This window comes from Gobius niger (assembly GCF_951799975.1).
Source record: "Gobius niger genome assembly, chromosome: 12".
Lineage (NCBI taxonomy): Eukaryota > Metazoa > Chordata > Actinopteri > Gobiiformes > Gobiidae > Gobius > Gobius niger.
In genome coordinates this window covers 5,805,990-5,923,384 of record NC_136863.1, presented here as the reverse complement: position 1 = coordinate 5,923,384, position 117,395 = coordinate 5,805,990, and the positions used below count along the sequence as shown (strand labels likewise).

Genomic DNA, 117,395 nt, shown 5'->3' with positions numbered 1-117,395 from the left:
GTTGTCAAAGTGAATCTAGAATCAATATTGTCATTTCCGTGATTCCTCTGCCGCCTCCTGCTGGTCATTAGCAGAAACTTGACCCTTTCCCTCGTAAATACATTGGGTTGTGTTGCAGATGGAAAGGACTGATGGTAGATGTGCGTGTCCCAATGTGAAGTTTGATCATTGAGCCAGTGAAGCTGAGGGACTGTCCAATTCTGTCCTATATACCAAGCCTTTCCCGCCTTTGCTCTGCCTGATCCTGTCAGATCTCAGAAGCTAAGCAGGAAGGGCCTGGTTGGTACTCGGATGGGAGACCGTTTGTGGACACCAGGAAGCCTGGGTGAAGTAGTGAGTGAGTGGTTGGTGGTCAGAGGGGCTGATGGCACAGACTGGATGCCTCACTTCCGTCAGTCTACCCCAGGGCTGCTGTGGCTACAACAGTAGCTTACCACCACTGAGTATGGAGTGAATGAAAAATGACTACAGTGTAGACTTTTGGTAATACAGGCTTTTAAAGCACAATACAAGTGTAAGCCATTATTACTATATGTCAGTAGTATTCAGATCAGAGCAATGATAAAGTACAGTTTGTGCACAGCTGACCGCACGAATCGTGCTGCCGTTTCTATGTGGTCACTTGAAAGACTTGCAGTCGCTCGCATGTGTTCACTTCAGGCGGTCCTGGTGCCACCCTAGAAAAAACAAATGCCACCAGATGAGCTGTAGACTCGCCTCATCCATGGGACGTCTCGGAGACATCTCTGTGACCAGCGACAACTCGAGTCTCCAACAGATCTCCAGGCCGGTGAGATCGGCCCTTTAGGGGTCCTTGATGTGAAACTATGTGGAAGGCACATATGTCGACTGATATGGGTAAGATTTGGGGATTTATTCTTATTGTTGCTCGTGCATTGACTTCGAGCCGAGTTAACTTGTGTAGATGAGAGACGTTAATGAAACTAATGAAACGAGTCACGGTGAACAAGAAGAGTTCCTCTGCAGTGAGGCCAAACTCCTCGCTGGTTCTTCCCATGGCGCCGTTCGATCAGGGCTGCCTTAACCACTGGGCTTTCCTGGGCTGGAGCCCAGGGGCCCCGGGGCCTACAAAAAATAAAAAATAAAATTATATAAATATATTTTTGAGCATTTTTTTTTTTTTTTTTTTTAAACTTCTGTGAGTATAAGTGAGCATGAAAACAGTCAGATTCATAGAATGGCTCGCTTACATTAATGAGTCAGCTGAACGTATGGTGGAACCATCTCAGGTTAGAGTGAGTGGGTGTGGGGGTCCTCTTCAGCAAACTCCATGTGTTCTGAAATGATCAAATAAGTATTGCTGAGCTTGGCAATCAATAAATGACCAATAGACAAATAGGACTGAAAATAGAAAATGAGCGCTGCTTTGGGTGTAACAAGTTGTAGTGAACTCACGGGTGCTCATCCAAGGAGCCGATAGTGCATGAAAACAGAAGAAAGACTGTCTGTGAGTGTCAAAAGCAGTCAAAGGTGTTAGGAGGCACTCCGTGGTTGCGAAAATTAAAAATCCTTTGTTGCGGCATGGACAAGAAGATTAAAACGCGAAACGCCAACACGTTTCAACAGCTATGTCTTCATCAGGGCGATTTTTGTACCACAAAAATGCCTCCTAACCTCTTGCTTTTGACACTCACAGCCAGTCTTTCTTCTGTTTTCAGACACATAGGACTGTTTATAAATGCTAACCATCAGCTTTTTGTACAGTACATTTCACAGTAACCTCTTTTCTATTAATTTGTTTTAAACCTGTATTTGTATATCAGAGTGCATTATGGGTACAAAATAATTACAGCATTGTTCTGCTTTAACATACTATAACATACTGCTTTGTTTGTGCTGACAGAGACGATGATTCACAGGCTCATTGAAGTCATTCCTACTTTGACAGTTACTGGTAAATTATAATAAATAAAGCTTGTGAAGGCGTCTTTCTTCCGTTGTCGCCCTGAGGAAAAGTTTGTCTTGTAAATGTTTTCTTATGTTAGTTTCAGGCAAAAACACAAACTGTTTGACAAGCCTTAAAAGTGTTTGGTCAGATCCAAGAACTGACAATATTCTCTTCTTAATTTGATTGAAAAATGCACACACAGATATTTAAAGTTTAAATACTTACATATTAACACAGATTAGGGCTTTAACCGTCGAATCGATACTGTGACACGAGTCGACATCATTTTAAACCAGTTGACTAGAAGTGTGTTCATGTCTCATCCTCTCTCTCTGCAGTTGTGTGTTGATGCTTGTGACTTGCATGTTTATTTTTATTCTGTACATCATTAATGTTACTGTGAACTTTAAACCTCTTAAACAAACACATTTTCTCCAGTTCAGCTTTACCCAAATATAAAATCTTACAGCTTTCAGGCCAGTGTGAGAACTCATTTGAAAGCTAAGACCTTCTAAACCAAGATTATTCCTCACGTTGATGTCATTTCGCATTTTCTGTTTTTATTGTTACATTTTTGTTTCATTTTTATCGCATTTTTGTCGTCTGTTTTTTGTAGTTTTGTTGTGGTTCTTTTACTTTTTATTACTTTTTTGTCGCCTGTTATGCTCTGTTTTTGTCGCTCTTTTGACACTTTTTTCCAGGCGCTCACTGAACACGCATGAGTGTAACTGCATTGATCAGCTCTTGAGTTCGTAGCACACTTTTATAAAAGTAAATGTACGAGGAGGCTGCCATTGTCTTGGAGAATATGACGACGCACAAAGAGGAAAGACTTTTATTTCCAGCTTGAAGGTGTAGATCGAACCTTTTTTGATTTAAATATTAAACCTTCTTAGGCCTGTTATGTCAGTCACTGACTTCGGTGAAATATTTAGCACATTTTTTTCTCCAGAATTGTTCTTGTCGGCCTTTCTGGTTGAAGGACTTTATATTTATTGGACATTTGCTTTTCAAACCACAGCCAGCAAAAGGAAACTCTGTCTAAGTGTAAAATCAGCTACAAATGGCACTAACTCTTCTAATGGGCAAAAGAGAAACATGCAGGAGCTCTCAGAGGACCAGGACCCGAGCACACGGACGGAAAGTTTCACCTCTGAAGAGGAAGACTATGGTTGGACCATGTGGAACTTTAAGGCTGCAGCCGTGGATTAGCTGGACCTCTGACCGTGCATTGTCCGTTTGATCGGCTTTAATACATTTTTATACATAAGTGCACAGATTACTAGTATTTCTTTATGGACTAAATTGTGTCCAAACAGAACAATAACATAAAAGTAGAAGTGACTAAAGTCACTTTAGTGTTTCCTCACGGGCCAATATGTTGATCTTGAGTCTTTGAAGTCAGTCAGTCAGCAATGACTTAATAAAAAGGATTTCACTCTGGTTTGTTTTTGCTGACAGAGAAGGTGATAAACCTTTGTTTTTGATTCATGTGGACAGGCTCAGTTATGACCGAGATATTTAAGTCATTCTGACTTTGAGTTAATGGCAAATTATCATAAATGAAGCTCGTCTTTCTTCCATTGAAGCCCTGAGGAAAAGTTTGTCTTGTAAACACTTTCTCAGCAGCAGCTCGTACGTTTCAGGCAAAAACACACAGTTTGACGAGTGTAAAAGTGTTTACACAGAACTCCACCCTGAGATCAACAGCTGCAAACTAAGAAATGACATTATTGTGTAACAGATTTGATGTTAAGATGAGCTTTTTCATTAGTTTCCATTCTCAACATGCAGTTACCTCCCACATAAAATCTTTCATCAACAAGCTCGGGCACCACAAGCTTTTTAGACTTAGAGCGAGATGTATCAGCACAGTTATATCAGACCCGCTGCATTAAAACATTCATAGGTTTACAATAAATCAACTCTAACTTGAAGCTTTATTGTTTAAAAAAAAACCTTTGAAATCATCTGGCCGGTTCTTTTTATCTCTGGAGCATAAATGAAATGAATTTGTTCTTTAGATGGAGATTAAGGCTTGGACAATGTGGCTGATCTCAGAGCGACAGAGTTCCAGTCCTAAATATAGGACTGGGTTCATTTGAGGGATTATGGGGCTGTATTTTTAATCGACACCATCAGGGCTCGGCTCCAAACGAGTCCATACATTGAAGCTCAAGTTTAAAGGCAATTCCATGAGTTAAAATAATGACCATCTATATAACTGGACGTCATTTAGTCCATTTTTGCCAAACCAGAGTTAATGAATAAATCCCAACTCATTTAAAACCTACTCTTCCTGTGGAAACTGCATCTCTGTTGCTAGAACAACACAAAGCAGAAATGGCGTTATTAATGTAGGACTCATTGTAGAAAACTAAAATAAATGACCCTTGTTGCTAAACTGAAGTTCCTTCATTATAACCCACTAACAGATGGTAATTCATGTCCAATTCTCTCATTTCAGCTCTTCAGTGAAGGACTTTCACATGGAACGGAGCAAAACCTGAAGAACAAAGTTCAAAGTCAAGTTTCACGGTGAGTATGTAGTAGTTTAGATTCTGTTCTACTGTTTGACCTAAAACAAATACAAAATAAACTGGGTAAACACCTTTTTCTTTTATGAAACTTGCTAAATTTAGTCAGGGGTGTCCAAACTTTGATTGTATTTTTTTTTATTTAGGAGAGGTTCAAACCATTCCCCACTTCTAGGCCTGGAAACATAATGCCAGCTCAGTGTCAGAATAAAGGTTAATTTTTAAGGTTTTAATTGTGTGGAATGATTAAAATGACCATCTCTGGCGATGTGCGGCAATAAAACAAGAAGCCTGAGGACCACCACAAATTGGTCTGAGGGCCGCATTTGGCCCTCGGGCCGCGCTTTGGACACCCCTGTTTTAAGTGGTCTGCTGTAAATCTAAAGAACAGTGTGGGTAGGCCCAGGATTGGCCCAGGGTAGGTATAAGGGATGGATACTTGTGCACCTACCTCTCCTTACCCCCAGGAGAAGATAGATCTACTCCTTCACTGTTTGAATCCATTTCTTCACTGAACTTTTGCCAGAGTTGAATTTGCAGCATTACATTTGTTTATTTGGTTCAGCCACAGTTTCTTTTTCTGTTTTTCTGTTTGTTTGTTTTTTTTCATTTAATGAACCCCTTACCAAAAATAGGTCCCAGAAAACATATAATCAACAGTCGCTGCATAATCAACGCCAACTCACAATATTCATGGGCTGTAAATTTCTTTTATAAACCATTGTTTTCAAACTCATGGTCCTTTTTTGTGAGTTCTTCTCATTCAGTTTTACTTCCTGTTTAATATTACTCCATTTACTAATATCCAGTGAATTACTGTTTTTCCATTCCTTTGTTATAGTATTTAATGCTTTAATTCTAAGAATTTTAAAATATACTTTTCATCTGAATATAGGATTTTTCCTAATATAATTTCTGATTTTAAATCAAGTTTCTTCACCAGTGTCGCTGCAATAATTGGAAATATTTCTTTCCAGTATGGTTGTATTATTTTGCAGGTATAGAAAATATTATTAGCATTTTCCTCTCCACAATTGCTCCAACATTTGCAGTTTGCCCCTTTATATTTATTCATGCTTTTTGGAGTCAAGAAGCATCTTTACAATTACTTTACATCCGAACTCTCCAAAATAAAGAACCTATGGTTTTATGGACTCCAGCACATTCTGATATTGTGCTGGAGTCCATAAAAAAAACAATGGCAAATACAACGATATGTCAAAAGATCCATGGTGCAGACTTCTTTTATTAGATCCTTGTTTTTTAGATTAAGTTTTTGATATAATGATTTATTACTGGTAAATGGTCTCAACCCCTCACACATTCACACTCATTCATACACCAATGTACACCGCACCTTTGAATCTTAAATGTACCCATTGTTCACATCAAGACACAAAACACACACACATAATGTTATGAATTTATTTATTTTGGTTTCTTTGTCTTTCTTTTACAATACAACAGTTTTGAACACGATTCTAAGGTGTCTCTGTTTGCAAATCCTCTTACAGTTGTAACAAAGGCATTTTTTATTTATTTGACTTTATCTCATGGTGTGTTAATATCTCAGGGATTATAATTGGTACAGACTGTAGACACATTTGGGCTTTTTGTGCAAAGGTTTGAGAGTCATAGTTTAAAAGATCAATGAGTTACAGCTCAAGCAAAATGTTTTACAACTGTCCCCAGTCTCCTCTAGTTGTGAAGGAAATTGTGAAATATTGCGATTGTTGCGGGAAAGTTGCAAAGCCGTTTTCTCGATTTTTATTAATAGTTCTGATCACAACATGGGGAAATCCTGGAGGGACTGATTGGTCGTGTGAACCCTGTCAGTGAAAAAGGGCAGTCCACCTCTTTCCCCAAGAGCTCCTGGACATTCACATAAAACATGAATAAAGGAGCCTATGGTCCCCATTCTATGCCTTACACCTGGGGTTAGGTTTGCTCTATGGCAGAAGTGGGCAAACTGCGCCCCCCAAGCACTTTTATCCCACCCTCAATATTTTTCACCATCATTTTTATCATTTTTATGAGGAAACACACCCCATAAAAAAGGATGGCTAAGAGTTAATTGATAAAGTTTCCTGTTCTCAGAATATGCCCAAAATGTCTCTCCTGTTTGGCGACCGACACATGTCATCAGAATATAGTTAACATGAACCTTCCCAAACTGCTGTTGTGCACTCATGCTGTACTTAAGGGCCACATGCAAGTCCCAGTTATCGAAGGGATTCTCCCTCTTCTAAAGATTAAATCATTAAAGAATATAATTTCTCTTATAATAAAAACATAACTTTTTTTTTATGCTCATAAACTTGTTTTATTGGAAGAGGAGGAGGAGTCGTTTAGAAGACGGTTGAATGCATCAGTGGGACTCCATCCAGCGACGTCCACAGTTTATCCAAACAGATGTGACAACGCTTTTATAGCGAGACTTCACATATGAAACAAAACAAAAGCAATGTAAGAAGTAACATCATGTCTGCTTTAAAGTCTGAATGTGTGAGAAAAGTGAATGCTTCCTTGATGTGAAATGTTTTAATGATTAAACTTACCCAAGAAAAGGCTTAGCCTCTGGTCCGGAAGCGAGTGCCTCCGCTTGTGGCTCAGGCTCTGGTCCAGAAGCGAGTGCCTCTGGCTCAGGGTCCGCCTGAACTGCACAGACAAGAAACAAGACACACTTATCATGTGCAGTGACTTCAACACCTTCGACTAAAATGAACAAAAAAGGCAGAGCAGCCGCTCCCCAAAGTCTGGAGTGTGACTTTCTCCTCACACTGTAGAGAGGAAGATCCCATGAGGCCCAAACAACAAGGATTCACTCAAGTCAAAGGAGGAAATCGTGCATTTCAGAGAATAACTACGAGAAGTAAACTCTCGATGATTTAGCCTCACTACGATTCTCATCAAGTGGTTGTTGACACTGACAGTGACACTGAGGCCCTCAAGGGCCCCAAAACTCTGCAGACATTTATAAGCAGCTGTATGAGAACTGTTTTAATGATTCAGACCCATTCATAGAAAAAAGAGCCCACAGTGTGCTTACGGACAAACACAAAACTACACCAGTGTCTGTGAGAAAATGCATTTACCTGAAACCACCAAGAAAACGGCCATCACTGAAAAGACAAGGGAGAAACGGTCAGTATTAGTCACATTTACAGAACACAAAAAAGAAGAAGAAATAACATTGGCCAATGTGCTGGTAAGTAAGTGCAGACACTCTTTCATATCGCATGGTAACACTCAGTACAGGATGAAGTGGGAACTACGCTCTGTCCCAAACATCACGTTTGTCCGGTCTAAGTGGCTAAAGTCAGTACTTTAAGAGGCACTGGTAGTAGTTGTAGCGGATACTCACGGGCCAAGGCGCTGATCTTGAGGAGAGTCATTTTGTTTGGAGTTTGAATCAAAGACCAAGTGAAGAGCGACTGGTGTTCAGGGCTTTTATCTGTGTGTGGAATGGCCCCAGGACCCTTTATGTTTACTCTACTCAAACAAGTACTATTTGTACTGTTTGCAAACAGACTAAGGCCCCTTTTGGGTATTTACTGTGTTTTCATGAGCATTATGTGCCAAAAGAAAAGCTAGACAGACAACCTGAATGATGCAATTTCCTAAAAACAATATTCTTCAATCGAACACTGACTGCATAAAATAATTCCCTTTCCGTCCTAGAGAGTATTGAACAGGACATTAGGATGTGGACGCACTTCCCAGCTTCGGTCCATAGCAGTTGTCAAAGTTAATCTAGAATCAATATTGTCATTTCCGTGATTCCTCTGCCGCCTCCTGCTGGTCATTGGCAGAAACTTGACCCTTTCCCTCGTAAATACATTGGGTTGTGTTGCAGATGGAAAGGACTGATGGTAGATGTGCGTGTCCCAATGTGAAGTTTTATCATTGAGCCAGTGAAGCTGAGGGACTGTCCAATTCTGTCCTATATACCAAGCCTTTCCCGCCTTTGCTCTGCCTGATCCCGTCAGATCTCAGAAGCTAAGCAGGAAGGGCCTGGTTGGTACTCGGATGGGAGACCGTTTGTGGACACCAGGAAGCCTGGGTGAAGTAGTGAGTGAGTGGTTGGTGGTCAGAGGGGCTGTTGGCACAGACTGGATGCATCACTTCCGTCAGTCTACCCCAGGGCTGCTGTGGCTACAACAGTAGCTTACCACCACTGAGTATGGAGTGAATGAAAAATGACTACAGTTTAGACTTTTGGTAATACAGGCTTTTAAAGCGCAATACAAGTGTAAGCCATTATTACTATATGTCAGTAGTATTCAGATAAGAGCAATGATAAAGTACAGTTCGTGCACAGCTGACCGCACGAATCGTGCTGCTGTTTCTATGTGGTCACTTGAAAGATTTGCCATCAGTCGCTCGCATGTGTTCACTTCAGGCGGTCCTGGTGCCACCCTAGAAAAAACAATTGCCACCAGATGAGCTGTAGACTCGCCTCATCCATGGGACGTCTCGGAGACATCTCTGTGACCAGCGACAACTCGAGTCTCCAACAGATCTCCAGGCCAGTAAGATCGGCCCTTTAGGGGTCCTTGATGTGAAACTATGTGGAAGGCACATATGTCGACTGATATGGGTAAGATTTGGGGATTTACTCTTATTGTTGCTCGTGCATTGACTTCGAGCCGAGTTAACTTGTGTAGATGAGAGACGTTAATGAAACTAATGAAACGAGTCACGGTGAACAAGAAGAGTTCCTCTGCAGTGAGGCCAAACTCCTCGCTGGTTCTTCCCATGGCGCCGTTCGATCAGGGCTGCCTTAACCACTGGGCTTTCCTGGGCTGGAGCCCATATATATATATATATTTTTGAGCATTATTTTTTTTTCAACTTCTGTGAGTATAAGTGAGCATGAAAACAGTCAAATTCATAGAATGGCTCTGATCGCTTACATTAATGAGTCAGCTGAACGTATGGTGGAACCATCTCAGGTTACAGTGAGTGGGTGTGGGGGGGGGGGCTATATTTCATAGTTAGCTCAGGGACCTGTGGGTAGGTTGAGTCGGCCCTGCGTTCGATTACAGTGGAGAAGATGGCAACGGGTTTCCAATCCTGGTCCATCTTGGAAGCTTCATACTTATGGTGTCAGTGTTTACTTCACCTAGTTTCTCAGAATCCTCCTCTTCAGCAAACTCCATGTGTTCTGAAATGATCAAATAAGTATTGCTTAGCTTGGCAATCAATAAATGACCAATAGACAAATAGGACTGAAAATAGAAAATGAGCGCTGCTTTGGGTGTGACAAGTTGTAGTGAACTCACGGGTGCTCATCCAAGGAGCCGATAGTGCATGAAAACAGAAGAAAGACTGTCTGTGAGTGTCAAAAGCAGTCAAAGATGTTAGGAGGCACTCCGTGGTTGCGAAAATTAAAAATCCTTTGTTGCGGCATGGACAAGAAGATTAAAACGCGAAACGCCAACACGTTTCAACAGCTATGTCTTCATCAGGGCGATTTTTGTACCACAAAAATGCCTCCTAACCTCTTGCTTTTGACACTCACAGCCAGTCTTTCTTCTGTTTTCAGACACATAGGACTGTTTATGAATGCTAAACATCAGCTTTTTGTACAGTAACCACTTTTCAATTAATTTGTTTTAAACCTGTATTTGTATATCAGAGTGCATTATGGGTACAAAATAATTACAGCATTGTTCTGCTTTAACATACTATAACACACTGCTTTGTTTGTGCTGACAGAGACGATGATTCACAGGCTCATTGAAGTCATTCCTACTTTGACAGTTACTGGTAAATTATAATAAATAAAGCTTGTGAAGGCGTCTTTCTTCCGTTGTCGCCCTGAGGAAAAGTTTGTCTTGTAAATGTTTTCTTATGTTAGTTTCAGGCAAAAACACAAACTGTTTGACAAGCCTTAAAAGTATTTGCTCAGATCCAAGAACTGACAATATTCTCTTCTTAATTCGATTGAAAAATGCACATGCAGGTTTTTAAAGTTTAAATACTTACATATTAACACAGATTAGGGTCCTTTAACCGTCGAATCGATACTGTGACACGAGTCGACATCATTTTAAACCAGTTGACTAGAAGTGTGTTCATGTCTCATCCTCTCTCTCTGCAGTTGTGTGTTGATGCTTGTGACTTGCATGTTTATTTTTATTCTGTACATCATTAATGTTACAGTGAACTTTAAACCTCTTAAACAAACACATTTTCTCCAGTTCAGCTTTACCCAAATATAAAATCTTCTAGCATTTCTTGTGCTTTTATTGTTACATTTTTGTTTCATTTTTCACACTTTTTTGTCGCCTGTTATGCTGTGTTTTTGTCGCTCTTTTGACACTTTTTTCCAGGCGCTCACTGAACCCGCATGAGTGTAACTGCATTGATCAGCTCTTGAGTTCGTAGCACACTTTTATAAAAGTAAATGTACGAGGAGGCTGCCATTGTCTTGGAGAAGATGACGACGCACAAAGAGGAAAGACTTTTATTCTTATATATTCTTTTATTATACTTTTATTTTGATTTAAATATTAAACCTTCTTAGGCCTGTTATGTCAGTCACTGACTTAAGTGAAATATTTAGCACATTTTTTTCTCCAGAATTGTTCTTGTCGGCCTTTCTGGTTGAAGGACTTTATATTTACTGGACATTTGCTTTTCAAACCACAGCCAGCAAAAGGAAACTCTGTCTAAGTGTAAAATCAGCTACAAATGGCACTAACTCTTCTAATGGGCAAAAGAGAAACATGCAGGAGCTCTCAGAGGACCAGGACCCGAGCACACGGACGGAAAGTTTCACCTCTGAAGAGGAAGACTATGGTTGGACCATGTGGAACTTTAAGGCTGCAGCCGTGGATTAGCTGGACCTCTGACCGTGCATTGTCCGTTTGATCGGCTTTAATACATTTTTATACATAAGTGCACAGATTACTAGTATTTCTTTATGGACTAAATTGTCTCCAAACAGAACAAAAACATAAAAGTAGAAGTGACTAAAGTCACTTTAGTGTTTCCTCACGGGCCAATGTGTTGATCTTGAGTCTTTGAAGTCAGTCAGTCAGCATTGACATAATAAAAAGGATTTCACCCTGGTTTGTTTTTGCTGACAGAGAAGGTGATAAACCTTTGTTTTTGATTCATGTGGACAGGCTCAGTTATGACCGAGATATTTAAGTCATTCTGACTTTGAGTTAATGGCAAATTATCATAAATAAAGCTCGTCTTTCTTCCATTGAAGCCTTGAGGAAAAGTTTGTCTTGTAAACACTTTCTCAGCAGCAGCTCGTACGTTTCAGGCAAAAACACACAGTTTGACGAGTGTAAAAGTGTTTACACAGAACTCCACCCTGAGATCAACAGCTGCAAACTAAGAAATGACATTATTGTGTAACAGAACATTTTTCACTCTATAATTAATTTCAAAAAGGCTCACACAGGTATTTAAAGTTTAATTACATACACAATTAGTCTCTTTTCTACTTTTGGAAAGGACAAGCAAACATTATTAATACATCTTAAACACTGACATAAAAAACTGTTAAGACGCTTTGAAGCGATGACGCCGTTATTTAGACACATTACACATTACCAAACTCCCATATGTGAAACATCTCTGTCCTGTATATACTTTTATTAAGCATGTACTATTTCATTCATAATTCAGTTGCTTTGTGTGTGAATGTAAAATATGCTTTGTTGTGAATCAAGGTGTGAAAATTGTGAACGTTTCCCGCTCTTTTTTGAGAAGCCGAAGTGGACGCTGGAGAGCCACAGCCCTCGTACATCACAGGTACAAACATTTAGCATAACTTTAGCTTCAGTATCTGTCTCTAATTTGATCTGGATCAATGACTGGATTTTAAGATGAGCTCATTCAGTAGTTTCTTTTCTCAAAATGCAATTACCTCCTAAATAGGCTCAGGCAGTGTTACTTTGACCTTTACTTTTGGCTGGCTGCTGTAATGATTTTCTCAATCCACAAGATGCCGCTGTTTAATCTCAGAGCGAGCTGTATCAGCACAGTTATATCAGAAGTTTTAAAACCTTAATCGAGTCGAGATAGTACTGTATATTTTCGGTTGCATAAAAATCAACTGTAACTTGAAGCTTAATTGATACAGAAATGTTTTGAAATCATATGCCCGGTTCTGTTTATCTGTGGAGCATAAATGAATTAACTTTGTTCTTTAGATGGAGCTGATGAGTTTAAAAGGAAACACACATGCAATCAAATGTCTCTTCATTTTTGATTTTGGCAGGAAACCATCTTCAGCTCCAATACCATCAAAGCCACATCTAATAATGATGTGGTTTTGATATAGTAGAACAAACTTCTGTAAGCATTTGGCAACTATTCCAGCTATAAGACAAAACAAGATTTGGACAATGTGGCTGATCTCAGAGCTACAGAGCTTGTAATTTATAATACAAGGGAGGCATCCAGTCTGTGCCATCTGCCCCTCCGACAACCACCAACCACTCACTCACTACTTTCACCCAGGCTTCCTGGTGTCCACAAACGGTCTCCCATCCGAGTGCCAACCAGGCCCTTCCTGCTTAGCTTCTGAGACCTGACGGGATCAGGCAGAGCAAAGGCGGGAAAGGCTTGGTATATAGGACAGAATTGGACAGTCCCTCAGCTTCACTGGCTCAAGGATAAAACTTCACATTGGGACACGCACATCTACCATCAGTCCTTTCCATCTGCAACACAACCACATGTATTTACGAGGGAAAGGGTCAAGTTTCTGCCAATGACCAGCAGGAGGCGGCAGAGGAATCACAGAAATTACACATTTGATTCCAGATTCACTTTGACAACTGCTATGGGACCGAAGCTGGGAAGTGCGTCCACATACTAATGACCTGATCAATACCCTCTAGGACGGAAAGGAAATTATTTATGCAGTCAGTGGTACATGAAAACACAGTAAACACCCAAAAGGGGCCTTACTTTGTTTGCAAATAGTACAAATAGTACATGTTTGAGTACAGTATACATGGGTGTCACACTTGAACTATGCGTGACACCCATAAAGGGTCCCGAGGCCATTCCACACACAGATAAAAGCCCTGAACACCAGTCGCTCTTCACTTGGTCTTTGATTCAAACTCCAAACAAAATGACTCTCCTCAAGATCAGCGCCTTGGCCCGTGAGTATCCGCTACGACTACTGCCAGTGCTTCTTAAAGTACTGACTTTAGCCACTTAGACCGGACAAACGCGATGTTTGGGACAGAGCGTAGTTCCCACTTCATCCTGTACTGAATGGAGTGTTACCATGTGATATGAAAGAGTGTCTGCACTTACTTACCAGCACATTGGCCAATGTTATTTCTTCTTCTTTTTTGTGTTCTGTAAATGTGACTAATACTGACCGTTTCTCCCTTGTCTTTTCAGTGATGGCCGTTTTCTTGGTGGTTTCAGGTAAATGCATTTTCTCACAGACACTGGTGTAGTTTTGTGTTGGTCCGTAAGCACACTGTGGGCTCTTTTTTCTATGAATGGGTCTGAATCATTAAAACAGTTCTCATAAGATAAGATAAGATAAGATAAACCTTTATTGATCTCACAAAGGAGAAATTCACTTGTTACAGTCGGCGTTACTTCACAGTCTTATTGTACAGTCTGACAGCAGTGGGGATGAAGGCTTTGCGGTAGTGCTCCGTCCTGCACTGAGGGTGTCTCAGTCTGCCACTGAGAGAGCTGCTCAGCTCCTCTACAGTCCCGTGCAGTGGATGGGAGGTGTTGTCCATGATGGAGGTGAGCTTGGCTAACACCCTCCTGTCCCTCACCTCCTCCACAGAGTCCAGGGGGCAGCCCAGGACGGAGCTGGCCCTCCTGACCAGCTTGTTCAGTCTGTTCTTGTCCCGCTCTGTGCTGCTCGGGGCCCAGCACACGGCAGCGTAGTGGAGAGCAGAGGCCACCACAGAGTCATAAAAAGTCCTGAGCAGAGGCCTGCTCACTCCGAACGACCTCAGTCTCCTCAGAAGGTGAAGGCGACTTTGGCCCTTCTTGTACCCTTCTAGGGCGTTGGTGTTGTGGGACCAGTCCAGTTTATTGTTGAGGTGAACACCCAGGTACTTTAAACTGTCCACCTCCTCAATGTCCTCCCCCTGGATGTTCAGCGGTGTGTTCGGTAGTGGCTTCCTCGTGAAGTCATACAGCTGCTTATAAATGTCAGCAGAGTTTTTGGGCCCTTGGGGGCCTCAGTGTCACTGTCAGTGTCAACAACCACTTGATGAGAATCGTAGTGAGGCTAAATCGTCGAGAGTTTACTTCTCGTAGTTATTCTCTGAAATGCACGATTTCCTCCTTTGACTTGAGTGAATCCTTGTTGTTTGGGCCTCATGGGATCTTCCTCTCTACAGTGTGAGGAGAAAGTCACACTCCAGACTTTGGGGAACGGCTGCTCTGCCTTTTTTGTTCATTTTAGTCGAAGGTGTTGAAGTCACTGCACATGATAAGTGTGTCTTGTTTCTTGTCTGAGCAGTTCAGGCGGACCCTGAGCCAGAGGCACTCGCTTCTGGACCAGAGCCTGAGCCACAAGCGGAGGCACTCGCTTCTGGACCAGAGCCTGAGCCTTTTATTGGGTAAGTTTAATCATTAAAACATTTCACATCAAGGAAGCATTCACTTTTCTCTCACATTCAGATTTGAAGCAGACATGATGTTGCTTCTTACATTCCTTTTGTTTTGTTTACTATGTTAAGTTTGGCTCTAAGTGCATTGTCACATCTGTTTGGATAAACTGTGGACGTCGCTGGATGGAGTCCCACTGATGCATTCAACCGTCTTCTAAACGACTCCTCCTCCTCTTCCAATAAAACAAGTTTATGAGCATAAAAATTAGTTATGTTTTTATTACAAGAGAAATGATATTCTTTAATGATTTAATCTTTAGAAGAGGGAGAATCCCTTCGATAACTGGGACTTGCATGTGGCCCTTAAGTACAGCATGAGTGCACAACAGCAGTTTGGGAAGGTTTATGTTAACTATATTCTGATGACATGTGTCGGTCGCCAAAGAGGAGAGACATTTTGGGCATTTTGCAATTATAAAGAATCTTTTGTATACATAATCAATAAACTCTTAGCCATCCTTTTTTATGGGGTGTGTTTCCTCAGCACGAGGAGGACACATACTGTAGCTCTTTGTGAAGGAAAATGCATAAAAATGATAGAAATGATGGGGAAAAAATCAAAGGTGGGATAAAAGTGCTTGGGGGGCGCAGTTTGCCCACTTCTGCCATAAAGCAAACCTAACCCCAGGTGTAAGGCATAGAATGGGGACCATAGGCTCCTTTATTCATGTTTTATGTGAAAGTCCAGAAGCCCTGGGGGAAAGAGGTATATTTGCGATTATTGCAGCGACACTGGGACAGAAGCTTGATTTAAAATTAGAAATTAAATTAGGAAAAATCCTATATTCAGATGAAAAGTATATTTTCAAATTCTAGAATGTAAGCATTTTATACCTAACAAAGGAATGGAAAAACAGTCATCCACTGGATATTAAGAAATGAAATATTAAACAGGAAGTAAAACCGAATGAGAAGAACTCACAAAAAAGGAACATGAGTTTAAAAAAAATGGTTTATAAAAGAAATTTACAGCCCATGAATATTGTGAGTTGGCGTTGATTATGCAGCGACTGTTGATTCTGGGACCAATTTTGGTTAAGGGGTTCATAAAATGAAATAAAAAGAAAAGAAAAACAGAAAAAGAAACTGTGGCTGAACCTTAGAAAGAAATACACATGTATAATCTAAAAGATCATTCAAATAGATTTCAACTAAATAACATACATCCAAGTACATGCAAGTCAGACATGTGCAGGAGGCCAGGATGAGTTTTGGAGTGTGAGTGAGGGATGATGGACACAAATCGGCCCGGGCGGGGCTGCAGTCCAGCGTGGAGTGTTTGCATGCATGGGTCTCATATGTGTTCAGTGGCATGTTCTGTCCCAACCAAATAAACAAATGTAATGCTACAAATTCAACTCTGGCAAAAGTTCAGCGAAGAAATGGACTCAAACCCTGAACAGTAAAAAAGGAGAAAGGTGAAGGCGTAGATCTATCTTCTCCTGGGGGTAAGGAGAGGTAGGTGCACAAGTATCCATCCCTTATACCTACCCTGGGCCAATCCTGGGCCTACCCACACTGTTCTTTAGATTTACAGCAGATGACTTAAAACAGGGGTGTCAAAAGCGCGGCCCGAGGGCCAAATGCGGCCCTCAGACCAATTTGTGGTGGTCCTCAGGCTTCTTGTTTTATTGCCGCACATCGCCAGAGATTTGTCATTTTAATCATTCCACACAATTAAAACCTGAAAAATTAACCTTTATTCTGACACTGAGCTGGCATTATGTTTCCAGGCCTAGAGGTGAGGAATGGTTTGAACCTCTCTTAATAAAAAAAAAAAATACAATCAAAGTTTGGACACCCCTGACTAAATTTAGCAAGTTTCATAAAAGAAAAAGGTGTTTCCCCAGTTTATTTTGTATTTGTTTTAGGTCAAACAGTAGAACAGAATCTAAACTACTACATATTCACCGTGAAACTTGACTTTGAACTTTGTTCTTCAGGTTTTGCTCCGTTCCATGTGAAAGTCCTTCACTGAAGAGCTGAAATGAGAGAATTGGACATGAATTACCATCTGTTAGTGGGTTATAATGAAGGAACTTCAGTTTTCTAAAGTTTAGCAACAAGGGTCATTTATTTTGGTTTTCTACAATGAGTCCTACATTAATAACGCCATTTCTGCTTTGTGTTGTTCTAGCAACAGAGATGCAGTTTCCACAGGAAGAGTAGGTTTTAAATAGAGGGTCCGGGTTCGATTCCCACCAGGGACGGGGTCTTTCTGTGTGGAGTTTGCATGTTCTCCCCGTGTCTGCTTAGGTTTCCTCCGGGCATTCCGGTTTCCCCTACCACTAAAAACATGCACAATAGGCCAGGATTAATGATGTGTGAGTGAATGTATGGTGGTGGTCAGAGGGTCCGTTGGCGCAGACGTGTGTAGTCGCGAAAGCGCTTCTGACAGTCTCCCCCAGGGGAAACTGAAGCTACAAACGTAGCTTTCCACCACCGAGTATGGAGTGAATGTACAATTGTCTCATGTAAAGCGCTTTGTGACCATGTCTGTGAAAGGCGCTATATAAATAAAGATCTTCTTCTTCTTAAATAAGTTGGGATTTATTCATTAACACTGGTTTGGCAAAAATGGACTAAATGACGTCCAGTTATATAGATGGTCATTATTTTAAGTCATGGAATTGCCTTTAAACTTGAGCTTCAATGTATGGACTCGTTTGGAGCCGAGCCCTGATGGTGTCGATTAAAAATACAGCCCAATAATCCCTCAAATGAACCCAGTCCTATATTTAGGACAGGAACTCTGTCGCTCTGAGATCAGCCACATTGTCCAAGCCTTAATCTCCATCTAAAGAACAAATGCATTTCATTTATGCTCCAGAGATAAAAAGAACCGGCCAGATGATTTCAAAGGTTTTTTTTTAAACAATAAAGCTTCAAGTTAAAGTTGATTTATTGTAAACCTATGAAGGTTTTAATGCAGCGGGTCTGATATAACTGTGCAGATACATCTCGCTCTAAGTCTAAAAAGCTTGTGATGCCCGAGCTTGTTGATGAATGATTTTATGTGGGAGGTAACTGCATGTTGAGAATGGAAACTAATGAAAAAGCTCATCTTAACATCAAATCTGTTACACAATAATGTAATTTCTTAGTTTGCAGCTGTTGATCTCAGGGTGGAGTTCTGTGTAAACACTTTTACACTCGTCAAACTGTGTGTTTTTGCCTGAAACGTACGAGCTGCTGCTGAGAAAGTGTTTACAAGACAAACTTTTCCTCAGGGCTTTAAGATTTTCAATTTGGGTAAAGCTGAACTGGAGAAAATGTGTTTGTTTAAGAGGTTTAAAGTTCACTGTAACATTAATGATGTACAGAATAAAAATAAACATGCAAGTCACAAGCATCAACACACAACTGCAGAGAGAGAGGATGAGACATGAACACACTTCTAGTCAACTGGTTTAAAATGATGTCGACTCGTGTCACAGTATCGATACGACGGTTAAAGCCCTAATCTGTGTTAATATGTAAGTATTTAAACTTTAAATACCTGCGTGTGCATTTTTTAATCGAATTAAGAAGAGAATATTGTCAGTTCTTGGATCTGAGCAAACACTTTTAAGGCTTGTCAAACAGTCTGTGTTTTTGCCTGAAACTAACATAAGAAAACATTTACAAGACAAACTTTTCCTCAGGGCGACAACGGAAGAAAGACGCCTTCACAAGCTTTATTTATTATAATTTACCAGTAACTGTCAAAGTAGGAATGACTTCAATGAGCCTGTCCACAGGAATCGTTCAGCTGACTCATTAATGTAAGCGATCAGAGCCATTCTATGAATTTGACTGTTTTCATGTTCACTTATACTCACAGAAGTGGAGAAAAAAAATGCAAAAAAAAAGTAGATAAAAAAGTATATACACTGTCGCTGGTCACAGAGATGTCTCCGAGACGTCCCATGGATGAGGCGAGTCTACAGGTCATCTGGTGGCATTTGTTTTTTCTAGGGTGGCACCAGGACCGCCTGAAGTGAACACATGCGAGCGACTGATGACAAGTCTTTCAAGTGACCAAATAGAAACGGCAGCACGATTCGTGCGGTCAGCTGTGCACGAACTGTACTTTATCATTGCTCTGATCTGAATACTACTGACATATTGTAATAATGGCTTACACTTGTATTGCGCTTTAAAAGCCTGTATTACCAAAATTCTACACTGTAGTCATTTTTCATTCACTCCATACTCAGTGGTGGTAAGCTACTGTTGTAGCCACAGCAGCCCTGGGGTAGACTGACGGAAGTGAGGCATCCAGTCTGTGCCAACAGCCCCTCTGACCACCAACCACTCACTCACTACTTCACCCAGGCTTCCTGATGTCCACAAACGGTCTCCCATCCGAGTACCAACCAGGCCCTTCCTGCTTAGCTTCTGAGATCTGACGGGATCAGGCAGAGCAAAGGCGGGAAAGGCTTGGTATATAGGACAGAATTGGACAGTCCCTCAGCTTCACTGGCTCAATGATCAAACTTCACATTGGGACACGCACATCTACCATCAGTCCTTTCCATCTGCAACACAACTAAATGTATTTACGAGGGAAAGGGTCAAGTTTCTGCTAATGACCAGCAGGAGGCGGCAGAGGAATCACGGAAATGACAATATTGATTCTAGATTCACTTTGACAACTGCTATGGGACCGAAGCTGGGAAGTGCGTCCACATTCTAATGTCCTGTTCAATACTCTCTAGGACGGAAAGGGAATTATTTATGCAGTCAGTGGTACATGAAAACACAGTAAATACCCAAAAGGGGCCTTAGTCTGTAGCACATGTTTGAGTATAGTAAACATGGGTGTTTACATTTGAACTATGAGTGACACCCATAAAGGGTCCCGAGGCCATTCCACACACAGATAAAAGCCCTGAACACCAGTCGCTCTTCACTTGGTCTTTGCTTCAAACTCCAAACAAAATGACTCTCCTCAAGATCAGCGCCTTGGCCCGTGAGTATCCGCTACAACTACTACCAGTGCCTTTTAAAGTACTGACTTTAGCCACTTAGACCGGACAAACGCGATGTTTGGGACAGAGCGTAGTTCCCACTTCCTCCTATACTGAATGGAGTGTTACCATGCGATATGAAAGAGTGTCTGCACTTACTTACCAGCACATTGGCCAATGTTATTTCTTCTTCTATTTTGTGTTCTGTAAATGTGACTAATACTGACCGTTTCTCCCTTGTCTTTTCAGTGATGGCCGTTTTCTTGGTGGTTTCAGGTAAATGCATTTTCTCACAGACACTGGTGTAGTTTTGTGTTTGTCCGTAAGCACACTGTGGGCTCTTTTTTCTATGAATGGGTCTGAATCATTAAAACAGTTCTCATACAGCTGCTTATAAATGTCTGCAGAGTTTTTGGGCCCTTGGGGGCCTCAGTGTCACTGTCAGTGTCAACAACCACTTGATTAGAATCGTAGTGAGGCTAAATCGTCGAGAGTTTACTTCTCGTAGTTATTCTCTGAAATGCACGATTTCCTCCTTTGACTTGAGTGAATCCTTGTTGTTTGGGCCTCATGGGATCTTCCTCTCTACAGTACGAGGAGAAAGTCACACTCCAGACTTTGGGGAACGGCTGCTCTGCCTTTTTTGTTCATTATAGTCAAAGGTGTTGAAGTCACTGCACATGATAAGTGTGTCTTGTTTCTTGTCTGAGCAGTTCAGGCGGACCCTGAGCCAGAGGCACTCGCTTCTGGACCAGAGCCTGAGCCACAAGCGGAGGCACTCGCTTCCGGACCAGAGCCTAAGCCTTTTCTTGGGTAAGTTTAATCATTAAAACATTTCACATCAAGGAAGCATTCACTTTTCTCTCACATTCAGACTTTAAAGCAGACATGATGTTACTTCTTACATTGCTTTTGTTTTGTTTCATATGTGAAGTCTCGCTATAAAAGCATTGAATCATCTGTTTGGATAAACTGTGGACGTCGCTGGATGGAGTCCCACTGATGCATTCAACCGTCTTCTAAACGACTCCTCCTCCTCTTCCAATAAAACAAGTTTATGAGCATCAAAAATGAGTTATGTTTTTATTATAAGAGAAATTATATTCTTTAATGATTTAATCTTTAGAAGAGGGAGAATCCCTTCGATAACTGGGACTTGCATGTGGCCCTTAAGTACAGCATGAGTGCACAACAGCAGTTTGGGAAGGTTAATGTTAACTATATTCTGATGACATGTGTCGGTCGCCAAACAGGAGAGACATTTTGGGCATATTCTGAGAACAGGAAACTTTATCAATTAACTCTTAGCCATCCTTTTTTATGGGGTGTGTTTCCTCATAAAAATGATAAAAATGATAGGGAAAAATATCGAGGGTGGGGTAAAAGTGCTTGGGGGGCGCATGTTGTATGTGACTGTCCAGGAGTTCTGGGGGAAACGGGTGGACTGCCCTTGTTCACTAACAGGGGTCACTCGACCGATCGGTCCCTCCAGTCCCTAAACTCAAACAGCCACAACAAAGCAAAAATATCAGCAGCTTTTGACCATCTGAAAAAAAAGATCAGAGAAATAGTACATCTTATATATATACATCTTATACCTTTCTTCAGTTAGTTTAGTCCTTTGCTTTCTCTTACACGCTTCAGCTATGGTCTTGATAATCCATGGCTTATCCTGGCTATTTATATTTTTATTCATTCATTTACAGTCAGGACTTTGGTTAAAATTGAGGAAGATCTGCAATCAAAAACATAGTGCCCGTTTCATCGTTGTTTTAGCCCAGAAACAGTGTTAAAAAGACGGTACTTGAATTATCTGCAGACAAGAGTAAAACGTTTTTGATCCACTTTGTAATCAATACACTTCTTTTCATCTGCAGTCATCCCAAACCCCGTGACCTCTTTCTTTGTTTGTTGCACAACTGGCTTTTGAATGGACTTGGCCTGATGTGTCACAGCAGCTGCTCGTCTCTCTCTCTCCGCAGCCAAACTCTTCCGCCAATCTGGGCTTTTCTGAAGGACATCTCCGGCCGCTGTTGGTCTTTAGCGCTGGGCGAAAATCAGCCTCGTCTGTTGCCAAATTAGAAACCATAAAAGAGGCAATCGGAAATGTGCCTCTCCCCGAAACGATCACCGAAATGACCGAGTATTGACGGAAAGCGTATTGACCAGGGTCCAAGCTTTCACAAGCAATCAGAATTCAACAAGATTTTATGATAACATCTGGTGATCCGTGGAGATTTTTCCTGGCTGTCAAACAAATTGCGCATCACGGTTTATATCTGAGGATTTTCAAGCCTTAGAGCAGGGGTGCCCAAACCTTTTGTCTCTGAGGGCCAAAATGAAACACTTAAAACTGCAAACAATAAGTTGCTTTATTTTCTCTTTCGGTAGCCTATAGCCCCTCCTGGAACCGCCACCTTAACGTGGTGGAGGGGTTTGAGCACACGGATGATCCTAGGAGCTCTGTTGTGGGGCGTTCATGCCCCTGTAGGGTCTCCCATGGCAAACAGGTCCTAGGTGACGGGTCAGACAAAGAGCGGTTCAGAAGCCCCTTATGAGAGACCAACAGGCCCAGTTTGGAACCATGAGGCCGTCCTTCCGTGGACCCACCACCTGCAGGAGGAGCCATAGGGGCTGGTGCAATGTGATTTGGGCAACTCCAACAGCTGCCCCCATGACCCGGGAAACAGAAAAGTGTAAGAAAATGGATGGATGGGCTGTATAGCCTATACATTTGCATTTGATTCTATCTATGCAAATACCATGTTACATTAATACAACTATGGCAAAAGCCTAGTTTTAGTAGAACAAAATCAACTATTGCAGGAATATAGTGCAAAATGTAAACAACACCTGTTTACAGAACCTACAGTGACTTTAAATCATTTGTTTGTGAACTCAAAGGAAATGTGATATTAGATCATTTTGAAAATGTCAGTTCAGCAGAAATTATTTTATAAGTACATTTTTAACATGAACATGTCAACAACCTTTGCAATAAAGGTTAGAAAACTGGGAAAGTTGATGCTAAAACGTTTTGTGATAAACAACAAGACACCGCAAGTGTTTCCTTAACTTTGCAAAAGGAGTGAAACAGCGCCCCCAATTTGACGCTAGTGGCCAAAGAGTGTACTGCATCCATATTTACCATTGAGAATGAATGGGAGTATTAACCATACACGGAGCAAAAGTAGGTCACCCTTTGGCGGGCCAACATAATTGTTCCGGCGGGACACAATTGGCCCGTAGGCCCCACTTTGGGCACCCCTGCCTTAGAGCAACACAAAATCTAAGAAAATATGTTTATTTACAGAAGTATAATCCTCAAGTAACAACAATTCCTTTAATAATTTACTAGCAATACTGCACTTCCAGTTTTTCTCACATCCCAGTTATCAAGTCAGTGTCAAATCTCCATAAAGTTACCAAACATTTAGTCCATGAACAACACTTGTGTGAAATTGGTATCGTTAAGACTTTGCAAATAAAAATGCGTGCCCTGTTGCGGCCCAAATACATTATCGATTTGAGTCTGGACCCAAAAAAATAATGTGAATTATTTATAAAGTTTTGCACAAAAGTAGAGTGTGTGTCGGCCCAGTTGGATCGAGGCTATATCATGAGGTTATTACATATGTACAACTAATATTTCTTTGTAATCTGTAAAAAACTGTCAGCTCAAAAGTCAACAGAGAAAGTGTAGATATAACACGTATCAATCTTAAATCGTAAATGTGCACAAAGTGGCACAAATGTAATGAGCTTTAGGGGAGAGAGATTGATTTCTGGCATAAATAACAAAAGATTTCATCCAGTTTGAGATGGAAGTGTTGGCCTCTTAAGAGAGTGTTGGCGAAACATGCCATTGCTGCAGATGATGAAGCATTACTACCTTGCACTGAGAGCAGGATTATTGCAGGATTCTCAAACTTTAAAGCCCATAATCAAACATTATCTATGTTTATCACATCTGGAGCTGCGATCCACGCCGTATCCATCCTGGAAGTTTTGTAAGAAAATGATTCCGACAGCTGCCAGCAGGTGGAGCCCCAGTCAAGATTTTCCCCAGATCTTTCTCCTGCATTTCATTGTTGCTGTTGAATTCTTACAGAAACATGTTTTCAAATAATAAAACCTGAGGCCCCAAAAAAATGTTTTTAAGTCTATTTTTAGGCTCAATATGCATGACATGTCCACTTTAAAGTGATAGTCTGTAAGTTTGAATGTTTTATGAATTAAATAGATTGCATATTATCAATTGCCTGGGCCTGCAATTTGACATAACGCAATGTTGAATAATTATATATTAATATATTTTGAAGACCCTCCCTTTTCTGAGCTTAAAGGGACAAGATGCAAGTTGGTCATTTTATACTAACTACTGCCACCTCACGTCTTACGCGTAACTGCAGTCTCTATATTAAGCTCGTGCATGACGGCACATCAGACCGAATCAATACCGTTTTGAGTGACAGTGCAGGATTTAGGAGGCAGTTGTGGTGAAAAGATCTGAGCTCATTCTACACATTAGGGAACATTACTGGAACATGTAGGGGGAGGAAAATACATACACTCCGTATAGTCCCTTTAACCCCCACCTTTAACCCCCACCTGAACCGAGAGCATTTTCTCCAGTTCAGCCTTTACCCAAATCCTGTAGGTCAGTGTAACGCCTCATTTGAAAGCTAAGTTCTGCAAAACTCATCTAAATGGATCTTTTTCCTCACGTCATCAGATTGTTTTTCCATCTTTCTTGTGGGGGGGTATTCAACTCATTTTTGTAATTTTTTTGTGAAATTTTTGCCATTTTTTCATCATTTTTTGCCACATTTTTGTCAATTTTTTGTCAATATTTTGTCGTCAAATTTTTGTGACATTTTTGCCACTTTGTCAATTTTTTGTCAACTTTTTATCACATTTTTGTCCTTAAAGCCAAAGTGGAGAAAATGTGCTCGGTTCAGGTGGGAGTTAAGGGGTTCAACACTAATCAGAGTCCCCGGGCTTATGGCTATCACTTTGAGAAATGAGGCGAGTGAACCGGCCTGTTCGGAAGAATCAGGAGCGGGACCATTTACTTTTGAAATATTGTTCCTGCTTTCCTCAAGTTGCAAACTCGGAGAGGCTTTCTGGTCCAACGCCAGACTAAAATCACAAGTGATATTTAGTCTGTGGACGACAAATTCATTTTCTTATAGGAGAGGTGTGGTTTACGATTGTCCATAGCTGTTTATTGGCCGCTACGAATGTCTATCATCATGCGTCTGCACGTAGCCACAGCCAATCGTATCATCGCATCAGATGACGTATGACGTACTTTAGAGCTAAACTATTTAGAACACGGTCTGAAGCTTGATCGAAAGATGGAGTTGCTGCTGTCATGTTGGATCCGTAAATAAACTTAAAAAAAAAAAAAATCATAAACAAACTACAAGCTTCCGTATGTCGAATAGCACATCATCTTCTTGCCGTCCCTCCTCGTTCTGTGATTTGTCCCCAAATCCATGCGAAGATTTCGGCCATGGTCCCCAGGCTGCCGTGCAGTTCGAAATGATTCGAGCGCACACAGCAGTCTGGTGTTCACCTGGCGAGGTCCAAGCAGGAGGACTCTCACTCTCTCCTCACTTTGCAATCTTACAAACTATAACTTTAACAAGGGTGCATCCTTCTGGACATTTGTGAAATGTTTGCTAATATGTTCACCATCAGACAGAGCCGGTATGAGCTCAGAGGAGTGGAGATGTTTGTAAAGAAAACATTTCAAACAAACACCTTGAGATTTTGTATTTCCATTAAAGGGGTCGATCTCTGGAATGACTGTACAGAGGATCTCAAATTATGTCCCTCTCCCTTCCACCTAAAGAGAATGTATAAAAGTGTTATACTTGAAAAATACCTTAATTCTGTTTACTAGTTTGTTAAAGACTGTCAACTTACTTTAAATAAAAAATAAAAAATAATAATAATGATAATAAAATAAAATAAAATCCTTTTGAATGTCTGATGTTATGTTAGAGAGAACAAAAACATGTGCTAAGTAAAAAAACAAAAACAAAAAAAGTTTAAAAAAAAGTAAGTAAGTAAAAAAGTAAAAAAAAAAGTAAAAAAAACCAAAACAAAAAAACCCAAGGGTAAGCAAAATAAGCATTAGCTTCAGCCTATACCTTTTCGGTTATTTTGTATGTTATGTTATGAAGAAGTATACTTAACTGAATGTAAATCTTTTGTCATAATTTTGACCGAATAAACTGAACTGAAACCCCCCCCCCCCAAAAAAAAAAAAAAACAATAAAACCAGTATCAGTCTGAAATTTTCATTTGGGACATATATGTGTTGTAAGTTATGTTTTAAGTTTCACGTTTCAGCTGAAGAAGTCTTTCGAAATGGCCTCGACAAAGTTTGGCGCGGACATGAGGATCCCGATGGTGCAGAGGATGGTGAAGAGCGAAAACGCCACCAAACACAGTCTGTCGATGACGGCAGCAGCGAACTTCCACTCGTTGCCCACGCTCTCCTCCTCGTCCTGGGAGCGGAAGCGTCTGGCGATGTACCTCACCTCCTCCAGAATCTGCATGAGCTCCGCCTCCACCAGCGACCCGCCCAAACCCCGCCCCGCGCCTCTCAGGACGTCCTCTTCAGGGGACACCATTCGAGAGCACAGCAGCTCCGGGTCGGGCCCCGAGCTGTAGCTGAGGCCCTCCACTCCGCGAAAACCAACGTACAGCAGGTTCCCGTTGGTCATCTGTGGAGAGAGAGAGGGAATCTTTACTTTTGATCTCATTTACACAATAACACAGATGTCACACAAACACAGTGGAAAAAAAGTGGAAGTGTTGCCGATATTTCATGTGCATTTGTTTTCTTTCGCGTTTACGTCCAAGCGAGGCTGTAGCTCTTTTTCTCGAGAAACAAATATTGTTTAGCACAATTCCACATTTTCCCAACTGATCTTTTATCTCAGACAGTCAAAATCTCCCAGTGTACACTTGGCTTCGACACACAATCTCGACACAGTTCCCAGTTTCGGCAGCCTTGGCTTAAGCCTGGTCCTCGCCTGTGTCTTGGTTTGATCCTCTTCAACCAGCTCTTGTCTGAGTGGATTTTTTTTTTTTGATTGTGTCATTTTACTTTTATTCATGAAGATCATTAAAACTGTAGCGTTGCAACTGATTTGTGCCTGAATTCCTCAAATACGTAGCTTCTATGTACTGATCCGAGCTCCTCTGTTATGCAGTTTGGAACTAGAGATTTAGCAGCATTTGCCCAACTCTTCCCCGGGGCGGAAAACACAGGGGAAGTGACATCACCAAACTGCTGATTCAGAAAACACCACATCCCCCATATAGTATTGGACTACAAAGAAAACTACTTCCACTGACTTTAATTACTAAAACATGAACCACAATGACGAGAGCTGCTTCAGATTTACTTTCCACACCTACAGCCCTCATCGCAATAATGAAAAATGCTCTGGTCAAATATTCCACCAAATCCTGTCCGTTGGTTCATCGTCAGAGAAAGATGCCGCCTTAAAGGGGGGGTATTATGCAAAATCAACTTTGTCAAGCTTTACATCATGTTATTATGTCATTCCCTCATTAAAAACATGCCTGAAGTGTTGCCTTGGCACATTCACGTATTTTTGAGTAATCTGTAAAAACTCTGATGGCGGCCATTTTAGGCATAGGTTTGCCTGAGTCCTCCTAGGAACGCCCCCACCTCCTGGAGACGCCTCCGAGCTTTCGTCACCAGCCGAGTAACAAACCACTGCTCCTCAGAGGCGTGTCTGAAAGGGTCAGAGGTTCTTAAAGAGACAGAGGCCTATTTCAAGACATTCTCTACAGCCATTTTGAGAGAGCAATTTTATACAAGGCAGTTATTCTAATTTACTGCATTTACAGACCAACAGAAGGTTTCGTCATCATTGTAGTGTGATATAGACTGGTGCTATGTGATTGAAAAAAGCATAATACCCCCTCTTTAACACACAGAGGGGTCTGCTCCTCCGCTGCACAATGTCTGCAAATTAGCCATGTGGCTTTAAGTTTCCTCTAAATCAACGCACACACTGCCTTTAACTGAGGAGGTTCTTTAGCTCTTTAAAGCAGCACTAAGTGACTCATGCCCCTAGAGGCCATAAGCACCACTGCAAGTGTCGTAACATGTTGTGTTTTTTTTTTTACTCATTAATTTTCCGTGAGAGTAAATACTACACTGACAGAAAAGACAAAGGGGATATTGTACATCCAATTACACAATGGGGATCAATATTTTTTACTCAAACTTGACTGTAAATACTGTTGAAGTGGCGCTAGCCCACAGTTAGCTTTGCCCGTTAGCCTGTTAGCTTCTTCTTCGTGATTCCATTAGTGTGTATTGGTGGCTCTGACCCGGAGGCAGGAAAGTTGCATTTGTGGTTTTCTGGCCAGAGACACCAGGGGGAGATCATCCCATTAACACTTGCATTGCCCCTAGAGGGACGACGGAAAGGAGTTATTAAAGTAAACATGTTTCTTAGTACTGCTTTAAAACACTGACACGTGACTGTGCTGTGGTGACGCTAACATGTATTTTGTCACATTTATAAAGAGGATTAAGCTTTGCAAGAGATAGAGAGGAGAGGAAAGCGTTTTGTGGATATGTAGGACTTCAGGAGGAAGGAGCCACTGAAGAAGATTCAAAGACACAGCTTCAGGAATGTTTTTTTTTTTTTGGTGAGAGACTTTACCTTAATGTCAAGCTTGATCGTAAGTATCTCCATTTTCTTACCGTCGGGTGTCGTAGCGAAGCCTGGCTGACGCTGAGCTCCAGGCTGGACATGGATCCTCTCTGGGGTTTGGAGTTGGGACACCCCAGACGCACCCTGCTCTCTCCGGGACGACGCATCCTCAGGAACCAGGCGCACCAGTTCAACAGCACCACGCGCGTCTGGGATGTAGACGTTACAGCATTACGAGCCGTTTTCTCCAGTAAAATACGAGTTCAAAATGACCTCCGACCCTCACACGCTGGAGCTAACTTCATGGCTTGGAAGTTGCAGAAGTAAAACAAAAAACTAGTAATAGGAGTGTGGCAGTGGGCGCAGAGGAAATGTGCAAACCCTCAAGGTTCTTTAAAGATTTACTTCAAAATGACTCAATAGAGACTGGAGTTTGTGTCAGGTATCAAAACCGAGGCATTGATTCATAGGACTCTGATCAATTAAACATTTTCATTTAAAAGTATTTTACTAAATTGGGGCGAGTAAGAAACCTTTTGGGAGTAATAAGTACTAGACCAGGAGTGTCAAACTCATTTTGGGTCGCGGGCTGAAATTCAGCTCCCACGGCGGGTCGTGGGCCGCCTATAATAGAGAAATTTGTCCAATAAATGAATAATAATAAGCTGTGATTTGGTCAAAGCCCCAACTTGACTGTATCTTCATTAATAACAACGGCTTAAACTTGTATTGCACTTTACAAGCCTGTGTCACAAGTTCCTCAAAGTACTACATAGTCATTATTCATTCACTCCACGCTCGGTGGTGGTAAGCTGTGATTGAAGCCACAGACGCCCTGGGGCAGACTTTCCATTTACCACGTGGCTATATAATGGGTTGTTCATATCCTGAGCTCTTATTATGTCAGTGCCCTCTACTGGACACGTGTGGAACTCTTTCCTTTATTATTATGGCTAGAATGAGCATTCTGGTTATTCTTTAAAAAATCATCACTCTGCCCAGGAATGGGTTAGAGACTTAATTTTTTTTTACATACTCTGGTATTTAAGCTCTGCAGGGCAGGGGCCGGGTTAAATCATCCTGCGCTGTGTGTTTGACACCCTGTACTGTTTGTGGGCATGAAAAAGCAACACAAGTAAAAATGGCTGCTTATCCACTTTTCCATGTGCTGCTCACTTTGCACATGAGCAAAATGTTTAAAGGTTTTAGACCAGACCTGGGCAAAATACTGTGGCCCGCGAGATTATTGAGTCTGGTACACAACTTGTAGGTTATAAATTCAGTATGTAAAAAAAAAAAAGTAAGTCTCTAACCCATTCCTGTGCGGAGTGATGATTTTTAAAAGAAATGACCAGAATGCTCACCCCAGCCACTAGGGGGCAGCTTAACCCCTTAACTCCCACCTGAACCGAGCACATTTTCTCCAGTTTGGCTTTACCCCAGTCCAAAAGCTGCTGGAAAAAAGCTGTGAAAATAGCAACAAAACTGAGACGAAAACAATGATGGAAATGTGACAAAAAGTGACAAAAAATTGATGAAAATGTCACAAAAATGTCACAAGAAATTGACAAAAAATGACAAAAATGTGACAAAAAATGACCCAAAAAAATGACGAAAAAGTAACAAAAATGAGTTGAATACCCAACAAAAAAATGATGGAAAAAAAATCTGATGACGTGAGGAAAAAGATCCTCTCGGTTCAAGCGGGAGTTAAGAGGTTAAACAAAAATAAAAGGAAAGAATTCCACAGATGTCCAGCAGAGGGCACTGACATAATGAGAGCTCAGGATATAAGCAACACAGTGTAGTCAAGTGGTAAATGGATAGTTTGCCCCTGGGCGGCTGTGGCTACAATAGTAGCTTCAATCAATCAATCAATCACAACTTTATTTATAAATCGCTTTTCATACAAGGTTGTAACACAAAGTGCTTTACAGATTAAAAGCAGTTCCCGCCCACCCACTCTTCCAAACAGACAACACTGCTCACCCCACCCCCCTCCCCATAGCCACACACACACACTATGAGATAGGAAATGCCATCAGAGGAGCCGTCTGCACCAGGAGCGGCACATCAGCCACAACCACAGGGCACCACCACCGGACACCCAGCGGAGGTGCAGCAGAAACACCACACCTCCATCCGGGCACCCAGAGGACAGCGCCCACACAGCCACAGCCGACCACCGCTCCCGGGGCAGAGGGCTCCCTCAGAGGAAACACTGGAAATTCTAAAAATGCAAAATTGCAATATACAAATAACAATTAGACATATTAGAATAATAAAAACATATATATAAAACTAACTAAATACTAGTATAATAAGATAATTATAAACATAAATAATAATAAAAATAACTGAATAAATAAGTAAGGAGAAATCAGCTAAAAGCTAAACTAAAAAGGTGGGTCTTGAGCCTGCTCTTAAAAACATTCTGGTTCTCTGCAGCCCTGAGCTCCTCCTCAGGTGGTTCCAGAGGCGAGGGCCGTAATATTGGAAAGACGCCTCACCATGAGTCTTTTTGTTGACTTTAGGAATAACTAGGAGACCCCTGAGGAGGAGCGAAGGGGCCGTGAAGGCTCATAGGGTAAAAGCAGTTCTGAAAGATAAGAATGACCAAGACCATTAAGACATTTAAAAACCATTAAAAGAACTTTAAAATCGATCCTGAAACACACGGGGCCAATGCAGCGATTCTAAAACTGGTGTAATGTGGTCCCGCCTCCTGGTCTACGTCAGGACACGAGCTGCTGAAGTTTGTAAAAGTTGTAAACCCGAGATACTCTTTTTGGGAAGACCAGAAGGCACGGCATTACAGTAGTTGATACGACTGGTGATAAAAGCATTAGCGTCTCCGTGTTGGCCCGAGAGAGAATGGGGCGGACTCTGGCTATGTTCTTCAGATGGTAAAAACCTATCTTTGTGATATTCTTAATGTGTGGAATAAAAGTCAGCTCAGAGTCAAAGATCACGCCCAGGTTTTTCACCTGTGAGGAAGGATTAAAAGACAATGACAGCAGTTTGGGTAAACGTCTCTCTCTCTGGGCCTCAGGATTTGATATCTAAAATGCAGTTAAAAAGTGCATCTACCACCACCGATGGTGCAGTGAATGAATAATGACCACAGTGTAGCAGAGTCTTGTGACACAGGCTTGTAAAGTGCAATAAGTATGAGCCATTTTTATGAGGCTGCAGTCTTGTCAGGCTCATTATTATTCATTTATTTTTGTTGTATTTATGTTGTTTAGTTTTTGACAGTGGAAAGTGGAAAAAATCTGTAAAAACTCACATTTTGCCTTGTCACATTTTTTTGTGTGTCCAAAGTTCAATAAATTAGGCTAGGATTAAAAAGTCTCTGTAAAAACTTTCAAAATCGTATTACAAGTGCCGTCATGCACGAGCTTAATATAGAAGCTGCAGTTACACGTAAGACCTGAGGTGGCAGTAGTGAGTATAAAATGACGAACTTGCATCTAGTCCCTTTAAAGAAAAAAATGAAACAAATCTACCGGTACTTAAATTAACCTCTTACCCCTCGCCTTAACCGAGCACATTTATTCCAATTCAGCTTTACCCAAATCTAATAGCTTCTTGCCCGGAGCTTACAGCCTTTGAAAGCTTATCGTAACTTTTTTGTCACGTTTTCGTCATTTTTGTTGCTTTCTACATCGCTTTATTTCTTGCTTTTTTACACATTGTAGTTGTGGTTGTGTCGCTTTAGCATCACTTTCTAATCGTGATTCGTCGCTTGTTCATAGTGTGTTTATAGTGCTTGTTTTTCGCTCTTTTGTTGCTTCTTTGTCGCATTTTTGTTGTATTTTCAACCTCGTTTTTGTCACTTTTTTTTAATTTTGTGGGATTTCTGCTCATTCCATTGGCATTAAATCTACGTAAAAATGAGGGAGGATGTACAGAAATGCCACTGCCCTTCTGATCGACCCAGAAGTGAATTCTAAACACCTCGACCTCATATAACCCATTTCAATTAAGGCCCAACCCGCTCCTTTTCATTCTCCTCCATTTTAATAAGCTTCTCCAGGCCCATACATAAACGTCTCCACTGCAATATGAAAGAGTGGGACGCACGGCGCCCCTTTGGGACCGGGGGCGAGAGAAATTCCATTAAGGTGGACTCTGTGTTGAAGGTCAGGGCTTTTGTTTTGCTTTTTTTCCCCCCCATCCCCTCCATTTCTCCTCTTGGAGCAGAGCTGGGCAGAAACAATGTTATGCTACACGTTTGTTTCGACCGAGATAAGAATGACCCTTTGAAGGACTTTAACCGTCTGAACTCAATTAAGTTGTAGATCATTTGAAAGGAGTTGGAAACCTATATTTTTTCGATAATGAAACTCTTGATCCGTGCTTTAACCAAGTGCATTTTCTCCAAATCAGCTTTATTCAAATCTAAAGGTTCACAGCCTATAGGCCAGTGTAACGCCTCATTTAAAGACCTGGATAAGTCATCTGGAAGGATCTTATTCCACGCGTTTTTTGACATTCTGTTTCATTGCTTTTTTGTTTTTCGTCACTTTTTGGTCACATTTTCATCCTTTTTTATGTCACCTTTTCATCACATTTTCATCAGTATTTTTTTCTCAGTTTTTCAACACTTTTACAATACTTTTTGGTCACATTTTTTTAATCACATTTTCTTCACTTTTTTGTCACTTTTTTTGCCACATTTTCGTCATCTTGTGGTCACTTTTTGGTCACTTTTGTGTCACATTTTTGTCACTTTTTAGCACTTTTTTGTCACATTTTCATCACCTTTTTGTCACTTTCTTGTCACTTTTTTGTCACCTTTTTGTCACTTTTTCATCACATTTTCATCACCTTTTTGTCACATTTTCATCACTTTTTCATCACATTTTCATCATTTTTTTTCTCAGTTTTTCAACACTTTTACAATACTTTTTGGTCACATTTTTTTAATCACATTTTCTTCACTTGTCCCTTGCCACTATTTTGCCACATTTTCGTCATCCTTTGGTCACCTTTGTGTCACATTTTCATCACCTTTTTGTCATATTTTTGTGGCATTTTCATCATCTTTTTAAATTACATTTTCATCATTTTTTTATTCACATTTTGGTCACTTTTTCAACACTTTTTCCACACTTTTGGTCACATTTTCATTAAGTTTTATCACATTTTCGATGCTTTTCTGATGCTATTTTGTGGCTTTTGTAATGCTTTTTTGTCACTTTTTCAGCCACACTTTCATCTCATTGTTGTCTCTATTTTGACACTTTTCTTCAAGAAGCTTTTAGATCTGGGACTAGATGCAAGTTAGTCATTTTTATGCTCACTACTGCCACCTGAGGTCTTACGCATAACTGCAGCTGCTATATTAAGCATACACCTTTTAGAGTGACAGTGCAGGATTTTAGAGGCAGTTGTGGTGAACAGGTCTGGGCTCATTCTACACACTAGGAACATTACTGGAACATGTAGGGAAGGAAAATACTTAGTTTTAACATTTTTAAACTCCATATAGTCCCTTTAAAGTTCTACTGGGATAAAGAAGTTAAGAGAAATAATCATAATATCTCGGGATGAGCAATTATAATGTAATTCATGAATGAAAGTCACAGAGGCACTGACCCACTGCGGCATGTGTCCTCCGTCCGGGTCATGGTGATGGTACTGCAGCACCAGGACTGTCGCGATCACAGAGAGACCCACAATCACCATCGTGGTCGCAAAGTACTGGGCTGGACACAAGAACAGGAAATTCATTTGAACCAAACACTTGACATTTTCACACTCGCTAGGACATTCATATGCTCCCATTCCTTAAGTGGAAATCATGTAATCTGATCCAGAAGTGTGCAGAGAATCAGGGCCGGTACACTTTTACCCAGAATTCATTACTATTTCAATGTATTGCATTATAATAAAGTGCATGAAGTATTTCAGCTTCCAGATGAAGTGATGTACAAAGAAAAAGCTTAATTATGTATCACAACAAATGAGGGCTGGACAAACAAAACGATTATTTACGATTTAAATCATTTTTTTTTGTAAATGAACTGAACAAGCTGCTGGAATCAGGCCTTTCTTTCCACTTAGCCCTGATATACTACCCACTTACATAGACAGTTGTTTATTGGTGTATGAATGGGTGAGTCGATCCTTGCTGTAAAGCACTTTGAGTGACCATTTATTAATAATGCATGAATAAGTATTAATAATCAATAGGCCACGAGTAACATGCTTGTATAGATATGAATAAGATATTTATTATACTATTAACTTACTAATAGACTATGAATAATATGCTTATTCATGGATTACCCTAACCTAATAGGAACAGGCCACCATTTTTACACAGTTCTTCCATACTGGGATATGTTCTTACCTGAGCTTAGACAAGTTGACACGTACATGTCTGGTCTTTGTGCGTGCCCTCAGTCATGCAAAACGACCAAAGATAGCATTGGTCCTCTCCCAATGTATTCATATAGCTCCAAACGGGGGTGAAGTTGGAAGCGACCAGGCTCTTCCACTACAGGTACGTATCAACTCGTCTAAGCTCAGGTAAGAACATATCTCAGTATAGAAAAATGTAAAAATGGTGGCTTGTTCCTTTAAGCAAATTAAACAATACCTTATTAATACTCAGGTTTCACCTACCTCTAAAAACATGTACAATGGGGGGGGCAACGGATGGAAATTAACCCAAGGCTACAGTCCGGCGTGGTGTGTTTACATGCATGAGACCCATGTATGTTCATTAACGTGTCGTGTCCCAACCAAATGAATAAAGAAAATAGCTATTTTAAAAAATGAATTAGATTCATTTGATTTATCGCCCAGCTCTACTGCAAATTAGAGATTGTCCTGATGAGAGTCATTGAAACAACGGTTACAATTTGTATTTCAACAAAAGATAAAAGTTTAAATCAACACTTGTCCCTCTTTAGTTGCTAAGTCCCCCTTTTTCCCACTTTTTCATTTACGCTGAGTAAATGTTTATGAAACTGAGATTAAAACAAAACGAGGCTCACATCACCCGCATGAAAAGTTAGTGTCTTTTTGTGCAATCTTACATCTGGTTGGAATGTGTTTCTAGTCTAAGGTCAGTAAAGCCCACGGTCATTATTAAGTCTAGTTAAAACTGTACCTATGAGCGGCACAGAGTCGGACGTGGCCGGCATGATCTCCGCCACGAGCAGCATGAAGACGGTCAGGGACAGCAGCACCGTGATCCCTGTGAACAAGAGGAGACGTCGTGCATTATAGACACGTAGAACTACACATCTGTGAGGGGGCGATTCATTAAGGACATTTGTATTACAACGCAAATCAGTTCTCCCAGCTCTCAGCGGCTTCAGAAATACACTCTGCCGACAAATGGGGTTAAAAACGGAGGTGTGCAAACGGCTTTATGTAGAATCTATAGTAAATAATAAATAAATAAAGGGCAGAACCTGGACAATAGAGTTTTTGTCTGGTGCTTAAACATAAACAATGCGGGATGTGTGTCTAATTGCAAGAATAATAATGATTAAACAAATTACAAAAAACTGGCAAAAACATGTATTTTTATGAATACATAGAAAGATTCAATGTATAAAACACACGAAATGGAAAAAATAACAATGAGTCTCAGAACTAAAAATGAGGTAGTCGAAACAGATGGGAAATTTGGGAACAATATCTTTCCAAAATAAACTAGAATGTATTTAACCTAAGTGTATGATGTGGAGAGGGAAAACAAAAAAAACAAAAAAAAAACTACTACTACTGTTAATAAAATAATGTAGACTGGGACTAAAAATTTGAGTTGAATGGATATGTAATGTATGTGTGTATGTGTGTATGCATGTGTACGTGCGTGTACGCGCAGATGGGTATATGTATTTGTGTATCTATTTGTATGTGTATGTACATAAATGTGCCTATGTGTTGTGAATGCATGCATGTATATGTGTGTATATATATGCATATGTATGTAGATGTATGTATATGTATGTGGGTGTATGTATGTTTTTTTTTGGTTTAATATCATTCTTTATTATTATTTATTTATAGCGCACAAACCCATAAATTGCAAATAAAAAAAACAAAAAACAAAAAAACAATGCGGGATGTGTGTAATGATTTGATCTGATATAATATTATACTACACTTCCAAACCAGTCATAGGGCCCGATCTTGTGTCTCAAAACGCAGACGATAGCGTGACATTTGTGATCTTGTCATTCCAGACTTAGCGCATTTAAGTGGGTGGAGACACGCATTTTCCTCCAACCAGGTCGACTCCGCGGCTGGTAGAGGGGTTGTGAGGGGTGAACATGTGCATTTGTTTTGTTTCGCGTTCGCGCGTTTGTACAGCGCTCTTTCTCTCGAGAGACGTGAACTTTGTAAAGCTCACGATGGGATAAATAAAGTTTTTAGTTTGACGCAAGGCAGCGCTATGTAAACGAGGAAATGAATGGTGTTCCCATGAGTGCAGTCACCTCCTCTTGTGACGCCCCCTCACAAGTGGCGGAGGCGAATGGTGCATAGCGCCGCGACTCGGAAAATAATTCGCCAAGAGCCTGCGCCCCTCCGTGTGCCACCACAAGATCTGGCCCATAGTCTCTATGACTTTCGGTTCTGGAGATATCTGCATTTTAGCGGCCGATATCACCAAATACCCAATATATCGTTCGACCACTACTGCCGACCAGTGGAGCTTTAGAAATGACAGAGCCCCTAAGGTGAAACGTCTTATGGTGTGTACACTAGGGCTGTAACTAACGAATATTTTAGCTATCGATTAATCTACCGATCATTTTTACGATTAATCGCTTGGCAGTGAATGGTGTATGACAATGTTCTTTTTTTTAATCACATAAAGCTAAAGTGGTGCCGCTTGAGGACATGTTGATGGAGTAAACTAAAAGTGAGTGTTTTTGAGGCTCTTGGTGTCAATTCTGACTTCTGATTGGATGAGACACAGACAGTTATGACTGAAATTTCCAATGTGACCCTAGCTTGAAATACAAAGTAGATTACCAGTACCAAGTAGATTAAAAATTCATGTAATTCATGTAATTTTTGCTCTATTTAAGTCTGTGTTTACTAGAAAATGATTAATCGATTACTAAAATAGTTGACAACTATTTCAATAATCGATTAGTTGTTTCAGCCCTAGTGTACACTGTGTGATTTTTTGTTTGTTTTGTCTATTAAGATTTTTAGATGTGATGAGGTAGGGATTGTAAAATTGTGAGCTGCTCTTGTCTCCACTGTGCAACTCTTCAAAAAGACAATCGTAGCTCTGACCAAAGTTTATCATAGCAAATATCAGGCTACAGATACAGAAAAGTGCAGGGAAGGAGGCTCACTCTCCGACTAGCCTTCCAAAATATCAGACACTGCCTGATGTCGGTCGTAGCTCATCTTTACTCGTATGACGGTTCTATTTTAAGTCTCAATGTACGACCTACGACCTGCGATTTTAAACTACGACCTAAGACGAGTGATCATGCAGTGTAGACCCGGTTTTAAGCACATGTATACAGTACATCTAACAATGCCTGACAGGAAAAAAATAATGTCTAATTGAATTTTTTTACAGGAGAATTGAGATAATCGGCTAAATAGACCATCTGTGCTTGATCCATCTTTCTAATGTCATCCGTCCGCCCTCCACCTCGTGCTCTTTCCCTTTTTTATCAGGTCTGACATTCCCGAGTGACATAGACATTGGATTTGCAGTCTGAGCTCCTGCGTCTCAGCTCAAAGCCCCGCGGCGGCGCTCACTTTCCTGATGGTTTATAGACGCCGAATCCGCTGGAAGCCGTCATTCACTCGAAGGAAGCGGCCCAAAACCTCCCGCTGCGTTTGAGCCACAATCAATACGTCGAAAAGGTCGCACAGGATGCAAACACGAAAGCACAAAAGCTCTCAAAACGGAAGCAGAAAGGGAAAAAAAAATGGCTGGGTTAGATGGTGCACAGAATTTTTAACACTGAGAATTAGTGCAGGACAGTTCTCGGTTCACCTTTATCAACATGAAAGTAATTCTGGCACCACAAGACTAACCCGCCAACATAAATCAAATGGTAACACGTGTATTGGCTTCTGTTCTCTATCTGAATTTATGAACCAATCAAATATTAAAGCAGCCCTGGTTTATCCATTAGAGGTTTGTGCAAATGAATAACAATGTCTTGTATGGTCCACTTTATACGGCGCTATACGACCTGGGACTGGAATGGGATTGCTTTGAAATACACAATGAGCAGGACTTTTTAAAAAGACGATAGTCAGACTTTTGGCTGCCGGGGACCACTGCAGGCATTGCTGACATTGTTGAGTTGGACTCACACTAGAGCGACCCTTGTGAGCCTTTGTTATTGTATAATCTTTAATTTAATTTTATTTAGTCCCACTGAGATCAAGAATTTCATTTCCAGGGGAGACGAGGGCTAACATAAAATTCAGTTAAAGGGATATTTCAGGATTTTTGACATAGGGCCTCATTTCCTAGCTATCCAGAGTGTTGCTGATTTCTGGAGAAATATGGCACGCACATTTCCATCCGTCGTCCCCCACTCACACTCTCAATCGTCTTGGTCTATTGTACATGTTTTAAGTGGTGGGGGAAACCGGAGTACCCAGAGGAAACCTACGCAGACGCGGGGAGAACATGCAAACTCCACACAGAAAGGCCCCGCCCAGTTGGGGAACGAACCCGGGCCACCGGACCGGCAATGCTGTTGTTGTTTTAAAGGGATATTTCAGGATTTTTGACATAGTTCCTCATTTACTAGTTGTTCAGTGTTGTTGATTTCTGGAGATATATTCATGTTTTATTCATGCAGTCCTTATATTTGAAGAGTTTAGTGGTGCTAGGCTAGTGCTAGGCTAGTGCATGTCTATGGTAGCAAGTAGCCTGCAGTAAAAAACCTCTTCAAAATCACCGGGTAGTCCCCCTTTCAAAAATTATTCAGTCAACACAGACGTTTATATACATATATATAGGTTGTCTGGTGTTATAAGTGATTTGTCTCAGGTGCACTGTGCTGTGCTTGGGTCCCACTGTTTTTAATGCAGGCTACTAGTTACCATAGACATGCACTAGCCTAGCACCACTAAACTCTTTAAATATAAGGACTGCATGAACAAAAAAAACGTAAATCTCCAGAGATCACTCTGGATAACTAGGAAGTGAGGCCCTATGTCAAAAATCCTGAAATATCCCTTTAAAACAACAACAGCATTGCCGGCCCGGTGGCCCCGGGTTCGTTTCCCAACTGGGCGGGGCCTTTCTGTGTGAAGTTTGCATGTTCTCCCCGCGTCTGTTTCCTCTGGGTACTCCGGTTTCCCCCACCACTTAAAACATGTGCAATAAACCAAGATGATTGAGAGCGTGTTTGAGAGTGCGAGTGGGGGACGGCGGATGGAAATGTGTGTGCTATGTTTCCCACACCAAATAAAGCAATAAATAAATAAAATAAACATCAACACAACACTTAAAATACTTCAGGTCAAAAGGCTGCCCACACACAAAGCTTTCTGTGGCTCATTCCAAACGTCTTCTTACCCCATTCTGTCTTAAAGACCTCAACAGGTAGGCAAGTCGGTTATGGTTTCCACAGTACTGTGTTCCCAACCTTTTTTTCTTTAAGCCTCCCACGGGACAAGCTGTAGTCAGTCCAAAATAACAGCCCCCACAACTATATTAAACATAAAAATAATTGCCCCCCCTTTTGAATCCCAGACGGTATAGTCAGGTACAGTGCTTTTGATGGATAAAAATTAAAGGAAGAGGGAAATAAAGCATAACATACCAAATGTCCCTAAGTGTTTCAAAAAGCCTGAATATACATAATACGACCTTTAAGCTTATTTATTGCCTCCAAGAACATTATTGGTAATGCATTGTTTTTGCATAAATTTCACCATCTCAGAGTGTGATTTCTGGGCACCGACGAGAGAACGGTTCCCTCTTTGCCTTTGTCTGGCGGCCAGGCACCTGCGTTCGAAAGATGTGGGGGAGTTTCAGCTTTTAAGTGCTAATGTTTTCAGATAAAGGCAGGTCCTGTGGGGCGCCAGCTGATAAACAAACTGTGTGGGATGCATGAAGTCTACAATGATGAATTTGGGCAGTTCTTCAGCAGCCGCCCGAGAAAGGTTTGCTGTATTTGTTTGTTTTCATTTGCTAGCATCATGCTCTAAGAGAAAGAAATAATCAATCAATCAGAACAATGGGCCTCATTCATGAACATCTTAAACAAAGCGTCTTAAAATCCGTACTTAAGAAGTGTCAGAAAACTGCACCAGATTCACAACACATTCTTAAGTCAGAAAAATCCTTCGCACCTGTTTTTGCGTGCGTGCGTGCGTGCGTGCGTGTGTGTGTGACGACTATTAAGCATATGTCATTCACCATAAAAGGACAAAAAGTGAATATGAATGGCAAAATGCAAATCCAAAACTAACAACCAACTAAACCCCAAAAGAAAAGAAAAAAACTCAGTCGTAGGCATCTTGCGCTCAAGGACACGCCCAAATGTTTGGGCGCTCTCATTACAAAGTGATTCAATAGATACAGCATGACCTATACATCAGGAAAGCTTTTTCCTGATGTGCAAGCTCGGGTCCCTCCCGCCTGTGTGGCTCAATGAGGAGAGCGTCCGACTTGTAAGAACAAAGTTATGAGATCGAGGTCGACACTCGTCATTATCAAATGTCAATGCAGTGCACATTCATTTATAAGCTGCGACTTTCAAGTAATACAGCACTTTAAATGCCGTTTATAAAACTTCAATTAGTATTGCCAACTCATTTCTGAATAAACAAGGTACATGTAATTTATTAAAATTATATTTACATGTTTCCTGGATTAATAATTGAATATGATATATATGTACAAATGTATATGGTCACTTTTCCACCTTCATTAGGCACGCAAAGCGCTTTGCATGAAGGAACCACTCACCCGTTCACTCTGTCATTCATACAACAATGTACGCAGACAACGGAGGCAGGAGTGAAGTGTCTTGCCCAAGGACATAACGACAGTGTGCACCAATGGCCGCTGGCTGCTCTGCTTAATGAGGGTCGGACTGTTAGCATTGGAGCTGCGCGAGCTACACGTCACACAAGGGCCGAGTCTACAGTGAAAATCCTGTCTTATGTCCTTTTTAGGAACATGCTTTGTCAGAGCTGGGGAGGGGGAGTCTGTAAATCCGCCATGAATTCCCCCACGAGCGTGGTCATTATGGTAAACGGGGAGGAGTGAGGAGAAGCTGTCCATTTATATATACAGTCTATGGTGTGAAGCTGGGAGTCAAACCCCTGATCATCTGATCATGAGATGACCCGCTCTACCAACTGCACCACTGTCGCCCCATCAGGACCATGATTGTGAACAGAACTAGAGACTTTTTTTGTCCCTAAGAGTCCACCTGACTGTTCTTATAGCATTTGTTCTTGCAGAGGAACATTTTTTCTGCTCAAAACAAGTTAAGTTCTGTGAATGCCAAACACATCCTAAGAATAAAGCATTAAGAACAAATTTGTGTGCAAGAACGTTTCGTGAATGAGGCCCATTGATTTCCTCAGCTCAGCTTCAACCCTCGTCCCATCGTTTCTACAGCAACAGAACAAGCAGCCTCCCCAGCCTCTCCATCTCCTCCTCTCACTGGGACACTGGGTCTGTTCATCACATCGTTGACGTCCACCAGCCAGGGTGAAAAGCAGAAAGCCTTATCTTTCCAATAAACTCCACGTCGCAGCTCGCTCACTCGCCTGTGTCTGTTTGAGTCCCTTCAGGCTGAAAGAAGATTGAGTCGAGCGGCAAACGTTATTACACGAAGTTACCTGCTACGAGTCCTGCCTTCGTAATGAGTCAGACACAACTTTGACTGTGCATCTGTTGATCTGACAGGGACAGAAGGAGCTCTGGAAAAATTACAGGTTTTCTCACAAATGTTTGTAATTGTAGAGAGAAGTTTTGAATGAAAACAAATTATTTCCCCATAAGGATTCATTGTTATTAAAAACTCTGTAGTTTAGACCCTGTAAATGATTATTGTGTTACTTTAGTAGTTCATTTGTCAGTAAAGCAACTCACGTGCAATAACCTCTGTATCAGTGTCACTTTATCAATCACCTACACTATCACTGTAAACTGTTTCTTCTATGATCGCACATTGCTCCTGATTATATGAACCCCGAAGTGTTTCTTGAGCACAAAACTGGAACGTTTGGATGCTGTAGATCAGGGGCAGGCAACGTCAGGCCCGGGGGCCAAATCCGGCCCTCCAGCACAGCACCCTAAGATGATTTTGAGAAACATTCTTACACAAATCAGAAAGTACTTTTAACAGTACTAGACTTAAATGGGAGAAAAAAAGGTAGAAATACTGTCAATACACCCAATTAGGTCATGTATTATGTACAACACTGGCATAGTGCACTGGACAAAGATCATTTTAAGGAAGAAATGACAAATCTACTTGAATTAACAGAGGTTTGAGTAGATTTGGTCTGGTCTTAGACAAGATTAAACCTCTAGTAGTAGATATTTTCTTTTTTATTCTTGTTCCATTAGCGCTTGCATTTGTATCTTGGATTAGTTCAAACTAACTCAAATTCAACATAGAAGAACTTTAATTCGAGCAATTTTAAGTCATATATCTCATTTAAGATGGTCATTTTTACAGTGTTGTGCTTTACTTTGGGCTAATAAACAGCGGCTTCGGCCCTTGGTCTATTTACAATAAAGAAAATTGCCCCTCCGCCAAGGAAACTTGCCTACCCCTGCTGTAGGTGCTACTAAGTGGGTAGTAAGTGGAGATGTCGTTGCTAAGTGTGAGGAAAAACCTTTGAGGACCTGCTGTTTTGTGACGCCATGCACCTGTGTATCGCTGCCTGTCAATATTTGTGAATGACGATGCTTGGGAAAGACGAGGAAGCGCCGCTAAGTTGTAGTGATATTCTAAAAGAAAGCTATGGCGAGTAAGGTGTTAAAGGGAAAGCTCTAGATCTTACCCAGTGATATCTTCTCCCCGGAGTCGGCGGGCAGCAGGAAGACGAGCAGGGCCAGCGTGGAGATGAGCACACAGGGGATGAGCAGGTTCAGGCCGTAGTATAGAGTCCTGCGCCTCATCACCACCGTGAACGTCACGTCGGGATACGGCTCCTTACAGCAGTCGTAGAAACGCTCATTCCTTCGACCAGGGACCTCTGCACGGAAACATTTACAGTATGTGTAATGTCAATGCCGAACTGTTTGATGTGTAGGGTTTTTTGTTTCATAAATGTGACCCATAATATTAAGGTTAACATCAAGAACCGGCTTTATTTGGTGTTTAGGTAAGAGACTCGAGTCACATGACATGACTCATGTCAGACGAGACTTTCTTGACCAATGCTCCAAAAAGACTCCAAAGACTTGCCCTTTGTGACTTGAGACTTAACTCGAGACTTGAGGCCAACTGGTACACAGACTGGACATACTTTTTTCCCTCTCATTTGTGAGGGAAGGAAATCTTGTTACTCTTAGACTGTCAAACAACATATTCTCAAATTGCCCCACATTGGAACAATTCACAATAATACTTAAAAAAAATATGTGTTTTAATGTGGAAAGCGCCCTCTTCTAGAGGAGTTTGGGTTCAGCCTTTCCCCGACAGAGTACCTCTGGGGGACAGCCACGTGACTTAAACAAGGTCTGGAATGGAATCGCACATTCAACCTGGATAGACTCAAACTGACAAAAGCAGCGATTAGGAAGATTTATTGACATGTATATTAGTTTTGGCGATCAGACCTCGTAGACATCGATGTATGAAAGTTAGTATGGATGAACAGCTTGTAGTTAGGGATGTCTTCCCCCGGAGCCTGGACACTGGTGGTGGTTTAGGAGACCCATGAAGCTGCAGCAGGTAGAAGCTGTGGATGGAAGAGGTGGAGATGGGGCGGAGGTGGGTAGCAGTGCAGCTGGGAATCGAACGAACCATGATTGCTGGGGCTTAAAAGTGGGACCGAGGGCGATGATTGGCTGCTACGGAGGTGCGGCTCTTATGCTGATGGCTGAGGTGGAGGTGTGGCCCTCTCGGAAGCGATCATTGGCTGGAGGTATGTGATGCAGAAATTAGTCTCACAGGTTGTATTAATGCCTAGGGTTCATTAGTATAAACACTTTAGAATCTGCTTTATGGAAACTCAGACTCAGAATCTGTTGTAGCTCAACCGGAGAATCCATAATTCTGATCGGTTAGGTGATTGCAGAACAGACAAAACCTTGATTATGTTACAAAATCGATAAACTTTGCAGCCCTATTTTCAAGTAAATGTTTTGGACTTGCTTGACTTTGAACTTCAAGACTTGGACTAGGCTTGCATTTAGTGACTTTCTCCCACCTCTTTAGTTCATATTGTTATAAGGCAGTACCAAATAAAACCATCCAATATGAACTAAATAATTCTCAGACAAAAGAAGCCGATCGGGAGGAGAGTGTTGCATAAAACTGAGAAGATCAGTTTTCCACAGCATGTCCCAGCTGGGCCACCATAGTTTTGCTGCTCTAAAATATTACATTTTCAAACATACCACAGTCTGGCTGTTGCAATATTAAGAAGAAGAGGCTCCAACACACACATACTGAAGTCTTTAATTGTGTGTTTTTTTTTTAATTTAGTGCAGTTTTAGTCTTGTTTTGGTCTTAATTTTGTACCTTTAAGACACAATTTGCAGAAACAACCAATTCCTTGCAACATTTGCTTAGATTTAATGAAACCAAGCCCCACACAGTTTTTGGATACCTCAATTTCTTTCTCCTATCATGCAGCCGTACTGCAGTGAAACTTTCTATAAAATTTCAGGCGAAAGTGGCTCGATGGGAAGGTCATTGGAGAGACGTGATCGAGAGGAGACATTTCTATAAAAAAAAAACCTGAATAACTTCCAGAGTCATATCCACTAAAGCTGCAGAAGAGCCACATCTGAAGCGCCAACGACAGAGAGGTAATTTATTCCTCCACAGCAGAGGTCTTTAAACGCCTCGCGGTGAACTGATTCTCCTCGCCGTAATGAGACGGTCCCGGCGCATTTCAGGAAGAGTAATCTGCCTGAGAAAAGTAAACGGTGGAGACGGATTAATAAAAGCCAAATATAGAGAGCACAAATCTAAATATGTGGGGTTGACACTGTAATAACTGCAGTCGGCTAAATTAGTTCATTACTGTCAAGTTTTTACCAAGGTATAATACGTCAAAATCATGATCTATTGTAATCAAAAAGATAATAAGCTTTCAGGTTTCCTAGTTATAACACGGCGGTGGTTGGTACATGGTGGTATAAGGTAGACTCCGGTGCATTTTGTATGTGACTGGAGCTTACAGCCTATAGGCCAGAGTAATGCCTCATTTAAAAGCTAAGACCTACAAAACTGTTCTACCGTATTTACAGGACTGCAAGTCGCTCCAAAGTATACCTACCCGGGCATGGAGGCGTATCAGCACCGTTGACACGCCTCTTCCGGCAGTACGTTGTTCAAGCTCCCATTTGCGAACTCGTTCCTCTACTGCGTTCCAAATTATTATGCAAATTGAACAATTAAAGTTTTTCAATGAAACTCATGGATGGTGTTGTGTCGGGGCTCTTTGAATCACTGACATTAATCTCAGAGACCTGGGATGATTAGTTTTCAGGTTAAGTCCAGTTAAGGGAAGAACTACTCAAAAAGGACCTTCCACATTATTAAGCAATCATCATTTTCAAACAAAATAGGAAAGTAAAAGGATCTCTCTACTGATGAAAAGCGTGAAATAGTTGAATGCCTTGGTCTAGGTGTGAAAACCTTTGATATTTCATGAAAGATTAAGCGTAATCATCATACAGATAAGAGATTTGTGGATGATTCAGAGCACACACGGGACAATAAGGACGGTTTCTGCCAGACAAATACATTAGATTAAGAGAACTGATGCTACAAAGCAGCAAACAGGTATTTGAAGCTGCTGGTGACCCTCCTGAGGCTGCAGTTGTGCATAAACCTTCTATCAAGCCTCCCCTAAACTGTTAATTGAAGCTCATGAACAGAAACGGCTGCAGTGGCTCAGAAATACATGAAGACTCATTTTCAAACAGTCTTGTTCACTGATGAGGCCGTGTAACCCTGGATGGTCAGATGGATGGAGTAGTGGATGGTTGGTGAATGGCCACCATGTCCCAACAAGGCTGTGACGGGCACGTTCTTGACACATTATTGGAGATTTTTTGTCGTAATTTAAAAAAAAAAGAAATTGTCGCCCATTTTGTTGCATTTTTGTTGTGTTTTTGTAGCTTTTTCATCACTTGTTTGTCACCTGTTTTTCTCAATGCGTGTCTTTGAGATCTCCTTGGTATCCGACAGGTCTCAGAGAAAGGTTGCAGACAACAAATAGTGTCTGCAACATTACCACAGCTGCTTGAAACCGCGGAGACCTCTCGGAGACCATGCAGAGAGTGTGGTTTCACCAAGACTACCTGGAGACTCGCCTTATTGCCAGGGGATGTATCAGAGACATCTTCGTGAGCAGCGACAACTCGAGTCTCCAACTAGTCTCCAGGCCGGTGAGACAGGCCCTTTGTATGTATCAGTACAAGTCTGGTCAGGTAAGCCCTTAATGAATTATAACTGTATACTTTTCAATTCATCTTCTATAAACTACATTTTACATGATGATAAATGTTTAACAATGATCTCTTTACGATGCAGAAGGGTTTGGGTTTGACAATGAATTGGCATAAAATAGATGCATCAAGAAAACAAATGAGTTTAAGTTGACGACCACAACGGGGGCACTCTTGATCCCTGAGACTATAAAAAAATAAACAACCAAAATATAGCAAAAAGACAATGGGACCGTAACAGAGTGCAGTACGTGTTCAATCCAATGGTGACAGGTTTCTCCGTCATGAACAAAAAGCTGACCTACAGTCTGCAGTACGTCATGTTAGAGTCAATGGCCCATCCTCTGCCCAAACCCTGGTTATTCCTGTGATTAATCCCTTTAAGACGCACTCTGTGTCTTCACCTCCGCTCCACAGCTCCACGCCTGGCTGCCTGTGGCTTCCCTGTTCGCCGCTACACACCTCACTACACCGGCGTTAATCTAAACCCGGCGACATACAGGAATAAATGGCGGCTAGTGGAGTGGAGATTTTCAATTAGTTTTGATATGAACGACCCATTGCGTCCTCTCAAGGGGCGCGTGGGTGGTTCTGGAGGGGGGACAGGGGGGTTCATTTACTCCCCCCAGAACGGTGCTCTTTCATCGGGTACACGCACGGGAGTCGCCCCTCCCCTCCCGATTTAGAGACTGGAAGTGGCTGTGATACACTTTCCGCATCATCATGGGGGCTTTGATCTGAGGGGAGGAAAAAGGAGCTCAGTGCACTGCGTGACACTGTAATGTGACTCGCAAGAATTACCTTTGATATTCAGGTTTAAAGTCGAAGCATGTTAGGAGCACGGCCCCTGTAAGTCGTGAAAGGATGGTAAGAGCATGCAACACAGCACTTTATCATTCCTGTAAAGGGAAACCTGTCCTCTGCATTTGGCCCATCCTTGAACCAGCGCCTCAGGGCAAACTGTCTGGAGAATCAGTTAATTAAGTTCAATTAAATATTTGCACTGGCAAGAATTACTCACGTTTCTGCCTAGATGGGTCACTAAATGTGGAGTGACCTTCATCAAATCACAAGAATGAGTTAACAGTGTCTGCTTTAACTAATGCCACCCAAACATTTACATTTTATTACATTTTGAACGACAGCAGTTTTGTAAAGAGGCATGGTCCAAGATTCATCCTGATCGTTGTGAGCGTCTAATCTGCAACTACAGAAGGATCAGCAGCTTTTAAAAGGATCATGCTATTTTAGCCATTCCAAAGTAAAGTACAGGCATTTATCTGATATATTGTACCTCTACCACACATTTTTTGTGATAAATATAAGTATTTTCTGGAGGTATTTTTCCAACACGGAAGACAAAATGCTTGGATTCAGTTAACTCCGCCCCATCTCTCCATACAACTTTAGCAGTAGTAGAAATATAAATACCACAGCAAAAAGTGAAGTTACTTCATGATGCAGTTAAAAGGAGTTGACATTTGCAACACAGCTTCGTAAATGGCTAACACACAAGCTAACACGCGCTTTGATTGCCTCGCCGCTCTGGTCCATCGGGTGTTTTTATTGTGGGAATCGCGCTGGTTATAAAAGTTAATCCACTTTGATTCTGGCCGAGGTTCACCAAGCATCCATCAAGTGCCGGTCACAGACAAACACTAATTTTGGCTGATAGCTGCCGAATCCCGGAGCGAAATTCCAACTTGTGGCGAGTGGCCTCTTCTTTAGGAATGTTGAATAAAGTCCTGTCCTCTCGCAGCCAAAATCGTTCGCAAATAGAGCTTGAACGCGGAGCATGAGAGCACACTCGCTGGGCTACTGTGAAAATATTGAATATGTGGAAGGCGCACATGATCTTCCTTCCTTGAGCCTCTATCTCAGTATAACAATGTGAATTCTGTAAGAAAATACATATGTAAACAGCTCCAATAAACTAAACTAACTAAACTAACTAACCAGTTTGAGTCATTCCCCTTGTGACATCCTTGTTTTGTTGATAAGCACTTCCTGTATAGTATATTTGAAAAAAAATACAATCTCCTGTAATCCAGCCATGTAATCTTACTTTCTTCTGATGTAATGCTTTTTTGAGGACACTTACTCTACTTTAAGGTGTATTATGCAACTTTTTATGTGAAAAAAGAAAGTGACATTTGTGTGTATTTGACCGTGTGGTGGCTGTGTGAGTGATCAGCATGACGCCTTTACTTTCCTTCACAGTGGTCTCTACAACGCTCCAGGATCAATGGTTTTGTAGGTTTTCTGGTGAGAGGGTCTGTGGGACAAGGTCTCGTGGAAGACCCAGGACACGCTGGTGGGACTATGTCTCCGAGCTGGCCTGGTGTCGCCTCAGGGTCCCCCCAGAACAGCTGGAGGAGGTGGCCGTGGATCGGGAAGTCTGGGCATCTCTGCTGAGTCTGCTGCCCCCGCGACCCGGCCCCGGATAAAGCGGAGGAAAATGGATGGATGGATGGATGGATGGATGGATGGATGGATGGATGGAGGGTCTGTTGGCAGTGAAAATCTCCCAAACAACTTTTCCTGGAGCATCCTAGACCACTGTGACGGAAAGTAAAGGCGCCATGCTGACCACTCATACACCCGATGTGTCACTACATGGTTAACATCAACTTATTTTTCCCACATAAAAAAGTTGCATAATGCACCTTTAAGGAATAGACTCTTTTTTTCCTGGTACAAAATTCTTATTTGCTGCAGATACAATCCTCAAGTATTACTGTGAAATGCAAATGTTCATTATGTTGAATGTAGCTTCTTGCTTCAGCCTACTCCTTTTGAGCATCTATGACTGTTTTAATGTGTATTTTGGTAAATTAGGAAAAAGTAAGCTGCTCAAACAACCTAAACTAATCTTAGGATTTTGTTTAGTCTACACAATATTTCAGCTTATAATTATATGCTTTCAACAGAGAGAAACACATTATGATTCTGTAAAATTGCAAACCGTTGATAATGATATTATGTTGAACCAAATGGCCTTACAAAAGCAGACTATGTGGGAAGAAGAGATTAAAAGAAATGTTAGCAAAGTCTTATAACATAAACAAAAGTGGAAAAGCAGTGGGACGTTTGGTGAGACTTGTAGCATTTATTATTAGGTGAAAATCCTGCTTGTTATTCAGAGCGCCCTTGGGTTAGATAAGTGGAACTGGAACATGCTTTTTTCTTTCTTTCTTCCTGCATGAAATATTATTTAATCATTTGGCAGAGACAGCGCACGTTAATGAACACACACGAGACACATAAATGTAAGCACGACTGTAGCCTCTGCGTTGACCTGATAGTTAGATAGATAGATCGATTGTTAAGTTTTGGAGGTTTTTGGAAAGAGTCGCAAAAAAGAACAAGCTTATCTGCCACATTAATATTACTGCATGCATTTCAATCCACATTGTGCCTTGGGACTGACACTGAAAAAAATTGTCCATTTCCTTCTGTTAACAGCTCATTATATCCTTATCTGGCTGCAGTTTTCTCTTATCTCTAATTAGTTTGCCTTATGACACAACCTTTTAACAGCGAAGACAAAAACGAGCATTTCCCGAGCGGCAAAAATAATTGGAAAACAAAAGCACAGTGGAAAAACATCAGCATTGTGGACGGTTTGACATTTAACACTTTAGACAGTTAAAGTTAATTTAGATATTTACATACAATTGAGTAAAAGCCTAGAATGCACAGACGTCTGCCAAGGCACTGGCCCTGCAGGAAACTAACCATAAAATAACCTTTTCATCAATGTTCTGAGTGTGACTTTTATTTATTTTTTACTCCACTACATTTGATATATTAAACATATTACTTTTTGCTATGTCTATTAAAACACCCACCGGAACTGAGCACATTTTCTCCAGTTGGGCATAACTCAAATCTAAAAGCTTCATGAAAAAAGCATCAAAAATAGCGACAAATCGAGAAGAAAATGAGGATGAAAACTGTGGAAGATTCAAAATGTGAATTTTAAATGTGTGTGAAATTCATGCATGAAAATAAATTAAAAAATCACCTTTTAAATATTCATTGTATTATTTTTCAACACATCCAATTGAACCAAAAGAGAAAGGGAGATTTAAAACAAGGCACTCTCTGGTGAAGTTAAAATGCCTTTATTTTTATGGCATGTTTAAATGGACAAACATAGGGCTATGTTTATTAGAAAAATAAGTGCCTTGTTTTTTCATCCAATTGAACAGTTGAAATTCAGAGTGTCAAATTGGCAATGCAAAAAAATTCAAATGGTAAAATTCACCCTTGAAATATTCAGTATTTAAAGGGACTATACGGAGTTTAAAAATGTTAAAATTCTGTATTTTCCTCCCCCTACATGTTCCAGCCATGTCCTAATGTGTAGAATGAGCTCAGACCTGTTCACCACAACTGCCTCTAAAATCCTGCACTGTCAAAAAGGTGTTACTTTGGGTCGTAATTGCCGTCATGCACGAACTTAATATAGAAGGTGCAGTTACACATATGACCTGAGGTGGCAGTAGTGAGTATAAAACTGAGAACTTCCACACTTTAAATTCCCCTTTAAATAATCAAGCCCTTATGTAGTATGAAATTCGTAGTGAAAAAATTCACGCAGAACATCCTGGACATCGATCCTGGATGACTGAGAGCTGAAACGCAGTATTTCTTATTGGTTTGTGTCTTTAGTGGGCGGGATTTACAGATTACAGAGTCAAATCTAATCTTACACTGTTGCTGATGAACCAGAATTTGGCTCGACTCTGGACTGATTGAAAGTGTCACTTTCAATAGATTTTTAAATTCTTAATTGGATTGGATTTGACTATGCATCTTTTACTTCTTGGTATAATCGGTAGAAACTGTACGTTTACTCAAGTAATGAAATCAAGCTACCGCTTTTAACCTCTTAACCCCCACCTTAACCAAGTGCATTTTCTCCAGTTCAGCCTTACCCAAATCTAAAAGGTCACAGCCAACAAAGACCAACAAAACTCAAACTTTTTCCTTGTGCCGTCAATTTTTTGACATGTATTTTCATTAGTTTGTCCGTCATATTTTTTGTCACTTTTTGGTTACTCTTTTGTCACTTTTTCATCACTTTCTTGCCACTTTTCTGATGTTCTTTAGTTGCATTTTTGTCATGTCTTTGTCTCTTTTGTTTCAAAATGTGCTCAGTTCAGGTGGGGGTTAGGAGGTTAATCACCCACTGTGAAAATGGCATTGTCGATGACGCCTGTTATCTATCACTGGTATCTTAGATTTTGATGACAGTTCAGCTGCTTGAATGGCCCACAGTGTGGCTTTAAGCATCTTCAACAACCTTGTATGTCAACAGAAAGCAGGTCCTGATATGTAATTTTCAAGTTATAAAATGTGCAATACCTTTGAGACGACTAATGGTTTGACTAGAGCTCAAAGCTGCGGCAGACAGAGTTCTCTTCTGTCAAACCTCACTGAAAACCTTTGCACATAATGTATTTCTGCTTCGCTCTGTATTTTGGGCACTTTTTCTCATTATCAGCAGCAGAGACAGGTACAGAGAACGTGAGCGGACTCTGTGATAACGCCATTAAGACGTTAACCAGCTGCTCCGTGACCTGCGGTGCTGCCTTTTACGACCCATTCCCCTCCATTCAAGAGAAAATGGAGCACGAGTCTGAAGGTGTAGAGGCCATTTTGCTCCAGTGGAGCGTTCAGGGGCTGTTTTGAGTGGTTTTCCAGGATTAGATTGGACTGTAGGCTTTAGGAGGAGAGTGTTAGGTCCTTGTTTAGTGACTTAAAGGGACTAGATACAAGTTGGTCATTTTTATACTCACTACTGCCACCTCAGGTCTTACGCGTAACTGCAGGATCTATTTTAAGCTCGTGTTATGTAGAAACAGTGTTGGGGGAAACGTATTAGAACATACTTTTTTTTCAGTAACTGAGGCATTTAACATATTACTTAAACAAAATACAGTTTTATATTAGCCATTACAATTAAAGTAACTCTACTGCAAGTGCAATGAAATGGTTTGAATTGATGTTCGAACAAAAAAATGCCAAACTCCCCATGCCAAATCAAGTTAAAGATATAGCGGAGGATGTTCTATTTCTGGGTGGATCATCAAGACGATTGGTCCTCCTAATTGTCAATAATTCTGGTGATTTGCCTACGTAAGGCTGTCGTGCGCGCTCGCCCCTTGTTAATTTCTGCGCACTTTCAAGCCTCTGTGAGTTACGCTGTTAGCCATTCATTGCTGCTCGCAGAACGCACCGAGTCGTTTTCGAGGCTTCAGAAGAGAGAAACAAGACCAGAGTGTTTTTGGGAGATTCTTCCTCCTCGGAGGCAGGTAGAACGTTGCGCACGCGCATTTTTTTTTAAAAAGTGGAGAGGGCGGTTCTTTCCTAAAATTCGGGAAAATCCTCCTTTATACCTTTAAACTCTATTCTGCAGTTTTGTGCAGCAGAAAATGTTGTTTCACACCCAGGCAAAATCGTTTTAAGTCTTTGCATGATTTTAGTGCAGTTGGAAGTTTGCTCCATTCAGAGATAGTTTTAAAAGAAAATGCAAATTGTCCTAATTCTGTTTTTCGTTTTGGTACATTGTCCTCTGACTGTTGACCTTGTTGTTCTGACTCTGATCAGATGTTAATTGGACAAACTTTTTTAGTGGTGGAGGTGCCACATTATTCTCATTCATTATTCATTATTAACAATCTTGAATAGTAATTTTAGATTGGCTGATTTAACTATATATTCAAAATTGAGCATTTTATATTTGGTCAATATTTGACAGTGATGATATTGTTGCGATTTCCTATCTAGAATCCTAAGTGCTTGTTTATAAAGAGATTCTAAAGGTTTAATTGTGGATTTGTTGGCTTGTGACCCGCATGATACACCATAGAGTAAGTGAGGTAATATCATTGCATTGAAGTACGTTTTAGCTCCTTGTATTGTCAATGAATTTCTTATATATTTAAATGTAAACAGATTATATTTTATTGCCAAACAATATTGTATGGGTTGTAAATCTCCCCTGTGATATTTGAGCGATTGTTTCTCACCCACGAGGTCCCACTCTCCGTTGGCGATGTATCCGGTGATGTCGGCATCGATCATCTGCAGATCCAGAGACCAGCCTCCGTACGTCCACGAGCCGAACTTCAAATCACACCTCTGCACGTCGAACGGGAACCAGCGCACGTCAATGTAGCACGTGCTTTTGAAGATGCCTGCAAAAAATCATACAGAGGGTTTCAGAACGGGACAAGTAATGTTTGAAAACTGGGTCAGAGCATGTCCAACAGGCCAGCTTTTGAGGGCTCCAAGTGTGTGGTCCCCAGTTTGATTCATAGACCGCGCATGCCTTTCTATGTGGAGTTTAGATACACGTTTAACTGAAACTGAGCTGAGTTTGCAAAAAAATGTGTTGATCTCAGTCAGTTGAAGACTTAAGTGATGTTGCAAAATAAGTAAGTAAGTGCTTTATTTGTCATTGCACAAGCGGACAACTAAATAATGTTCAGGTGTTAGTTCTGAGCTGCTGTGACTGAGCCGCGCCGTATATTGTGGCTTCTTTCGATATGAATATTCCAAGAACTAAACCCAGGGCTAAATCAGGACTAAACCAGGGGTAAACCAGGGCTAAACCAAGGGCTAAACCAAGGGCTAAGCAAAGGGCTAAACCGAGGGCTAAACCAAGGGCTAAACCAAGGATTGAACCAAGGGCTAAACCAGGGGCTAAACCCAGGGCTTAGACCAAGGGATAAACCCAGGGCCAAACCAAGGGCTAAACCAAGGGCTAAACCAAGGGCTAAACCAAGGGCTAAGCAAAGGGCTAAACCAAGGGCTAAACCAAGGGCTAAACCAAGGGCTAAGCAAAGGGCTAAACCAAGGGCTAAACCAAGGGCTAAACCAAGGGCTAAACCAAGGGCTAAACCAAGGACTGAACCAAGGGCTAAACCAAGTTTAACACAGAGCTGCAGTTTTGGAGACACCAAGGACTTGCTTTCCTTGACTTTTTCATCTGAAAAAGTTGAGCATCGACAACATTGTCAAGGACAAATATCTTTTGAAAAGAAACACAGTGGGTGTATGACTCAAAGGAATGGAAAACTGCTCCAAAACATGACCTTTACATGAATCACCTTTCTGAGGCTAATTTTTCATTACTGCAAAACCAGGTCTATATCACACATTTGATCAAACCTGGCAAGTCTAGAGTGACACCCCTCTTGATTATTTATACACAGGGATATCAGTCTGGGCAGGACATCCTAGTTTGCCGTGAGCAGCATCACTCTTGAGACGTGGAAGTCGCCTCAATAACAACACGGCTGCTGCACAGGAGAGAGAGCTTTTCTTCAATCGGCGTTAAATGACCAATAACACATTGACAGCAGGTGACTTTTGTGATTCGTAAGACTGTTCGGTTACTGACGCACAAACGCTAATAATCCCACAACAACAAACACACAGAAACCGCACAGAAACAGTAACAGAGCAATCCATCACTTGTTTCAGAATGAGATCATAACAAATCCTTACATGACCACTTACTGGGCCCAATTTAAAAATGACATAGCTTGGATAAAGGTCTGGCTCTTGCCTCATAAATACATACTTACCAACAAAGTCAGAGGAATTTCGTTCAAAATTTTACCCTGCAAAGCACTTCATGAAAAATTAAAAAGAAAAAGATATTGATACGTCCTGCTCTTTTTGTTCTGCGCCGCCTGAAACAGTCCCCCATCTCTTTAGGCACTGTCACGAAGGGCCACTGGCTTTAGGGCGAACGGTCTGCCCTCTCAATTTTCTCCTTAATGGGATATTTCAGGATTTTTGACATAGGGCCTCAGTTCCTAGTTATCCAGAGTGTTGCTAATTTCTGGAGATATATTTTTTTAGTTCTTATGTTTGAAAAGTTTCATGGCGCGAGGCTAGCGCATTTCTACGATATCAGCTAGCCTGCATTAAAAACAGTCTGACCCGCAACAAAAATGTGACAAAAATGCCTTTTGCAGGTCTTAGCTTTCAAATGAGGCATTACACTGTTGGTCTCCAGTACAGAAGCTTTTAGATTTGGGTAAAGCCGAACTGGAGGAAATGCACTCGATTAAGGCGGGTGGTAACATGTGTCTTTGTGGAAATGTGCACCTACACTCATTTGGGCCATCCTGGTCAGAGTCCAGGGCCATTTTTCAATCCCAGTCCCCCCCTGCAACTTGGTGTGTGTAAGAGAGGTTTAAATCGAGCCCCACACCTTTATTTCAGCCATAATGCCAGCCCTCACAATAAATGTTACTTTTTGAGGTTTTAATTGTGTGGAATTATCAAGATTGTATTGGTTATGGGCTCCAAAACAACACGAAGCCTGAGGGCCACCAAAACTTGGTCTGAGGGCCACATTTGGCCCCCGAGCCGCACTTTGGACATGTCTGCTTTAATGGAATACAGGAATAAAGACAAAGAGTTTCTTGTAAATCTTTTTCTATTGCTTGCCAAATTTCATATCCACAAATCAAACATTTCTGGCAGTAAACCTACATTCATCGATCAGTCTGACACTATACTTACTTTCTCTTGCCCCGATAGATAATATGATCAAAACTAAAACAGTTTGACATCGTGTATATTGTAGGTAACAAGTGCTGTGTGACCTTACTGGAGAGCAGGGGGGTCCATGATGGGGATGCCTCCAAACACAACTACTGGAGGTGTTGAGATATCTGATGGGGTATGGATGCTTGGTGTTCTATCAAAAAGTGTTGTGATCCGATCCGATGCTATGTTATTTATTTGATCATTATTTCAGTCGTATGTACCGTATTTTCCCATTTTGTGCCCGCCCCTTTTCTCCTATCAGTTAACATGGGACTAGAGAAGTCAAGATCAAATCAGTCACTACATGAAAACAAAGCCGTTCTAAGGCCGCGCAGAGAAACGGTGCAGTGTTGACATGTTGGTACAAATGAACATTGAACATTTTACACAAATCAATCGACTAAACATCAGATTTTAGCAGCGAACATTTTCCCTCTTTCTCCGTTTAAATGAACGGGCTTCGAGCTCTACCGGAAGTGTCAGGACAACGTAAGTGCTGAGACAAAGCAAAAAGAGGCAAATGTGGGCGGGGCGGAATAAGGTGAATAAGTCACACATTTTGTCATGTTTTGGCAGGGGGTGCATCAGGGTTAGGGCTACTAATGCCGTAAATGCTCTAATATAGGCCGGGGCCTTTATTTACTCAGGGACATCTAGGACCAGGCCTTTATTGGAACCAGGCCACAATTAGAGACAGGCCTTTATTTCTATTTGAGCAAAACGAAGCCAGGAAAATAAAGAAAAACGAGATTTGTGTCCATTTGCACCTAAAATATTAGGTTAATTTATTAATTAACATTGCAAACCCTCTCCCAGCGGCTGGAACATTGACGCCTTTTATTTTGTCGGGACAACAGGAAGTGTTTCGTTGCTGTTTGCGGAGCTTTGACATCAATGTCACTGCAGGTTTCTGTTTCGTTTTTACCGCGGACCTGATTATTTGTTGTCATCTTGTGTAAAAGGCGAGTTTAGACGGAGCGTTTGTGTTTGTGATCGATCATGAGACTGACCCGAGAGAAGACGAGACGCTCGCGCTGATCGGAGGAGTTATTTTGAGGCGTGGGACTGACCTGCACATGGAGCAGCTGGACGTGCTTTGAAGACGCGATGGTGACTTTATTAAAACCCTGGAGGGTCGCACAACATTTGCTGTTTGCCCTGTTTCCAAATATCGTCACAGGAGGTTTGAAAAGTGGCTAAATCTGTGTCAAAGTTACGCTCGGATCAGCTCCACTGCAGCGTCCCCCTCGGCCCCCGGGTTCCCGTTTGTTTACTTCCTGCACGGGAGTTCTCATTTACACGAGTATGAGACAAATTCCTAACATGTGGATTATTTCTACCGCTAAAGTTTCTAATAAAAGCCCCGGCCTGTTTTAGAGACCGGCTTTAATTTTCCTCCGCCAGCCACGAACCGGGCCACTGTTAGAGACCTGGCCGCTAATGGAATACAGGCCAGTATTAGAGAATTTACGGTATGCTACTTATCTTCAAATGTAGAATTTCACATGCTGCTAGAGGGCACTGCAGGATAATCGAGCAGCAGCAAGAAAGCAGAGGTTACTCTTAGTAGAGAAGAAAACAAAACAAAGCTTATCACGGCCTAAAAGCTAGATGGCGAGTTCGCAAATGAGAGCTTGAAAAACGTGCTGCCGGGAGAGGTTTGTCAACGGTGCAGTCGCGCCTCCGTACCCAGGTCGTTGCCATGGGGATTGTTGAAAAATGACACCGAGGATGAAGATTGCAATGGATTTAGTGATTTGGAGTGAGATGGATTTGTTCTTTATGCTGTTTCTGTGACGTTAACAAACCAGACACCTGTTTAGTTCGATATTTATGCTTCATGTAGCTAACCATCAATGTGTTACGTTAGCATACTGTACGCCTATTCAGCCTGTTGTTTTTTATTCATTAGGCATTTTTTGGCTGGTTTGTCTTACTCCGAAGCGACTTATAGTCCGGAAAATATGGCATTTCTTTTTGCAATATCTACCTCTGGCTATATTGTTTTTCTTCAAATAAAAAAACAAATACACACCCATCCTTTGCTGATGTGTTTTCTCCTGTTTGCCATGGGAGACCCTACCAGGGCACGAAGCCCATGACAACATAGCATTGCTCAAACCCCTCCACCATGTTAGGGTTGCGGTTCCAGGAGGGGTGCATGTTTGATTTTGATCATAATGACTTATTCACCAAAAAAAAAAAACTCTTAACATGATGTAAAAGTTGTTTAAGTTCACATTTTTCTTGTGCTGGTTCTGGAGGAGATTACCGATCACAAACCAGAACGAGTCGACCTCCTTGCAGGACATTTCGAACGACAGCTCAGATAATCATAACCGACTTTTCTTATGTGCTTTCAGCGCGAGCTACTGCTGTGTGGGAGGGGGTTCAAGATTCCTCTTTGTAAAACAACTGCTACAAAAACCTCCTCTGCAACAAACTCTATCAGATTAATTAACATGAACTGACTGCGTGAAGCCTCATTACATTCACAGTGGGTGGTAGGTTTTTTGTAAAGTCCTTTTTGTTTAGTCTATGCATTTGTAGCTCCATTACCTCTGAGTAAGAAGCCAAAAAATAGACAAGAAAGGCATTGGATGAGAACATTTAGTACTATCTTCATTCACAGTGTCTCGTCCCGGGGGGTCATTGCCTCGGGTCAAACTGATCAGGGGACAGTCGTCTGATAGAGCAGTTGCCGCTTTATCGCCTATTGATTTCTGGTGCTCGTCTTTCACATGCGTTACGGCCCATGTCAAATACCTGTCCATAGACTTGATGAGGCTAACGGCTCTATTGTGAACCCTATAAAACACAGCAGGGTGGAACAGAAAAGAAATGAAAGTGACAAGCAGCTCACACTAAACAACGCTGGTGGTACAGTCCCGATCAAAAGTTTAAGACCACTTAACACACAAAAAAAAAAAAACATTTTGTATGGTTGGATCTTAACATGGTTCCAAGAAGAACTTCAATATGCAAGAAGTAATGGGAGTGAGAAAAAAAACATCTGTGCAAAAGTGTGGATTCAGTTTCATTTTCTGTCTGGTTTTCACACTGTCATAACATCCTGCCATCCTCACAGCTCGCCATCACTGCTGAAAAGAGTCATTTTGAATTTCTTAAAAGATACTGAAGGTCATGGAACAAAATATTTCAAGTGGAAGACCAAAAGAAATATCACCACCTTAGAACCAGAGGATCCGATTGGCTGTCTTCCAGGACACTGGACGATCCACGACCCACATTAAAGGGGCTAGATGCAAGTTTGCTATTTTATACTCACTACTGCCACCTCAGGTCATACGTGTAACTGCACCTTCTATATTAAGCTCGTGCATGACGCACTTCGGACCCGAAGTAACACGTTTTTGAGTGACAGTGCAGGATTTTAGAGGCAGTTGTGGTGAACAGGTCTGGGATCATTCTACACATTAGGACATGGTTGGAACATGTATGGGGAGGAAAATACATAATTTTAACATTTTTAAACTCTGTTTAGTCCCTTTAATGCTGTTACTGAGGGATGCTCTCTGTAACATCTGCACAGAGCCAGGGGCCATTTAACATTTATCCATTGTTACACTGAAGAAAAAAGCGCCAGTATCGCTTTAGAATACAGCCCGTGTTCCAGGTGTAAGTATGGGTAACAAGAAAGTAATTACACGTGTAAGTACCGGTACTCTTACATGTGTAACAAGGGGGAACAATGTGTAACAAGGCAGTTCAGTGTAAGTGTAACTATGTGTCAAGGTATAGTAAAGATATTCAAAGAGCAATTAATGGTGCTGAGCTAACACATAGTTGTGGCAAAAGGGAATGCAATATTATAAATTGTGCATTCATTTTAATGCTGCAGGACAACAGTATTACTGTTGTGAAAGTGAAGACATGATTCCAGGCATTTTTATCAATTGTTGTTTATTTTTTATCGTGAGACACTGTTGCCTGTGAAACAAGAGTTGCCTGTGAAACAAGAGCAGAAACCAGAGTGAACAGATAAAAAATAAGCAGAACAAGTCTCCAAAAATGATCACACTATCGAAGTGCACGTACACCATAAGTACATGTGATGTGACGATGCAGTGGTTGGTGATTTTGTTTCACAGCTACAAGGTCCCGGGTTCAATTCCCAAGTCAGACGGAGCCTTTCTGTGCAGATGTGCATGTTTTTCCTGCCAACAGAGGTTTCCTCCTGTTTCCCCGACAACTACAAACAATAGGTTGCACATCAGCACAGAAAGGCTCCGTCTGACTTAGGAATTATAATTAAGCGTGATCATTTTTGGACACTTGCTCTTATTTTTCTCTGTTCACTCTTGCTTCTGCTTGTTGCAGTCACATGTAAGAGTACCCGTACTTACATGTGTAATTACTTTCACTATAAAAATTAAAAAAAGAACAATCAATAAAAAATGCCTGGGGTAATACTGTTGTCCTGCAACATTAAAATGCACAATGCCAATAACACTAGGAAGCATCAGGACCTTCAAGGTTACATTTTTTCTCATTAAAAGAATAAAACTTTCTTCCACCTTTCAATGTGCCATGTTTGTTGCTCTCTGACAAAGTCCAAACAGACAGTTCTGTGGCGTTCAAGGAGACGAGGCCTTTGAGGACGTGTTTGTTTTGCAAATGCCGTCTGATGGTTTTTGGCTGCAGTCGGCTCCAGTAACGGCCTTCATTTCGGTCGAGGATCCTCCAGTGTCTTGACGGACAGCCAATTGGATCCTCCGGCTCAGAGCTGGTGACATTTTTTTGGGCCTTCCACTTGACTTTTTTTTTCCATAACCCTCAGGATCTTTATAGAAATTCAAAATGACTGTTTTACTGTGTTCCACCTTAGCAGCGATGGCGCATCGTGACAGTGAGAATACCTGACAGAAAATGAACCTGAATCCACACCTAACAAGAACAAAAATAGCCTATTTCAGTTTAAAGGGACTAGACCGAGTTTAAAAAAATAAAATTGTGTGTTTTCCTCCCCCTGCATGTTCCAACAATGTCCTAATGTGTAGTATGAGCTCAGACCTGTTCACCACAACTGCCTCTAAAATCCTGCACTGTCACTCAGAAAGGTGTTACTTCGAGTCTGAAGTGCCGTCATGCACGAGCTTAATACAGAGGCTGCAGTTACACATGTGACCTGAGGTGGCAGTAGTGAGGATTAAATGGCTAACTTGCATCTAGCCCCTTTAAGGCTTGTTTCCAATAAACTCATTTTTCCCACGTCTTACTCCCATGTCTTTTTGTTGCATATTTAAGTTCTGTTTGGAACCTTGTTGAGATCAAACATGCAAAATGTGATTTTTTGTGTGTGTGGTCTTTAACTTTTGATCGGGAGTGTATGTCTCTGAGTCTGGTATTATCCATTCTGTTCTATATTGATGTCATCTTGCACTGCTAATACTGACGATAACATTTTTTGTTATAGTCTGTTTTGCTACTTAACACTGACCATTGAGCCTCAGAAAATAAATCCTCCTCCTTCTATTGAACAATGAAAAACGATAAGCCATTGTCATTATTCAAGGTTTACATAAGTAATGTTGTAAATCTGAAAGAAAGAGAGCGATACAAGCCTTGCGTTTCTAAATCCAGCTCGCGTTTATACAGTACTGCATTCGAAACCCCCTCTGTACTTTGGCTCTCCTCAAACAAGGTGACAGTTTCATTACAGAGTCCGCTCAGTCGGACCAAAATGTGGAGGAGCCGTGTCTGAAACTACCATCTCCATCCCACAGAGACGTCTCTATGGAAACAGCATCTTTAATCATGTGACTTCACGCGGGTCTCTGTGCAAATGAGTCAAAGCCCCCCCAAAAAAAGCAAAAATAGGCGCTGCCCTGTGTTTGGCTGGATTTATTACTGTCCATTTCTGTCTCTCCTCATCAGGCGGTCGGTGGGTCAGGGCTGACTCTTACCAGGAGGAAGGTACTGACAGTATCCCGACGAGTTCACCAAGATGTTTGTGTGGAACGAAGCGTCGAATCTCTCATCGGCGCTGCAGAGAAAATAGGCACAATGTAATATTTTAGAGCTCAAACTGATGCAAGAGAGAGAGAGAGAGAGGGAAAGGTCCTGTACTATGCTTTATTTAGGCTCTTAAACCTCTTAACTCCCGCCTGAACCGAGAGATCTTTTTCCTCACGTCATCAGATTTCTTTTCCAGCATTTTTTTGTTGGGTATTCAACTCCTTTTTGTAACTTTTTTGTAATTTTTTTGTCGTTTTTTTGTCCATTTTTCATCACATTTGTCATTTTTTTTTGTCATTTTCTTGTCAAATTTTTATCACATTTTTGTCACATTTTTGTCATTTTTTTGTCCTTTTTTGGTCAATTTTTTTTATCACATTTTTGTCACATTTTTGTCATTTTTTCGTAATTTTTTTTGTCATTTTCGTGTCAAATTTTTATCACGTTTCATCACATCGTAATTTTTTTGGTCACATTTTGTCACATTGTTTTCGTCTCAGTTTTGTCGCTGTTTTCACACCTATTTTTTTGTCCTTTTTTCGTCAAATTTTTGTAATTTTCTTGTCAAATTTTTATCAAATTTTTGTAACTTTTTTGTAATTTTTTTGTCCTTTTTTGGTCCATTTTTATCACATTTTTGTCATTTTTTCGTAATTCTTTTGTCATTTTCTTGTGAAATTTTTATCACATTTTTGTCATTTTTTGGTAATTTTTTTGGTCACATTTTGTCACATTTTTGTCAATTTCATCATTGTTTTCGTCTCAGTTTTGTCGCTATTTTCACACCTTTTTTCCAGAAGCTTTTGGATTGGGGTAAAGCCAAACTGGATGTGGATGTGCTCGGTTCAGGTGGGAGTTAAGGGGTTAAGCAACTTTGAAACCGCTTGGTCGAGATATTTTTGGGAATACAGAAAAATATCCCTAGGACTTAAGATGTTTTGAAGAAAAAAAGCGATGTGGGGACAAGATAATCAGTGATCAAGACCACAGAAGAAGAAATGAGCGGTTTAGAATGTGCACCAAACTTGACTTCCTCAAACTGCTTTACCTCGCCTCTCCTCATATAAGTGCAGCGTTTCTGAAAAGAGCTGACTGCGCACAGTAGGTACAGACCATATGTAATGCTTCACATTGAGTTTGATTTCTATAAATACCACCTTTGGTACAGAAAAGTTTGTATGGAGTGCATTATTCATTCACTCTGAGTATGGAGCGAATGAATAATGCACCAAATTGTTCAGCGACTTTGAGAAAGTGCTATGTATGACTAATGCAATATTATTATTATTTAGCTTGTGAGTAAGGTTCTGGCCTCATTTTGACCGTACGTGAGCTTTATAAATAAGCTTCCAGATTTCTTTTCTCTGGAGATGTAATGGTGTAGCAAAGTAAAAAGCTTAAAACGGTTGATTTTGCAAGATATAGGCCCTGTAAAGTCACACAGCGTCATCTTTCAACAAGAAAATAGATTAAAATACAAGCATTCATTCCGTATTGTGTGTTTATAGCTGACATTTACTGTGGTTAAAGCGGACTTTTGGACGTGGTGGGAACATGACTCTGAACACTACATTATTATCGCCTCTGGTTGAGTTGAGCTATTCATTGCTTTATAGCAGGATGATAGAGGAAATATAATGTGAAAAAGGCAGACTTCACCACGTATAGCCGCGAATCATGACACTCCTCGAGTCGAGTGTACACCAGGGTCAGAGCTGCTGTGGAGATAAGGCAAGTTTCAAGCCAAGTTGGGGTTTTCCAAATCCCACGTATGGCGCAGAAGGCGGCTTAAGTCATGTGTAGAGCGTAAGTAAGCTTTAGAAGACCCAGATCTTGCTGTTGTTGCCCACATAAGCATCCGGCGGCACGGTAGCGCAGCGGTTAGTGCTCTCGCTTCACAGCTAGAAGGTCCAGGGTTCGATTTCCACCAGGGACGGGGCCTTTCTGTGTTTGCATGTTCTCCCCGTCTCCGCGTAGGTTTCCTCCGGGTACTCCGGTTTCCCCTACCACTAAAAACATGCACAATAGGCCAGGATGAATGATATGTGTGTGTGTGAATGTATGGTGGTGGTCAGAGGGTCCGTTGGCGCAGACGTTCCACCACCGAGTATGACTGTGAAAGGCGCTATATAAATAAAGATCTTCTTCTTCAAGTCCCTCAGTCGAATGCAGGACTTGTCCATAATTATGTGACGTTACAATAACAACCTTTTTTTGCAGAATTGGTTTTGCTGACGTTGTGTGGTAAACCTGCTGGAGCTTGTCTGTAACCTGTCTAATACTTCCCAACTTTCTTTGCATTCTTCCATTTTTGGGTCGTCCTTTTCACTCGTTTTGTCACTCCGTGGCATGCTCAGGCCCGGATCTACGAGGGTGCAAAAGGGTGCATTGCAACCTCACTTTGAAATGTTTGCACCCTCAGTTTTAGTGGCACCACAATATATTTTAATGGCGAGAATCTCCAGTCGCACCCGTTTGGAACTCTAATGCAGTCAGTTTGTTCTGGAGCCAGAGCTGGGCATGCTGTTGACCTCCCAAAATGTCAGGAAGCCTCATCAATAGTACGGTATCTCGTAAAGTATAATGTTTATGCAACCTAATTCAATTTCGGGCTCTGAGCCCAAATCATCTGCCTTCTGTCTCATTTAAAAACAGTCAATATTCCCCCGACAGCAACTTCACCCTATCCGCCATGACCCCTCCCTCCATGACTCCATTAATTAGCAAAAACGCGGGTTAGCATTTTTCTACCATGTGCTGCTGTTGTTTCTAGTAATCAGAGGCTGATCCTGATTGGCTCATCTTTAATTCAGGTAAGATGAAAGGGAATTAGCCACATGTTTACACAGAAAAGCAGGAGAAAGACTTTGGATTAGCTTTCCTCTTATTTTCTTTCCTTAGAAAATGATGACATTGCTTAACCTCTTACCATCCGCCTAACCCAAACGCATTCTGTCCTCTTTGGCTATTATATAGGCCTGTGTAACACCTCGTTTGAAAGCTAAGACCCACAAAACTGATCTTTTTTCCTCGCGTTGTTGCTGTGTCCAGTGACTTTTTCGATCCCTGGTTGAATGCTGTAACCATTAAACCAGTGTCCGCCCAAGCTGCGCCCAGTGCTTGTGGCCAGCAGAGGGCGTCGCTTTGAAAAAGAGAGGCCAGCTCTCCATTTGATGCACCTTCTCATCTCTTCCTTTACATCACGCCTCATGTACAGTTGAAGCATTTAGGCTGCATCCTCACCGGACACATCACAAACTTTATTTATCTCGCTGTGAGTTAAACACTGTCCATGTCCCGGAAAAAAGAATATACTGAAGGTCTGTGCCGCAGAATGAACGATGGAGCAGATGAATAAATAGCTGTAGTTTTTAACAGATGACGTGACATGTACCTGTTGTAGAGGAGGATGTCCGGTCTCCAGATCTGGTGGTCGGGGAAACGCACGTTGGTGACGCCGGGATACTCAGACGTGTTCCACTGAAGGTAAAAGTCTGTCCAGTACTGAAAAACAAGATCCACTTGTCAGTTCAAGTGGACATATTACAGATAGTTAAGGCTTTGTTTTGACATTATTTTGCATACCCCAGCAACACATTTTAATTTCATTGCTTTTGTGTTGCATTTGTGTTGCTTTTTTCATCGCTTTTTGTAACTTTTCTGTTGCACTTTTGTGGCATTTTTTGCTGCTTTATTTGTCACATTTTGTTGTTGTTATTCTGTCCAATTTTTTGTCACTGTTTTGTCACTTTTTGGTCACTCTTTTGTCATTTTGTTTGTCACATTTTTCTCACTTTTTCGTCACTGTTTGTCACTTTTTTGTCGCTATTTTAACACTTATTTCAAGAAGCTTTTAATTCAAGTCAAGTCAAACTGGAGACAAAATGGGCTCGGTTCAGGAGGGAGGCTGATATTCTCATCTTTAGCGGACACAAACTCACAATAAGTTCAGTCATACATCATTATTGATTAGATTATATGAAATCTGTTGTTTTCCAAATTTGAGTGTACATATACATGAAAGTGTGTGCTGCTGAGCCCGACCTGGACATGATCTGGACTGGACCTGGTTTTAAGAACCCTATAGACCTGGTCTGGTGAAGATAATGTCCTATATTTTTTGAAAAAAATAAATAAAAAATAGACACAAAATTATTTTTTTTTTTTTTTTAAAAGTAGCTTAAATAAAAATAAAACAATTATGCATGAATTTGTAGTTAATGAAAATGGTGCTGTCAATGGACCAGCAACACACACAGTTCCTGTGCCACGAACTTTGTTTCTTTGCAGACTGCAGTGATGTATATTATGGGAGCCAGAGTATTGATACTGTAGGTAACAGCCCTTTTGGGTGAATGAGTGAGAATGAGTGTAAATGGGGGTGGAGGGAGGGAGGGTTTTTGGGTTGGTGCACTATCTGTAAGTCTATCTTGTGCTTTTATGTTGAATGAATAATAATGAAAAAAATAAAAAATAAAAATAAAAAGTTAAGTCACACTGTATTAATTGCTGTAGAGAAATTAGTTCTCTGCATTTGACCCATCCTCAGTGTCGTATGGGGCGACCTGTAGGAGCAGTGAGCTGCCAGCGTGGGCCGGCGCTCGGGGACCCATCTCCATGATGTGGAGCCAGGCTGGTGGTCAGAAACACCTGGCTGGAGGATGAACCTATTGCTGTGTTTTTTTTTTTTAATAACCTACAACTAACCTACGCAGACACGGGGAGAACATGCAAACTCCACACAGAAAGGCCCCGTCCAGGTGGGAATCAAACCCCGGACCTGTAAGGCACGAGCGCTAACCACTGCGCCACCATGTCCTCAATAGGGTCTATTTCGTATTTCTGGCAAGAAAAGGCACTCCTCCATTGTTGTTCATGAGTGGTCCTAAGGAAGCTGACAAAATTGCAGATAAGTCACTTTAATGGGATTACTGGTTTGGAAATAGTAATGCGATTAGAGTAGCTCGCTGGTCCAGGCTAAATATCCACTGCCTAAAACTAATCAGAATTATTTAATTAAAATGATTGGCTGAAAGTTATGTGGTGGTAAATAATGTCACACTTCACTTTTTTGTACTTTTATAAACTACCACATGTTGACTATAAAGAGCTGGGCAAGTTTGAAGAGAAAAGGTCTATTTTCAAAGCCAGTGATGTCCCTAATTAAAAAGAAAATGATGTTGAACTTGGCTTAACTGTGTCGACAGGAGCCGGCACTCAGTGTTTACCACCAGTGTGCACACAGCTTTAGCCTGACTTTGCAAACAGGAGCTTTAGATCCCCTTTTTCATTTCGAGGACATGTCAATCCCACGATTATGCCTCCTGACACAAATCTGATCAGGGAAGCGCAGTTTTAATTTTGGCAACAAAGATTTAGTCAAAAAAGAATTTTAGTTTAGACTTATGCAGCAATAATTCTGCTCTTCCTACTGTGTCACTGCCAGCTTGTATGTTTTACTTCCTTCTTTTTCATTTGACCTTCGCATACCACATTATTATGACTAAAACTATGACACAATATCCATGTCGATGAATAGACTCAAATTATGATTCAATCTTTGCGGCTGCATGACGGCTGAGTGGATAGTACATTTTTCAGTCAAATAAAGGACAAAAACTATTATTGTTCCTGACAGGTTTCCATAGTTACACTGAAAGATCAGGTCAGATGACATTGACAATAAAATTACCCATCCATATAATAATGAAAATGGTGTAATTCTCAGCACAATAGGATTTTTCTTGTTATCTTTTTCCAAAATTGTGACCAACTTAGCTTGATGCTAACGTGAAGCATTATGTTACGTTTTTTAAGTATTAATGGGCTGTTGAATCACTCATCTCTGTATCTCTTTGTATCTTTATTTAGTAGAAACATATATTCACAATTCAGAATTTGTTAAAGTAGTGGTAGTTGGAGATAACTTAGACTTTTCTCCTCTTTGTTTTCCCCCTCTGACTGCTTCAAACGTGACCATATATGGGCAGTCCCAGAAATGCCGTCTGTATCTATCTATCATGAGAACAACGGTCTCTGGATTAATGAATTCTAATAAGTTTGCAAATGAAACAGATCTACAAAAACAGACCATCCACCACTTCTTCAGTCATTCCTCACCAAAACATGTATACCAGGTGTCAAGGATGAAAGGCTTGGGACATCAGAGTCTTCTATGTGACCCAGCCAGCCCTCCCCAAAATTTGACCCAATGCTCCCCAGCATTGGGCCATTTTAGATGTTTTCGCCTCCAGCCAAAAAAACACATGGCATTTAGTCAATAATAAAGAGGCTCATTAGTCTTTAGATCAGGAGTGCCCAAAGACAATTCTGTTGGCCCGCCAGAGAGTGACCTACTTTTACGCTCTCTTCCATTCATTCTCAATGGTAAATATGGATGCAGTACACTTTTTGACCACCAGCGTCAAATTGGGGGCGCTGTTTCACTCCTTTTGGAAACACTGTTGTGGTGTCTTGGTATTTATTAATCACAGAGTGTTGTTTTTTTTATTGCAAAGGTTGTTAACATCAACAAAGGAATAGGTGAAAATTGACTTATCAAAGAATTGATGCTGAACTGACACTTTCAAAATAATCTAATGTGGCATTTTCTTTGAGTTAACGAATGAGGTAAAGATACTGTAGGTGATTATATGTGTTTCGTGCTTGACATCGCCATGTTTGGCCCGCGACTCACAGGCCATTTTTCATTTTGGCCCTCTGAGACAAAAAGTATAGGCACCCCTGCTTTAGATTATGCCTGATCATCCTGGAAATTATGATAAATGAAGGTTCTGCAGTGTGAAAGTTGACTCACACTTGGCATTAGCTCTAAAACACTGCAAGCTCCAACCCCCCCCACCCTTCCTACACCGATTGAATATTGAAAATGAGTGTCCGGCTTCGGGTCGAGTGAGACTCCCGTCACATGAGGTCATTTCAGCTTCACTTTTCATGTGCGAGCTTTAAATCCCTCCGATTCCTTGGACCCGACAATCTCAGGCAGCCCCTACTCCAGCCGCACTGCTCTCATGGGCATAACCTTCGATTCGGTGACAGGACGTAAACAAGTCTTACTGGCGAGAAGTGGCCGACCTTGAGCCGTGGAGGACCCTCTTAGGAAACTCCAGGGACTCGCTGCCAAAGTGATGAGAAAGAGGGGACGCTATGCAAATGACACTTCAACAACAAGCGGATTGAAGCTGGCACAAGGCTGCTGTCTCTGCGAGCGCCAATGCCAAAGCAGCGCATTCAAATAACGTCATTAGCAGCAATGTCAGAAGAAAGCACGAGTGTATGTGAGCATTGAGCATGTAATTAAAGTATTCTCACAACCTACAAAAGTTTGACACGCTGTATTTCAACTCAGGCATCACAGAATGAGCCAAAATAGCCAAGGATTGAGTGGTCAAAACCATTGAGTTCTCCAGGAAGATGGTTTTGTTCACAGTGTGTTCAACCCGGCAGCTAACAGAGTTGTTCCATGGCCATTTTTTTCTGCTTTTTATATTGTTTTTGTCATATTAGCTTGTTGGTTTGCCCGGTGTCTACACTGTAATAAGATTTTTCAACGTCACATTGCAAGATGTGGCGATTGTAAACAGACAATGGCAGATACGAACAAAGATTCGTCATAGCAGCTTTAGGCTTTAATGCAGGGGTAGGCAAGTTTGTGTCATGGACGGCCTTTTTTCTTCATTTCAATAACGCCAAGGGCTTAAACTCACAATTGTAGCTCAAAGTAAAGCACCTTTTTTCTACAAATGTAAGTTTTGCTCATACTATATGACCTAATGCGGTGTTTTTCTGGGAAATGTGAAATATTGACAGTATTTTTCACATTTTAAAGTCCTTTTCTCGTATTTGATTTATGAATAAATGTATCTTCAAAATTCTCTTGGGGGCCAAAGGTTTTATGCTGGAGGGCCGAATTTGGCCCCCGGGCCTGACGTTGCCGACCCCTGCTTTAATGTGATTGAGTCTAACCCCTTAATGGCTGTCCTCTGTGGCTTGTGATGAGGCTGCAGCATTGATATATCAGACACTATATCAGACACTGCCTGATGTCGGTCACAGCTCGTCTTTGGTCGTACAACGGTTCTATTTTAAATCTTTGTCCCCTGTCTGCCTGTATGATGTAATTTTGAGCTACAACTTAAGATTTTTTCCCATAACGATCGTTTGTTGCCGACGGCCAGTGTACACCCGGTTAGAGCTTGGAATTGTATTGTTAAAAATTCCAGGCACATTCCATAATAGGGGAAACCGGAGCTATTTGTCACACGGGGTTATTTGTCACATTGCTTTTCATAGCCACACTAGACTACACTAGCATAAATGTTTGGGTCATTTCTGTAGTGAGAGCTTTCCTTTAGTCTGTGCCTTAAACAAAAGACAGAGATGTTAGCTTCGATTTGAACCGTTTTAGAGCTAACGTGCTTAATCGGTTTGTTGGTAAAGTGGACACTCGGGGCTATTTGTCCCAAAAACTGAGGGGTCATTTGTCACATGGGGTATAGTAGAGATGCGCGGGTCAGCTTTTTTTCTGACCAGTACCAACCCGACCCGCTGTAATTTAAACCTGACCCACCCGACCCGGAGAAAAGCCTCTCAGTTTGCCGACCCGACCCGACCCGCACACATTAAAAAACTGCTGCATGAGTCACGCTGCAGCTGGATATCACTCAAACGGGAGCGCGTCACGGGAGCGCGTCACGTGAGGCCGAGTTTACAGGAGAATTAGCACTTGATGCTTTGTTTTGCTACTTACTGCACCGCTGAGGAACCTTTGAAATCGCGAATGGACTTATCAGGAAACGAGGAGCAGAAACTATCATGAGACTTTACTTCCACCACGTCATGGACGAGTCTTTCTGTCAAGTAAACGGAGTTTGGACTAAAGTGGAGCAGCTTTACCTGACGCAACGAAGTTGCTGTCCTCAGGTTAGTAAGATGCTGTGTCTTTTATTTTAGTTCTACCTTGCTTCTTGTTGATGCATTACTATCATCACATGTGCGTGTCATTATGTGCTCGGGCACGGCTATTGTGACGCATTTGTAGCGGTGATCAAAGTCAAACAGAAGCGATAGGCCAGGTGACATCTAAACTAAACATGCTAATGATACGTTTACCCCTTAAAACTAAACATTCAACTAAACACAGTCGACTTTAGTGGCATTTATGGATAAGAATGCACTGTATGTAGTAAGCCAACAATATAAGGACAAAAAAAAAAAAGTGCGCTTTGTAACCCGACCCACCCGCACCCGAAGTTTGGCGTAATTTTGAGGTACCGGACCCGACTGAATCCGCGGGCCCTGCGGGTTTACCGCGGGTTTCGGGTCGACCCGCTCATCTCTAGTGTATAACATGGTGAGACATTTTTTTCTTTTGCATCTAATGTAATCAGGGAGGAGACTGTGGAATCTACGGGTCAGTTCCAGGTGACTGAGGAACAGTTTCGTACCCCGGTTCCATCGGGAAGCTGAACTCCCTCACTCTTTTTTACTTATTCATTGTCCGTGAGAGTAAATACTACGCTGACAGAGAAGACAAAGGGAGAGAGGAATATTGTACATCCAATTACACAATTACACAAATAGATATTTCAGCAGTTAGCTTTGCCCGTTAGCCTTTTAGCGTCTTCTTTGTGATTCCATTAGTGTGTATTGGTGGCTCTGACCCGGTGCAGGAAAGCTGCAAGCATGGTTTTCCAGGGGGCGATGAAAGACCCCCCAATCATCCCATTTTCACTTGTATTACCCCCAGAGGGACTACGGAAAGGATTTACTAAGGTAAACAAGTTACTTAGTACTGCTTTAAGTTTTGTTTTGTTTTGAGCTCTTGTTATTTTTGGTGAATGCTTCCAAGTTCCCAGGCAGGTTTCAACCGCAAAATTTAATTTGAAACATTCAATCACAAGCACTGTCGGCATATGCAATGGTAATGAACAGTTAATCAAAGCAAAAGTCAACGTTAATTTAAATCCATAAAGTTAGTTTTCCACAGATGTGCTCCCAAAAGTGCCACCTCACAGACATGAAAACCTTCAGGTCCCAGAGGTTTTATCCTTTTGTGTATTTTAGATGAGCAGGTGAAGTGTCTGATGTCGGGCGCTTCAAAAGCAGAGCGGGGGAAATCTCGGAGAATAAAGTCTTGAGACTTGACTCTGACGCAGTCGTTAAAACAGAATCAGGACGAGGCCCAAATGTGACGACACAACTACCAGTGCTTTCATTGTCAGTCATACATTTAGTTATGTCGATTTTAACCACAAGGCGAGCCATTATTATCTGTACCACAATGAAGGCCGTAAAAAAAAAAAAATTGGGATTTGAACATTGGGATTTCAACAGGCATTAATCAAAATTCAGTTGAAAACAGTGAAATTACTAAATCTTTTTACTGCAAATTCGTCAAAAATACCAAATATCTGGTCTAAAACACATTCAGCTGCAGCTTTGGTAGAAATTCTGCACAGGTTTCAAAAAAATGAAATTATCGAAAGCAGGCACCCAAAAAAAAATCATGTATCTTTAGATCCACGTTTTGATGCTGTTGATTCAGGGACAGCATTAAAGGAAGAGACTCTTTTTTTATTATTTTGCCCCCTCATTTTTAATAATATATATTTTTTTGCCACAATTTCCCCCAACACATTTTTTTTCTTATTTTTGCCACAATTTCTGCACGGCTCCTCGTTGTTTAATCCTTACCTATACTGTAGACTGCTTATAGGGCTTAAAGCAGGGGTGTCCAAACTTTTTTCATGGGGGGCCGCATACTGAAGCGTACGCAGGGTGAAGGGCCATAGATCGGTGGTTAGTGCCGCAAAACCTTTGACTAGCAGAGGTTTAAATTGCGTCCCACACCTTTATTTCTGCTCAAAACCTTCATGCCAGCTCTGTCTCACAGTAAAAGGTTAGTTGTTTGGTTAGAATTGTGTAGTATTATTACATTTCAAATAAAAAGGACTATCTCTGATGATGTGTACGATTCAGCAAGAAGGCAGAGTGCCACCAAAAATTGGTCTGAGGGCCGCATTTGGCCCCCGGGCCGCACTTTGGACACCCCTGGCTTAAAGGGACTATACAGAGTTTAAAAATGCTAAAATGATGTATTTTCCTCCCCCTACATGTTCCAGCCATGTCCTAATGTGTAGAATGAGCTCAGACCTGTTCACCACAACTGCCTCTAAAATCATTAACTGTCACTCAGAAAGGTGTTAATTCGGGTCCGAAGTGCCGTCATGCACGAGCTTAATATAGAAGGTGCAGTTACACGAATGACCTGAGATGGCAGTAGTGAGGATAAAATGGCAAACTTGCATCTAGAATGTTTTTGCAATAGTTATTTAACTGTGTGTACTTAATTTATAGATTAGCACTTAAAAAAAGGACAAAAACTTTGATACGTGTTCATGTTCAGGCGTTGGGGACCGCCGCGTCAGTGTTTAAAGGGGCTGGAAGCAAGTTCGCCATTTTATACTCACTACTGCCACCTCAGGCCATATGTGTAACTGCACCTTCTATATTAAGCTCGTGCATGACGGCAATTCGGGCTGAAGTGACACATTTTTGAGTGACCGTACAGGATTTTAGAGGCAGTTGTGGTGAACAGGTCTGAGCCATAGACTGTAGAAAATAATGGACGTCTTATGCTCACTCCTCCCCGTTTACGAAAATGACCACGGTCGTGGGGGAATTAATGGCGGATTTACAGACTCCTCCTCCCCAGCTCTGACGAAGCATGTTCCTAAAAAGGACATCAGGGCGGGATATTCACTGTGGACTCGGCCCTTGTGGGGCGTGTACTTCGGTCGTAATCGCGCCCATTCTGCTCCCGCGCTTTAGCTCTGATGCTAAACTTGGCTAGCTAAGCTAAGCTAAGCTAAAGGCTAATAGCTCCGTGCTTTTGAAGCAGCTACCACCGCTACCACCACCACGCACCACGCACCACACGCTCCTCCGACGGCTTTAAAAAACATAAGGTAAGAACTCGTAACGTGATATAATTATTAACAGGTAGTGTTACTATATCTAAAGTCCACGAAATATAGCAATTTAAACTGAATTATCACCATGTGATATCGAAGAGAATTGGATAAAAAACACTACAAGTACAGACTGTTGTGCTGTCAGACAAAATGTATGTAAAGGCTATTGGGGGATTTGTATTAGCCTCTTCTAATCTGCAATATGTTGAAATGTGTGTAATATGTCAAGCATTAAATTCCCTGTATGAAAAGTGCGTTCTGTGTACTGTAGAAGGCATGTGAATGAAAGTGCCTCTGGCGTGTGCCGCTCTGAATGAAGTAATAATACAGTAATAATTGTAATTTAATAATGATTTAAATTCTATTCTCCAGACATGAACAATAGCCAGAAGAAAAACAGTAAGTACATTTACGCTTGAGCCCAGGAATACTGCATTTTAGAAGAGGTAAAGATTGGTAATGAAGTACTCTTGTTCAGACCCCGATGGCCGTCAACCTAAGCTGGTCCCCCAGCCCCAAGCATGCGAGCCTGGGACAAGCCGCCAGCCTGGCCCCAAGCAAAGTAAGTAAAGCATCTCTGGTCATTGTTTTATAATGATAATCATTGATAATATAGAGAATATTGTTAGCATTACAAATGGTGCAGTTGAAGTAACAAAGGCATCTGGATTGTTCAGACCCTGATGGGCGCCAACCTGAGCGGGTCCCCCGCCAGCCCCACGCATGCAAGCCTGGGACAAGCCGCCAGCCTGGCCCCAAGCAAAGTAAGTAAAGTATCTCTGGTCATAGTTTTATGATGACAATCATTGAAAATATAGAGAATATTGTTAGCATTACAAATGGTGCAGTTGAAGTAACAAAGTCATCTGGATTGTTCAGACCCTGATGGCCGCCAACCTGAGCGGGTCCCCCGCCAGCCCCACGCATGCAAGCCTGGGACAAGCCGCCAGCCTGGCCCCAAGCAAAGTAAGTAAAGCATCTCTGGTCATAGTTTTATGATGACAATCATTGAAAATATAGAGAATATTGTTAGCATTAAAAATGGTGCAGTTGAAGTAACAAAGTATTTGTACTGGATTGTATAGATCCTGAGCTGACCAAGCCGGCCACTGGCCTCAAACCCGCCCCTGCCCACCAGCCTGCCTCCAAGCCCAGTAAGTAAATCATGTGTTCAGTGTAATGTAATAACATTTGATAAAAATAGTGAGTTATCAATTAAGTTAATTTTGCTAGTGTTTTAAATATGAACTGTTTTTGTGTTTTGCAGAGATAGTGTGGATCATTGGTGACAGCCATGTACGGCGTGCAAACCAGAGAGCTGTAGAGAGAGGGATGGACCACCTCAGCCTCTCCAATGCACGAGTTCTGTGGTTTGGCTGGGGTGGCCTTCGTTGGGAGAGGCTGGTCCCCTTTTTCAACGACTCCCTGCGAGGACGAGCTGTGCCGGATGTCCTCCTGATTCACTGCGGCGGGAATGACCTGGGCTTCTTGCCCAGTGTCAAACTCGTCAATGCGATGAAGGAGGACTTGCTCCAGCTCCATCGCCTGCACCCTGGGATGCAGATTATTTTATCTGCTATACCCCAGCGGCGCGGGTATAGGGCTGGAGCAAACCCGGCAAAGCTCGAGAAGGCCCGCAAGTTTGTCAACAGTGTTATGGCTACATTTATTGTAAACGTTGGTGGTGTGACTGTTGCACACCCCGACATTAGACATGACAATGAGGCGCTTTTCATAGACCAAGTTCATTTCTCCCCTAGGGGTTATGACATTTTCATAAATAGTTTAGTTGTCTGTCTTAAAGACCTGCTTCAAACGCCTTGACATGCTGGTCATTGTCACTGCCTTTGAAGCAGGCTTTTTGGCCTTTTTTATTTAAAAAAGCACCTACTGTTTTGTCTAATGTTGTTTTTATAATAAATATAGGCATGCCTTTTGACAATCTTGCGGCCTTTTCCTCGCACCTCTGCAGCTCTCAGGGGTGTATGCCATGCATGGCTGTTGCCAATATCCTGACACAGCTGGAGCTGAGGGTCGGACTGTTGGAGCAGTCGAGTCTACAGTGAAGATCCCGCCCTGATGCCCATAATTTTTTATTTATTTTTTTGTAATAAAGGTTAAGTTGGTTAAGTCTGTTTCTCCCACTTATTAACAAAGAATTTTACTCCTCAAACAGTTTACATCTTTGAATTGATCATTGGTAAAGGTTATGTTAATAGCTTTATTACATGTTGGACAACATCCTTGGCACCTTCTGTCAAATATGACACATTTCTGCAGATCCAACGTTTTCCTCTGTGATGACAGAAGATTGAGGCTACCGGCAAGCATCATGCTAACCATTTTGCCCATAGGTGGTGTCAAGTTGGTGGCATCTTGTAGACACAAACTTGGATCATCTTCATAGTGTTTGCTCACGTGGAAAATTTACAATACAAGTTGACTATAGATTATCTCAGTTATGAATATACTTTGTCTTCAATGTGTATTTTTTATATACATATATATATATTAATTATTTATCAATATGAAATAATGTTTAGTCACAATCATTCTATTTCTTCAATATTACCCACCCCTAATTTGACCACATTTAGAACAAATGTGCTGCAACATGTCACAAAAATGTAAAGTATGTAAGTAAGTTAAAGCTTTAAATTGAGAGCGCAAGAATGCATTATTGTTTAATACCCAAATCATAGAATGTCTTATGAGCAAGATTATGAACGGGAATTTGCAGCACATGTTACTAATGGACAGACAAGGCAAAAACATTTAAGTAACATCTTATAACTAAAAAATGTTTTACTTTGGCTCATAGGTCAAAAGTCAAAATGATATTGAAAACTGGAAAGACCAGACAATGTGTTTGGACAGTTTATTGAACATGAATCAAGATTGGAGCTCAGACCTCAGTGTAACATCTAGTTAAGGATATGAAATGCACAGCGTTGATGAATTATTGCCATAATCCCCCCCCACCAAAAGTCTGGTCACAGGTGGTGGTAGAATACGAGATCCAGCAAGTCCATGACAAGCAGAGGAGAGAACAGGTCGTAGAATGGCTGGGAAATGGTGGAGTGATTGACCAGGAACCTTAAGAAGGGGAACCTGGGTGATGAGTGGCTGGAGCAGGAGTCAGACACTGATGATTGGCTGACGTCAAGGCACGGCTTGAGCTGGCACTGTGATTGGATGATTGGAGAAGAGCTGGCGGTTAGAAGGCGATGAGTGAATGCAGCTGACAGATCTTCCAGGTTGAATCTGCGCAGAAGCTTCATAGAGCAAAACATAAAAATGTAACTACGCATAGCCTACATATTTCAAAGACTTAATAACTAAACACAACAGTATTGACCTTTCTAATGTAGGTTTGACAAGTGTGTTTCAGCCTCAATCTCATTATTTTTCAGAATTTCCATGAATTGTAGAAAAAAAGTTCACGTAACGCATCTTCCACCCATTTGGTGTTCCCAAATGGTTAAAGTTAATTCAATGTCTATGGTGATCATCTCTCAATCTCTCAAAAGTACAATAGGCAAGATTGAACGATGTGTGTGTGAATGCATGGTGGTCAGAGGGACCGTTGGCGCAGATGTGCGCAGTTGCGACAGCATTTCTGTCATGCTCCCTGAGGGGAAACTGACCACCACCATGTGTCTCTTGTAAAGTGCTTTGAGACTATGTGAAAGGCACTATATATATATAAGTAGTTTTTCTTCTGAGGTGTGACACCATGTCATGACAATGTGTTATTTATAAACACTTAATGTAAATTCTGAAAAATACAGTAACATCTCTGAGCAGTGCAGGCAAATGTCCCATCCGTATCTCACTCCAGGTGTGGAAGAATCCAGCATAGCTTTAAAGAGAAAACATATTTACACACAGCAATGCTGAAATGTAAAGTGTACATGCATATCATAGCACACAACAACAAATCAAACCAGAAATCTAAAAATCTAACATTTGTATTGAGTATTGTAAGTGGTCATGAATAGTAGTTGTATGTTAAACATTGATTAAAAGACTGGTTTAAAGTGCACTTTACATTAAAATGCAACCACTAAAATGCTATTTGGCCTGGCTTAGTAGCAAGCCCACTCACCACGACAAGGTGCAGGCCTCGAGTGGGAACATAAAAGACGAGACAAATAATTTGAAATTAAAACATTTAACATAAGGGAAAAAAACAAAAAAAAAACAAAATTAAAATGACACGCAAAAAACACGCCACAACACAAATGACATTAAACATGAATGGAAACTACAGTGGGCAAACTTAACATGAAACAAACAGAGCAGCAAAAATGGACTGGAATATAAACATTATGAACGTAACATTTTTCATAGTACAGTTTTATGTTTTATATATTTTTTTTTTTTTTTTTTTTAATATTTTTTGAAATAAATTTAAGAAAAAAACTAACATTTAGAATTTGATATGTACACTTAATTATAAAACCAGTGGTAGTATGGAGGTATATAAAACAAGTAATAACTATATACAATTAAGACCCACTATAGTGAAACAGTAAACAAGAAAAAAAAAATGTATTGCTAGATTTTTAACCTCTTAACCTCCACCTGAACCAAGCAGATGTTCTCCAGTTCGGCTTGGCCCTAACAGCTTCTTTAAAAGGAACAGGCCACCGTTTTTACACACTGACATATGTTCGTACCTTAGCTACTTTGCGAGTACTTTAGTACCTGTCTGGTCTTCTCATGTGCCCTTCGGTCACATAAACACAGCACAGACAGCGTTTGCATTTAGCCTCTCCACCACACTCCAAACCAGGTCAAGATAGATGCTCTTCCACGTTTTACCTATTTGCATATGGTTACGTGAAGTGTTACACAATCCAAGTGTAATTACACAAACTTAAACAATGTGGATTTTGTAAGTGGATAAAAAGGGGAACTCTGTGCGGTTGACAAAACACTCCTAGTATTATTACACCTTAAAATATAGTTCATGTTATTGTCAGGTTAGAAAATCCACAGTTTAATTTTGTGTAATTATACTTTATAGTGTAACACCATATTTACAGAGGGAAAACATGGTTTTGAGCTATAGTGGAGAGGAGGAGAGGCTAAATGCAAACGCTGTCTGTGCTGTGTTTATGTGACCGAAGGGCACATGAGAAGACCAGACAGGTACTAAAGTACTCGCAAAGTAGCTAAGGTACGAACATATCTCAGTATGTAAAAATGGTGGCCCAGTCCTTTAAAATCAGGCGATACTTGGTTAACGGGGAGGGGGTTAAGAGGCTTATTATTGTCTTATTTGTACAGAAGGATCTAATTTTAATATTAAAAAAACTATTAAACTATCTACAAATTCAATTACAATGAAAATGTGCAGATGAATTTCACAACAACAAAAAAACATTATTTGTAGGTCCCGTGCAAGCAGACTCTATGAGATAGTGACATTAGACACATACAGACAGACTCACAGGTCCCGTGCAAGCAGACTCTATGAGATACTGACATCAGACACATACAGACAGACTCACAGGTCCCGTGCAAGCAGACTCTATGAGATACTGACATCAGACACATACAGACAGACTCACAGGTCCCGTGCAAGCAGACTCTATGAGATAGTGACATTAGACACATACAGACAGACTCACAGGTCCCGTGCAAGCAGACTCTATGAGATACTGACATTAGACACATACAGACAGACTCACAGGTCCCGTGCAAGCAGACTCTATGAGATACTGACATCAGACACATACAGACAGACTCACAGGTCCCGTGCAAGCAGACTCTATGAGATAGTGACATTAGACACATACAGACAGACTCACAGGTCCCGTGCAAGCAGACTCTATGAGATAGTGACATTAGACACATACAGACAGACTCACAGGTCCCGTGCAAGCAGACTCTATGAGATAGTGACATTAGACACATACAGACAGACTCACAGGTCCCGTGCAAGCAGACTCTATGAGATAGTGACATCAGACACATACAGACAGACTCACAGGTCCCGTGCAAGCAGACTCTATGAGATACTGACATTAGACACATACAGACAGACTCACAGGTCCCGTGCAAGCAGACTCTATGAGATACTGACAACGTCAGACAAACATACACAGACAGTACACTGACAGAAAAGCAGCACTTCTGATGATACACATATGTTTTGGTAGTGTTCTTAGCATTCCCATTTTAATGAATGAATCCGCAGTGGTTAGATCACATTCTTCATACATGCCCCGTCCAAGCAGACTCCAAATGAGAAGCTATGACAACAAACCGATACCCAACCAAGGACACACTGAAAATGACTTGGGTCGCGTCCAAGCAGACTCCAAATGAGAAGCAATGACAACAAACCGATACCCAAACAAGGACACACTCAAAATGACTTGGGTCCCATCCAAGCAGACTCCAAATGAGAAGCAATGACAACAAACCGATACCCAAACAAGGACACACTGAAAATGACTTGGGCCCCGTCCAAGCAGACTCCAAATGAGAAGAAATGACAACAAACCGATACCCAACCAAGGACACACTGAAAATGACTTGGGCCCCGTCCTAGCAGACTCCAAATGAGAAGCAATGACAACAAACCGATACCCAACCAAGGACACACTGAAAATGACTTGGGCCCCGTCCAAGCAGACTCCAAATTAGAAGAAATGACAACAAACCAATACCCAACCAAGGACACACTCAAAATGACTTGGGTCCCGTCCAAGCAGACTCCAAATGAGAAGCAATGACAACAAACCGATACCCAAACAAGGACACACTGAAAATGACTTGGGCCCCGTCCAAGCAGACTCCAAATGAGAAGAAATGACAACAAACCGATACCCAACCAAGGACACACTGAAAATGACTTGGGCCCCGTCCTAGCAGACTCCAAATGAGAAGCAATGACAACAAACCGATACCCAACCAAGGACACACTGAAAATGACTTGGGCCCCGTCCAAGCAGACTCCAAATTAGAAGAAATGACAACAAACCAATACCCAACCAAGGACACACTCAAAATGACTTGGGTCCCGTCCAAGCAGACTCCAAATGAGAAGCAATGACAACAAACCGATACCCAAACAAGGACACACTCAAAATGACTTGGGTCCCGTCCAAGCAGACTCCAAATGACAAGCAATGACACGCTGCAAAAGCTTTCACAAAACAAATCCATACATATATAAAAGAATAAAGGTAAAGAACAAATATATATTTACAAAATGGACATAAATACAAACACACACAATACAGCAGACAAATCATTCTCCATAGAAATGGATTGTTTTGGTTAGCTTTTTGCGCAGCATTTTTCCATTTTTTATTTTGTCTGTATGTTGCCGGGCTACATGGTTCAGACGTACTTTGCAGTACCATGAACTAGCCATCTTCACAAGTACATGAAGATGATTGTCTTCAACACTCATGTCGAACATGTGGCTGTGCAACTGTGGAAAGAGGTTCTTGTCGACAGTGTCCATGAGAACCTGTGTGACAATTGCCGCTCTTATTCCCTTTCCTACAGGTGGTTTTCCACCATTGCGTTTCAAAATGTGCACAAAGCATCTCTCGGTTGCCTGACAGATTGAAACAATATCTTGAGATGGTTTTTGAAGGCCACCTCTGTCCTTGATTGCCGTAAAAGGATGCACTGTGTTTTCCGAAGTGAGAGCTTGTATACACGTCATGCAGGTAAGACTGTTTTTCATTTTCTTGACAACAAATCCTGATATGTACGCAACAGCTGCTTCCTTGTAATCTGACAGCTGGTCAACATTAGGCAAGCCACAGATGGTGTCGTCTTCTGGTGCATGTACCTCAACTGGTTGCAGATCCATCCTACGTGCAAGGTTTACATTTGCAGGTATTGAATCAAGAACGGGTGTGTTGTCAAGGAGAAGACAGTTTCCTGTACCAGTTTTTACCTGATGCCGCACAAGAAGTCGCTTGTATGCCGCTCGAAACTGACTAACGTTGGGGTTGTCATTTAACCCCCCACGTGCTCGAATGGCAGCAAAGAAGAGCTCCAAGTGATCCTGACTGAATTTGTAACCCAGAAGGTAGCGGCAAGGGGCAGATGTCTGCTCTACAAGATCTTCATAGAGGCCCATAATACTCCGGCAACAAGCTACAAAACCCACAACTCCAACCTTTTTTGGTGTTGTGTGAACCGGAACATATATGTCATGCTTCCCCTTTGTCTTCAGGCCACGGAGAAGGGACTCTGTTTCATCAAGAACAGCCTTGGCACAAATCTTGTTTGCTGGTCTTAGAGGAGCCTTGCAGCCTTTACCAAATGGATTGCGACTGTTCAAAACATCAAACGCTGCATCAACTGTGCGCAGGAAATGAGAAGTGGCTGCACAACCACTGAACTGTGGATATTTTAAGTGCTGCTCACAAAAGTCTAGAGCGTCAGCTATGCTGTTACTAAAGATCTGCGCTGCAAGATTTACCTTCATTTTCTGACTGCGCCATTCTATATGAGCCATTTTGAGTTTATTTCCAAGACGCAAACCCTCAGTTTGCTGAAGCTTGTGGAGCTCCTCAATGTACTTCCACAGAATAAGCTGCCCGTCAGCTCTAACCAGAACCCTGTTCGAAGCAAATGTATTCCGAAGAAGTTTGAGCATGTGACAAGCATCTAGCAGTACATGGACTTTTTGAGTGTCATCTTCTGGATGCAAAAAGAAAGACCTCATGTTTGTTATGTCCAAGTCTGCACCCAGCTCGCGAAGCATCGCAAAATTTGTGGACGGTCCATCGCATGTCAATGAGACAACCCTAACACCAATTGCATGGAGCCTAACAAGACTTTCGCGAATGATGTTTGCCCTCTCTGCTCCATTCAAGCTGCTGATAAAAAAGTAGGCAATCGGAATCTTCCAGGAACCATTCACTGCCACAACCATGACGACAAGTGCCTGCGTAGCCACAACATTTTCTAACTCACCAGCACCTATGTCAACATAGCCTTGAATCCGATCCCCTTCATATATTGTTTGCTTACGAATGTGAATTTCATCAACCATTAAAGAGCAAACAATTTCCTTTCCCACTTTCTGTTGCTCTGCAACATGACTTTTAAGAGCAGTAAATGAAGCAACAGTGAAACCAGGATCTGCAGAGACACTACTATACCATGTTCGGATGGTTGAAGGATGAGGTAAGGCACTGTAAAAGTTTTCTCTAACGTAGCTATAAGCTCTGGGTGAGTAAAAATGCAGTGTTGTGGCAAACTGTTTCAGATCCTCAGAATACACTGCTCTTTTCTTCTTGGTGATTCTCTTAAACATTTCACGAGGAACCACATCCAGGCTTTCAAGCAAAGAAGCACACTCAGATGAGATGAGCATTTTTCTTTGTAGCACTTTGGTCATTTGCTTAAGAGAGATAACTTTTGCCTTTAACCTATCTGTCTGACGCACTTTTAAGCGTATTTTTTTACGGGCCTTATTGTATTTCTCTTCCAAATGCCACACCTTTCTTTTGATTTTTCTGGGAGACTCCGAAACAAAGTAGGTGTGATCACATTCACTCTCAACTATGATCTTAGAATAGGTGTGATCCACCCTTTTCGTGTTTGTGTCCTCAACAGGAATGCTGCTACTACAAATAACATCTTCACAACAACTGACATCACCACAGACAAGTGGACTTACCACACTGTCAGACAAACTGAGACACACAGTACTGCTGTTATTCCCATCTGCAACATTTTCATTGACACTTACCTGCTTAGTTTTACCTACCGGTTGGCTTTGCTCTGGCATTTTTCCCTCGGTAAAGGAGAAAATAGTAGGCACAGCGGTGCTGGTCAAGACAGTCCTCCCCTATTGAAAAAATAACAATAAGTACAATAAGAATTAAAATACATTCCATACAATGTACGTTGTAATACACACTTGAGTTGAAGTTACAGAGTACAGCTGCAACAATTTAATGATTAAGCTGATTACTAAAATTTCTTGAGTATCATTTGCCTGCTACAATGATTTGCTAAATTTAACATGGCTCAAGCAAGAACAAACGCAGCAATGAGAGTGTAAAGATCAGATCAATGCATAACAACGCAAAAACTCTGCTCTCAATGCTAGCGTGCCACCTCAGTGAGAAGAGCTAATTCAATGATAAGTTACTGTCATAAGAGTCATCTACACATTCATTCACTGTTCAAACCATCACATAACGTAAGCCAATAATGGCGAAGTAATCTTCTCCCCTCAGAGAAAAATTGTCAGTTATTACACTGAACATTTTAGTCCAATAGAAAGGGAGACATGCATTCATAAGGCTTGTGTGTAGTCTCGGTACCCCCAAGTCTTTGGTGAAACAATCACTCTGGAAGTGTTCACTGCACAGACGACTAGAGGAATTAGGCGCCCAATTCTGTCTCCTCATCTTCAGCACCCACTGGTCCAGCCGGTCTGGATCACCTAAAGGAAAACTGCAACATATACACATATATATGTATATATTTAGATGTACTTGTAAAATCATCAGGGAGTGGTTATCAGTATTTTATTTATGCTACGTTTATTGGAATTGCCAAACAGCTGAAATATACAGTATGTTTTTTTACATCAATAGTGACGAGCAATCTTCATTTTGACCTAAAAAAAATAAATAATTGGTGTTGCTTGTGAAAATATGCTTCTATTTAAATCTGTAAATCACAATTTTCATATTATTTCGCATTATTATGTTGAACTAGGCTTTTAACCTCTTACCACCCGCCTAAACTGAGCGGACTGTCTTCAGGTAGGCTAAGTCAAATATAAAAGTTTCTGCACAGGAGGTTACAGCCAGTGTTCACTGGAAAGCTAGGTGAATGTCAAATCAATGTTCTTCGTTCTGTCTCTTTTTTGTGTGTTTGTTTTCATAGATTTTATGTCGTGTTTTTGTCGCTTTTTCATCGCTTATTGACCACATTTTTCTCACCGAACCAAGCCCATATCCCAGCAGCATTACGCATACATCTCGATTGGTAATTCCCAACAACAATATACTTACTACATCTAAAACATAATATTCATGGCTCGGTTAATGGAAAGATAAGGAACATTAAAATGCGCGTGATATTGACACAACCTTCATCTTTATCGTAACTTTCTGCATGCGCTAGCGAAACGACTAGTAAAACCACAGTCATTACAAATATAAATAACTAATACAGGTCATACATAGATGCTATATTTTCCCATGAAAAAATATATTTTCACTTGGACATTTCGTATAGTTCAGCACTAGCATCAGCACAGTTCAAGTTGTAATTACAAAGACAAGAGAAAATTACTTGATAAAAGAATTACTTTACCGGAAAAAACCTATGCCACATTTTTTGTGGGCTCTATTGGTACATCCAACAGCACTGCAAGTAGCCATGTTTCCTCAAAATGATTTCTCCAAGAGTGAAATCAGCCAAGGTCGACGACGGCAGGTTGGGCTCAAGTCCTCGAGCCAGTTAGCCTCTGCTAGCACCATGCGGCTCCGCAGCATAGCTCCGCAGCCAACTATTAGCCTAGCCGAGCGACCAGCAGCTACGCAAACAGCCAGCCAATCAGAGTCAGGCCCTGATTAATTATGCAAGATTTCAATAAATTATTACTACCTATTCCGGCCTGGTTTCATTAATTTTTATTAACCCAGTGTTATCACAGGAGGAATAGCTAGCACTAGAAAGTTTTGAAACTATTGAAACCAGGCTTTAAAGTAGGTTTTAACGTGTCTAAAGTCCAATGCTTTTCAATGGGGGCCTGGCGGCGATATGGAGGTACTACAGCAATGGCGGAGCAATGGCGGCCACCACGTTCGTGGTCAAAAAGCAGGGCAGCCAGCGGCCATTGGTCTGAGCTCATTCTATACATTAGGACATGGCTGGAACATGTAGGGGGAGGAAAATACTTAATTTTAACATTTTTAAACCCCTTATAGTCCCTTTAAACCTACAGACTGGAGCTTCTGCCGATTCACACCCCCAGATACAAACCCGCACCTCGTTACTTTCTCTTTCATTTTGTACTGCGCTGTTGGAAGCTACGATTTACCGCTGCACGCCGCGGCGAGTCCGGGTTGATTGTTCTGTTATAGTTGTGATTGTACTTGTGAATAACAAACAAAAAAAGCAAAACAGCGCAGATGTCACGCCCCCGCGGACAGCATGAAGGAATAATTACAGCGGGCCATTTGAGGAACATCGAGGTCAGTCTGAGAATCACTCTTTGTTTAAAGCCTCCAAGCCACTAAGCCATTATCACTCTTGTATCACGGCCCACCCCTATTGTTCATTGTTTGAACAAGCAGCAGGGTTCAACTTGCTTTCCATTGTGCAATAATAGTGCTTTGAGTAGTGCCAGTGCATAAATCCTGCGCCTTCACCGAAACGATAAGGCAGGCGCTCCCCAAAAGCCCAAAGGGAGTAACTGCTGCAACCTCTGTCATCGTCGCTAAACACAAAGACTGTTTCATCTGCCGAGTTTGGGAGGAGAAAACTTCACCGACTCTGCGACAGGAGCCACAACCCACACGTCTCCAACTGCTCCGAGCTTCGCCACACAAATGCAAGAAAAGAGAAAGTAATACACAGTAATGAAGCAGAACAGAATCGCTCTATCGTGATTCTTGAGGGCTTTCTGTGTGCAGTTTGATGTTTGACTTTCTCCAGCACAACATAAGGATTAACCCTGCTGATGGTTTGTCAAGGTCAATAAATGTCTTCAGCTCAAAGCACGCAAAGTTTTGCTGGAGAAGGAACTCTGTATATTCTGCAACACTCTCTGGCTTCTGAGCAGTGATATTTCTAGCTAACATTTTTCATTTAGGTTGGTCATATTTTTAATACATTTGTTTAGACTTTGCCAGGTTTTCGAGCCAGTTTCCTGAGTCACATTGAAACTATTGCCAAGTATTTATCAATCCATCGATGTACATTATATATTGTGCCCTAAAAGTGCATTATGTGACTTTCGATATGATAAAAAGTTGGTATAAGTCCGTATTTGATCTTTTAGTGACCTAGCGGGTTAGCATGGCACCTTCATTATTGATTTACGGTGGCTTCTACATCACTCCAGGATCAAATCTTTCAAAGTTTTCGCATGAGATGTACCGTCAGCTATGAAAACCTACAAGCAATTCTCCAAACTACCAAAAAACATCAAAGAGGCCACGTGACGGAAAATGCTAAATACAGCGAAGTTCCACAATGCACCTTTAAGGGAGTGAAATGGGCGCCAACGTAAATGGTAAATGGACTCAAAAGGACTTTTTATTGGATGATAAGTCGATATAGTAATTATTGTGACAGCCCAATCCTCCGGTGGGTCTTTATGCTCTAAAGCCTTCTCTGTTGCAGGCCCGCGGCTGTGGAACCAGCTGCCATTAGAGATTAGACAGGCCCAGTCCCTACCTGTTTTCAAATCTCAACTAAAAACGCACCTTTTTTCTCTGACGTTTAATGCAAATTGATGTTGCCTGCTGTTGTTGTTGTTGTACTTTTTTCCTCATATTTTTTACTGTAAATATTTGTATCTGTTTCTGTGTGCGGCACTTTGGCCAACTGTACAGTTCTTAGAGTGCTTTATAAATAAAGTTGGTATGGTATGGTGAAACGCTAACCCGGCTCTACTGACTTCTCTGATTTTCCTTCACAGAAGGAGGAGCAAACAAATCCGCGACTCTCTATCTTAAATCCCTCTCTGCAGTTGTGGAACGTGTCACAAATCTCCTGTTTATCCACGTCTTGGAAGTGTTAAATCCTTGATCAAACAACGGTAAACCTTTCTGAGGTTTCCATGTTTGTCATGTGGCATAATAAGAAGTGAGTGCTTCCTGTTGGCCTTATAAAATAAAAGCAAGAGCCTTTGACAGACTATCCATTTACCACATGATTATAATGTATTGTTTATATCCTTATCTCTTATGTCAGTGCCCTCTGCTTGACACGCGTGGAATTCTTTCCTTTCTATCTTTAAGCCCCCTAGTGGCTGGAGTGAGCATTCTGGTTATTTAAAAAAAAAAATCGTAACTCCGCACAGGAATGGGCGAGAGACTTACTTTCTTTTTCGACAAACGCAGGAATGTGTGCTCTACAAGGGCCGGATTGAATCAATCCCGCGGACTGGATTTGGCCCGCGGGCCGCCTGTTGGAGACCCCTGACATATACTTTATATGAAGAGTTCATTTGCAAATTCTTGTTTTGGATATTTGTTGCCAGTCTACAGGTGACACAAAGGTAAAGTTGTGTGAATTTAATTAAAGGGGAGGTATTATGCAAAATCGACTTTTTCAAGCTTTACATCATGTTATCATGTCTTCAGGCATGTTTATGTCAAAAACATGCCTGAAGTGTTGCCTTGGCACATTCACGTATTTTTGAGTAATCTGTAAAAACTCTGATGGCGGCCATTTTAGGGATAGGTTTGCCTGAGTCCTCCTAGGAACGCCCCCACCTCCTGGAGACGCCGCCGAGCTTTCGTCACCAGCCGAGTAACTAACCACTGCCCCTCAGCAGAACCCCCTCCCCACTGATGCCACAGACAGCGTGTGGAGGGGGCGTGTCGGAAAGAGTCAGAGGTTCTTAAAGAGACAGAGGCCTATTTCAATACATTCACTACAGCCATTTTGAGAGAGCAGTTTTATACAAGGCAGTTATTCTAATTTACCGCATTTACAGACCAACAGAAGCTTTCGTCATCATTGTAGTGTGCTATAGACTGGTGCTATGTGATTGAAAAAAGCATAATACCCCCTCTTTAAGAACAAGTGACTTGACATTTTTATGCCACTGAAATAGATCTTGTTATGAAAAACACTATATATATAACATATAACGTAACAGTACCAGCAAGAAAAAATAAAAAATATATATATATGTATATGTCTCGTTTTGGGCATTCTTAAAAGCCCAAAACGAGGACTGCATTGTATGAGAACAAAAAAGCTATGTTTGAAAACTGTCTAAGCTAGTGCAATATTATTATCACCATTTCTACACAGAACGTTCCATTAGATTGATCAGAAAGTTCAATTGCGGTAAAACATGGCTCAAAAAATACAAAATCAGGACTTAAACAAGGCTAAAATTGAACTAAAGTGGGAAAAGCATTACAAATTTCAAACCTTTGCTCATGTTTAAGTAATTTAACCAATGCGTTTTTGTCAGATGTAAAATCGCAGGGATTTTGCATCACATTGTGGTTTGGATATTGCACCTTATTATGTGATAACTATAATTTGGCGATTTATTTGTGCAGCCCAAGTTATTTCCACATGAAAGCGTTGAAGGATGTAAGTCATTAATCTACAGGAAACAGGTCAGAAATTGCTTCCGTTCATTTCCCGCTGTTTACTGGCGCTGTCAATTTAGCCCGACACAAACAGAGCTATCAGGAAGACGCACTGACACCCAGGCGGCCATTTTGTTTGATGTGGCGCTCTTTGGGGAGCCCCGCGCGCTGGCAGGGAGGAGATGAAGGGATGCAAAGACGTGACCGCTTATCTAAACTGATGACAAAGGGAGAGGTTTTATCCATAAACCGCAGAAGAAAAATAGTCCGGGAGTAAATAAACCGAGACGTTTGTCATGAGGAAGTGGCATTGAAGTCTAAACCAATCTCAGTTTAGACTTTGTTTGTAGCTCTGGGATTAAGAGGTCTTAAAAACGTTGCTCAGTTGTCTCACTTTTATGAGCAATTTAAAGAGGTGAGTGTTTTAATTGTAAAATATTAAACCAAACCTTGAAAATTAGTAATCTAAGAAGTGTTGCCATGGAAACTTCGCCTCCTGGATCTTACAATTTACTCTGAAATGGGGTTGCTGCTGTCAGTCAGGTCTAGGTTCAGCAACATATGCCCAAAGAATGAGATCAGCTGTCGATCTGAACTTCTGAATGACCCGGTTATTCCATCAATGGGTTTCTTCTTCCCTGATGGCACGGGAATAATCCAAGATGACAATGCCAGTATTCATCGGACACACTGTGAAAGAGTGGTTCAGGGAGCACCACAGGCTCCAGATCATCTTTGAAATGTGCAGGAGAAGGCTTTGCACGGTGGCCACGCTCTCTCATCATCAATACAGGATCTTGGTGAAGAATGAATGCAACACTGGGTTTTTTGACATTGCAGAAGCTTAAAGGAACAATGCCACAGTACGCTGTAATCAAAGCTAAAGGCGTCCAACAAGATATCAGAGCATGTGACCTTTTTATTGGTCAGGAAGTATAGCTTATTTCATTGATCATTTTATTATTCATTTTAAACAGGGAAAGTGGCATAATACATTAATTTCAAACAGGATATGGCTAAGTCCTCATTTCTACGTAATGTTAGTCCCTGGGTCGGCTGATGTAAACAATTTATACGGACTAAATGCAATCCAAGTCAAGGAATGACACAGGATTTAAGAAGAACTAAAATTGTTCTTAAAGCAGCACTAAGTAACTTGCTAACCTTAATAAATCCCTTCCGTAGTCCCACCGGAGTTAATACAAGTATTAATGGGATGATTGGAGGGTCTTTCATCTCTCCCGGTGTCTCTGGCCAGAAAACCACAATTGCAACTTCCCTGCCACCGGAGTCACCAATACGCACTAAAGGAATCCCGAAGAAGAAGCTAACATGCTAACGGGCAAAGCTAACTGCAGGCTAGCGCCACTTTAAACAGTATTTACAGCCAAGTTTGAGTGAAAAAAATTATTTCCATTGTGTAATTGGATGTACAATATCCCTCTCTCCCTTCGCCTTTTCTGTCAGCGTAGTGTTTACTCTCACGAACAATTAATAAGTTAAAACATGCTACGACACCTGCAGTTGCGCTTATGGCCTCTAGGGGCAAAGTTACTTAGTACTGCTTTAACCAGGATAAGTTGTACAACATTTTTTTTTTGACGTAAAAACGTCAGAATGTCACAAGTCAGTTGTTTTCCAGGAGAGGGTGAAGCCGAAAACCACTCTGGGGATGTTTTTGATCAGGAAATAGTATTACAACCAGGTTAAAAGCTCCAACAAGTCAATTTTGCATGATATAGGACTTTTAAAGTAGCCCAATTCTTAATTTAACCTTTGTTCAATTTACTTTAAGGTAGACCTGGTCGCCATGCTGCTGTCTTTTGTTTTGTTTCTGAACATTTGTAAGACAAAAAGCTAATGTGAATAACTGTGTTTAACTTCAAAAGAAAAGCAAATGTGAACCGACTGATGAGGACAAACATGAGTCAACTGAATGTTTAATCAACTAAAGTATGACATACGAACAGAAACAAGAAAGCAAAAACATAGAAATAAACTATATGTAAAAGGAACATGTCCTATTGTCGAACCTGTGTGCCTTAATTTAGCCAATACCACTACCACGCGTAATGCTACTCTGTCATTCAAAGCGCTGGGATTTCTGAGTCAGGGCTTTGGTGAGGAGCACTTAGCCTACTGTGCATTAAACTCACCCAACCTCCTAATTCAGCGTCTTTGGCCCATTTAATTCTGGCAGCTAACCAACTTTATGAATTCATATTAATAATCCAGGCTTCGCCGACTTCCTCTCCCCGTCAGTGTCCCTAACTCTGCAAACCAGCCTGAGTTTGGGCAGACTGGCTCATGCAAACTCCACACAGAAATGCTCCACTTTCTTGCTGAGTAATGCGGCTGTTATTATGTGCGGCAGCCAGGTTATTGCTGTTATTTTTTGTCTCGGATAATGTTTGTTTGTCCTTGGGCGCAATGTCAACTTCTACGAACACAGACTTTTCAAACAGATGCTAAATTATGCAAGGGGACATTGCAAAGCCAGACAATGCAAGCTGAGCGGGAGATAAAGGCAATAGAAAAGGACACCGTGATGTGGAGACTCACCAGCTGCAGCCAAATGTTGGTGGTCAGCACTTGATTCTTCTCATCCTGAAAATAAAAATAAAACAAGAAATACATTATAAATATAAAAAAAGGTGCTTTTGTAAGATCTCTGGACGTGGTGTGAAGTATGTAAAACTATGACTAGACAGACCCAAGACTAGATGCAAGTTGGTTATTGTATACCCACTACTGCCACCTCAGGTCTTATGCATAACTGCAGCTTCTATATTAAGCTTGTGCATGATGGCACTTTAGACCCACTCTACACATTAGCACATGGCTGGAACATGTAGGGGGATGAAAAAAAAATACACATTTTTAAACTCTGCATAGTCCCTTTAAATCAGTTCACATTGTTCTCTGTCCCCAAACAAATGAATAGGGAAGCCAGGTGCAATACTATAGTTTGGCGAGGCATGTTTTGTCTGTTTCATGACATTTATATCATTTCTGTGGTTTCTTTATCATCAATGTCTTACAAGATGACGTTTATTGGCCATTGGATGTGTATCCGACCCCACAAAAAAGCAGAAATCTAACTTATTTTGATTTAGCATTTAGCTCATGGGACACTTTTAGATGCTAATTTGTATCTAAGTAAAATCTCAAAAGGTCTGTACATTCATTACTGATTTCTAACTAGGCTTTGAACTCACTTAAGTACAAGAGTAAGTACACCCTTTGGAATTTCTCTCTTCTGCCTAAATTGGTCATACAATGTGGTGGGATCTTTATTAAAATCAAAAGAATGAATAAACAGTGTCTGCTTAAACTAATACCACCCAAATGTTTACATTTAATCATATTTTTATTGGTCATAATACAAAGGACACAGGACAACGTGGAATAAGTAAGTACACCGCCTGAATCTCACTGAACTGCAGCAGTTTTGTAAAGAGGAATGGTCCGAGATTCATCCTGATCGTTGTGAACATCTAGGGCCAGATCTTGTGGCGGCGCACGGGGCGGCGCAGGCTCTTGGCGAATTATTTTCCGAGTGGTGGAGCTATATGTGCCATTCGCCTCCGCCACCTGTGAGGGGGCGTCACAAGAGGAGGTGACTGCACTGATGGAAACACGGCTGACATTCACTTCCTCGTTTACATTGCGCTGTCTTGCATTCTTTCTTAAGCCTTAGGCTCTCACAGGTCAAACTAAAAACTTTATTTACCCCATCGTGAGCTAAACTATGTTCACGTCTCGAGAGAAAAAGCTACAGCGTCCGCTGTGGCGCGGATCGGCCAGCGCTTGGCGTGAACGCAAAGCAAAACAAAAGCACATGTTCACCCCCCACTCCCACACAACCACTCTCCTGGACGTGGAGTCGATCTGGTTGGAGGAAAATGTGTGTCTCCACTTACTTAAATGCGCTAAGTCTGGAGTGGCAAGATCACAAAGTGCTCCTACTGAGGCAAAATGTCACGCTATCGTCTGCGTTTTGAGACACAAGAACTGTTTCTGCAGGAAAGCCGTTATTGTTGCAAAAGAAGGATCAGCAGCTGTTTAATACAAGGGTTCACTTACATTCTCCATGCATGTTGTGAATGTCTCAGGTTTTTCTGCAAAATATATTGATAAACTTGTGAATTAATTTTTCTATTGATGATAACAAGTTGTTCAGGCCCTGAGGCTATAAAACAGCCCCACACCATGATGCTCCTGCTCCAGACTTCCCAGTGAGGAGAAGGTTTTGATGTTGGTGTCCTGTTCCATTGTTCCTCCACACATGACGTTGTGTGTTCCTCCCAAACTATTCAACTTTGGTTTGTGAAAGAGCACTTGGATGCTCCACAGCACAGCTAACCCACTAAATTTGGTCGATGGGTTTAGGCTTCTACTAAAAAGGTTGGGAAGCACCGTTTTAGAAAAGAAGCTTGTCAAGTTTGTAAAGTGCAATAGAAATGTAACAGGTGATTTTTAATGTTAGTATCATAAAAGGAAGGACACAACAGCAGCACTGATCTCAGCTCCAACCTTCCTGTTTGAAGAGGAATGTCCTGCTATTTAGCCACTGCTGGCATCTTAAAATGACACATTATTGTACATAATAAATCAGGAAAGTGCGGTGAAAAAGCCAGACTCCTTTGATAAAACACTGTCATGTTTGGCAGATGAGCTGTGGCCTCTGAGGAGCCGACAGGAGCCAGTCCAGTGCACACAGTTTCAAACGAGTGTTGCAGATGGCAGCGATCCTGAGCAGAGGGCGCTGAATATGAAGCACAGTCAGTTTGATGAATGTGCTCCTGCTAATGGGGCACGCAGGTTGTGGAGCGTGCGGAGGAGATTAAACTATACAGACTTGTAGTAGCTTAGAGGCAGGATCAGAGGGTGAAAAGGTAAATAAAAGGTTCAATAAACGACCCGACCTGCTGCAGCTGAAAAATAAGACGAGTGTTCGGTGGCACTAGGGGAGAGAACGGACTCAGAGGTGGCCAATGCCTGTCAGAAAAGGCTTTCTCCTTGAAATATAGCCCATGCCATTATGGAGGAAAAGCATTCAGTGATGACATAAGCCGGTCAGTCTGTAAAATGAAGTTGTCAGGCTGACCTCTTTCTTTGCTCCTTAACATAGTAAATATCCGATGGAAAGTTCTTACCCATTTGCTTGGTTAAAGTTATAACCAGGTTATATTTATGTTGACAAGCAAATTACTTAAAATGGGTGGCGTCAGATAGAGGAGAAAACCCACACAGACTTAGTCAAACAATTCCTTTCCATTTAGTCAACTTTTTTTCCAGCTTTTTTCTAGATCTCATGAACTACGCTTAACTTATTATTCTAGTCAGCAAAATCAGTGAAATTCACAGTGACATCCAGTAGCATTAACGTTCAAGAGAGGAAGACTGAAACTACAGATCTACAACAATCACATGCATTTCAGAGCATGTGTGCAGGTTAGCATGAGGCTCCATGAAGACAGAGAGAGATCTGCAAAGGACCTTGACCATTTTCAATATGACTTTGATGTGATTGCAATCAGTCAGAAGTCAGCATGGAAATTGATGCCAGGATAATAGTAGGGGAAAAGCTTTATTAACCTTGCCAGCAAGCGAAATTATCCCAGAATGTATGAGTTCACAAACACAAGAGGATCCATGTGCTACTCTCATTGAATACCGATCAGTGGTTTGGGCCAATCACATGACTGTATTGCCCTGAGTGCACGAGTGGAACTTTTGCGAACAACAAAAAACACGGAGATAATGGGAAAACACACATAAATTTTTTCAAAACTAAATATTTGATAGTCATTTTGAGGCTGTGATTGGAGAAATTGAGGTGCGCTTGATCCAATAAACAGGAAATACTGCGGCAAAAGTTCGTCCTCTCCCCAAATGACTTGCACTAGATGATTCCAGATTGATATCAGTGCCAACGGTTTTGGCACCAGAGCCGTTTTTTCCAAGGTGTGTAGGGCCCCCGCAGCCTCAAGGGCCCCACATCTCAGTCAAACTACGGTGTTGTTTCACAGATTAATCAACGAGTTGTTACGGGGACAGGCTCTGACAGTGCTCACTCACTCTCCGCATGTCACCCGGGTCCCGGGTGCTGCTCTCGTGTTTTCTCTGCGCGGACTTGGGGCTGCAACGCCCACACTCTCATTTACACTCTCCTCTTATTGTCTCGAGCGGAGACTCAGGACCGTAGTTTGGTGAATAGACGAGTAAAGCCGTTGTACGTAGCCTTTTTGAGATGAATCCATGATCCAGCCAATCCACATGAATGTGCACAGTCTACAACGAAGTGGACTACTCACAGGCTAATTCTCAGTGGTCAGACAGAAATAAGCATTAGTTGCAGGTTTCAGCTAGTTTTAAATCAGCGGTTCCCAAACTGTGGGTCAGGGGCCAGAAGTGAGAGAAAGGGACCATTTACCATTTTAAAAAGTGGGGGAAATAGACTATAGTAGTCCTAAAGCCCAGTCTCACAGTGGCTGTTTTTGACCGTAAATGGATTCGCTCTTTGTCGAATAGCCACGGGATGCGCACTGTAGGGCCCCGTCTGGATTTTTGCTTAGGGCCCCAGAAGGGCCAGCACCGGCTCTGTTTGGCACTGTAAAAAATGTTACACCTTTACTGCAAAAGTACCCACCAACAAAGTCAAAGGGCTATGCAGGTGTAGGATTCTGAACAAAGAGACTGAGCTAAATTATAAACACTACCTGACACAATTCTACGTTGAGTTATGTTGGTAGTTTCCACAGTGATGCATTTCACAGAACAACTACGAGACCCATTTGTTTTACACCAGGATGATTCTTGACAAAACCATGTCAGTAAAAGTAAGCCATTTGCTGTTGGCGGGAGATTAGCAAGAAAACATCAACACATCTGCGCAATGTTGGAATGGATAATACAGAAATAGAAAACGACAACAATGTGGTTCAAAGGTTCATGTTTTTCGATTCCACAAAAGTCTGCGCTGTGCCATAGTTTCTCTCAGATTGATTCAGAACATGTCCAGCAGCAGCTCCGACCTCTGCCTTCTCTCATCCCTCTGTTTTTAACTAAACCCTGTCCGCAGCCTCGTGCTGACAGCAGGGGGCAGTCTCATGCAGTATTCATGAGTGATGCTCCAGACGGGCATCACTCTTTTGATATTCTGTCAGCGCTTCTGCTCAGATCTGATTTGAAAAGAGAAAAACTGAGCGAAAACAAACCCATCGACAGTGTCTCAATATCACAGTAATGACCTGAGCCAGAGGGGGCAGAGGGGGCAGACGGGGCAGAGGCTCAGTGACGTTTGACCGGCTGCACGCATTTAATGATATTATGATATTGTCCTTTATTCATTTTACCAAACTGAGCTTCATTGTATTGAAACAAACATCTTAAGCTACACAGTGGCGCAGCGGCTAGCACTGATCCACATTTAACATTATCCCACAGGTTACTATCCCACTGAAATTGAGTTTTTCAGCAAAATCAACATCTTGCATTAATAAATCTTTAATGGAAAACTTCCTACTCACGAGAATCCTGGCCAAAACCGCTTAAAAACCAATGCAACCAATGAAAAACCTGGAGCCTGGAGGGGGGAAAGTAACACCAAACGGTCTACTAAAACAAAAGCCGAGCAAAATGTATTATTTTTGGACTTTAACGATTATGCTTAGGAGACTGATGAAGAATTTAGGTTATATAATGTCAAGCCACACAAGTTTTTGTTGAACAAGCAGTAGATATCCCATTAAGACTGAAATTACGATCAAAACATTTAACAGACACAGTGTTTCCTTGCAGTTTTATATAGTTCCCTATAGACTCGCGACCCACTGAAAATGGTTCCGTGACCAACTTTTGGGTCCCGACCCGCCAGTGGAGAATCACTGTTTAACATTATGACCAAGCAGGATGTTCTGACAGGACATTTTTGCATTTTAGAGTACTTTAACAGGTATTTGATCTCTTATTTGCACAATAATATTTCACATAATCATCTTGGGGGCCAGAGGTTCTGTGCTGGAGGGCCGGACTAGCCCCCGAGCCTGATGTTGCCTACCCCTGATGTAGGGGGAGGAAAATACATATTTTTGACATTATAACATATGGGGCCCGATCTTGTGACGATAGCGTGACATTTTGCGCTCAGTAGGACTTTGTGATCTTGCCACTCCAGACTTAGCGCATTTAAGTGGGTGGAGACACACATTTTCCTCCAACCAGAGGAAGATCGACTCCGCGTCCCGGAGAGTGGTTGTGTGGGAGTGGGGGGTGAACATGTGCTTTTGTTTTGCTTCGCGTTCGCGCCAAGCGCGGGCCGATCTGCGCCACAGCGGACGCTGTAGCTCTTTTTCTCTCGAGACGTGAACATCGTTTAGCTCACGATGGGGTAAATAAAGTTTTTAGTTTGACCTGTGAGAGCCTAAGGCTTAAGAAAGAACGCAAGACAGCGCAATGTAAACGAGGAAGTGAATGTCAGCCGTGTTTCCATCAGTGCAGTCACCTCCTCTTGTGACGCCCCCTCACAGGTGGCGGAGGCGAATGGCACATATAGCGCCGCCACTCGGAAAATAATTCACCAAGAGCCTGCGCTGCCCCGTGCGCCGCCACAAGATCTGGCCCAAAGTCTCTTTAAAAAGAAAATGACTTTTGTCCGTTTACTATTGACCCGGATGTTTGCAGATTGTGTTCAGCCTGTTCAAAACAAAAAAAGGAAAGAAAAAAAAAGAAAAGAAAATGCTTCCAAACTGTGAGTCATCTGTGGGTCTGGAGAGCTACTGGTTAGATTCCTGACACAGAGCTTTTGTCTGGTGGATGAACCTGTCGTTCAAATTCAGCAGCTCAGTCTGTGCTTCTGGCCAAGTAATTATTTGTGAAATACAGATAAACACCTGATGTCAAGTCATTATGATAAAGATGCTTTTTTTTAAACTACTCTTACCTCCCTCTTGTCTCGTGTGCCTTCTGTGCTACATTTTCATTCTAATACAATCTCCCTCACGTTGTACAAAGCGGCCGTCTGCTGCGGGACACTTTGATGGATGATTGCAGACTTATTATCACAGAACATCAGGACATGGGACATTAGCTCAGCAGATTAATATGCCTCTGTTCATTTCTCACTGCGCTGGAGCCATTCGGAGCCTGTTTTAAGCACGAAGCGGCGCTCGCACACAGACTGTTTTCAGCCTAATCAAGCGTCGAATTACCGCTCGTCACCGCAAGTGTAAAATTAAAAAAACAATTAATATTTAAAAACAGTGAAACAGCGTCTAAGTCTCACCTCTTCTGCAGGTTTCTCGTTATTGTCGGTTTCTGCATCAAATAGAGATGACGGATCAAAGGCTGTGATTATTTATGTAATACAGCGACAACTGCAAGCAGCAAAAAAGCCTTATCAACAATTATCTCTGCAAGTTAGTCAAATTCTTTCTTGAAGTGGACACGGTCTGCGTATTTGGGACTTAAAAACATTATTTTGAGTAACTCAGCATCGAAATTGTATGTTAAAAATGGAAATAATATTTAGACGTCATTTGGGTGTTTTAGAATATTGGCAATCGATCTAATGCCGATATCTCTGGACCTGAAAGTGATAGACATCCCGATCGTATTTTATATATTTTATAGGCTCATTCATACTTCATAAGGCTGAGAGCTGCAAGAACAAAATTAAGCCGTTTTTGCTTTGTAACCCTAGAAATGTCTTACATGTGTTACAAGGCAAAAATGTGTGACCTAGGCTTAAAGGGAAAGGCCACCGTTTTTATATAATGAGATATGTTCTTACCTGAGCTTAGATGAGTTGATGCGTACCTGTCTGGTCTTTGTGCGCGCGCTCAGTCACTCACGCAAAACGAGCAAAGATGTTGTTAGCATTTGGCCTCTCCCAATGTATTCCGATAGCTCCAAATGGGGGTGATGTTGGAAGTTCTTCCATGGGCACACACAAAGACCAGACAGGTACGTATCAACTCGTGTAGACTCAGGTAAGAACATATCACAGTATGGAAGAACTGTGTGCCCTCAGTCATGCAAAACGACCAAAGATGTTGTTAGCATTTAGAAGCGACCAAGCTCTTCAATTCCTTTAAATGTCTAAACAGAACATCCATTTAGGCCATACATGATGTACAAACACTGGCATTTGTAGAAAGTGAGGCTTTACTACCGACCCCCACTGTTGGAGTGGCCAAGTATTTGTATTTTAATTTATGAAAGGAAGGATATAACATATTTGGAATGATCAGATCACTTTATGTGAGTTGTTAAAGGGCGGGTGTTATGCAAAATTGACTTTTTCAAGCTTTACATCATGTTATTATGTCACTCCCTCATTAAAAACATGCCTGAAGTGTTGCCTTGGCACATTCACGTATTTTTGAGTAATCTGTAAAAACTCTGATGGCGGCCATTTTAGGGATAGGTTTGCCTGAGTCCTCCTAGGAACGCCCCCACCTCCTGGAGACGCCTCCGAGCTTTCGTCACCAGCCGAGTAACCAACCACTGCTCCTCAGCAGAACCCCCTCCCCACTGATGCCACAGACAGTGTGTGGAGGGGGCGTGTCGGAAAGGGTCAGAGGTTCTTAAAGAGACAGAGGCCTATTTCAAGACATTCGCCATTTTGAGAGAGCAATTTTATACAAGGCAGTTATTCTAATTTACTGCATTTACAGACCAACAGAAGGTTTCGTCACCATTGTAGTGTGATATAGACTGGTACTTTGTGATTGAAAAAAGCATAATACCCCCTCTTTAATATTAATGTCATCATTACCCAAGGATATTCAGTGTAGAAAAGTCCTTGGATCCTCCTTTAATGTTTTTACAGTTTATTGATAGAGATACTAGTTGTAATATTTAGATATAATATTGATATATATATCATTTGCATGAAAAGATGCGACCATTCACTTTTTCAATCACAGCAAGCCATTTTTAAGGCAGTCTCTTGGTATCGGTTAATATTAAATATTGCCAATGCTCAAACCCCCAGTATCGTGTCGATATCAGAAGCAAATCAGCTGCATCTCTTACTCTAAGTGGGGGCACTTTTTACTTAAACTGTTTCGTCTTCTATAAAGCGCTCCTGGATTAAACTATGTCAAAAACAAAACTATCCTCCACATTTTTAAAGCCATATACCTATAAAAAGCAAAACACACTCTTTAAAGCGTAGGCTACATTTTGCCTGATGCTGTGCGTCCGCCGAGCCCGTCAAAATGCAAAGATTGTCCCAAAACTAAAAAAGCAATTAGACACTTTCCCCCAAATGGTTCCAAGCTAATCTGGAGCTGTTTATTGCGCTGAGCCATCCCTCACACACGGGCGGTTTATCAGGGGACATCAGCTGCTGGTCTGGCCCTCTCTCCTCTCGCCTCGTGTCCAGATTCCGTTTGGTTCACGCTCCGTCGGTCTAATCTCTAAAGTCAAGATCGAAACTGGCTCGGTCCCACTGACCCAGACCTGGTGTCGGGCAAACTTCTGAAACTGTTTGCCGAAAGAAGCAAGATTCACAAGACAAACGGGCCGCCTCACCACGTCCATGATCTGCAGCAGGCTGAAGCTGAAGTGCACGGTCAGGCTGTGCGAGTCGTTGTTCACCGGTCGCTCCAGAGGGTTGTAGCTTTTCATCAGGTCCCGGTACAGTCTGCGCTGGTGGACGCCCTGCAAGGAGGCTGCACACACGAGAGAGGGGGATGATTTCATCGACTGCTGACTAAAATGTAACTAAAACGTCCAGATATTTTCGTCAAATGAAAAAAAAACTGAATACAAATGAAAAAGTGAGGCTAAAATCATCAAAACTCCCTATGACAGATTGAAAGAGCCTCATATCATTTACCTTCACTACCAAAGGAGCAGCTCTGTGCTTTGTTCATGTGGCCTCGATTAAATATGATTATAATGATATTGCCCGATCCCCCAAAAAACAACAAACGTCTCCACAAAGCGTTCACAAAGCCCTCATTTTTTGTCGATTCTCAATGGTGTTAACCTGTTATCTGGCAGTTTAGAGTTAGCAATTATGCATAATCCAAATCTCAAAGCCATAATCCTGACCCCTGACCCTAAATCTAACCTTAACTTCCTGATCAGCGGGCACTTGCCTGGCATTATCATCTTCAGCTGATCTCACTCTTTGCTTCACACACCAGATCATAACAGTTACATCCAGGTGGCAACTTTTTCTCTTTGCTCAGGCAGTGACTGAAGAAACGTATATAAAGGCTACAAAGACGCAACGTAGGAAACTTTTTACAACCTTTGCATGGCAGGACAAAAGAAACCACCTCCATAAAAAGTTCATAACATCGTCTTATGAATAAAACATTCATGTAGCTTCAACGTAACGTTTCACTTCACTGATTTCTTGGCTATTGTTTGAAATCACACACGTGTTTTATGCTCAGCAAGACACTGAAAACATCGACAGCGTTGTGTGTTTCAGCCCCGTGCTGGAGATGAAGCTCATTAACTGCCAAATATTACCAAACAGTATTCGACGTAAGGTCGGGGTCGTACCGTGCAGGAGGCAGCAGAGCGTCAGGGCGAGCAGCGTGAAGACCCGGCCGTCCATCCTCACCGATCCTCATGCACGAACCGAGCGCGTCTTCACCACCTGCGATAGTGGCAACCACAAGCAACACGAGGAGGGAGGGAGGGAGCGGGAGAGGAGAGGGAGAGAGAGAGAGGAGAGAGGGCAAGAGAGAGAGGGAGAGAGAGAGAGAAAGAGACACAGAGGGGGGGGAGAGAAGGAGACAGAGAGGGGGAGAGGAGAGAGAGAAAGGGAGAGGAGGGAGAGAGTGAGAGGAGAGAGAGGGTAAGAGAGACACTGACCACACTGGGAGGGAGGGAGAGGGGGAGAGAGGGTGAGGGGAGAGGAGAGAGAGGGAAAGAGAGAGGGGGAGAGAGGAGAGAAAGGGGGAGAGAGAGGGAGAGAGGGAGAGAGAGAGGAGAGAGGGGAGAGAGGGAGAGAGTGAGAGGAGAGAGAGGGGGAGAGAGAGAGAGGGGGGAGGAGAGGGAGAGAGTGAGAGAGAGGGAGAGGAGAGGGAGAGAGTGAGAGAGAGGGAGAGGAGAGGGAGAGAGAGAGGGGAGAGAGTGAGAGTGAGAGAGAGGGAGAGAGTGAGAGTGAGAGAGAGGGAGAGAGTGAGAGGAGAGAGAGGGGGAGAGAGAGAGAGGGGGAGGAGAGGGAGAGAGAGAGGGGAGAGAGAGACACATAGAGAGGGGGAGAGAGGGAGAGGAGAGAGAGGAGAGGAGACGAGAGAAAGGGAGAGAGAGAGAGGGGAGAGAGAGACACATAGAGAGGGGGAGAGAGAGGAGAGGAGAGGAGAGAGAGGGAGAGAGAGAGAGTGGGAGAGAGAGGAATAGAGAGGGAGAGAGAGAGAGAGAGAGAGAGAGAGAGAGAGAGATAGAGAGGGGGAGAGAGGGTGAGAGAGGGGGGAGGGCGAGAGAGTCCCACCCGCTCATCAGTATTCAAGAGCGACGCGATCTGGTCTGGAGAGGCGAGAATAGTTTGGATTTATATGATTTGTGGGTGATTTGAGTATGAAGTTGCACCATTGAAACAAAACTCCAGGTGTGATTTTAGGGAAACATTACAACGTCCCCCAAAAAAACAAGAGGCCCTCCAAAAACTAAATATTTATTTTACACAACCCTTGACACACTGCACCAGCCAAATTCAGTTCGGGAAACACTGTGTTATGTAACAATATGTAATAACTTATGGGTTAGACACACAACTCTAACCTAGCCTATATGCACAAGTTATTTGGTTTTCAGTAATTTACATTCCGACCTTGATTATTTTGCTTGTTCCATGACTTTTCTGGCTGGTTCGAAGGTAATCTCACTTGAAATAGGAAAGTACAGCAGCCCGTAAGACACGGTTTGTTTTGACCACGAGTCACCTCTACGGTCAAAGCGGCCAGTGTTGCGTTGCCAGATCCAAAGCACGAGCGACGTTTTATCAATGTGTGGCCCGTCTCGCCCCGTCCTCTCTCTGTCACTCTTGTCACGGCACATTTAAAGAGAGGACAGCGGCTCCTCTCCGCACCGTCAGAAGCAATCGGCCTAAAGTTAAGACCCAAGACTTTCTTTTCAGAGCTACAAACGCCTTACTCTACTGCAGCGGCTCTTGTCTCACTCTCAACTTCATAAACCAGGGTCGCTATTACAGGAAATATCAGAAAAAGTAAAAATATCAGGTACAGGGCCTCTTAAACCCAAGACAAATGACTTCAATTTCACAAAATGTTCTTTTCCACTTTAAACGAGCACAGAATGCCCTGAAAACAATAAAACTGAATGTGCATCTGGCTGGAAAATCCTGCACAATGCTGCGTACTCCACAAGCGCCTGTTCATTAGGCACAGATGAGCCCTTAAATACTTCCTTTGTCGCTGTCACTTGAGTCATGAGAGAAAAATCACTCAAGTGACGGCTGCAAATGAAAATAAGCCATTGAAATATGCATTTTGTGTCCACATTTCTCCCATAAATATGCTTGAGGTCATTTTACTTCAGTTAAAAGCATTGATTGGTGCACTTCCTTTTCCACATTAGACACATTTATTGCAAAAACATAGTTAATACAATTATATTTAAAAGGACTACAATGCTAAAAGAAATCACCACAACTGCCTCTAAAAAAAGTTCTTACTTCGGGTCTGAAGTGCCGTCATGCACGAGCTTAATATAGAAGATGCAGTTACACATATGACCTGAGGTGGCAGTAGTGAGTATAAAATGGCCAACTTGCATCTAGTCCCTTTAAGATTTTGCTTAACATTTTTTGTTTCACTCCCTTATTGGACGCTGACGGGAAGTCACGCTGCCCAAATCTAAAAGGTTACAGCCTATAGGCCAGTGTAAAGCCTCATTTGAAAGCTAAGACCTACAAAACTCATCTAGACTAGTCTTGTTTCTCCCCAGGTCGAAAAAAAATGTGTTGTACTTTTTTGTAGCATTAAATATACTTTATATGCACCATACTTAATATATTGTAAATTAAGTTGCATTTTATATGATCTCTAGATCAACTTTTATATACTTTTAATGTATTGAATAGTGTTAAAGTTGTGTTAAAATGGAACAACTATAGCTGAATTTTAGTATATTTAAGATGCCCTATCTCTCATTTCTCATTAATAACAATGACAAATAACTAATGTACAGTTTTATGTGAAAGAGAAGTAAAATGTACTTGAAATGTTTTGCTTGTTTTATTACAAAGAATGTATATCTTTAATTGTGGAAGATTTTGTACACTGAAGGATTCTTATTTGAAAAGAATCCTTTTCACATAAGAAAATGATTCTTCAAGCATAGTTATATTTTAATTACACTTGAGTTGAGATATAACTGAAGTGTATATAAAAATATGTATAAAAGTACACTTGAAGATTCTAAATTGTAGTGTATTTTCTATAAGGTGTAATAAAATTCAAATTGATGATATTTGATTCCAAGTACATTTTTTCTATTAAAACACTAAAATATACTTATTTAATAGTACAATTTTATTAAGTGTTTTAAGGTAAAAATTAATTACAGTTGAAATGTAAGTATATTTCTAGTATTTTTAATGTACTGAAAATAAGTACATACAATTAATTGTTTTTTTTATTGCGTTTTCTTCACATTTTTGTTTTGCCTGGCTCTGCCATACTCTTCCCTGTCCGTTCCATGCAGGGAATCAGTCCGGTCACGGAGCAATTGGAGCAGTTTGAAGGGGCGGGCCTAACGCGCACAGATCGTCAGTGAAATAAACCAATTAGTGGACGTGACGACAGCTGTGTCCAGTTAAAAAAATATGAAGTGAATATAAACTCACGCGGAGAACGCGAGGCAAAATCTTTGACTACTTCATCCATGATTAGTTTTGGCTGATGTTAACGCTAATTGAACTAAAAACATAGAGGTGCAGCGAGTGACGTAACCTTCTCATTTCTCTGTGACGGTCGTGATTGGTTCGGCCTTAGCCGCCAATCAACAACTTGTTTACCGTGCGTGACCAGACCATAGACTGTAAAAAAAATGGACGTCTTATGCTCACTCCTCCCCGTTTACCATAATGATTACGGCCGTGGGGCAATTCATGGCGGATTTACAGACTCCCCCTCCCCAGCTCTGACGAAGCCTGTTCCTAAAAAGGACATAAGGGCGGGATTTTCACCGTAGACTCGGCCCTTGCGTGACGTGTAGCTCGCGCTGCTCCAATGCTAACAGTCCGACCCTCATTAAGTACGAGATTTCAAAAATTCATATTATGAAAACCAGCCTGGTTTCATATATTGTTATTAACCCAGCGTTATCTCAGGAGGAATATCTAGCCTAGTCTAGTGTTGAAACAATGGAAACCAGGCTTTAAAGTAGTTTTTAACGTGTCTAAACTCCAATGCTTTTCAATGGGGGCCTAGCGGCGATATGAAGGTACTGCAGCAACGGCGGAGCAATGGCGGCCCCCACGTTTGTCAAAAAGCAGGGCAGCCAGCGGCCATTGGGCCAGACCCACTTTCTTTCGTGCAGAAAGAAGGTGGGTGTGGTTTATCAGGCTAATTTTTGTTGGTCTTCTGTTGCATTTTCGTTTTTTTCTTTGTCACTTTTTCATGGCTTTTTTGTTGTGTTTTTGTCACTTTTCTGTTCCTCTTTTGTGGCTTTAATGCGGTTGCTTTGTCACTTTTTCATCACCTTTTTGTCACTTTACTGTCACTTTTCTATTGCTCTTTTTCTTTGCGTTTTCATCCTTATTTCATCACTTTTTCATCTTATATTTGTGACGTTTTTTGTCGTTTTTTTTGCATTTTCCTCCTTGTTTTCATCCATTTTTTTGTTGCCATTTGTTTTGTCTTTCTCAAGACGCTTTTAGATTTGGGTAAAGCCAAACAGGAGAAAATGTGCTCGGTTCAGATTTTTTTTAAATTAATTCACTGAAATAAAATTATAATTATGACTTGCACCTGATGATATCCATCTGAATAAGTCAGATTTTCTAAAAAGATGAAAACCTGTCATATGCACTTTAACTTTTATTATGGCAGGCAAATCCAGAAGTTTTTCTTTTTGGGGTATCAATATATTAATAATGTAATTTAAAGCTTCCGTATTGCATTGGCGCAGCACAACTCCAAGAAATGACATTCCATTTTCAGATTACTGCAGACTCGAGTGCCCACAAGTCAATTACTTTTCTACATTTCGTAATAGGAAAAGTCATTTATAGAGTCTGAAGGCGATTTCACAGAAAGAACAGAAGCCAAATGAGTGTCAATTCTACAGTAAATGTTCTTTTGGTTTATACAGGCAAAAGCGAGTCAAATGTTATGTGTTTTTAATGTCATTTTAATGCCCATATACATATAATTTAATCGCACAAACTGAGGAAAAATAAATCTGCATATTTCATTCCTTAAGATTTGCAAACACTTCCAACATCCAACAAGGGGGAAGAAAATGGGATGAAACGGGAAATCAACTTTTACTGTTACAATTGTCGAACAATGTCAAATTTTTCCAAAAAATGTAGATTTGCTTTTTAATGACATTTAATGCAGTACTAAGTAACTTGTTAAAGTCCATTCCGTAGTCCCTCTGGGGGTAATACAAGTGTTGATGGGATTATTGGGGGTCTTTCATCTCCCCCTGGTGTCTCTGGCCAGAAAACCACAACTGCAGCTTTACCTGCCTCCGAGTCAGAGGCCCCAATACACACTAATGGAATCACGAAGAAGAAGCTAACAGGCAAACCTAACTGCAGGCTTGTGTCACTTAAACAGTATTTTCAAGTTTGAGTGAAACAAATGATCTTCATTGTGTAATTGGATGTACAATATCCCTCTCGAAGGGAGAGAGGGATATTGTACATCCAATTACACAATGGGAATAATTTTTTTCACTCAAACTTGGCTGTAAATACTGTTTAAAGTGACGTTAGCCCGCAGTTAGCTTTGCCCGTTAGCATGTTAGCAGCTTCTTCGTGATTCCATTAGTGTGTATTGGGGCCTCTGACTCCGAGGCAGGTAAAGCTGCAGTTGTGGTTTTCTGGCCAGAGACACCAGGGGGAGATGAAAGACCCCCAATAATCCCATCAACACTTGTATTACCCCCAGAGGGACAACGAAAAGGATTTATTAAGGTAAACACGTTACTTAGTACTGCTTTAATCCTTTATTATAATGCCCAGAGGAAACCCTGGTTTACAGGTTTGAAGATAATGATGATTTGCACACAGTGTTAATTTTGACAACATATTTTAATTTAGTTTTAGTCTTAGTCATTTGACGAAAATGTAATTCGATCTTAGTCTAGTTTGAGTCAAAAAAAATCTTTAGTCTAGTTTTAGTCGACTAAAATAGCAAATTTAAGACGAATTTGGTCGACTTTGCATTGATAATATTCATCATAATCATATTTAATCTTGTTCCTCCGCCTCGTGGAGCTGCTCCACATGAACAAAGCTCAGAGCTGTTAACATGATCTGAGGCTCTTTCAGACGGTCAATAGAAGTTTGGATGATTTTAGTCTCTCCCTTTCATTTTTTTTAGTCTTATTTTAGTCGACTAAAATATCTGGACATTTTAGTCATAGCTTTAGTCTCATGAAAAACTTTTAATTTAGTTTTAGTCCAATTTTAGCCGTCAAAAATAACACTTTAACTAAAATTAAGACTAAATGTTTTAGTCGACGAAATTAACACTGTTTGCACATCCCTAGTGCATCTTTGCAGCAAAATACCACAAATGATCCATTCATGCTTCAGATCATCAGACTTGAAAAAACAGCTCCATCTAGTGCTTGATCCAGTTTATTACATTACACATTTATTTGATTAGAACATTGCACATAAACGTGATTAGTCTTCGGGAGGGTTCACGGTGGTCATCGGGCCAGGCGGTCCTGCAGAGAGCTGGGGGCGCCGTCCAACCTGAAGACATGGATATAAGTCAGAGAGATGGAAACTTTACTCAGAAACATGAATAAAATGTAGAAATAACAAAACTCTGGTTTGCCCTACCACTAAAAACATGTACAACAGGCCGGGCTGAATGATGTGTGAGTGAATGAATGCTGGTGGTTGGGGGTCTGTTGGTGCAGATGTGTGCAGCTGTGTTGGTGTTTGGAGTGTATGTATTTTTTTTTTTATAGGGGAGCAGACATGGACATCCACAAATTCTAAACCAGTGTGCTGGATCAAAAAAGTGCAATAAAAAACAGGAAAAATTGACACACATCTAAGTTTGCTTGAATGGACTTTTTTATGGCGCGGTGAAGCAAATACAAAAGTCTGTGAGTGAAGTCAGTTGTGTGGATTTTTCTTGTTGTTATTGTGCATGTAAAGCACTTAGACCAAAAGGGCAGACCAGTATTGAGTAGTAACATAATACGTGTTTATAGAATACTCATTTTTAGGAACTTAATTCAAAGATCAAGATAAAACAACTGTATTTTATCCAAAGGGAAACTCTGTTCGCTGCTCTCTGCTCATGGAAACAAACAAAATCCAAAAGTCAAAGCTGGTGTCATTTAAAAGTCTGACAGCTAAGGGGATAAAAGAGTTTTAATAGTGTTTCTTTTCAGTTGAGGAGTGACATATCGTCTCCCAGAGGGCATCAGAGAAAAGTGCCACCGCAAAACTTTAGGTTAGCCTTGGCGACATTGTTGACTGTGATTTTAAACTCAATAAACAGATCGGCGCCATTGTTAAATCGAGTTTTTATCACCTTCGTCTTTTAGCCAAACTGAAACCTTTTTTAAGTTTGAAAAACTTTGAACAAGTCGTGCACGCTTTTATCTCCACTCGCCTGGACGACTGCAATGCACTCTGTACAGGAATCAGCCAAAATGCTCTTTTTTTTAAACATATTTCACCAATTCTTGCTTCTTTGCACTGGCTTCCTGTTAATTTTAGAATTGATTTTAAGGTTTTATTGTTTGTTTTTAAAGCTTTGAATGGACTGGCCCCTCAGTACCTCACAGACCACATCCAAATTTACTCTCCAGCGCGCGCTCTGAGGTCTGAGGGCCAGCTCCAGCTTGTGGTTCCTAAGACGAACCGAAAAACCAGAGGGGACAGAGCGTTCTCCGTTGTCGGCCCTAAGCTGTGGAACGCTCTGCCCCTCCAGGTCCGTACGGCCCCCACCCTGGAGTGTTTTAAATCTCGTCTTAAAACCCACTTTTATTCTCGGGCTTTTAACACCGCGTGAGTTGTGTGGTCCTCTGTGTCTTTTATTTTCGATTATTGTTTTAATTTTCTTTTATTGTTTTTACAATTTTATTAAACTTCTTTTTTTATTGCATCTTATTTATGTTTTAAAGTATTTTATCGTTTTAGCTGAATGTATAGTTTGGTTTCATCCCATAGTGAGACAGCGAAACGAATGCTATGAAGGAGAACATGATTTGGTTGACCCAAAATCGATCTAGTGTTTTGGATTCAGGTACAGTTACTCTTTCATTTGAGGGAATTTAGGATACAGTTACTCCACTAAAATCAAAGGAGTCCAGCGCAGTACTTGATCATTACATTTCATAATCAAAACATCAATTATTGAGAAAAGATCAAAACAGTCCGGAAAAGTTTAGCTCTATGTCGTTCTGGCTGTGGGATTTTCTTGCTCTCCTAATAAAGAGTGAATAAGTTCCGAACAGGCGTCATGTTACTAATAATGTGGTGTATTACACATGAATATTATGGAAATCAATGTGAAAGTATTCCAAATACAGTACTCCGGTTGGACAAAGTAACGGAACATGTTACAAAATAAATTTTAAGGCAAGTATTCAGTATTCTGTAATTAAATACAATTTCAAAGTATCTTCCCCAACACTGCATGTCTGTCGTTTCTCTTCATTTTCTCTATATCATGCAATGGACACACACACAATACACAAACTCTAGAAATGTATAGCTAGAACTGTCAATAATGTAATGGATTAGCTCTTTTTGAAGGACTAGTCATGGTTGAGAGTAAAACCTGGTAGCATCGGGGCAGTGCGGTCACAGCTCCGAGCAGCCCTGCAGGCTTCAGGTTGACGATTTTCAGATCCTGCCCCTGTTTGAGGAAGTGCAGCTGGAGATCCACCAGCTTCGCCATTTTCATGCAGCGAGTGGCCTGACGGACAAAGATGTAGATTAATATTCATGTTTCTATCTGATTAACCAACAGATTAAAGTGATAGTCTGTAAGTCTGCAAAGTGAGGAAAGATTGAGTGAAATTTGAAAGCAACAATCAAATTCCTCCCATCATTAACCTCTTAACTCCCACCTGAACATGTTTTCTCCTGTTCTCCAAATCTAAAAGCTTCTTCAAAATAGCGACAAAAAACGAGAAGAAAATGAGGATGTAAATTGACCAAAATGACAAAATCCAGCAAAAAAAAAAGACAAAAATCCAGCAAAAAAGCTACAAAAATCTAGCAAAAAATCGACAAAAATCCAGCAAAAAAGCGATAAAAATCCAGCAAAAAAGTGACAAAAATCCAGCAAAAAAGTGACAAGAATCCAGCAAAAAAGTGACAAGAATCCAGCAAAAAAAGCGAGAAAAATCCAGCAAAAAAGTGACAAAAATCCACTTGCTGGTGTGAAGAAGTCTTTATCTATTTACAGTGGTGAAAAATAGCTCACCTTAACGTAGCTTTCAGCAGCGTCCTTCTACGAAGGAGCATTGTAGTCAGTGAAAAAAATAATAATTCCGTTTTCCGAATTATTTTTTTTTCCACAGTGTATTATCTCGTAATTACGAGATATATTTTCCGTTTTCCGAATTAAATTTTTTTTTTTTAGAATACTTTTTCCTCAGTGGACTATCTCGTAATTATTTTCCGTTTTCTTTTTTTTTTTTTACTTTTTGAGTTTAACTCCTCGCCTTGCTTTGCTATCGGCTATCATAAGCACCTACGCGTGGTGTCAGTCGTCGCTGATCTGCAACAGTGAAGTGCATCGCCAGGTCCATGTGTCTTTTGAAGGCATCGAAATGTAAAAAGATAGACAGGTAAATGTCTTTTCTTAACTAACTTGTACTGAGCATTTTATCCATGCTAACGACAAGTGGTTTGTCTATTTTAACAGCATCGCTTTAGTATAGATTCAGCATGGCGACAAAACTCAGTTGGGGCTAATCTGAAACAGTGAAGTGCATCGCCATGGTCCATCCATGTGTCTTTTTAATGGTATGGTATGGTATGGTATGGTATGTTTTTTATTTAAACAGGGACAGTGCACAATTTAACATTGACCAAAAGGAAAGATGAATAGTACCAGGTTATAGCAAAGATGCTAATTTCCACCTGTCGTCCCTGGGCAGGTTGATGTTGCAGTACAAAAACTGATTTTAAATGTAGATGAATACTTGACCATGGATTTATACATTTTGACATCATTAAAAACATACATTTAATTTAAACAAGATTGGAACATTAGAACATTTTCTACCGGTCCTTTTTCTAGGTGAAACGGTTGCTCCCACATGACGTTACAGGTCATGAGTGCAAGTTTGTTTTTCTAGAAGACATTTTTTAGTCAAATGTGCAAAACCTTTGAATGTCGTACTTGCAATAATCTCTGTTGGCGTGTGTTCCACTGACCCGATCACAGAGAAGCAGATTTAGCGAAGGCAGTTTTACATTTTGGGACGCTACATTCTCCTCTAGAAGTGGATCGAGTAGCTCGAGTCATTTTATCAGTGCATAAAGTTATACATTTTCTCAGAGGGGGTGCAGTGACTCCATGGATAATTTTAAAAAGCAAGCAAACATTAGAGTAGAATATAAGGTTTGTAAAATTCAGAATTCCATACTTATTTAGTATTTGACAATGGTGATAACGCCTGGGTTTCTTATCATGGATCTTGAGTGCATATTTATATAATGTTTCAAGAGGCCCCAGAACCGTTTTACAGCCCTGCAACCAACTCGATATACAGTACAATACATAAAATGTGACAGGATCATGGAGTTCAGGTACAAAAGGGACGCCTCTGTGGTAAGGGACCCCCTTTTAAAGAATTTCAAAGTTTTTTTTACATGATTTTTGAAAGTCAGAGTTGGGTCCAGGGTTACGCCTAAGTAGGTGAATTCATTAACATTTTTTATTTCATTGCCATCATTAAAAATAGTTGGATAGTTTATACGTTTACCTCTATTTGTAAAATACATTGCGACTGTTTTGTCACTATTTAATGTCAGACAGTTTTGACTCAGCCAGTTAGATACTTCTTGCACTTTTTGTTAATTTTGTTGCCACCTCACTTTCATTTTTTCCATGAGAAAACAGTACTGTATCGTCTGCGTACATGATGACATTGGCAGAGCAGACAGAGGGGAGGTCGTTGATGTAGATACTAAAAAGCAAAGGTCCCAAGATGGAGCCTTGCGGCACTCCCGTGTTGTAATCTTTAGGTGGAGAAAGGGTGTTTTTTATTCTCACACACTGTTGTCTGGCACTGAGATACGATTTGATGCAGTTTATTGTCTGATTAGAGAGTTGATAGTGTCTCATTTTGTTAAGGAGAACATTGTGTCTGACTGTGTCAAAAGCCTTACGGAGGTCAAGGAACACCGCGCCCACCACACCTCCTTGGTCGAGGCTGGATTTAATTTCCTCAATAAAGTAACAGCAGGCGGCTTCCGTAGAGTATTTACTCCTAAAACCAAATTGGAGAGGGTTTAAGAACGCATTGCTGTCAATGTGTTCAGTTAGCTGTTCTGCTATAACCTTTTCATAGATTTTGGAGATAGTGGGGACGATGCTGATGGGGCGGTAATTACTGACCTCCTGTTTGTCACCTGACTCATGGACAGGTGTAATGATGCCGGTTTTCAGTGCGGCAGGAAAGATGCTGTCACTTATAGATTTATTTATTGCTTTTGCAAGAGGTGAACATAGTATGTCCTTGTGCTTTTTTTAAAAACAGGCTATCCATCCCATAAATATCTTTAGCTTTACTATCATTTAATTTATCAATAACTCTTACAACTGTTTCTTCATTTACAGGTTTCAGTGTAAAGAGCATTGCTTCATTGACTTGGGGTAGGTTAGATGAACACAATATTGGGAAAGATTGAGCTAATCTTTGTACAGAATTGATAAAATATTCATTAAAATTCGTAGCTACGATGGCACTATCATTTTGAATGACACGTTCACTTTTAATTGTATGTCACAATAGGTATGGCGTTTGCCAAGGAGCTTGTCAATATTTCTCCATAATAACTTACTATTTCCTTTTGCTTCCTTAGTTAGGTTAAGGAAGAAGGTGGCTTTGGCTTTTCTAGTCAGTGCTGCAACTCTATTTCTGAGGCCTTTGTATATGGAAGACTATTGGCACCTTAATTCAATTGTCTATGCATTTGTCAAATGGCTATGCATTATGATATTTTAGTATTTATTTTGGAATTGTATTTGGCAAAGTGGAATGTAATATCCTATTTTGACATGTAATGTTGTATTCCAAATGTTCAAATGGCAATTCAATATGTAAAGTGCCGATGCAATGTCTTTATATATTTCAAAATACAAGATTTTGAAATGAATAGCATATTGCCATGGGATTTTGGCCTCTTTATTCATTGTTCTATTCATTCTTAAAACAGCATTCAGTTTGGAGTTGCATTTGGGAAAGTGGAATGTAATATCCTATTTTGACATGTAATTTTCTATTCCAAATCTGAATATGTTAAGTTTCATTTCATGTGTGGTGAAACAGCACCTCCCTCTGGATTGTATTGCATATTGCATTGCCACACGCTCTGAGTGCACCTTTATTCAATATGTTATTCATTTGTTGACCCCTGGGAAGGCGGGCCATGGTCTGCTCTCGGCCAATCAGAGTCGACTCTATCTCCTCCTAGCTAGATGGGCCGTGTTGCTGATTTTTGCTGGAAGTAAACGCTGTTTTGACGGATTTTACTGCATTACCATAACAACGGAGTGACTGGATGACCAAGATCGGATGTAAATAAGCCTTGCATGGCTATCAACCAACTGAACTGGTGAGCAACACGTTTTTATAACGTTTTTCCTTAAATGAATGAGGCTTGTGCTAACAATGCTAGCGCCCTCTTGTCCATTAGCATGTTAGCACAGGGCTTTCAGAGGTCTCTTACTGTTTACTTATAAATGATCAAATACTTCTCACTGTACATCCTTAAAAACATGAGGCTAAGCACTGTTGTGCTCATAATGTGGGAATTGCAGTACAACTAAAAGTAGGACAAAATCAGGCCTCAAAATTAGATCACAACTGTACTGAACCAGGTCTGTATTACCCCGAAAAAAATTACTGGGCAAAGAGCTCTAACAGTGAGATTGTGGCTCTGAAACCTTTAGGTCTGCCATTCTCTGAGATATACAAGGGCATGCTTGAATTAACAAAAATATATAAGATATACCAAAGCACACAGATCAGCTCAAATTGATTTATGTCTTTATTTAATCATTTATAACCGTCTACATTCCAGATGCCACTATGAAGCCCGTACAACATCTGAATATGAAGAGACAGTAGAACATCTTGGCCAATAAGATTCTTCTTGTATGGTGGAATCATTCTTCTCTGCGACCCCAAGAAGCAGCTGTGTGGTACAGGAGCGGTCCAGAGGAACGAAGGCCAGGAGAATGTCGCAGAGGAGCCCATTGAACCCCTTTGTGTTGTCAGGAGCTTCTTGTAAATAAATATTATGTACTAACTAAACCACAGTGTGTGTGTTTCAGCACTGTCCACACAATTACAATATCATTACACATGCTAGAATTAAATTGAGAGATGCAAAGATAGTCTGCATTTAATCCATGACTAATTTGTTAGAATTTGTGAAAAATGATGAATGTGATCATATCAACTGTGCTGAGGTGACTGGATGAAGATGGCAGCAGGTCTGTTTTCCGCACAGGTGGTCTGTCTTCAGCACAGGTTTCTCTGGGCCCTAGTGAATGAACACTGGAGTGATTGACCACTACAAAACAGGACATTGATTACTGTTGGGTGCTAAGGATAGAACAAAATTGGATCTTCATTATCTTGTTCAAGTTTAATTTAATTTTATACCTTATATAATGAAGTACAGAGTTTATCTTTGAATAGTTTATGTTTTTTTTTTTTTTTTTGTATTTAGCTTTATGACATTTGCTTCCTTATTCAGTTGCTTTTTTGTACTTTGCTATATCAAACATACCATTTCCCTTCTGTGGGATAAATACAGGCTTTCTTATCTTACTACAAACTGAAATGGCATGTTTGATCTATTTTACTTAACTGTCAGTAACATATCTGTGAGATAATTCCAAAAACATTCCCGAGTTCTATATTTATTTTTAGAAACATTTTTAACTCGTTGTTTGCCATTGTTATTTACGTCGCAATGCATTCTGGGTAGTGATGTCAAATGGTTGCACCACCCAGTGCCATTGCAGTAAATATACCCAGTACACTGAAGATACCGGAACTCCTGTTGGGCCTTTTTAGTCCCAACCACAGCGTGTTTTAGGACACGAGGAAAGTGAGGAAGAAATCTGTGATGAAAATGGAGATGGAAATAGACATATTCAAAATCAAATGTAACATTAAAGCTGCAAGCGGCATCGAACGGCCCTCGCGGGCCGTGCCTCCTTTAGCGCCTCTATTGCCGCGTCTATGTAACCGTACCAAGTGCGTCAGACTGCATTTTATAGCCTCGATGTGCCATTAATCTTTCTCAGTAAACATCAAAACTACATTTTTAGCCTCTCCATGTGAATTATTGCTCCAGCCTGCAGAGGGCGCTAACGCGCCTATAATCTTTTTAATTTCACAATTAGCATCAGACGGCCCTAACGGGCCGTATTTCCATGTCCACTGTCCACAAGCTCCTGAGAGGGGGCACTAACGCGCTGTAATGTTGTATAATGTGAGATACATGTGTCAGCCCCATTGGATAACATGGGGGGCCCCGGTCGTTCCCATGGCAACACCGTACACAATACGATATGGGTCTCATTGGCTTTTTGGATCGGCATACCATCAACTATTTTTGTACCGAATTTCATCCATTTACGACAAACACATTTTTTTCCTATAATGCATTTTTTATTTTGCACCTGGAGGGGGCGCTATCGCGCCCAGTGTCACTTTTTCACACGTGCTGTGTACAGGGGTGAAAGGTTAACAAAATGTATATTTCCAGCACAAATG

General features: G+C 41.2%; 1 protein-coding gene and 1 long non-coding RNA gene across 2 annotated transcripts; one reads left to right on the top strand and one right to left on the bottom strand.

Annotated features, from left to right (window-relative positions):
• Positions 1 to 13,498: 13,498 nt before the first annotated feature.
• On the top strand, positions 13,499 to 15,026 carry LOC306971486. Its single transcript, XR_013793455.1, has 3 exons — positions 13,499 to 13,586; positions 13,834 to 13,860; positions 14,927 to 15,026. It is a non-coding gene; the product is annotated as an uncharacterized lncRNA (long non-coding RNA).
• An 11,359-nt stretch (positions 15,027 to 26,385) lies between these two features.
• On the bottom strand, positions 26,386 to 102,909 carry LOC306970993 (neuronal acetylcholine receptor subunit alpha-7-like). Its single transcript, XM_079567118.1, has 11 exons — positions 102,750 to 102,909; positions 101,763 to 101,902; positions 92,781 to 92,825; positions 66,324 to 66,433; positions 62,878 to 62,957; positions 54,412 to 54,579; positions 43,744 to 43,938; positions 35,873 to 35,959; positions 34,351 to 34,460; positions 28,797 to 28,955; positions 26,386 to 26,769 (listed from the first exon to the last, which is right to left on the bottom strand). Exons 1-11 carry the CDS (start codon positions 102,802 to 102,804, stop codon positions 26,389 to 26,391), a joined length of 1,530 nt encoding a protein of 509 aa, XP_079423244.1. The 5' UTR covers positions 102,805 to 102,909; the 3' UTR covers positions 26,386 to 26,388.
• Between the last annotated feature and the right edge of the window lie 14,486 nt (positions 102,910 to 117,395).

Bases quoted from the DNA above. Each gene is read 5' to 3' on its own strand.
- LOC306970993 (XM_079567118.1), bottom strand. From the start codon at position 102,804: ATGGACGGCCGGGTCTTCACGCTGCTCGCCCTGACGCTCTGCTGCCTC. The intron at 35,960-43,743 runs GTAAGATCTAGA...TCTTGTTCACAG, and splicing joins CGGGGAGAAGATATCACTGG to GGATCACGGTGCTGCTGTCC. The intron at 26,770-28,796 runs GTAAGAAAATGG...CTCTCTCCACAG, and splicing joins CTTCGCTACGACACCCGACG to ATGACCAACGGGAACCTGCT.